Here is a 143001-nt window from a genome sequence, read left to right as displayed (position 1 = left end):
GGTCCCTGTCTTGGACCCTCCCTGATTCTCAGGATTTCTTGGAGAGAGCTCTACCAAAGCTGAGCATGCCTTCCATGCAGTGTGGTGGGCTCCTGTCACCTCTCCATTGCTGCTATGACCTGCTCCCTACTGGGGTTTCTGCGTTGGACTGGGAGATCAAGCCAGTGGGGAATGGCAGGAACACATTATCCCCGGAGGTGCCTGCCTCCAGACCACGGACGTGAGGCTAGCCTGAGCCTTTTCCTTTCTTCTGGGAGGAGGCTCTGGTCTTCCTGCACCTTGTTACCTCTTTCCTTCAGCAGAGTCTGGATTGAGAGGGGCTGAAGGAAGGGGCAGTTTAGAACACAGTGTTCCTGAAACATTCGTGAAACATTGAAGAATGAAAAACGCTAGGGTGGCTTGGTGGCGAGGGACTGCGTTCATGAAAGCAGCCCCAAGTGGTTTTGGGAAAGAGCGAGGTGAATCTGCAACTGGCTAAAGATGTGCTCCTGCCTACTGGACTTCCCGCGTCCACCGGGGCTCTGCATCAAAATAAGGAAGTCTCTGAGCTGCTCTGGGAAGGGCAAGCTGGACCTCTATGGCCTCTGCAAGCACTCCTACCCTAGATACCATCATGAATTTACCTTAGCCCTTGGCCTTTCTTTTCTTTTATATAATGCTTGTTTTTTTCTGATTATAAAAATAATACACATCCATGGTATAGAATTTAGAAAATACAGAAAAGTTTAGAAAAGAACACCCATAATCTTAACCACATACCATCATCTTTTTCTATTTCTGTTTAGTTTGTTTCTTACAAAATTGACCACCTGGCGTACAATTTTGTATTCTACTCTTTTGACTGGATATATGGCCTAACATTTTCCATGTTAGCTGGATTCAAAACCATGATTAGTAATGCTTCAAAATGGTCTTTCATGAAGGCATACTGTAATTTATTTAATCATTCACCTATTTTTAGACATTTTGTTTCCAATTTTCCCCTAAAGAACGCTATGATTGACACATTTGTACATAAATCAACATCTGCTTCCTTGATTTTGTTTTGGAGTGAATTTCTAAAAGTAGAATTCTTGGGGCGCCTCGTTGGTGCAGTCAGTTCAGCGACTGACTCTTGATTTCAGCTCAGGTCATGAACTCAGGGTCATGATATCGAACCCCACAACAAGCCCTATGTCCGTCTCCCCGCTCCGCAAGGAGTCTGCTTCTCTCCCTCTCTCTCTATCCCTTTCCATGCTCATGTGCGCACGCTTTCTCTCTCAAATAAATACATCTTTAAAAAAAATATAGACAGACAGACAGATAGATAAATGTAGAATTCTTGAGTCAAAGGGCTCTTCGTACGTACTGTTCAGTTGCATTCCGGAAGGTATGTACGGATTCACTGTACACATACAGGCACCCATTTCACCTCACTTTTGCCAAACTGAGCATCATGAAAGAAAAAAACTTTTTTACTAATTTTAAAGGTAACAAAATGGTAACTCATTACTTTAAAAATGTATTTGCGGGCGCCTGGGTGGCTCAGTCATTAAGCATCTGCCTTCGGCTCAGGTCATGATCCCAGGGTCCTGGGATCGAGTCCCACATCGGGCTCCCGGCTCAGCAGGAAGCCTGCTTCTCCCTCTCCCACTCCCCCTGCTTGTATTCCTGCTCTCGCTGTCTCTCTCTGTCAAATAAATAAATAAAATCTTTAAAAAAAATGTATTTGCATTTACTTGATTACAAGTGAAGCTAAAATATGCTTTCATGTGTTTATTGATATTTATTGATAATTGTATCGGTTTAAGTTTGTGATCTTGGGTCCTCTTTGAATGTTGCTCCAATTTCAGGGGTGTCATATATCAAGCACCTGCCCAATGGTATTGCCATCAGTACTTAAGCTAAACAGGTAACATTTTCATTATTAATATTTTATTAATATTAATTTTATATATTAATATTAATATAAGCACCTTTACACTTGCCTCTCCCAACGGAGCAGCATTGAGAAACAAACAAAAGGTGTCTAAACAACGGCATGTATATTTAAAAATACAGATTGCAACTGCCCTCCATTATCTTCCATGAGGCTAATTGAGCCTAAAAGGATCCTGATATGAAATATCAGCATTACAGAAAATGAATCCTCATGTTTAGTGGTAAGTGCTCTCTGTAGTAATCAGAATAATTGTATTACACAGTTCTGAAAAGACAAGGAAAGATTCTTTCATTGTGTGTGTGTGGGTGGGGGTGAGATGAGGCTAGGAGGCAAGGGGTATATGCTTGGCCCTGGGCTGGGATCTGGAACGCCTGGATCCTATCCCTAGCTCAAATCTCTGACTCTAGTCTCACTTGTCATGGAACTTGAAATAGGTCTTGGATATTTTGAGGACATCCCCCTCATTTTACAGATGAGGAAACAGAGTTCTGGGGGGCAGAAGTTTTTTAGCCAAGGTTATGGGTTTCTTTTCAATGGAAATGACTGTCTTGAAAAGGGGAGAGAATGGACTATTGGTCTGTATGACCAGTTAGAGCAGATGGTGTACTGAACAGTCGATATAACTATGCATCATTTGCTCATCCATAGAGGGGCCCACCCAGCTAATCCCTCAGGTTTCTTCCTAGCTCTGCCACTCTGTGAGTCATTGATGGGAAGGTTGTCTTTGCATCCTGGACATAGACCGAGTCCTAGTCTGGATAAGATACTTCACAGGCTATAGTCTCTGGAAGAACTAGCCTCTGAATGGCTGGACACAGCTGCTCGCCATTACCAGAAAAACAAGTCAAAGTTTCTACTTGTCTCATGGTGGGCCATCTTCATAGTATATGGTAAGCATTTTTAGTTTGCTCACAAACTGCCCCGCAACTTTAAAATCTGGATCCAAATCAGCAAAGGCAGTCTGTCCAGCAAACCCAGAAAACTATGGGGCCTCTCCGTCCCTGGGCCTCCAGCCTCCGCGGGGCTGCAGCAACATCAGCACCCTCAGGTCACGGGGATGTGCCCCAGGACACACGCGAGGCGGCCGTCTCTGGGCTCATGCTCCCAGCAGGTGTGTAACAGGACAGCTTCATACCAGTGGACGCTGCAGATGCCCAGTCACTCTGAGGTGAACACCCGCAGGTGCGCTCTGTTACAGAAAGGTGTTATCGATAGCTACAAGTCCCCCATGGGGATTTGGAGTTCTTAGGGGGGGGAAAATCAGAAATATGAGGGAAGATGATGGCGGTTTTCAATTCTCTGTAGGCCTATCTGGTACAAGACAGATTAGGCGTATTCTATGGGCCTCACAGTGCAGAGCCATGACCAAGCAGCCTGCAGATGGCTGGGAAGAAGAGCTGGAGGCAACAGAGGAAGATTTCAGGAGTAAAGTCAGACGTCTGTGTTAGGCTAGGGTTCCTCCCCTCCTACACTGGCAAGGGTGGGAATGCCTGACTTTACAACCAACGAGAGCAAAACTAGGCCCTATCAGATGTGGTGCTGGGGGACATGACTCAGTATTATACATAGAGGGGAGCAACTTGATCTGTAGCCAGCTCTAGTCAAACCTGACTCTCCAAAAATCCCTAACTCCTCTATTTCCTTCCCTTACAAGGAAAATTGGTGACATGTGAGGTTCCTTTGGGCCCTACTGTTCTCAGTTTATAATTCTGCATACTTGCATCTACACCATCCAACATCCCCATCTACACACAGACCACTACTTTACTCTCATCCAGCTGCATTTCTGAAACGCTTGAACACCACTACTCTGACAATCTTTGTCCAAAGTATCCAAAGAGTATCTTGCCTCAAAAATGTTTGATGATGAAATAGAGATCATTGTAAGAGGTGGGGAGAGAGGACATAGGACATTCTGTTTTCCTAAAGCCAGATGGAGAACTTTGTTCAATTGTGCACTTCTCTATTAGATTTTGACACCGAATTTTCTTCACAACATAAAAATGTGTTTTAGAAAGGTCAGAAAGTTAACACAGAATTTTCATTAAGGAAAAAAGTTTGCTGATTTGTCATTAAATTACTAAGAAGGCAAAGGTATAAACGTATTTTTTTTAAGATTTTATTTATTTATTTGACAGAGACAGACACAGCGAGAGAGGGAACACAAGCAGGGGGAGTGGGAGAGGGAGAAGCAGGCTTCCCACGGAGCAGAGAGCCTGACACGGGGCCCAATCCCAGGACCCTGGGATCATGACCCGAGCTGAGGCAGACACCCAATGACTGAGCCACCCAGGTGCCCCTATAAACGTATTTTTGACTAGGCTTAGAATTCTTAAATTGCCTTAGCTGTTTTCCAGTCTAACTGCCTACTTTTTCAGATGAAGTCCAAAGAAAAAAAGGTAAGGTAGCAACAGCGCATTGCCTACCCAGTATCCATCCTGCACCTCCTTCTTAGTAACAGAGCCCTAGGCATTATGCCCAACTGAAACTTCACATTTCATAGCCTGCACTTCAGATAAAGATGCCCATTAAGATTTAAGAAGTCATGGGAAGAGATTCCCAGGAAAGCTCTTTAATGAAGTGCCCTGCCCCCCTTTTGCCCTTTCCCATTTCTTCCTTCCAGCTGTCTGGGATGTGAATATGATAGCTGGAGCTGGAGCAGCCATTGGGACCATGAGGTGACCTTGAAGATGGAAACCTATGCTAAAGACTGGGGAACAAAAGGCTAAAAGGAGCCTCTGCTGTACTCTCTAGGGTAGCCACTAAAATAGTAATAAAAGAATGTATAATTAAGAAGTTCAGAGAGGGGAAAAAGGAATAATAAAAAATAGTTGATCAATCCAAAATAAGGTGAGGAAAACTAGGGAAAAGAATAGAAAACAGGTGAGACAAAAGGAAAACAAATAGTAAGATGGTGGCTATAAACTCAAACAAATCACAAGCCTAACTAGCTGCTGGAGCCCCAACTATCATATCCATACACTGGCCAAAGTGGGGACAATCTGAGCCTCAATAAAGATTTAAGAGCACTGGATTAAAACTCACCTAGTATATTTAAATCCATGAATTCCTAATGATATAAAAATCCTATTTGATCATCTTTGGGAAATGTCAGGGAACCAATTCATTATCTTGAAAGCTGGTAGATAAAGGGGAAGAATGGAGTGTTTAACCTGACTTTCCTATATAAACTGTACCCAGCTGTGTGTTGGTGAGTGTTTAACAACTGACTCTCCGGGCGGGTTGGCGGGGGGGAGCCCTGATTTGCATCATTTGCCAACTTCCATGGTGTAAATTCTCCTACCATGGCCAGTTTCAAGCTACTAACGTGACATCAAAGAACACAGGGTTGGGGAGAGATGTGCATGATTGACTCTCAAGAGCTCCGGCACACTGTTGACAACATCTGAGTAAAAATAGTTGATGAAGGGAAACATGTCTTAATTAAAAGTATTCCAGCTCATAAGTAAAAGAGAAATGATAGAACATCACCATTTTGCAACTGCAGTGAATTAATGGATCCTGGCCTTGAGCACCAGAGCTGCCAACATCACACCAGGAGATGTGATCGAACATCATGTGCCTCCTGATGAAGGAATGCCACACCACTTAGGGTCTTGCCAACGGGATCGCACCCCACTCTGTAGAGCCCATGGATCCAGCGGCTGGTTTTGCAGGAAATACAAAGAACAGGGGACTGCGTCAAACTGTGCCATGATTGTGCACCAAGAATCCAGGCTGTGGGAGATTCCACAGGCCAAATGGTCCAGGTTCTTCAACAGATAAATTGTGAGAAAAAGAAAGGAACGGAAGGGAGGCTGGTAGATTAAAAGAGATTTAAGTGACATAATCAACTTTAATGGGCAAGATATTTTATGGGCAGGATTAAAATATAGTGTCTAGGGATGCAGAGTTAGGTGATAGAACTATAAACAAACTCAAGGAAATGATCATTCTAAAGTCAGGAGAGTGATCACTTTTTACTGGAATGGAGTTGAGACTTGCAGCAGGCACCTGGAGGACCCTGGGTTGGCTGCAGGGTTCTATTTCCTGATCTAGGTTATAAGAACTCATTAAACTACATATTTGTAGTTTTCTGTATCTATGTATGAGTTTACTTATATATTTTTTTAAAAGATTTATTTATTTATTTGAGAGGGAGAGCTCACAAGCAAGGGGAGGGGTAGAGGGAGAGGGAGAGAGAGAATCTCAAGCAAACTCTGCGCTGGGTGTGGAGCCAGATGCTGGGCTCCATCTCACGACCCATGAGATCATGACCCGAGCTGAAACCAACAGTCGGATGCTTGACCAACTGAGTCACCCAGGCGCCCCCATGTATGATTTTACAATAAAAGAAGTTAAAACAGAAGTCAGACGAAAATAGTACATACTAATGATTTCATTTGACAAAGTTCAAAACCAGACGAAACTAATCTGTGTGTATTAGAGGTTAAGATAGTAGTTACCCTTGGGTAGGGCTAGGGTCTGGAAGGAAGCACAAGAGGGCGTCTGAGTAATGTTCTGTTCTTATCTGGTTGCTGGTCACATGGGTGGGCTCACTTTGTGAAAATACACGAGAGAAAATTAATCCTTGTTGTGCTAACGCCACTGTTAGTTTAGATTTCCTGTTACTTGCGGCTGACCTTCATCCAAAGTCTCATGATGAGTTAATTGCAGGGTGTCCTCTTTCCATGCTATCACTGTAATGCTGCCTACCCTGTGGGTCCTTTATGACTGAGCACAGCACCAGTTGCTGGGGTTTGGGTCAGTCTCCTCTCAGGAAGAAGAGGGTCCTGAGCACTGAGCCTCCCACCGCCTCTGAGAGTCACTCAGTCATTCCTCCAGACTTACTGAGCCCTGACTTCTAGAGTTACAGAGATGAGTCACATGGTTACCATCGCCATGGAGTCAAGAGTTAGTATAAAGAAATGTGGAATTATTATTTTATTTTATTATTTTTTTTTAAAGATTTTATTTATTTATTTGAGAGAGAGAGAATGAGATACAGAGAGCAGGAGAGGGAGAAGCAGACTCCCCGCCGAGCAGGGAGCCCGATGCGGGACTCGATCCCGGGACTCCAGGATCATGACCTGAGCCGAAGGCAGTCGCTTAACCAACTGAGCCACCCAGGTGCCCTGGAATTATTATTTTAAACTGTGCTGTTCAAAGACCCCAATATGAAGGTGCACATTAGAAATTCCTTACAATTTAGCACTAGGAAAATAATTTATCTCTTTTGACAAACTGACTTGCTTCCTTTTATCACTTAATGAAAGCTATCTAACTCACCACACATTTCTTTTTGTCTGGGCTGCCAAGGAAATCAGAGTTACATTTATTGCTAAATGACAACAAATTTTTCTGGCTGATAGTGACAAATCCCACAGCCTCACAGTCTATCCTGCTGATTTCCAAATCTCTGTTTTCTACTCAATACCCTCTCTTAAATTTCTTCAACTCCTCAGTATGACAGAAGAAACCGTGTGATCTGATGGCAACCAAACCCTCCTGCCTCATCCCTCACCACTCACAGCACCCTCTTTGCTCATCACTTCCCAAATAGACCTCGCACTTGAGGCTCGAAGCACTTTCCTTTAAAAAGGTATTAAAAACAACTTCATTGAGGTATAATTTACATACCCCCAAATTCACCCATTTTAAGTGTATCCTGAGTACATTTAGGAATGCTGTTCTTGACTTCCTTTTCCACTTAGCGATCTCTTCTTTTTTAAGAGCCAGGCGCTGTCGCCTCCTCTGTGAAGTCACACCCAACAAACCCACACCGACTCAATTTTTCCCTCCTGTAGAAGTTTCTATTTGCCTCTGTTATGGCATTTAGCATATTACATTATTCCTTGTTGATTTTTATGTTGTGCCCACTACAATGTGAGCTCCTTGATGACAGGTGTGCATCTAAGATGTTTTCCACCACTATACTGTCCTCCAGAACATTAATCATTGCCCAAAGGAGTCAAGCTGCCTAGGGGAAGCTGTTGATCCCCAGCACTGAATAACCTAAAAGACATCACAATGGTGGGAGCTCTACAAATAACCAAGTAATTCTCTTCTGCTGGAGTTTGTCAAAATGCCTAAACCATGGTGCACCCTGGAACTTTCATTCCAGATACAAGGGTTATACAAGAGTTTTAGATTTCAGGAAAGGATATGGATGAGAGCCTGACATAGAATGGCTTCTGAGGAACATCAACAATGCCAACAATATACCATATTTCATTGGACCTAAGGCACCATCAAGTGTAAGATACATCCCAGTCTCAGACGTAAAAAGAGGAGCTTCTTAGGGGTGTCTGGGTGGCTCAGTCAGTTGAACATCCAGCTCTTGGTTTGGGCTTGGGTTGTGATCTCAGGGTCATGAGATCAAGCCCCGCCACGAGCTCAGCTCAGAGTCTGTTTGGGATTCTCTTCCTCTCCCTCTGCCCCTCCCCCCTGCTCTCACACACTCTCTCTCTCTTTAAAATAAAAGAAATAAATAAAGTCTTTTTTTTTTTTTTTAAGAGGAGCTTCTTAGAGTCTATGAGGTATCGTGAATTACTTACTGCATGCCTTAGGGAAAAGCAAGGAGAAAGGCAGAGCCAGATGGAGAATGTTAATACCCTAACCTTGCAAAGGTTATATAATGCCCATCATGTCCCCATCCCTGCCCTGAGAATTTCAAAATACTTTTTTTTTTTTTTTTTGACAGAGAGAGACACAGCAAGAGAGGGAACACAAGCAGGGGGAGTGGGAAAGGGAGAAGCAGGCTTCCCACCGAGCAGGGAGCCCGATGCGGGGCTTAATCCCAGAACCCTGGGATCATGACCTGAGCCGAAGGCAGACGCTTAATGACTGAGCCACCCAGGCACCCCCTCAAAATACTTTATAAAAGCACTAAGCTATAAACTAAATATAAAAAGGTCTAACAACATTCTGATGTTTCCTATGAGGAATACTTGAATGTTTTTTGGAAAACGTCAAGTATCACATTTTTTCCAAACAAAAATACCATTGGTGGGTGGCCCTGCTTTGCTAGTGTCCTAGACATGCACTTAGTGTGCCTGCTATGGGCCATCTGGCACTGGAGCAAGGGAAGGATGGGAGCTGTGACTCAGCTTTCTCCATGCACAGCAGGTCCACTACTCTCCACAGCCAAGCAGCTGGGTATCAGTGGCCTAGAGCACAGACATCTGCCTCCGTTGCCTCTATCCACTCTGCATGGGCTTCCATGACTTCATTTAGAGAAACACAGAACGACTAGTCCAAAGAGTGTCAAACCTGAGCATGCACCAGAATCACCTGGAGGGATTTTCTGATGCCGTAGGAATTTTGCATTTCTGGCAAGTTCCCACATGATGCTGATGTTGCTGGTTCAGGGACCGCGCATTTAGAACCACTGACCTAGTCTAAACTACTCATTTTACGGAGAAGAAATAGAGCCCTGAGAAGGGAAGGAGCTTGCCAAAGATTACACACTGAGATTATGGTGAAGCTGAACCAGGAGACCTAAGTCGTGTCTCCTCATGATGCTACACCATGTGGCCTCCTCTTGGCTAGCAACAAGAGTTGCCAACCCAGAGAGGAGTGATAAATGGTCCAATGAGCACTTTGTACCTAAAAATTTAAGTTTTATATTTAAATTTTAAGGATAGCGGCTAATGATCAAATGAGACTCCTTGGGTCATTAGGTTTCTTGGTGCCATAGACCCACCCAATCCATATTTCTGTTTGCTTTTTTTTTTTTTTTTTTTTTTTTTTTTTTTTTTTGAAGATTTTATTTATTTATTTGAGAGAGAGAATGAGAGAGAGAGAGCACATGAGAGGGGGGAGGATCAGAGGGAGAAGCAGGCTCCCTGCCGAGCAGGGAGCCCGATGTGGGTCTCGATCCAGGGACTCCAGGATCATGACCTGAGCCGAAGGCAGTCGCTTAACAACTGAGCCACCCAGGCGCCCTCTGTTTGCTTTTTAAACTGGATTTCTCCTTCCTCACCCTTACTTTTTCTCTGTCCTTTTTTCTCTCGGTCTACATTCTTCAGAGCAATCTGCAGTAAGATTTCCCCAAAGACTAATATGTTTACAAGTTCTTTTTTGTCTTGAGTCCAAGTGTCTCTTTCACATTTTCCAGGAAGACTCCATCCTGCCGCTGCCCCAACCATTATCACAGAAGTAGAAGGAAGACAAGTAGGACTGGATGTGTTGGTGCACGGAGCCCTACAACATAAAACACTACCAAAAAGAACTTTCTGTGGAAGCCCATATTCACAGCAATTAGGTGGAAAAAATATATGTAATCAAAGGCCTGTTAGTCTAGAAATTATTTTCTTCATTTAACAAAGATGTTCTTAAGTGTCAACTATGTGCAAAGGAGCACATCTCATTAGTAATTGGGGTCTGCCAGGATCGGGTTTTCTTTTTTGTCTGAGCCTCATCTTGCCATTCTACATCACGGTCCTATTCCTGAACACCTCATACACATCCTCCTCGGTGTGTAGCTGCTCAATAAATGTTAGCTGAACTGAGCTGAACTGAAACCTGGTTGGATCCTGCTGATAACTCTTAGAAGCCTCCCATTCTTCCCATTACCTTACAGCCAGAATAGGCTGTATATTTTCCCAGCCCGAATCTGGCAACTTCACCATAGTGCTTCAGTATATACCCCCCTGTACCCAGCATCCCAAAACCAAAGAGATGAGTAACCCACTTTAGAGGAAGGCAGGATGAAAAAAAATTGAGTTGCTTAAAATGGAAACCCAACAATGACCAGAGAGGAAAGGGGAGGACGCACAGAGGACAGTGATGTGGGAAGATGCCTGAGATATAAAGAGGAAGAAATAAAATTTTGTCAGGAGAGTTGTTATTTCAGAAATTAAAGAAGGTAGAGAAGAAAACAGAAAAACTTAAAAGAGGGGGAGAAAAAAAAAAAAAGCAAAGAGGTCTCTTGGGATTTCACATGGTCCTTGATCCAAGAAAGAGAAAGACCAGGAAAGTTCTATAACTCGGGGAACTGAGGTAAAGGGATTGGTCTGGAATTCAGAGGAACAGGAAGACCTGTTTCAAGCTGGAATTGAAAGAATGAAGAGTGATTCTTTGGGACCATCGGAGCTGACATAAACTACAATGGGCAAATGTCAGAAAAACGGGATTAGCAAAGGTGACCTGGAAGACGGAGGAACTGACAGTTGTTCTAGAAGCCCATTCCATGTGAATCTCTGTTACACTAAGGGGAACAAAGACAAATTTACAGTCACCTCTCTGCATATGATTTTACTCTCAAGATCTGCACTCTCTACAGCAAGGCAATATCTGTACTGAAAACCAGTGCTTCTCAAATTTCAAATACTCTAGGGGCCTTGCAGAAACCCAGCTTTCAGGACCCTGGCCCCCAGAGGTTCTGATTCAGTAGGACCGCAAGGAGGTGTATAATCTGCCTTTTAGCAGGCTCCCAGGTGTTGCTGATGCTGCTGATGGGCAGACCACACTCTGGGTAGCACCGCTCACACAGCCAACCTAGTAAGGGGGAGCACGCTGGGCACGGAGGGGCAAAGCCGTGGACACAAGGAGCTGTCTTCTTTGGAGGAGACCGTCCCCTCCCTCCCCGAGATGGCTGCAGGGTGAAAACCACACCACGCTCCCCACCCTAGTTATCTCCTCTCCAAGGCTTACACCTGCCGTTCCTTCAGCCACTTACGTGTTATATCCACACAGGTCTGTGGCCAGTAGATCCCCTAAAACATTGAAGAGCCAATCAAGGTTCAGGAGAGAGAGGCCTTGGTGAGCCTCATTTGTCCGTGCTGTCTGGGACCAAATGAGGAGCCCTCTTGACCGTGCAGGAGTCTCCCTAGGCTTGCAGCAACAAGCAAGGCGCAGGACTCCCTCAAATGACTTCCCAGCATGGAGCTCTCTGCCTTCATTTCCTCCAGCATACTTCAGCAGAATCAGAGATCTGAATGCAAAATCATAAGTATTGGAGATGGAACCAGCCGAAGATCTCATTTAGGGCCGGTCCCTGAGGGCCAGACTAAGAAAAGCAATTACAGCACAAGAACCCAGTCTTCCCACCCATGGGATTTCGAGATTCCGTACAGCTTCGAAGGGCTTTTCATCTTTCAAACTGCCACCTCCTCCAAATCTGTGCATGTGGCAGTCTTAAGCTCTGGAAGGCAACTAGTAAATTCAGGGGATGAATCCCATGCTCAGACCTGGGGTATGTGGTCAAAACTCCTAACGATGCCTCACTCTAAGAGCATGTGATGGAACTTTCCCTTGATGAAGTGAAGTGTACTATTTCCCTGAAGGGTCTTGGTTTTTTCCCCGACAAGTTACTGGGGCAGTGGGATACATTAAAGAGGTAAAAAAAAAAACCCCATAGGAACAGGAAGCTGAATGAAAGAGGTCATGCGTGAATCATGGGAGAAAGGGTATGTGGACAGAACTGAAGTTAATTCGACGCCACAGACAGTGACTGAGCGACCCTCCGGGCCAGAAACTATGCTGGCGGGGGGGAGGGGCGGGCAGGGAGCACCACAAATAGAAAGGAATGATCCCAGACGACAGTAACGATCCTACACACCATGCTGGTGATGTATGCCAAAAATTCATCTAAAAAACACTTTTATAACCCTTATCTCATTTCCTTCTCATAAGTACCTTACAGGGTGGGTACAGCAGGAATTAATAGCCTCGTTTTATAGACAAACTGAGATTCAGCAGGGAAATTATGTGCCCAAGCCTGGCCCTCACCTTTCATTATTTAGATTTTTATTACTCGTTTTTATTATCAAGTGTGTGATAACTATCAGTTAGAATCAGATCTCATAATGAAACCCCTTGGTTTGAAATCCCTAGGATTTAAGAAGCTCCAAGACATTAAAGATACCTAACATAATGGCACCACTTAGTGCTGTATGTTGGTTATTCTCCATCTGTTCCCCCTTGCCCTCTGCCCTGTATATATTTCTGCCCATGTTCCCCTCTGCTCCGCGTCCTGAAAGGCCCACCCCTGTAACTCGTCACCTTTTCAGTAGAGTTTGGCTGATGAGAGGAACCAGCACCCCAAAGGGCTATGACAGAGAGAGGTAAGGGTATTTCTTTTTTTTAATATTTTATTTATTTATTTGAGAGAGAGAATGAGATAGAGAGAGCATGAGAGGGGGGAGGGTCAGAGGGAGAAGCAGACTCCCTGCTGAGCAGGGAGCCCGATACGGGACTCGATCCCGGGACTCCAGGATCATGACCTGAGCCGAAGGCAGTTGCTTAACCAACTGAGCCACCCAGGCGCCCCGGTAAGGGTATTTCTTTCCTGCTCTCTTGACTGTCCTTTCTAGACCACGGCATCTCCATGACTCCAATTCTCATTGGAAACTGGTAATACCATTTTCTCCCCTTGCCCCTCAGAGGTGCTAAGTTTTTTCCCCTCTTGGTAATGTCTGGCTGCCTCACCTCCCTTGGTTGGTTTCCTTAATCCCACCCACACCCCTGCAAATTAAAAAAATCCCTTAAAATCTCTTGAACCACCTCAGGTAGATTCTATTTCCCTGCTAGGACCCTGAATCATGCACACCTCTCTCCCACATAGCTCTAACCTGTAAAAATAAATCTAATACCCAGAGGAACAAACACAGTGAGCCTAAAACATCCACAGTCACGAACTCACTGATTTTTCCCTTTTAATAATTAATGTATGTTTCTCCAGGGCTTATTTGCCACAATCTTACCTTGGGCCCTCGTTTATCCCTGGCCTGAACTTTTGTGATGGTCTCCTGAGTGGATTCCCATCTCTAATGCCTCCCCCCTCCAATCAATTCTATCAATGGCCTTCTACTGGATTAAATTTCCTGGTGCACAATTTTGATCCTGTCATTCCTGCTATGTCTCCCAAATGGCTACGGCATAAAGCTCATGCTCCTTAGCCAGCACACAGGGCTCTGACCTGCGTGTCCAGCCTTATCTACAACTCCCCTGTGTGCATCCGTGCTCTCTGTTCCCCAACCCCTCACCAAAATATATGATCATAATTTTATTTACACCGTTCCCTTAGCCTAGAAAGGCCTTAACTTTGAAACTGTCCACAGGCTTCCAGGTCCAGTCCAAACGTTGCCTCCTGCCTGAAGATTTTCTGTTTCCTTACAGGGATAAAGAACCACTTTTCCCTAAATTCTCATGGGTCATTTTGCACCTCTTTCTTATGGCACTTAGCAAGTTCAACCTCTCAGCATACTTATCTGTGTCCATCCTATCCCACACCCCATTCTAAGCATCCTTCCCAACAGCAGCAGTTTGGTTCATGGTGGTACCCCAAATGACGAGCACAGGGCATAGCACAGAGTAGGTCTCAGCAAGTATCTTTTGGATGAATGGATTCAATATCCCCTCAGCACCTAACATAGTGTCTACTGCGGTTAGACCTTAAAATCATTTGAATAAGCTGAACAAGCTGGGTAATGTATGCTGAATGTCATATATGATATGCTGCATATAAACATATCTGCATATTTGCCTATTTTGTATGACTGTCTCTTTTTTTTAAGATTTTATTTATTTATTTGACAGAGAGAGACACAGCTAGAGAGGGAACACAAGCAGGGGGAGCGGGAGAGGGAGAAGCAGGCTTCTGGCCGAGCAGGGAGCCCGATGCGGGGCTCGATCCCAGGACTTTGGGATCACGACCTGAGCTGAAGGCAGACGCTTAACGACTGAGCCACCCAGGCGCCCCTGTATGACTGTCTCTTAATATGAATATATACTATTTCATTTTTTAAAAGATCTCTTTAAAAAAATCTCTCTTTGGGGAAAGTGGTACCACATACATAGCATCTTAAAAACAACAACAACAACAACGAAAAACAAACTAGAGATGCCAAAGCTGAACAAGGTCCTAGAAGAGGTTTCTGAAGGGCAATTGGATGAGTGCAGCTTTGAAATATTCTACTTCTGTCTCATTTCCTATCAGTCAGCCCCATCCTTTCCTTGCATCCAATTTTGTTTAATGAGGCTACTGCAATGTATTTATTTTGGGGTGATTGAATTTAGAAAGACATTCATCTAACACACAATTGCTACCACAAGCTGAATGGCTGAATCATAACAGGGATGATGGCATTAATCTGAGGACAGCTGTTTCTTATCATTTCGAACACACAGAAAAAGCTCAGGCCAGGCGAGAGTTTTTGCTTCAGTTGCAAGATGGGACTGATAGGATATGAAGCAGAAATGCTTCTGGGCAGGTGGAAGTAGACAAGGAGAAAGCAGAAATGCCCTGTGAGGGGCTGGACCTTTGATTTTTAGCACTTTGTCAGTCTGATGTGTGAGAGTTGCTTCTAGTCCTTTGGGATACTAAAAAATTCCAGGTATAAGGAGATACTTTGCTAAGGACCCAGAGGCCTCTGTGTGGGTAACTAACATTTTAAGATACTTTGCTAAGGACCCAGAGGCCTCTGTGTGGGTAACTAACATTTTAAGAAGCACTTACAAGTCTGTTGTCAGGAGTTAGAGATATTAAGAGTAACAATACTGGCTCATGTCTGCGTGGTACATTATAGTTTACAACAGGCTTTCACATTCACTCTCTCAGGCAAGGGAAGCTGGAGTATGGTATACACCTGGGTAGCTGCCCAGGTGCCCAGAGCTCAGGGGCACATCAAGTATGGTTCCCAAGGAGCTGGGATGCCCCTTCCCAAAGAAACCTCCGTGGACACTGGTCTGCTGCAGATGCCCAAAATCCACCATAAAGGCATCCCTTCTTTGAGCTCAGGCACTTTTACTGTTAAAGCAAAACTGTCCCTGGAAATAAGCATGTAGCCAATTCTGTAACTCATTTACACCTGAGTCAGAATGCATTCTCAGTACCTTCTCAGCTGAACAGCTGGCCGAGGTATCGAGCAGGTCATGAAAGTATTAAAGGTAACAGCTTAGGGGCCTAACGAATAGACATTGCTGACACTCTGCTTGCTCCAGCTTTTGAGGTAATAGGAGACAGGTGGAGAGGTATGCATTTCAACATAGGATCTTAATAGAGCTAAGAGCTACAGAATTATCTGCCACTCACAACTGCATACATTCCAAAGGTAATAAAATGTTACAAGAATTCAATTTTTTAAAGGCCTAAATTTGAAATCACAGTGCATCCCAATACGAACACTCATATATTCATTCTGCAGCCGGGAAGTTGAACAACCCCACTTATGGGATACAATGAAAACACTATTTTTCATTGCCTACTGCCTTTTAAACTTACCAGGAGTGGAATGGGGAGAGAGATTCCTCTGCCATAGACAGGAACTCCAGCAGGCCCCTGAGCTTGGGCAGTCCCTCCCAAGTAACCAGAAGTCCTTCCTTCACTTGAAGTCACAATTATAAACACAGTTTCAATTCAGTAAATTAAAATAACCACTCCACATAGTAACAGAGAATTCTAATCTCGTTCAAGGGGCTTTAGGCGGGGGGAAACTAGAGTCTGAATCTTCTCTTCCCTTCTTTACACTCCCATCTTGCTAACTGGGGTGTTGATGCCCCTCCTGGAGAAAGAGAGGAGAGGGAAGGTGGCAGAAAGCGCTTGTCTGATTGGGACCCTGGTAACGTGGTGTTACCCTCTCCAGAGCTAGCAGTCGTCTAGAATGGACCTTCTCTTGTAGGATATTACTGGGAGTTCCTCCAAGCCCCGCTTCCCACCCCAGGTGATCTCTCACTTGAGGATTGTTTCATTAAGCAAACACAATCCATTCAGGCAAGAGCTCTTGCCCCAGGCCCTAGAAATCAGGCAGTCCTCTTCTGGCTTCTCAGCTGGGCTTACCTATGGACTTGGTATTAAACAGATCTCAGGTGCTTCACACCCCGGCCCTCCCCTTCAGGGCCCATATCTGCTCCTGGGAGCATTCTTCCATCTAACAAATTCTGGGAGTGTCGGCCAATCAGGAAGCAGCAGCAACCTCCTTCGCTCTGCTGCCAAAGCAATAGCCAGGCCTGTTCTTTTTTTCTGTCCATTTCCAGGGTGGGATTAAGACCCAGTCCCCTGGGCTTCCGACTGCAGGACACAGCTCAAGCTCTGAGTGGTCCCGTGGAGGCCAGGTGACACCAGGTGGGCATCTACATCCCTTACTCCCTGGGACCAGGAGTGGCACTTAGCACACTCACTGCTCCCTCCAAACAAATGCCCCTCAAAAGCCTCAGCAATGGTATCTTTGACCTTGATGTGAGTGAGAGCCCAAGAGGTATGTAACCATTTTTCTGCTAAATCCTTTGTGCAGGTTCTTCTGGGTGGTCTGTCCCACCATTTGGCCACCTGGTAGCTATCGTGTCTTGAGTCTCTGTGGGAACTTGTAGTCTAACCCTCTGGTACCACTGATTCCTGTATTTGGCCAACAGTTATTGAAGGTCTACGTTAGTATAGACTGTTTCTATTACCTACTTCTTTTCTCTTCCTCATTTTTCCTACTCTTTACCTTCCTGCTATCAAATGTTATGATGAAAAACCAACTGTTCTCTCTCTCCACAAATTTCCAGCTATCATTGTAGACACGTGTGGAAAAAAAGTTTTTACTTACTTTTTTAAAAAGATTTTATTTATTTATTTGAGAGAGAGAGAGAGAGCTTGAGTTGGGGGGGAGCAGGCAGAGGGAGAGGCAGACTCCCCACTGAGCAGGGAGCCCAATGCGGGTGGGTCAATCCTGGGAGGATCATGACCCGAGCCGAAGGCAGACACTTAACCGACTGAGCCACCCAGGAGCCCCAGGTTTTCACTTTCTGTACCAAATAGAGAACAAGCAAACTGAGAAAATATAAAATAAAAAGCTACAGTAAATAATGAAAATATTGGATGTCAAATTATCTTACTAGCATAGTAACTTTTTTAACCCAAAGCATAAAATATTGTCTATTTGGCTTTGGGTTCCTCAAAGTTCAAGTCGCAAAGTTCTTGCAAGGCTATTGCAGACACAAGTCTTTAAGACGTTTTAATACAGGGGGTGCTTTAACATGTGTTCCCAGTACACAGGGTCAAGGGTAGTAGGAAACAAGCTGAGGATAAACAGGAGCGAGTAAGGAATTTAATTATTGTTAAAAGAACATACTTCCTATAGCATATAAACACAGGCATATAGACAGGATAAAATAAAAACAGGAGTTGAAAGGAATACCAAGTACTCTAAAAGTGCTCTATCAGACAACTGGAACATCTAACAGGATTTCTGAAATATCATATAACAGCTGTCTACTTCAGTAAGCCCTTGAATCCTTACCCTAAATAGTTTTTTTAAATAATCATCATGATCGATAGCTACCATTTACTTAGGGCTTTTTCTATGCTGGGCGCTGGACTAAGTTATTTATGGCATGTGATATTCCCACAACAGTCCTGTGAAAAAGATGCTATTTATTCCCATTTCATAGATGAGGAAAATGAGCCTCAGTGATTAAGGCACTTATCTTGAGTTGTGCGCCTTAAGTGGTGAAAATGTTAGTTATGCTTGGCTCAGTCATGCCAGAAGCTCTGCTCCTTCCCCTATGCTTGATGCTCTGACCCAGAGGCAGAGAAAAGTGGGTGTTCTACTCCTAATCTTGCATATCTGTGTAGAAGCAAGGGAAAAGGAATTTCATCTTCATCTAGAAGACTTTGATTTTTTTTTTTTAAAGAGCTACCTTAAGTGGCCATTTGATGGGTCTCTGAGCTTGTGAAATCTCCAGCAATCACAATGGCCCTCTGTTAACAGAATAGGGATGGAGTGCCACCGCCAACTGCCTCCTAATTGTCTTCTATTGAGGGAGGTATCAGCACCAGCTCCAGGACGGGGGGTTGGGGGTGAGGGGGGAAGGATCTGGGAATGCAAGGGTTTTTTCTCATTGCTCAGTGTCAGCACCTACGGAAAGTAGCATGTAACAAGTGAGCACCTTCACTGTATCAAGCTAATCTACCAAGACAACATGGCAGGATCCCCACATAGGACTGTACCTCTGGCTTCAGTTCTCTGTAGCCTTCATCCTGTCCCATCTCTACATGAATAAACCTTCCCTTCCCTCCCTTCCACCCTCTTTTTCCTCCCCTGACAAATATTTGTTGAGCACCTACTAAGTGCCAAGCACTGGATTTGATACAAGGCTATAACAAAGATTAAGGTTTGGTGTCTGCCCGCAGGGATCTCATAGTCTAGTAAATAAATCAGACAAATTAGCATACAATTACAGTACTGGGTTGTGAATACCACAGGGGGTTGGGGGCAAGAACAGGAGGGATGGCAGGCCACAGAGGAAGAGAAATCAGGGAAGGTTTACATGAAAAAACAAAACCTTTTCTGGTCTTTCCTGTTTGGATATATTTCATCCCCCGTTCCAACCCGAATTCTGTCCCACCTTAGAGCTCTGTCAGAGAACCCTGTGGCATTTTGGCTCCCAGCAGTCACGTTGGGCTGGGTTTATTTCCTCCATTCCATTCAGTATAATTCACCCCACATGAGTACTGTCCTAGCTACACCGTGGGGGAGGAAAATGACAAAGCCAATCCGAAACCCACTTCCTTGGGGAACACGCAGGAGGAAAACTTTGTGACAGGAGAGAAGGTTAAACCAAGAACAATGTGGGGGTGCCATGGGGATCGATGACATCCCATTAGAGAAGGCCAACATTATGGAATGCTTCAGGAAAGACGTGGCATTGAGGTGAGCTTTGAAAAGTGAGCAAGATCTGTCTAGTCAGAGACGAAAAGGAAGGCACGTTCTGCTTTGGAACAGATTCAGGGCCAGCAGGAAGATGGAGAAAGAATGAAGACAATGTGCTTGAGGGAATTGTAGCAGGCCAGTAAGGCTGTAGGGATCCATGGTGGAGGGAGAACTGCATAAGTAGAGGAAAACCTCAGAAGACTAAATTGGACCAATCTGGGGGGGCTTTAAGTACTGGTGAGGTATTTGCACTTAATGTGTAGGCAGTGGGAAGCCACTCTGAGTGGAGAGTAGGTGACCAAAGTTGTTTTGTAAGATTGTGGTTGAGGAAAGATAAGAGATGGGGGGACCAGTGAGGGGGTGACTGCAATAGTCCAGGTGGGGGGTGGTGGTGGTATAGGTGCTGGTGAGAACTGGCAGTGAAGATGGAGAACTGATACCCTCAAGTCAGGGACCGAGTGTCAGCCATTTGTGTCCCTGTAATGTCCAGGACTCTTCTCTGCCCTAATTAGGTTTTGTAAATATTTCTGAAATTGAACTGCATTAAAGATTCCATTTGGATATATGAATTTATGTCTTGCTGGGGGTTTGTTCTTTTTGTTTTAATCTTGTCACCTAAGTCGCCCAGTTCCAAGTCATAGAAGGCTCCTGCCCAAGGCTCTGCTTATCTGGCATTTTGGGGTACCTCAGAGCAGTGATGCCTGGCTCACGGTCCTTAATTAGCTCATGCACCATTTTAATTGGTCTGCAGTTGTCCGGGTGGACAGACCTGGTTTCTTCTCTGGAGTCAGCTGGGGCTGCCCCACCCTTTCCTGCCAGCTCTGGCATCTGGAACATCACTGGCTAAGAAGACTCAGCAAGCCTGCTGAGCTCCAAAGCATGCAAAGAATGGGTTCTCATGGGGAATGCTAAAGACCAGAGGGCTGCTTGGACCCACACTAGGGTAACTCTCCGGTAAACCCACAGTCACATTAGGCAGGCATTTCTAGGAAAGGGAGGAAAGGGTACAGCAGTGGCAAACTGTAGGGACCACCCATGGTGTGACCCTTGAATTCTAGATGAGGTCTGATATTTACATCAGTAGGGATCTATTACAATGGCTAAGAGGACCCACCTAGAAAGCAACACACCTCAAGAGATGGCTTAGAATTATGGAATTAATGAGACTGCAGGATCTCCCAAATCCAATGAAGGGGTCAGATTGGACTGAGATCAAGACCTCAATTTAATCAAAAGACAATGGCTAATTTTATTGAGCATTTACTATGTGCCAAACGCTTTTCTAAGCACTATTGTTTTAATGCTCACAATGACTCTATAAAGTGAGTACTATTATTATCCTCATTTTACAAGTGAGGAAACAGACACGGAGAGGGTAAGACTTGCCCCAAGTCGCACAGCCGGCAGGTGGTAGAGTCTGAATTTGAACCCAGGCAGTCCGGCTCTAGCACATACTGAATGCAACACTTTCTGCTGTTCTCTTGTCTCTTGTTCTCATTACTCTGACCAGCAGGAATGGAGGACGTAAGAGGCCTGAACTGTGACATCTCCTTCTGAGACATGAGTGTACTGAGGGTCAGCATGACACAATGAGAAAAGCTTGAGTTTTGCATCCAAACAGACCTACCTTAGAATCCCACTTCCATCATGTTAGTGAATGACCCAGGGCAATTTACTTAACCTCTAAGGCTTACAGTTGCTTGGGTGTAGGATAGAGGCAATAGAATCTTCAAGCTTGTTATGAGCAAAATAATGTACCTAGTCTCCAGCCTGGCACAGTGTGGGTGCTCATTAATAGTCATTAGAGAGGTGGGCTCTGTGAAATCCGGGAAAGCAAAGAGTAAGAATGTATCCTTGTGGAAATATGGAAAGAATGTTTTGATTCTAGAAAGGCTGAGAGAGGCCATTTACCCTATCTTCCCTGCAGCTTGGTGGCAATATCCCTCAGGGATACCGGCCCTCTCTTTTCCAGCTCTGGACTCACTGATGGCCATTCCAGTGTGTGATTTGGTCTTTGCTCCTACTACTCCAACCAGCGCTGCCCGCAGGGGTCTATCTAACCCCATTGTTCTACTTCCTTGAGGTAGGGATGGAATTGGGCATGTCTACTGCTAATCAAGTCCTATTCCCTTTTTTTTTTTTAATTTTTAATTTATTTATTTGACAGAGAGAGACACAGCGAGAGAGGGAACACAAGCAGGGGGAGCGGGAGAGGGAGAAGCAGGCTTCCCACGGAGCAAGGAGCCCGATGCGGGGCTCGATCCCAGGACCCTGGGATCATGACCTGAGCCGAAGGCAGACGCTTAACGACTGAGCCACCCAGGTGCCCCTCAAGTCCTATTTCTGATACTAAAATCCTCAATTATGGTTTTCATGCTAAGCCTCAACACCTGACTTCTGTGCCTGACCAAGTGAAAAAAACTAAACAAGAGTGTTATTTGATTGTTCTTTTCAATGTAGCTGGAATTTAAAAAGAAAACTCTCTTCTCTTTCTTGGTGAAGCAGCAGGATATATGCAAAAGTAATCTGGGGTCTGAGTTCTGTCTCTGCCTCTTATTAACTAGGTGACCATGAGCAACTCCAACCCCTGCCCTAGTTACCTCAAGAGTTCTTAGAATGATTGAACAAAATAACAGATGTGAACATGTGTTTTGATTGCAAAGAAACACATGAATGGAATGGCAGGGGCTATTATCACTGAGGTTATATCTAGTTGGTGAAATTCTGACAATGTTAAATAAGATTTTCTAAGCCATCTGGGGCTTGGGGTGCCCTAGAATCTCAACGCTGGCAAGTGTTGTTAGTATTAAGGGCAACCCTGAGTGATCCTGAAAGAATTAGAAATGAGACTGTCCTCTGAGAGTTTAATGAGGACACCAACACATAATTGATTACAGCAGAGATTTGCTAAGTCACCTTAAAGAAACAGAATGGTTCTCAGACCAGGACAATTCAGTCTCTGGCCAACTATCCTGTCTTCAGATAATGCTAGGAACAAATTCACAGACGTTTTTCCTCAGATCCCCCTGTCTTCTAGAAGACAGAAATCAAGGGCTTGCTATGTGCCAAGCTCTGCATTAGCCTCTGGGTACTGAAATATGTCAAAAATGTGTCCTAATACAGCCCCTTACTCACAACTAGCCCAAAGTTATGCATCAGGTTTGATACTATTTGAAATAAGAGCACTGTTAGCTGGAGGCTCAAACATCTTTTCTGTTACACATAGATTTTATCATAGTGGGATTTACTCCAAATCCTCTTAGAACTGATACACTTGAGTCACAAAGAGCCCACTAAAATAAGTGTATATATTTAATTTTGTCAATTTCATTGTATTGCAAACACAGAAGACATTTTCAGTGACTCCTTTCATCAAACAAAGAATCTCTTCCAAATCATTTTATAATTTGAATAAATCCCTTCTTTAAATTGGATTTTCAAGAGTGAGGCTTCTTCCAAGCAGTGATTCTTAAGCTTTGGGGAGATTTTGAATCCTTCAGGAATCTGGTAACAAGCCACATGGGTATCCCCCAGAAAAACACACCGATTCACAGATGAACAAAAGATTTCATAAAATTCAGAGTCTGTAAACTAGAGGTAAAGATCAGAAAAGAAGTTTGCCCCTGATGAGACTTGCAAGGTCTTTGATTTCCACTCTGAGTCAGATGGGAAGCTGCTGGAGGGTTTTGAACTTTCATTTTAACAGGAACTCTCTGGCTGCAGTGAGGAGAATAGATTCGAAGTGGGCAAGGGCAGGAGGTCACTGCAGTCATCCAGGTGCCAGGGGGTGGTAGTTTGAACCCGGGAAGTTGCAGTGGAGGCGTAAAAGTGGCCAGATTCTGATATAGTGTGAAGCTGACCAGATTGGATGTGATGTGTGAGCAGAAGAGGTGAGTCAAAGCTGACTCCAAGGGTTTTGGCCTGTGCAACCTGAAGTTGGGAGTTGCCATTATCTGGAATGAGGAAGACTGAAAGGGTAGGAGGTTGTTGGAAGCAGGGCAATAGAGGTGGAATATTAGGAGCCAAGTTTCAGATATTTTAAACTTGAGATGCCTATTAAACATTCAAAGAGAGATGCTGAGTAGACAGTTGGATATCTGGTCCGGAATTCTGGAGGTTGGGCTGTAAAATATTCACATGTGAAACTGGAATAATACTACAATAATGCCTACATAATGGTACTTACTATAGGGAGGATGAAACAAGACAATGCATGTAAAGTTCTCAATATGTCCTAGATACATTTTAGCCATTCTTTTCATGGAAACTTAAACTCTCTCAGTCAGTATTTCTATCATTACTACAAAGTTATAAGTGTGGTTGTTTTTAAGATTGATCACTGTCCCTGGTATCATTTCTTGGGTCATTTACAGAAGAGTCTTGAGCAATGGCAGTGCCATTGGAATTGGTCTCTAGCTCCCAGAGTTTAACATTTGGAAGGCTTTTGCATGCACTCTACAGTCTTCCTAGTTAGCTTAATGTCACATTCCTTAAAAAAATCCTGTTACTCAATCGACCCAGAATTTATTTCAGGTTTCAGAGAGGGTCTAATGTGGAGAATGAAGCAGTTTATCAGGAGAAATTGAATACCAGCCAGGACCCTGCAGGGAAGACATTCCCAACCCATTCACGTGGCCCCTGTGACACAGGAGGTTTAAGTGGAAGGACACATAAGAACTGACCACCTATCGGGTCTTGACTTCAGCGGCTACAGGTGGAATCATTGGCCACAAGTTCATCTGGCTCCTTTTAAAATTGATTCACAAAGGCCACGACTCATGTCTTCCCGAAATAGCAAGCTTCTTAGAGGAAACTTCCTGGAGAAGCACACCCTTGCTATCTTGTGTTAATTTATTCAGTGATCTTTAGCTGTTTTATGTTGAGAAAGTGGAAACAGAGCTGGTGTGGTTTCATTACACACTTCCAGATCTTTGAAGCAATGAGCTCCTGGCATCAAAACCTAAGCAATGTCTGAGGTTTCTCATTCCTTTTATATCTCTTCAAATTTTAACTATAAAACCCTTGACCCTGTATTTCTCTTCTACACTGATGACAGAGCTAGTGCTCCGTAATTGTCTGTTAATAATCCGCCTAATCTCCATCTGTATCCAAAGGAAAGAGGTGATGAAGCGGTTCAAACAGTCCCCAAATGAGTCTGTAACAAATCGATGACTAAGGTCACGTACAATCACAGATCTTGTTTTATACCACCACAGATGGGCAGAAGCGCTGTTGCAGGGGTGGGGTGGGGGGAAGGACACAAAAGAAAGGCTCTTTCGCTGAGTACTTGCTTTCTTCCATCTGTAAACGAGGCCACATAAACCGAGTTGATTGCTGCTAATGAGCAGGGTAATGCTCAATTAAACTCCATGAAACACCAATTTCATTCCTTCTGATTCTTTTGCAAGTTTTAATATTTGCTACATTCATTGTGACCAGGCTTCAAGTGGATCTCCGGGGGTGGCTCCACGTGAGAAAATAACTCTTCTCTCTCCTTTCCCCAGGAGTCAGGAGAGGACATCTCGGGGACTAATACCTCGGGGCCCCATCGCCCAGCAGGACACGGGCATTCCCTACAGGCACCCAGCCCCAGCCTCTCTCTGGCTGTGTGCCCCAGAACTCTAGGTGCAGGCAAGCTAAAAGACCCAAGAACTGGTGACTCTAACCTGAGCCAGTCAAGTCGATCTGTGGTAAGAACTTAACGAATTTGTACCCTGTGTCTGTTTTTCTATTTTAAAGGAAATATTGTTTGTTTCCTATTAATTTTTTAAATAAATTTGGGTTTTATATTTTTCCAGCCAAGCTGAGGAGGAAAAGGAGAGTTTGGTCCATATTCAGGCATGGTGGTGACAGAGGAAAAAGCTTTCTAGGAAAAGGTGTTTATGACCCAACACCTACTGGGCTTAAAATTCAGAACTCAGCCTCACTAGAACAATACAGGAAAAACAACCTTAGCCCCTATGTCCTTGATCCAGAAAGTTCATCCAGGAGACTGAAAATTATATAACCTGTCTCCTGAATTCAATTCATGGACACTGGGCTGAATATATAAAATCCTACAAAAAGAGACAATAGGATTTAGAATTAATTTTGTCTGGCCCTACAAAACAAGACAGGGATCCGAAGGCAATTTGGGGGTCCTATCAGACAGAGGCAGCCCTTCTCAGTGTCAACGTGGGGCTCCTCCAGAGCACAGAATGTGCACAACCCAACTCTATATCCACAGTGGCCATTGCCCAGCACAGAGGCTTGTGTAGAGCGAGTTCTCAGACATGCTATGGAATGACCCAGCTGCTTCCTCACACCCCTTAGCCCCAGGCTGCTGAGTGCCCATGGTTTTCTTCTCCCTTCCTGTGCAGTAAGGGGGAGTCCTGCCCATAATCCCACAGCAGCTGGCTGGACCAGGCTTCTGCTGCCAGTCCCCAGGTACTGGCTAGCATTCTGCTTTTCTCAGTACTGTGTTGAGCCAAACAGGGCCTCCCCCAGACTCCAGGTGCCAGGTTTGGGCTCAGGCTGACGTTCTTTGGTTCTGTTCAGTTCGGGAACACTCAACAAAGCCCACTACCTTCTCAGCCTCAGGATGGATGCTGGAGACACAGAATGCGAGTCACACACAATGTTGACAGGTTGTATATGCACCAGGACATGAGTGGTTAAAGGCAATGACTGCAGGGAAGCTGTCTGGGTTGTGTTCTGGCTCTATGACTCACCACCTGATTATCCTTGTGTGAATACTTACTCTCCGGACCTGAGGTTTTCATTTAGAGAATGGAAATACAAGCCTGACTCAAAAGGTTGGTGTGAGAATTATGACTACAATTCTGATTATGATCATTATGATTTAGAATCATGCTTGGTACAGAGCAAATACTCAATAAATTTAACTCTTACTATTTGTGACTTTTGGCTCCTCTTCCCTGGGAGCCTAAGGCTTGGCCCATTTCCCATTCATCAAATGGGTTTCCTCATCTCTCAGGAGGGGCTTTTCTTTGCTCCTGGCCCATCCCAATGCTGAGGGCCAAGAATGACACATCTCCACCCTGACCTTTGGCTGGTGCCTTATCCACTAGGATTCAAATCCAAAGCCTTTTTTTTAAATTTTATTTTATTATGTTATGTTAATCACCATACACCATTAGTTTTTGACGTAGTGTTCCATGATTCATTGTTTACATATAACACCCAGTGCTCCATTCAATACGTGCCCTCTGTAATACTCATCACCAGGCTAACCCATCCCCCCACTCCCCTCCCCTCTAGAACTCCGTTTGTTTCTCAGAGTCCATAGTCTCTCATGGTTCGTCTCCCCCTCTGATTTCCCCCCCTTTATTTTCCCCTTCCTACTATCTTCTTTTTTGGTTAAGTGATCATCTACCTTCTCTGAACCCAACCGAATCATTATGTAAGTATTTCTCTAAGAAGGAAAGGAAACTCTTGGTCAACACAGAGGGAGGACCAGATTTGAAAGGAGTCACCCGAGCCAGGAGCCTGAGCATACCTTGGGCCCACGTATTTCCAGTTCTCTCAGAGCCAAAGGCTGGAGTTTCCACATGCCTCTCAGAAATTCGGATACCAGCGAATGGTTAGCAAAAAAGAATCTTCCCAGGAATTTTTCTGAATCATAATGTTATTTTCTTCTCTACTCACCCTAAGTTCTCCACTGAATACTAGATCTTCTTAACTAGTAACAGTTGATTATGATGTATTTGTTCAATTAGGCAAATACATATTATACTTTTCATTGTACTTCCCAAGGAATCTTTAATTATCAAAGCCACTACCATCCATTGAAGACAAATAAACTTCAAAATAAACCGGATTTTATTTTATTTTTTTACTTGGCTAAGGCAATTCTGAATTTCCATGACTTGATCACCTCACACTCCAAATAATTTCAATTCACCCACTTAACAGTTCTACTCGAAAAGACGCATTGCTGTCATGCCTGCCCCAGCCATGTTCCTGGTGGTACTCCTTGCATCACCTCTAACACTTACATTTTAGATATATTTTTTAATGATTTTATTTATTTATTTGATGCAGAGAGAGGGAGAGAGCCCAAGCAGGGGAAGCAGTAGAGGGAGAGGGAGAAGCAGACTCCCTGCTGAACAGGGAGCCCGATGCGGGACTTGATCCCAGGACCCTGGCATCATGACCTGAGCCGAAGGCAGATGCTTAACTGACCACCCAGGCACCCCGACATTTTGGATAATTTCAGCGCAAAGGAAATAATCAAAACTATTGGCCAATAAACATAAAAACTTTCCCCAAATGTGGTCATTTTATTATTAAGCGAAAATCACCACTGCTCCGCCACCCACCTTCACCCACTCTAATCTTTGGAATTGCTTCCTTCTGACAGACTTGAGTTAGATCCTCAAGACACAATGGTGCGCTGTCGTGCCCCAGGGGTCTCTACTTCCAGGATGATTTAGACAAATCTCTGTCCTAGCTTGGTTTCCTTTTGCTGAAGACTGCTGCTGACCTGGAAACAAAGGTTCAGTTGCCCTTAATCTCCTAGTACACACTTACCTGCTTCCTTCCACCCGTGTCCACACCACACACTGATCACAGAATCCCAGAGCACCAGTCCTGGAAGGGACTTTGGAGACCAGTTAATCCAAGCCTTCATTTTACAAACACAGACACTGGAGCCTACAAAGAGGAAGACACTTGGCCAAGGTCACACAGCTCATTAATGAAAGAGCTGGGACTCGAATTGCCAGACTGGAGATTCATCTCCCTGTGGTGTCATTCTTCTTCCAACTGGTTCTTGTGCTCTCTGCCCTAGTTGGCTTTCATGCATTCGCCACACAGTCCGTACCCTCCTGGGATGTGGCAGCAGCCTGGGAGGCTCACCCAGAGTGAACTAACCCAGCTCCGCTGGCCCCGGACTCTTTACCTACAGAGGAATGAATGTTACGTGACTCTCTTGGAAACATCACGCAGTGTGTAGGGACACATGTGATGTTCAGGTGTATCCAGCATGGCATGCCTGCCAAGTTTGTCATGCTGAGAAACAAGCAGAGGCTATGAGTCATTTATAATGTCTGATGCTTTTAAGTCCTTTTTTCTAGGCCTATAATTTCAGATTACCCTACAACAAAAGCTTGGTATTGTCCCTCCCAAAAACAATTTAACAAAAATTTACTCAGGAGGTACTTTGTGAACATTTCCCATTTGCTAGGCATTATGCTATCAGGAATAAACAAACGGAAAGCATGATTCCCATCCGTTTTCAGTGGAGGAGACAGGCACATGGACAGTGGCCAGATATTGTGCTAAGTGCCTTGACTTGAGGGTCGCAGACACTAGTCTTAGAGAAGGCAGAAGCAGCAGTTAAGCAAGCACAGGGGGGTTAGTGGAGACTTTAAAATTTTATTTATTTTTTTAGTGGAGACTTTTTACAATGGCATTTTTATTTTAGAATAGTTTTAAGATGTACAGAAAAGTTGCAAAGATAATACAGAGGGTTCCCATGTATCCTTCGCCCCAGCTTTTCATCATGTAAACATCTTCTGTTACTATGAAACATTTCTTACAACTGAGGAGCCAACATTGTGCATGACTTTTAACTAAACTAGTAGAAACTTTTTTTAAAAAAAAAGATTTTATTTATTTATTTGACAGAGAGAGACACAGTGAGAGAGGGAACAGAAGCAGGGGGAGTGGGAGAGGGAGAAGCAGGCTTCCCGCCGAGCAGGGAGGCCGATGCAGGGCTCGATCCCAGGACCCTGGGATCATGACCTGAGCTGAAGGCAGACGCTTAACAACTGAGCCACCCAGGTGCCCCTAGTAGAGACTTTTTGAAGGAGGTGACATCTAAGGTGATTTCTGAATGACGCTAGTAGTTAGCCAGATGAAGAGGTGGGAAAGATCATTTTCATCAGAAAGAAAAGTATGTGCAAAGACCCAGAAGTAAGAGTTTGGTGAGTTCAGGGAACAGCCAGTTGCAATATGTGGAGGTGGAGGTTGGAAATTGGCGGGGGAAAGAGAAGGCTAGAGGAAGAGTGAAGAAGAGGCACCAGGTATCGGAAGAGGAGTGGAAAGTGTTGAGGTTAGTGAAGAAGATGGGAACAAGATCAATCAAAGGCCTTCTACACAGGGCCAAAGCATTTGTACTTTTTCCTGAGTGCCATGAGGAATAATTAAGGTATTTTATCGAGGAGACTAACAGAATAAACATTATATTTGAAAAGGTTAGTTAGACTGCAGGGCAGAAAACACAGTTGCAGGGAGAAGACAGAAGAAAGGAGACCAGTTGGTCAGTGGCCCGAGCAAAAGGAGTGGTTGGAAGGGATAAAAAGAATATAATGAATTTTAGGGATAATAAGGAGACAGAATTGATAGAACTTGATGGTTAATTAGATATAGAGCCAAGGGGATAAGGAAGACTCAAGACTGACTCCGAGATTTCTGGCTTTGGCAACTGGAGGGACTGAATGGTGGTATCAGTCATTAGGCAACAGAGCACAGGAGTTAAAGTTGATTAGGAGGAGAAGATGACTGGTTGCACTCTCAACAGTGATGTATGAAGTACCCATGGGACATCCAAGGAAATGGTGAAGTCAATAGGTTGGTTGGATATACGGGTCTGTGTTTCTGGAGAGCATTATGAGTTAGAGACATGTGGTGAATCATTAGCTTAAGGATGGCAATTGAAGCCAGACTAGACTGCCCATGAGAATAGATGAGAAGAGGGTCCAGGAAAGAACCTTAAAGAAAGTGGCCGGGGCGCCTGGGTGGCTCAGTCGTTAAGCATCTGCCTTCAGCTCAGGTCATGATCCCAGGGTCCTGGGATCGAGCCTCACGTCATTGGGCTCCCTGCTCAGCAGGAAACCTGCTTCTCCCTCTCCACCCTGCTTGTGCTCTCTCTCACTATCTCTGTTGCTATCTCTGTCTCTCTCAAATAAGTAAATAAAAATCTTTTTAAAAAAAGAAATAAAGAAAGGGGCCGTTTAGGAGTTGACCTTAGGAAGAACTGTGGAAGGAGGATGTGGAACATCTAGAGGAAAACCAGAAGAAGGTGGTATCCGTGAAGCTAGGCGGGGAGAGCTTTCCTGAAAGGGTCATGTGGCCCAATAGTGTCAAATTCTGCAGGCGGGTAGAGGCCCACAAGGGTCCCCTGGATTTGGCAATAAGGACTTCCCTTAAAGGAAGCAGTTTCAGAGAATCAGTGGGGCCAGAAGCCCAATCCATCCTCGGGCTGCAAAACGAGTAGGAGGTAAGGACAAGAGAACTAGGAGTATGGGTCATAATTTTACAAAGATTTACTGTGAATCAGAGACCGGAGAGAACTGAAATGAAGCTGACAAATGATAGTAGGTACTGTGGCAGTAAAAAATTACTTGTCCCATTTAGAGTGCTGCCGAAGCCATAATTTTTGTCTAGAACTTACGATTAGTAGTGGCTACCATTTAAAGAATGCCCACCATGGATGAGGCACTTTAAGGACATTATTTTATTTAGCTTTTTAAAGCAACACTTTGAAGTAGATATTAGATATCTCTGTCACAGATGAAGAAACAAAAGGGCCGAAGGGTTCTGGCACAAAGTCTCAAAACAATTTCATGGAGAAGAGCTGGAAGTTAACCTTTGCTCCAAAGTCCATATTTTTCCTACTGTAACCCCAATACCTCTCCTGAGCACTCTGTACAGCTGGCCTTCATTTTATAATGCAAATGCCAGGAGCTAAAATGGATGGCCCAGGAATTCCATCCACTGCTGTGAGGGCCCTGAGGGAAGAGACAGATGACCCAGACACACACTCCTTGTCCAAGGATAATCTCTGAGTAAGGAATAAAGAGTCTCTGGTTTTGAATCCCGTAAGTCCTTGCCAGGGATTCAATATGTCCCCTTGGTTGGGGAAAGGGGCAGGGAAGCAGTTCGTGGGGAGGGTGTGAGGCCAGATAGCTCAGAGTAAATCAGTCTGTCATGGCTAACTAGAAAAGTTAAGGTTGTCGATAAGGGAAAACTGGAAAATTCTAAGAGAATTCTGCAAAAATTATTTTTAGCCTGGAGAAAACAAGCATGAAGGAAGACCCAGGCTGCCTTGACAGAACCATAAGGAAGAATGATCAGACTTGCTGTGGACACTCTGGAAGACATGACTAAAACCAGGAGGACTATGGTAGAGAGAGGCAGATTTTGGCTCTAAGGAAAAGAGCTGCCTATCCGCAGGTGGATGGAACCACCCAGTAAAGTGTGAGCTCCCTGCCACTGCTGATGCTCAAGTAGAAGCAGGGATGTTGGAGGTAGGGCCACGCATCAGAGAAGGACTTTGAGAGACCCTCTGGAGAAGATGGGTAGGGTAAGTTTTCACATAATAAGGTCTGGCCTTTATTCTCCTAAACTGAAGTCTAAACATTATGTGATGGGAAGATTGGCATGTTCCTTCATTCACAATTTGTACACTGCATAGCAATTCCACTTTAATATGCAAGAACAAAATGTAATCCTACCTTTAGCAAGCTCTGTGCTTCTTTCTAAGATGAGAAAATACACTTGTGGGTATCCACTCATTGGCTTTGATCAGGCAGGTCTGTCATCCAGACAATGTCAGGGACAGGGTGTGGAGAATGGATACTGATAGGCTTACCTTGGTTTCCTGTGGAGGCTGGATACAAAGAGCTCACTTCTTGCTTTCTCAAAGGGCTCCTGACATGGGGTGAGAACTCACCTATCAGTGTAGGACTGGACCTGTAATCATTGAATCAATAAAAAATTATTTCTTTCCCTTTCTTTCACTTTATAAATATTAATAGAGCACCTATTATTAAGAAACAAGCACTTTTTATTGAAAGTCAAGAAACTACCCAGGGGCGCCTGGGTGGCTCAGTCGTTAAGCCTCTGCCTTCGGCTCAGGTCATGGTCCCAGGATCCTGGGATTGAGCCCCGCATCGGGTTCCCTGCTCAGCGGGAAGCCTGCTTCTCCCTCTCCCACTCCCTCCTGCTTGTGTTCCCTCTCTCACTGTCAATCTCTCTGTCAAATAAATAAATAAAATCTTTAAAAAAAAAAAAGAAACTATACCCAGCTGTATGAACACATTTCCATAGCATATATATGTGTTTTGTGTAATAGGGGTGGAAGGGAGTAGTGACAAAATCAGCTCTCTAATCTCCACAGGGAGGTGTCTGGTAATTATTATGTGTTCTAAATAATGTCAATGCAGGGGCGCCTGGGTGGCTCAGTCGTTAAGCGTATGCCTTCAGCTCAGGTCATGATCCTGGGGTCCTGGGATCGAGCCCCGCATCGGGCTCCCTGCTCAGCAGGAAGCCTGCTTCTCCTTCTCCCACTCCCCCCTGCTTGTGTTCCCTCTCTCTCTGTGTCTGTCTCTGTGAAATAAATAAATAAAATCTTAAAAAAAAATTTTTTTTTATGTGTGCACAAAGGTAGTGTTACAATCATATTCCCTCGAATTTATTTATAGAAAAAATAATGAAAGCACATTAAATGCCCAAAGTTAGAAGATTAGTTAAATAAATTTTGGTACATCCATATAGTGGAATACCATACAGCCACCATTAATGATGCTTAGAAGACTATTTAAAGATATAGGAAGATAGTCAATGTAACTTAAATGAAAAATGCAAGTTAAAATAGCATATACTATATGCCCATTTTTGTAAAAAATACATATATACATGGTGTGTAGATATATATATATATATACACACACACACGCCCAAAGAAAGAGAGAGAGAGAGAGCGCTACATGAGTATACTATAGAAGAAGAAGGGTTGATAGAATGATCACCAATATGTCCATAGTGGTTGTGGGATTATGGGGGACTGTTCTTTTCTTCTTTTTCCCTTAGTTATGTATTTTCTAAGGGTGCCTGCGTGGCGCAGTCAGTTGGACGTCTGACTCTTGATTTCAGCTCAGGTCATGATCTCAGGGTCGTGAGATTGAGTCCCACCTTGGGGTCCGCAGTGAGCGGGGAGTCTGCTTGAGATTCTTTCTCCCTCTCCCTCTACCCCTCCCACTTGTGCTCTCTCTCTCAAATAAATAATAAAAATAAATCTTTAAAAAAAGTATTTATTTTCGGGGCACCTAGGTGGCTTAGTTAGTTAAGCGTTTGCCTTCGGCTCAGGTCATGATCCCAGGGTCCTGGGATCAAGCCCCGCATCAGGCTCCCTGCTCAACAGGAAGCCTGCTTCTCCCTCTCCCACTCCCCCTGCTTGTGTTTCCTCTCTCGCTGTCTCTCTCTCTCTGTCAAATAAATAAATGAAATCTTTAAAAAATAAATAAATGATTTATTTTCTAAATTATATACAAATAAACATGTACTTTTGTGACAAAAGTTATTAAAAGTATAATATGGTTATATTATGATATTATAATTTGTATTATGTTATATGTGTGGTTTCATGTAATTATATTGCTATAAATAAAGCAAGTAAATTTTAAAGTTCTTTAATTTTGCCTATGATATGTAAAAATTATTTAACATTTTAAAATCATTATCTAATGATTTTTATTTAGGCAAACAAAGACAAGTTGTACAAAAACAGGGAAAAATAAATCACTACATAAAAATATTATGTAGGATTTGGGGCAAATTTCTTTGGAGGACAATTTCCTTTCATTGTGATATGAAAAGCTACCAATTCTTTAATTCTAAAGGTTAGCAGATATGAAGTTCATCCGTTCATCCACTCAGGGGGTACTTTCTGAGTTTTTACAGTGTATAAATACCTATCCCATTGTTTGGAGGATTAAAGTGTGTGTTTCCTTTTTTTTTTTTTTTTAATGTGGGAAGTGTTGAGGATGACAGTGAGAGAGGGAACACAAGCAGGGGGAGTGGGAGAGGGAGAAGCAGGCTTCCCGTGGAGCAGGGAGCCCGATGCGGGGCTCAATCCCAGGAAAAGTGTGTGTTTCTTGTACTTGAGGTGCTTCCAGTCTACTATGAAAGATCAAACACTCATGAATCATCCAGACAACAAAGCCCTAAAAATTAGAACAGGGAATACGGTATTATAGAAAGCAAATGCCAGTGAAGTGAAGGTTATCAAAATTCTACTCACCTTTTAAAGTCCAAAAGGACTTACTCTTGCTGGGCAGTAATTTCTAGAAGTAAGCTATCCCATCTGCTTGGTGAGGACTCTGGTTAACATCTATCACAGAGCAGTCCTTCCCTTATCCCTAACCTTTGTTTCATTCATGGTGGGTCCTGAAGGGACTTCAAAACGAAGCTGATTTTGGGAACACCAGACCATGTTCATCTCCTGAAGAAATGAGGAAGAAGACACGTGGAGTTGTCTAATAACACCGCCCAGATTAATTACTGCTGATGGGGGTGGAAACATGGAAAGAAGGACTGCCATCAGCCTCTTGATGAGTAGCAGCCACCCTCTATCCTGTCCCTCCCAAGCTGAGGTTAAACAACACCCCATTCTTCCAATCCTACCTCTGAGGGGAGGATCATCAATGAGAATAATCACAAAGTATTGAAATCTGCAAGATCATGGTGGGAAAGTGCTGGACTGGGAGCCCAGAGACCTACCTTAGTCCCAACTAGCTATACCTCTAGATTCCCTCTGTTCTTCATCTGTCAAGTGAAGGGGTTGAACTGTTCAATACCCAAAGCCTAAGCTCCCAATACATTAAAAACCACAAGGTTCCTGTGATTATATGTCAGAATTATTCCCCAATCATGAATCATCTGTCAATCTCTGACCCTGTAAATACAAATTCCTCCTCAATGATGGGATTAAAATACTTAATTCTCTTATGGGTAAATTGTGCTCACTGAACGTTTGTGTGCAATACTGTCCGGGAAATCGAGGCAAAGGAAATAGCTCCTAAATCCCTCCTGGGATCAAAATGGAAAACAAGACAGGCTATGACATCAGCTACCATTTCCTCTATGATCAGACTACAAATATCAATATTAAATTATGTGTGCATACTTTTCATTTTTGTCTTTCATGGCACAACCATAGGGAATCCTTTGCGTTTAGCCTTTTAGCAAAGTGATGAAGGAAGAACAGGAAAGATGAACACATATTTTCAACATTTTTGAGCTGCAAGTCATTTTAAAGATTAGACCCAACCCCTTCATCATTCCAATGAGGAAAAAAATAGAGTCCACGCTGCGGCACAGCTCACACCAGTGCTAATTTCCGGAAGTGTGTGAACTCCCTTTGCCGCGCCTAAACGGAGGGTCACTGGGCAATACCACCACCTACAGGCCATAAAAGGAGGGGCACCCAAAAAGGACAAAGGAGCCTAAGCTCTTTTAATGAGTTTCCTCCATTACAGGTGGAGGAGCCAGGCAAGGGGAGGATAGAGTTGACCAGGATGAACATTTTTGAAACAGAGACAGTTCACCCTCCCAGATTGTATCCAGAACCAGTTCCTCACTACCTTCCTGTCTCTCTACAGGTAGGCTGGCAAGCACTACACCTTTCTAAGATAACTCTTATGAGAATCATGTTGCCCTTTAACAGGTCAGTTATCTGCCACCACATCACCTGTCCAGTCAACAGGTGCTGCTTTATACAGCACTCGATGAATAAAATTCAAATGCTAAAAATTGGATCTTTTTACCAAGATACATGATTTTTTCCCTAATCTCTCCCCTCTTTGGTTCCCTGTGAATCCAGGCAAGTTACTCAAAAGCATCTCAGTAAAGAAAATGTGGTAGTTCTATATGAGAACTGTTTATCTAAACTTAGTCAGCCTCAGGGATCTTAGTTACTGAAATCACATAAGAACTCATTCCTTGCCAGCTCATTTTGCCTCACTATTCAGATGGATGAGATGTGCCTTATTGTTACATTCTTCCTACTGCTGGCTACATACTGTTTGTTTTGATGTCTGACCACATTTGATCATATTTTGACATCCATACACTCCAGACCAGAATGCTCTAGATGACACGATTAGAATTCAAAATGCTTAGACTGTTAGAATTGAACAGGACTCTCAGGAGCATTTAATCATATCTTCTCCCTTTACAACTAAAGAAATGGAGTTGCATGAAACAGAGATGTGTCCCTGGTCACATGGCTCGATGGTGGCAGTGCTAAATCTGGAGGCCATGTCTCCAGGCTTCCCGTCCAGGTTCTTTCCACAGCCCCTGCTGCTTTCCAGCATCAGTGCAAGCTTTCTAAACACTCTCAAAGTGTTGGATGGAGGATGCTCCTTGGGAGCAGCCCCTTTCATTCCAGAGCTGCCTCTACAATTCCACTGCATGAATTGTAGATAGAAGAGGTTACCAAAGCCTGAATACGCAGATGAGTTCTCTTTCTTGCCCCAATGTCCTACATTCTGTCAATCAAGAAGGTGGGCAGCAATGCTTTAGTTATCAGTTATTGCAGTAAATTACTGCTCTAACTTATCCAAAATCCACTGTTGCTAAGCAATGTGCAGTCAAGAAGGCACATTCTGGGTTTTGCTTCATATTTTTTAGAGGGGGGGGTAGAGGAGAAGGGAGAGAGAGAGAATCCCAAACAGGCTCCATGCCCAGCGCGGAGCTCAAGGCGGAGCTCCATCTAACAACCTTGAAATCATGATCTGAGCCAAAATCAACAGTTGGACATTTAACTGACTGAGCCACCCAGACACCCAGGCACATTCTGGTTTTGAATTATGTGAGCAATTCAGTCATCTGGTTTGTGTCTAAAAATTAAATATGGCTAGTTGGCACGCAAAATTTGGGGCTGCACTGTTTTGATGATTTTGTGACAGGAAATCTGGTTGCACTAAACCTCTACCTCCTGCCTCCAGTGATGCCCACCCAGGCAGGCACTAATAGTTAAAGACTAACAGAGGAGTAGTGGGGTGCAGGGAAAAGAGAGTGCAACTTGGCATTATAATCTGCATTAGAACCCTGCCTCTGCCCATCACTAGCAGAATGACTGTAAGCAGTGCACTTGGTTTCTCAGCCCCCCTCCTCACCTGTAAAATGTTGAAAGGAGCTGAACTTGTTTTTATATGCTGTATTACTGGGCCAATCTGTATGGATCAGTTAATGCCAGAAATAAGAATACAGTAATAATATGGGGCGCCTGGGTGGCTCAGTTGGTTGGGCGACTGCCTTCCGCTCAGGTCATGATCCCAGGGTCCTGGGATCAAGTCCCGCATCGGGCTCCCTGCAGAGCAGGGAGCCTGCTTCTCCCTCTCCCACTCCCCCTGCTTGTGTTCCCTCTCTCGCTGTGTCTCTCTCTGTCAAATAAATAAATAAAATCTTAAAAAAAAAAAATACAGTAATAATACGGAGTTAAAAACTTTTGGCTGGGTCCCACAAATCTAAATACAAAACCCTACTGCAGAGGTGCCTGCCTGGCTCAGTACAGCATGTGACTCTTGATCTCAGGGTCCTGAGTTCAAGCCCCAGGTAGGGTATAGAGCTTATTTAAATATGTGTATATAATATACAAATATATTTTATATATAATAAAAATATATTTTTATATATAATAAAAATGATATTTTTTGTATGTATGTATCATGTATATAACATGATATATAATAAAAATATATTTTTATATATAATAAAATATATTTGTATATTTAAAATAAAATGGGGATGACAATAACATTTTAGTAAACTGCATTTACTAGTTGTGTAAACACAAGCAAGTTTCATCATCTTCATCTTTTTGTTTTACCTTATGAAAATATTCAAACACGCTCAAAATAGAAAGACTAGAATAATTAAAATGATATATTAATCACCAGTTTAAGCAATTTTCAACATTTTGCTAATACCGTTTCATCTCCCTTCCTCAACACTTTTTCCCCCTAAGATACTTTAAAGTATATTTGGGCAAGTTGTTTTAAAGCTCTCTGTGCTTCAGTTTTCTCACCTAGGAAATGAAGGTTTTAATATCTAATTCATGGCGTAGAACTGTAGCTGTTGTTATTTATGGTGGTATCTACGTGCATTGTCCCCTCTGAGGCATAAAAGCATTTTGCAGCGCAGCACGCGCGGCTCAAGACAGAGCTTCCTCAACAGCCGGGGGGAACCGGAGTCCTGCGTGGCTGAGACTACGACGCCCTCTTCAGGCAGCCCCCTGCAGAAGCCCTCGGGCCGGATGAAGATTGTCCCTCGCAGCCCCCGTCGCCGCGCGCGAGAACGAGGGGCGGGAACAGGAAATGGGATGGGGCCGAGTTCCGGGCGCCGGGCGGCCTCTGAAGAGAGCAGAGCGTGGCAGCTGGAAGCCGGGGAGGTAAAGCCATGTTCCGGATCGAGGGCCTTGCGCCGAAGCTGGACCCGGAGGAGATGAAACGGAAGATGCGCGAGGATGTGATCTCGTCCATACGGAACTTCCTCATCTACGTGGCCCTGCTGCGAGTCAGTGAGTGTCCTTCCAGGCTGCGGCCATGAGACCCGCGGGGAGCTCGCGGACACCGCCCACCCAACTCTGGTTCTCTGGGGGCCTGCGAGCTGAGCTAGCTGAGTGGTCGCGGGAGGGTGGGACATGTGGGTCGAGATCAGCGGGCGCAGGCGCGGCTTAGGGTCTGCGGGTCGGGGTCAGAAGTACACGCGGTGGCCTGGAGTGCGAGGGTGATCATCCCGCCTCGCCCTGCCTTTAAGAGCGTTTTAATTGAAAGAGCCTCGAGGGTTTATTCCCCCTCCCCTCCGCTCCCCTTCCGAGCAGCTCCCTTGTTTTGCCGACAGAAACTTAGAGAGTAGAAAAATGGCTGGCTCAAGGTCACTCAGCGATTCAGTGCATGATCTTGATCTAGAATCCAGAGCTCTTAATATCAAGTTTCCTTCCTTCGGTGCTGATCTCTAAAATACAAAAAGGTTTGCTGCTTTTGCTTATTTGTAAAGAATTGGTGGGGTTTTTTTTGAAGGAAGGAGAAGAAAAGAGTAAGAGTCTATAGGATTAATAATAACACCTGAAGGTTTATTTGAATTTACGTTTGGCAGAAGCTTATTTGCGTTAGCTGTCTTGACAGTAGCGCTTTGAGGGAGGCCGGGCTTAACATTCTGTATATCCCTTTTGCAAATGAGAACTCACCTTTCAAAGGGGGTCTTAACACAAAATATCAGAGTTAAAGACACACTGAATGTTAGAGATGGGTGCAGCTTTGTAGATCACTTCTCTAGTTTTACTGATGTGAATCTCAGAAGTGATTTGTCCCCACCCTCCAATTCTCAGTTCAGTACTCTTTTCATTGCACCTTGCTGTGTATTGCTGACAGGTCTGGGTGGAGAGGCAGGAATGATTAAAATAAATGAAGGCCAAGGATAACCAAGGTTATCCTGTAGAAGGCTCAGATTGGGCCTAGGCCAGAGCTCACTGAAGCCTGGTACCCCATCGCTGACTATGGTATTACCCTGCTTTCCCAGGAGAGGGAGCCCCACTGAACAGAAACACAAATCCTGCTCCTTCAACAGCTTTTTGCAACTCCCAACTTATTTTATCCTCTTACCTTTTTTGTTGACTTAGCTGCCACTAAAATATTTGCTTCTTTTCAGTGACCTTTGTATCTGATGTGAATTGGTTTCCTTAAAAAAACACAGAATACTTTCCACATTACCACTTTTAAAATGGAGATATAATTCACATAGTATACAGTTCACCCATTTAAAGTATATGGTTCAACCTAAGTGTCTATTGATAAATGGACAAAGAAGATGCGTGTATATACAATGGAATATTACTTAGACGTAAAAATCTTGGCCATTTGCAACAACATGGATGGACCTATAGGCTATTAGGCTAAGTGAAATAAGTCAGAGAGAGATGAATACCATATGATTCCACTTATATGTGGAATCTTTAAAAACAAAACAGAAACGGACTGATAAATACAGACAACAGACTGTTGATTGCCAGTGGGGAGTAGAGTAGGGGTAGATGAAATAGGGGAAGGGGCTTAGGGTGCCTGGGTGGCTCAGTCGGTTAAGCGACTGCCTTCAGCTCAGGTCATGATCCCAGGGTCCTGGGATCGAGCCCCGCATCGGGCTCCCTGCTCGGCGGGAAGCCTGCTTCTCCCTCTCCCACTCCCCCTGCTTGTGTTCTCTCTCTCTCTCTGTCAAATAAATAAATAAAATCTTCAATTAAAAAAAAAAAGAAATAGGGGAAGGGGCTTAAAAGGTACAGACTTCCAGTTACAAAAGAAGTAAGTCATAAGGGTGCAATGTACAGCATAGAGAATATAGACAATACTGTAGTAACTTTATATGGTAGCTAGACTTACTGTGGGGATCATTTTATGATATATAAAAATACTGAATCACTATGACCATACACCTGAAACTAGTGGGATACTGTATGTCAATTATACTTTATTTAAGAAAAACTTGGGGCGCCTGGGTGTCTCAGTCATTAAGCGTCTGTCTTTGGCTCAGGTCATGATCCCAGGGTCCTGGGATCGAGCCCCACATCGGGCTCCCTGCTCAGCGGGAAGCCTGCTTCTCCCTCTCCTACTCCCCCTGCTTGTGTTCCCTCTCTCGCTGTGTCTCTCTCTGTCAAATAAATAAATAAAATCTGTAAAAAATAAAGTTAAAAAAAACTTTAAAAAATGAAGGTTATGTAATTTAGTGGTTCTTAACATAGAGTTATGCATTTTAGAACATTTTCTTTACCTCTAAAGTAGACACCATGCCCATTAGCTGTCATTCCCCATTTTACCCCTTCATGTTCCCTTGGCAACCACTAATCTACTTTTTCTTTATGGATTTGCCTATTCTGGACATTTCATATAAATGGAATTATAGAATATATGACCTTTTGTGTCTAGCTTATTTCACTTTCCATAGTGTTTTCAAGGTTCATATTATAGCATGTGTTAGTATTTCCTTTTTATTTTTTTTTTTAAGATTTTATTTATTTATTTGACAGAGAGAGACAGTGAGAGCAGGAACACAAGCAGGGGGAGTGGGAGAGGGAGAAGCAGGCTTCCCACGGAGCAGGGAGCCCGATATGGGGCTCGATGCCAGGATCCTGGGATCATGACCTGAGCCGAAGGCAGACGCTTAACCGACTGAGCCACCCAGGCGCCCCTTTCCTTCCTTTTTATTGCCAGGTAACATTCCATTGTGTGGATATGCCACATTTTGTTTATCCATTCATTCGATGGATGTTACTTACCTTTTTTAATCTGATAAGAATTAGAAATATCTGGACATACTGCCAACTTCGTCAGCTTTCAACAGATCTCAGTATCTTCAGCTTAATGTTGACAATATGTTCTATTACTTTAGTATGGGTATTGAGAAAGAAGATCCTTCTGGCAGCTTTTTTGCTCACAGCCCCTTTTATTTTCTAATTTTTTAAATTGTGGTAAAATACAACAATTTATCTTAACTATTTTTAAGTGTACAGTTTAGCAGTATTAAATACACTCATAATGTTGTACAACCATCACCACCATCCATCTCCAGAACTCTTTATCTTGTAAAACTGAAACTTTCTCTATGATTTTGACATCTCTTAAGGCTCTCATTTAGGGGCGCCTGGGTGGCTCAGTCGGTTAGGCGTCTGCCTTCGGCTCAGGTCATGATCCCGGGGTCTTGGGATTGAGCCCCGCATCGGGCTCCCTGCTCCGCGGGAAGCCTGCTTCTCCCTCTCCCACTCCCCCTGCTTGTGTTCCCTCTCTCGCTGTGTCTCTCTCTTTCAAATAAATAAATAAAATCTTTAAGAAAAAAAAAAAGGCTCTCATTTAATTGGAACCATACAGTATTTGTCTTTTTGTAACTGGCTTATTTCAGTTTGCATAGGGTCCTAAGGTTCATCCATGTCATAGCATATGTCAGAATCTCCTTCCCTTTTAAGGCCGAATAATATTCCATCGTATACCACATTTTGCTTATCCATTCATCCATCTTTGGATCTGGATTGCTTCTACATTTTAGCTACTGTGAATAATGCTGCTATAACATGGATATGCAGGTATCTCTATTTTGTATATTTTGAGGACCCACCATACTGTGATCCATAGCAGGTGTACCATTTTACATTCCCACCAACAGTACACAAGGGTTCCAATTTTTCCACATCCTTCCCAACAGTTTGATAGTAGCTATCCTAATGAGTGTTAGGTGGTATCTCATTATAGTTTCAATTTGCGTTGTCCTAGTGATTAGTAATGTTAAACGTCTTTTCATGTGCTTATTTTGACCACAGCACTTTTACACAGGACAGTAGTAACACTTCGTTTGATCCCTGTGACAATATTTTTGTTTTCTAGCTATTTCTATTCGTACCCTCCTACCAGGCCCTCATAAGAACTGAAATAGGACTACATTATATGTGATTTGGATTACATAAGTGATATATAGCTAATCAGTGGGAGAACCAAAATCTGCGTCTAGCTCTTCTGCTTCCCCAGTGCAGTGTTGTTTTCTCCCACCCTCTGCCTTTTTTCAAATGTTTTATTTTTTTATTATTTATTTGAGAGACAGTGTGGGAGGTGGGCAGAAGGAGAGGGAGAGAGAGAATCCCAAGCAGACTCTGTGCTGAGCAGGGAGCATGATGCAGGGCTTGATCTTATGACCCTGAGATCATGACCTGAGCTCAAGAGTTGGATGCTCTACCAACTGAGCCACCCAGGTGCCCCTCAAATATGTTTTAAAGGGTGAAAAATGCCAATTTGTTTCTCCTAGCATTTTGTTCCTTTGACAATTAAAACACCCAAGGTAAAAAGATGGTCTTTTGAAGGAGGATTGAATTTACTCTTTTTTTTTTTTTTTGGATTGAATTTACTCTTTATGGTCCTAAGAGAACTACCTGGAGAAAAGATTTTATATGGTATAAGAATGAACCTTAGAATAGTCAGAGCTTCATGACACTGGAAAGACAGTCTCTTTTGCTAGGTTATACAGGCAGGGGCTTGGCCATTATTTGGAGTCATTTAAAAAATGTAGTGAACTAAATCTGTAAGATTTTTTCCCCCAGTCTTATAAATTCCATAATGTAATTTGTGGGCTAATAGATCTGAAATTCTGGGTTTGTTTATTTTTCTTTCAGCACCTTTTATCCTAAAGAAATTGGACAGCATATGAAGATGGGCATCACATGTGAATGCATGATATGAGGAACCCAGTTACAATTTCTACTCCTATCTGCAAATGAACAGGCCCAGAAAGATGTAAGAGACTCTTTGATTGAATGGACATAAAAATTCTACTTGTTAAGAACAAGTTTGGCTCTGGTAACTGACCTTAATAGCTAAAATTTAAAACTACTTGGGAAGTAAAGACATCTTGGGTGATAATACACCCATATGCCTGTGATGTTCAGCCTCTGTGAATGTTGATATAATTGTAAGTAATGTCAAACTCCATTTTCTGGCAGGTATTAATTATAAGGGAATTATGTCTACAATAGCACTGTCTTGTTAGTCATTTCTGTTTACCTTTCACTTCGGTCCGGAGTATATATGTTGAAGAGTTCCTTGTGATTAGTTAGTTTTATAGAAGCCAGCACACAGCCACGACGACACTTAAGCACAGGACATTCAGTCTGTATTTTTAAAGTAGCAACTAAGAAAAAAATCAGGATTTTATTTCTCTTAACCTACTTTTTGCTGCAGACCTCTGTAATATTGTAATTATTACAAACTACATTAAATTGAGTTCCTCTTGTTTTGCACTGAAGGATTTGCTGATGCTGATAAAGTGACAGCATTTTATTAAGTAGTCTTTGTGAAAGGCAACATTACTGTTTGATGCTGGGAATCTATAAATGCTATTTGTTTTCTTTTCCTAGGCTTCGTTTTCTGTAAACTTACCACGAAATCAACTAGACTCTTTGCCATATATCTAAATTGATCACAATGTTCAGTTTCACTAGGCATGCTCTTTCATCTTCCAAATAAGTCTTTCCTGGAGCTTTCGGACCTGTCCCAGTCTGGACTGTGGTCTGCTGTGCCTGATACAGGGCTGTATTCTGGGATCTCCCTTCACTGCAATCCTGGGAATTCCTTTTCCTCTTCTCTCATGTTGGAGATCTTTTTTTTTTCCCCCCTGTATCTTGTTTTCTTTATCTCATGACCAGTATGCATTTGAGTCTCTGTATTGAGTACAGTCCCTCTGCCCATAACTGCCTAGCATCCCACAATCCAGAGAACCCTCTATTTTACCCTTTTTAGAAAATAAACTTATAATTTGGGGAAGGAGCTGGGCAATAGAGGCTGCTTAGCTACGTAGGGTTGCAGAGAGCATTCTGAATACTTAAACCTTCAACCAGTCCTTATTTTAGTGTCTTACCCCTTCACTCCTACTTCCAAAGGTAGAGGAAAGCACCAGCTCCTGAACCTTTTAGGGATTCTCTGATGTAAGTTGGGTTGTTTGTTTTGCTTTTCTACTGCTGACTCAGGATTCAATTTTCTCCGGGGCTACCATGCTATTTACTACTTGTCCATCGGCTTTCCAACTTCTAGCTTTTTGCTGCTATTGTCTCCTCTCTTCCCATTCTTTTAGATTTATGCCTTAAAATGAAAATCTTTGCTGTCGTTCAGTGGAATTTCAGGAGGCAGTGGAAGTAGCTGCATGTGCTCCATGTACCATCTTTACCCAAAGAGCATGTATTTTTACCCTGTGATGCTGTGTTTCATGTTGGTAATGTATATGCATTCCTGACCTACGGAGGTGTGGTATACAGCACCACGGTCACGATTACTGGCTCTGAAGACAAGCAGACTTGATTTTGTGTCCTGATTCCAACACGTAGAAGGTGGATGACTTTTAGCAACTGAACCTCTATATCTCATTTTTTCACCTGTAAAATTAGCGTAGTGGGAGCATCTGTCTGCTTCAAAGTGTGTAAGGATAAAGTAAGAGAATGCAAGTGGAGCCACGAGCACAGTGTCTGACATTTGGTAAATGCTATTTATTGTTAATGGTTGGTGTTTGGTATAAGGTGATTAGAAGTGATTTGTACTAGCAGCCCCTGCATTAGTAGGTTTCATTCTTATTTTCAGATATTGTGAGATAGCATGTTTATATTCTAATTGTATACAAACTTCAACATTAGCAAACATTTAAATTCACTGTCTAATAACTGTTAATTTTACAGATGAGTTTGAGACTCTGGAAGATCCGGTAGCTAATAAATAGTAGCTGTCCAAGGTTTAGGGGCTTTTAACGTTTATTTATTGTATCCTATCCTTAAGTGCTTTCCTTGGGATGTATGGTTGTCACCCTGGATTCCAGCATATGTTCAGGCTAGAATAAGGGAAAATGTGATGGTGCAGTTTTTATTGCTGACTTTTTAAATTTCAGGCCATAAACTCCGGTGGGGGGGGGTGTCTAATGCTTGTAATAAACAGTTTGGACACAGTACATCAGAAAACATTTGGCCACGTGTATATATTTGGTTTGAATGTGTAATGTGAAATAGTAAAGAACCATAGCAGACTTGAGTTTTATAAACTTAAAATGGAGGGGCGCCTGGGTGGCTCAGTCGTTAAGCGTCTGCCTTCGGCTCAGGTCGTGATCCCAGGGTCCTGGGATCGAGCCCCGCATTGGGCTCCCTGCTCAGCAGGAAGCCTGCTTCTCCCTCTCCCTCTCCCACCCCCCCGCTTGTGTTCCCTCTCTGTGTCTCTCTTTGTCAAATAAATAAATAAAATCTTTAAAAAAAAAACTTAAAATGGATCATAGAAAGAAATGTGGATAATTGAGAAAATGTTGATCCACAAACAGGTTTTGTAGAGGGATACGATCTTAGAATTTTGCTCCTCAATTAGGGTAGTGTTCTTCCTGCTACTGCTGAGTTTCGTTTTTAAATTGCTTAATCATTGCTCTTTGAAGTTCTTCTGAGGAGTAAGTTAGCATTTCAGTTACAGTGTGTTCAGTAGTTTACAGGTGGGTAAACTTGGGCCTAGATTTGGAAGGAAAAACGAGTGTAGGAATGTGAACTTTTAGGGACGCTTGGGTGGCTCAGTCAGTTGGGTGTCTGCCTTCAGCTCAGGTCATGATCCCAGGGTCCTGGGATCGAGCCCTGCATCAGGCTCCTTGGTTGGCAGGGAGCCTGCTTCTCCCTCTACCTGCTCTGCCTGCCGCTCCCTCTGCTTGTGCTCTCTCTCCCTGACAAATAAATAAATAAAATCTTAAAAAAAAAAAAAAAAAGGAAAGTGAACTTTCCCCCCCTCCTTTGCTTGACTAAGCATATCTCTTTACCTATAAGATCAGGCATCAGAGAGTGTTGGAGATAAGACAGAAAGGAAATCAGCTAGACCTTTTAACCTTTTGTTAAAGGTCAAATGGTAAATATTTTAGACATTGTGAGCTCTGTGCTCTGTCAGCTCTTCTTGCAGTGTGAAGGCAGCCATAGACAGTATGTAAACCAGTGCAGCTTTGCGCTGTTAGCAGCCAAACTCACAGCTGCTGGGGGAATGAGGACCTTGGTCCTAAAGTTGAGATCTGGGTCGTTCACTGCAACATCCACCATAGTCCTCTTGAATCCTCACCCCTCCCCATTTACCAAGCCATTTGTCTGCCATCTTTCATAGTTAAATGCCTCAATAAAATCGTTTATTTTCATTTCCTTTCTCTGGTGATCTCTTGAACCCACTCCAGTTAGGTTCACATCCCCAGTGATCCTCTGAAACTGCTCTTGTCAAGGTTAACACTGACCTGTCCCACCCCATCTGCAGCACTCAACACACTTTCATTATTGTAACCACCTTGCAGACCTTCCAGAACACTAGTTTCCTAATTTTCCTTCTCTCCACCCTTTCTATTCCACTTATCCTCTCTTCTTGAGATTCTTTTATAGGTCTTCTTTATTTGTAACCTGAAACTTGCAGTCCACTAGACTTCAGTCCTCAGACCTTTTTTTTTTAGTTACTGCATCTCCTGCTTAAAATTCTCCAGTGGCTTCCTGTCTTGCTCAGAGTAAAAGCCACAGTCCTTCTGGTTGCCCACAAGGTTCTATACAGTCTGGTCCTCATTACATCTGATCTCGTCTTTTATGACTCTTCCCTCCTTCACTGCATTCCAGCTACACTGGCCTCCTTGCTTCCTCAAACAAACTAGACATGCTGCCTCAGGGCCTTTGCACTGTCTGTTTCCTCTGGAATGCTCTTCCCTTAGATTTTCAAGTGTCTCACTCCCTCTCCTTCAGGTCTCTGCTTAATGGCAGTTTTTTTTCAGTGAGAACTTTCCCAGCTCCTTTATAAATTATAGGATGTTTCAACTTGTGAAAATCCACCAAGTTGTATACTTAAGATATGTGACTTTTTTCCATAGTTACATTATATTTCAAAAACTTTTTAGGGGTGCCTGGGTGGCTCAGTCGTTAAGCGTCTGCCTTTGGCTCAGGTCATGATCCCAGGGTCCTGGGATCAAGCCCTGCATCAGGCTCCCTGCTCGGCGGGAAGCCTGCTTCTCCCTCTCCCACTCCCCCTGCTTGTGTTCCCTCTTTCGCTGTGTCTCTCTCTGTCAAATAAATAAATAAAATCTTTAAAAAAAAAAAAACTTTTTAAAAATTATAACCTCTCCAGCACTCCATAACCCCCCCTTTTTTTAATGGCACTTAATATATTTTTCCTTTTTTATTTGTTAATTATCCGTCTCCTTTTAGCATATGCTTGGTGGGGATAGGGATTTCATCTATTATGTTCACTGTAGTATCTTAGTACCTAGAAGACTGCCTGGTACCTCATAGGCACTCAGTGTTCATTAAATAATAGAATTAGAGTGGAGAAGTTTTTAACTATTATGGGAAGTGTAATAGCAAGCTAACGAGAAAAAGCTAAGCTTGTCAGATGAGATTAGTACCCCAGTTAAGATATGGGATTATTGGGGCGCCTGGGTGGCTCAGTCAGTTAAGCAGCTGCCTTCGGCTCAGGTCATGATCCCAGGGTCCTGGGATCGAGCCCCACGTTGGGCTCCCTGCTCAGTGGAGAGCCTACTTCTCCCTCTCCGTCTGCCTGCCTCTGCCTACTTGTGCTCTCTTTCTCTGTCAAATAAATAAATAAAATCTTTAAAAAAAGGGGGGGAGATTAGGAATTTGGGCTTTTTCTCTAGCATTGCTCTGTTGTCCAAAGGCAAGCTCAGAGAAGGTGGAGAGGTGGGTTCATCCAGGGCTGGGGCTTGCCACATGGCTGAGGTAAAATGACAGGGTCAGGGAGGGCTTGAAATAATGCATGAGGCATCTAAGCTGGATCAGGAGGAAAAGGCAGGAAAGAGCTGATGGACAGAAGAAAATAGAGGGGTCAGTGCTGCTGAGGTCAACTGCAAGAGTGGGGGCAGCAGAGCAGTAGCCCTGAAGACCTCTGTATGCCCCAAATATTTTGCCTCCACTTCCCATGTAGATAAAGGTCCTGTTCTGCAAAATATAGTCCATTCATTTTGTTTGTTTTCTGAAGAGAAGTTACCACCAATGTGTGGCCTTTCGGGCTGTTAGCACAAGAGATGTTCTATTAGAGTTTGTTGGTTTCACAGCTAAGTATGTATGGCGTGGTCTGACAAGGACCACATCTGACCTACTACCACAACTTACTCTCCTCCAATTTATATGTTCATTTAGGAGGAAAGAAAATCGCTAAGTGCAGATATGTTCATGATACCAGGAGACTGAAGACTAATTTTTGTGGGACATTGCAGAAACATCATGGAGACTACTGCTGCATGTGATACACCAATGGGAGTTTATAAGATGCTTTTCTTCCCAAAATTCAAATTGTATTGCCTCTGATTATTTGAGCTGATGGGAGAGAAGCAATACATAGATAATTTAAAATAATAAAAATGTTGCAAAAAAACAGTTTTAAGAAATGTGGTAGATAAGAATTAGAACAATGAAATGTAGGAAATGATCAAATGAATTGCTCATCTTAATATTAGTAAAATTCAGCTTTAATATAACTTCAGTGTACTTCTGAGTAAAATTTAATAGGCTTACTATTGCATCTTTACATCAACTAAAATTTTATACTCTGTTTTCATAATAACCATTGTTTTCATTGGTCTCAAGCAAATGACAAAGAATCTTTACTGAATGTGAAGGTAAAAGTACAAATAAGATCTTAAGCCTACAAAATCCAAAAAAATTATTAATAAAATATTGCCACTAGCTTAGTGAAACAATGATTGCTATTAAAGTGTTGAGGGGAAAGGCATTGAGTTTAACATCTTATTTTTCCTCTTTAAGCTAACCTTCACTTCTGTTAGCAAGCACTCTACTAAAGTTTGTGCTAGATAACACAGATCAAAATATCATTTATTTCCTTCTTCCTGATTCATGTCTAAAAAGATGGTAAAGCAGCTTTTTTTTTTTAAAGATTGATTTATTTATTTGACAGAGACACAGCGAGAGAGGGAACACAAGCAGGGGGAGCGGGAGAGAGAGAAGCAGGCTTCCTGCAGAGCAGGGAACCTGATGCGGGGCTCAATCCCAGGATGCTGGGATCATGACCTGAGCTGAAGGCAGACGCTTAACGACTGAGCCACCCAGGCGCCCCGATAGCATATTTTTAATACTTGTGTGTTGGGACTCTAAGATAAATGTGTCTTCATGTTTATGAGGAACCGGTGTTCTGTTCACATACAATTTTAAGAGGAAATGGGTGCTGGATATCAGATACCTAGGAATCAAAGAATGCATACTATTAACGTTTGGAAGGATTTTCATACACAGGTACCTCTTGGTGGGGGGCTCCCTGCCACAGGAGAGGTTCAAGTATAATAGGGGAAAGAACACTGGTAATGAGTATGTTCTGTAAGGCAGTGCCAGGCATCATGTACAGAGGTGCTTTCCAAAACAAGCTCCATACCAAATCACATGGGAAGCTTTTAAACAAAAAATCTACTGAATTAGAATTGTTGTGGATGGAGCCCAGGAATCTATTTTTTAAAAGCATTCAGGTGATTTCATTGGTCCAAGATCTGCTTTGGGTAACCAGTAAATGAGTTTACCTTAAGGTCCCTTCCAGTTCTGAAATTCTGTACTGATTTAGGAATAAGAGTCAAAACTGAAAACGAAAGCAATTTTAGGTTGCATTTGTAAAATGACAACTTAAGATCTCCAAATCTGACAGAAACTTCAAGAGTTGCCAACTTGGGGCACCTGGGTGGCTCAGTCATTAAGCGTCTGCCTTCGGCTCAGGTCATGATCCCAGGGTTCTGGGATTGAGCCCCGCATTGGGCTCCCTGCTCTGCGGGAAGCCTCCTTCTCCACCGCCTCCTCCCTCTCCCACTCCCCCTGCTTGTGTTCCCTCTCTCGCTATGTCTCTGTCAAATAAATAAAATCTTAAAAAAAAAAAGAGTTGCCAACTTGCCAGAGTTGAGTTTGGTAGAGTACTGGAAGTGACTGGAAAGCCTGCTACGAGAGAAATGATTGAAAGAATTAGGGGTATTTAGCCTTGAGAAGACTTAATTAACAGTGGGAGTCTGAGCGCTGTTCTTAAAAACTAAAAGTGTATTGTCAAAGAATTGTCCAGGCAGACAGATTAGGATAAAGGTTTGGAAGCTAAGAAAGATTCTCTTGAACTCACTCACAGCTACTGTGACCAAGGTGGGCTGGGTCACAGACTGGACTCTCTATTGGAAACGAATAAGAATCTGAACATGGGTACTCTATAGCAGGAATTGCCACTGTGGGGAAACAAGGTTTCTATCTTCTATCATTGTCTTTTTCTCTCTTCCTGAAAGACTACTTGAATACAAGTGCTATCTCACACTTTTTTCTGTCCCACATAGAATCTTTACAAAGAAGGGGCTGAATAAATGACTGCTGAATTGGAGGTGGAAAAATTCTTGACTTTCTGGACAATACCTGTTGTATAGGCCTCAGAAAAGTAATTCCCATTCTGTTTGGTGGAGGTGTGCACAGTCACAGATATTCAGTGACTACAGAGGAGCAGGCACTGGTAGCTGAGTGATACAGAAGGGAATTCAGGCATGGTACATATCCTTAAGAGGCTTAAAATCTAGCAGGGGAGGCATTGCCTAATTTCATCAATAATTACATATTATATAAACTGCTGTGGGGTTAAGTGCAGGAAGCTGTGAGAACTTGAAATAGGGGAGCCCTGACCTGTTGGGCTGGGGAGGAAGCAGGGAGGGCTCCCTGAGGAAGTGATACATCAAGTAAAATTGGATGAATAGCAATTGGCCAGGTAAAAGAATGGGGAGACTTCAAAAAAGTGTTAAAGCATATCTGTTTAAGGAAGAAAGAAGGCCAGCGTGACCCAAGTGTGTTGCACACAGAAGAGCAAGAGAACCTTCAGTCCTTTTCAGAAACTCCTCTTTATTTTATTCTCACTTTAGTCTTAAGAAAGAGATCACATCCTGACATCTGCTGGCTAATGTATATACTGCAGTTGCAAATTACACAAGAACAACCATCATTAACCTATTGAAGTCTACAGTAAGAAATTAAAATAAAGCACCAGGTCTTTTCCCTGCCCTGCATTATGGACATCACACAGGAGACGGAACAGTTGTGACTTACAGGCTACCTGTGTGAACTCAGTGTTACCGATACACATAGGTGGTGCCACTTGCCTACTTTTGTACAAGTTCACAAACACATAGGAATCATGTATATAAAAGTTGAATAGGGCGCCTGGGTGGCTCAGTTGGTTAAGCAACTGCCTTCGGCTCAGGTCATGATCCTGGAGTCCCGGGATCGAGTCCCGCATCGGGCTCCCTGCTCAGCGAGGAGCCTGCTTCTCCCTCTGACCCTCCCCCCTCTCATGTGCTCTCTCTCATTCTCGCTCTCTCAAATAAATAAATAAATCTTTAAAAAAAAAAAAGTTGAATAGACTTGTTACTGAGATGTAAAACATTACAAAATCACTTTGTCTTTTAAACACAGTATCTGATGAAATGTTTTATGAAACATTCTCAAACTTCACAAATAAAACACAGCTGGCTTTAATGCAGTAAGCATTCTAAGGCTAAAGATGTGCTTTAAGCATGTCTGATAGTTTTCATCTTTTCCTCAGCCACATTAGTAATAGTATCTTCATTTTCCACTTACGTCTATAAAGGACAAAAATGCAAAAAAATAATATTACATAAGCAGCTGTACTGACAATGAGACCAAACTTGCACTGGCAGCTGCCTTGCCATGCAGTCATTTGAAATGTTCATTAATCAGCTGACATTAGAAGGATGAACTTGGTGAACAAAGGGTGATTTAGAGACATCAATATGTAACATAAAAAAATGGGTTGTTGAAGAGTAAAGATTCATGTGTTAGGGAGGAGCAGCAGCATCAGTAGTTAAAAGTCCTAGGTTATAGCTTCAGTTCTGCTCTTAATTATGTGACTATATGAGTCAGATTTTTTTTTACTTGAAACACCCAAATCCAGTTTGGGTAGATTTACAGAGAAAAATAACTCACTGAAAGGATTATAGATCATTTAGTATCCCAGGAGGCCTGGAGAATCAGGCTCAGAGACTAGGCATCTGGAACATCACCCTTTGTTACTTGGTCACTCCATACAACCTGGTGCAGTGAAGATACCATCTCTGCTGAGGATTAGATGCCACCACTTAACAAAGCCACAGGCTCAGAACCCTGCACTCTCAGGACAGCCAGTGTTGCTCTAAGAACTTCATCTTGCTGTGTTTGCCATGGTAACCACAGAGAATTATGCCAGGTCTGCGCTTTGCTATCTCTGGCTCCCAATTCATAGTCCAGAGAATACTTAATTTGTAGTGTCAGGGTCATGTGGAAAAGCAGAGAAAATATCTGGGTCTCAGCTTTTATAGTGAAAGGCATGCTCTGATTCCCACCCAACAAGCTCGAAGATGGGGAATTCCCAAATGTAGGAAGGGAGTTCAGGTAACTGGGCCAAAAACGAGGGCATGTGTATTATGTCAACTCTGGACGAATCACAGCCTTCTCTGTAAAGTAAGGTAAGTAAAGTTCACATGGCTGAGGAGATGGTGTGTTTACTTAATCGTTTTACAATAAATACCAACTATGCCAGGCTGCAAAGGTGAGCAAGTCCTCTCTAGTCTAATGGAGGAGAGAAGTCAGTAGACCAGCAAGTGGTAGGACAGAGGCATACACGAAAGAGGTGCAAGCAGAAAGGAGAGGCCAACTGCAGTTTACAAATGATGTTCTTTTATTTAAGTCAATTTAAGATCACATTTTTCATGGTACAAGTGAGACTTGCGCCATCAATGGGAAAGAGACAGCATGCTCTTGTAGAGAGCTGCTGTTGGACTCTTTTGAAGGACTTAACTGTTCTATAGAAACAAAACAATGTTGGCTGGCACAAATCCAGAAAGTCGGGCTTTTGATTGCTTACTGACATATATCTAGACTGCTGGTTTCATACAATGGGACACTTTTCAAAGGATTAAACATGCCATAGCTTTGCCAGTCATCAGTAAGATAAATCATCCAGCTCATTGTAGTGTGAACCCCCCCTATTCTGATCTGACCTAAGTCAGAGTGGTCTTTCTACTATATCTGGCTACTGTGTGTACAGCTTTGTGTCTTTGCTCAAAAGAAATTGTTGGCTTTAGGCTTAGGGTGTTTTTTTGTTTTGTTTCAATTTATAAAGGAAAGCAGCTGCGTGGTAACTTGGACCTCATCCAGAATCTGTAATACCAAATTCATCATGTAATAACAGATACAATAACAATTACAGAATACGTTCTATAGAACCAAGACAGAGGTCAATGGGACCACAAGAGTCAGCCATTACAGACCTCGATCCAGTGTAAAAATTTTGTTTTCACAGCATTCTCAAGTTAGTGTTCTATAGCTGACATTCTCTTCTAAAATCCAAGGGTCTATGGGGCGCCTGGGTGGCTCAGTCCATTAAGCAGTTGACTCTTGGTATCAGCTCAGGTCTTGATCTCAGGGTCATCAGTTCAAGCCCTGCTTCAAAAATTAATCAATTAAAATCCAACTGCCTTTTTGATCACTTCATTTGGGTGACCCAGGTATCTTAAAATTTAACAAGTCCAAAATTGATGATCTCCCACCTCCAAATATGTTCCCTTTACAATAGTTAACCATTTCAATAAATAGCACCTCCATGGGCTCCATCAGTGAACTAAGCTAGACTAGGAATCCCCCTAATGACTCATATCAAACCAGTTTGCCTCTACCTCAAAAAAAGTATCTCAAATCCAATTCTCTTTGTCTTCACTACCAATACCCCAGTCCAAGTCTTAACCAATCTCCCTGCTTCCACTCTTTTTTTTTTTTTTTTTAAGATTTTATTTATTTGACAGAGGGAGACACAGCAAGAGAGGGAACACAAGGAGGGGGAGTCGGAGAGGGAGAAGCAGGCTTCCCGCTGTGCGGGGAGCCTGATGCGGGGCTCGATCCCAGGACCCTGGGACCGGGACCTGAGCCGAAGGCAGACACTTAAGAACTGAGACACCCAGGCGCCCCCCACTCTTACTTTTTTGTCTATTATCCACACAGTAGCTGGCATAGTTTTTACAAAAGGTATCAAACCACCCTCCACCACTTCAATGACTTCCTTTTACATAAAATTTAAAAATCCTTATCATTGCCTACTAAGTGCTGCATGATCTGGCACCTACCTACCTCTCTAACCTCACTTACACTGTTCTCTCTTAACACAATAAGCTTCAGACAAACTGGACATCTTCAATTTACCCAAAGAGCAATCTTCTCTCCTCTGCCCTGCCTTGCCTCACCCATCCCACCCAAAAGCCTTCACTCAGGCTTTCCCTGCCTCTCTTCTATCTGGCTCACTCCTTACCTTCCTCTGAGAAATCTTTCCTGACCACCCTCACCTTGCCCCATAATTTAAAATCGGGGTTCCTTCCTATGATTTTAAATACATACTTATTTAAATGATATGTGATTAATGACTACTCTACCCACTCAAGAATTAACTTTAGGACAGGAACCACAGAAGTTTTGTTCATTCCTGTGCCTATAACACCGGCAGCAACAGCTAACACCTATGCAACATTTACTGTGTGCCAGGCGTTGTGTTAAACACTATACGTATAATAATTTAATATATACACCCAATATATCGCCTGGCCCATAGCCAGTGGTCAGTTTGCTGAGGGTGTTCCCACCTGCACACCCACAAGTTGGTCACCACCTCCTGGAGCATCCCATTACCCTGACAGATAACTCCGGTGATTGGAAGAATCTTCCTGGTATTGACCCCAGCATACCTCCCTGCAATTTCCGCCCACTGATTCTATTTCTGCCCTTCTGGGGCCACGCACGAGAAGCCGTAATCGTCCTTCCACCGGCTCGACTTGGCAGCATCCGAAGCGTCTCCCTGGCGTCGCCCTCTCGCTCCCCTCCCAGCAGAGACTCCGGGCTCCTTTTCCTCTGCGGTGGTCTGGGAGCGTCACCCCGGCCGCCGGCCCGGCTCCCGGCATCCCCCGCCTCGCGCGTCACGTGACGGCGCCCGCCCGCAGGAGCCCGCAACTGTCCGCCCCCGGGCGGGGCTCGCCGCGCCTCCGCCCGCCCCCTGGCCGCGCTGCAGTCCTCGCGCCTCCGCTCGGCTCGGCTCCGCTCGGCTGCGCCTCGGCTCCGGCTCCCGCGGCCCGCGCTGCTGTGGGCGACGTCCCGGAAAGCCCCCGGAGAGGTAAGAGGCGGCCGGCTCGCGGAGGCTGAGGGCGAAGTTATTCCGCTCGCGTCCCCGGGATGCCCGGGGCCCCGAGGAGGGGGCGGCCCGGGCGCCTGGAGGCTGCCTCTCGGGGACCTGGGGCGCTTCCCGAGGTGACCCGCAGAGCAGGCGCCTCTCGGTCCTGGCGGAGGCTGAGCACCTGGCCCTGGCGGGACCGGGACGGGGTGCCCTCAGGCCGCCCGCGGCCCGGCGCCCCCGCACTCTGCTGGCACCTGGAGGCTCTGCCGCGCGGGAGGAGAGCTGTGCCTCGTTTTCCCAGCCGGTAACACGACCCGGCGGCGAAAGTGGATCTCCGCGGTTGCCTTCAGCCTTGAGGTTTTCCGAGTGTGTAATTGAAGTCGAAGAGGAAGAAGCAGATTCCTGGGGTGAGAAGAGCCCCCACCCAGGGGCGTCAGGGGCTGGGCACCTACTATCAAGTGTCCTCTGTCTTCTGTGCAAAGCGCAAGTCTCTCAGTCCGTTTCTCCCTCTTTAAAGTAAAGGTGGTAACACCTGCCCTGCCTCGCTCTTAGGACTACCGTGGAGAACAGGTGGGAAAGCCATTTGAAGAGCCGGAACTCTGGAGTCAGACCTGGGTTCAAGTCCTAGTTCTGCCACTTACCAGCTGTGTGATCTTGAGCCAGACAAAACCCTCATCAGTTCAAAGAAGATAATAATAGTACTTAGCTCATGAGGTTGCTGTGCGGGCTTACCTGTGCAAAGGGCTTAACACAGTTTCCGGCACCGAAGTGTTCAATTATTAATATAAATACTGTTCAGTTAATTTAGTAAACTAAAGAGTGCTTCACATGAGGGGTGTTTAGAATAATCACACTTCAGTTTGTATATATTTAGTCCTAAAAGAGTACTGTTTTGGTTCCCTAAGAGGCCAAGTGGGATCCTTTCCCCTTTTCTCTTTCTGGGCCCCCTTTGCCTTCTCATTTACAACTGGCATGTGAACCTGTTGTTCCTACCAAATGAGTCAGGCAGGATGGAACATTCATGTACTGGAGCAGATGGGTATCAGATTCCCTTTGAGGGGAAAGAAAAGTGCCAGGCATGTGCTGCCACCAAAAAAAGCACAGTACAGTGATTGACTGTTAGAGTAGGAAGATGCCTGGGAAACTGTCTAATCCAGCTGTCTCCTTTTGCACATGGAGAAACTGGACCCAGAACGAGGACAGGACTTTCATTCTCAGTACCCGACAGAATGTTGGCACTGGGTGGTAGAAAGAACACATACTGTTAACCAGACCCTGTGTTTTCCCTGAGTTTTAAGTTAATTCATTTACTCAACAAGGATTTGTGGAGACCTACTGTGTGCCTGTACACCTACTAGGAGCTAGGGGAGAAATCTATCTCCCTCTGCCGGTTCTCAGTACATTTTATAATGACAATAAGTTCTGTCTCCCAGCAAGCTTTCCTCTTAGCAGCTGGCCCCAAGGGACAGAAGCACACAGGTCTGAATTATTTCATGGTAAGTCACAGTGGTCCCTGAGCCCTCGTTGAAGCCTCTAGAAACTGAAGAAAATGCTGCTTTGTCAGGGCTTTTAGGAAAGGATTTCCTTCTGGTCTGGAGCACTTGGAGTTCTTTGTCTTTCTGGTTTCAGGCTTCTTATTGTTTTTAGATTTCTGAAAAGAGCCACCCTCGCCACAGTGCCTTCATTTTGGTTTCCATGGTTATCAGATGAATTGTTTTTATGATAGCACGAGTAGCTGTTAAGTAATACATGGTCAAGCAGTCCCCAGTTCACTGTGGGTTTCTGTTCCTGGTGGTGGTCCTCTGGTTTTGTTTTTTTTTTTTCAGTGCAGTGCATTCATACTATTCCTTCCTCCCTTTTTCCTCCTTCATTCTTTCCTTTAACAAACATGTATTGGTGCCAGGGCCAAGAGGAGTGGGAATAAGTAGAAACAGAGATAAAAATAAAGATAGACCCTGGTTTGGGGAACTCGGAATCTTTGGGGGGATAGTCTGAGGGTATTACCACATGCAAGGGCAGATCTGGGCCTCTGATAAAGGTGTAGATTAGGAGCCAGGGAGAGCTCTCAGAGGTGGGAGGGAGGGTCCTGGGCAACCAAGAAGACATCACATAGTAGGGGTGCCTGGGTGGCTCAGTCAGTTAATGTCTGATTCTTGATTTCCCCTCAGGTCTTGATCTCACGATCATAAGTTCAAACCCCACATTGGGCTCTGTGCTGGGCATGGAGAATACTTTTAAAAAAGAGAGAGAGAAGATATCACATATTAAGATGCTCTTCAAGGAAGATGTAAAAGAAACAAGTTCCTTTTACATGTCTCAGTCACATAATAGTAATAGATGGTACAAGAAACTTGTTTCAGTTTGCCTTAATGAATGAACCTTCTCTTAAGTCACCTATCATGGGCTTTGTTTGAAATGCCTGCTAATTTCTCTTATTACCCTCATTCTGTTAGTTTAGTGATGTATTACTTTCCTACTCATACATATAGTATTGTGTGTATAAAGGTAGATAATAGAGACATTTGATTAAGATTTTGTCTATTTCAGATATTTAACCTGTGTGTCTCATTTCACCAGTTGGGTTCTAATGCAGTCAAAAATTTCTTTACTTTTCCAAGTAATCTCCCAAGTCCTTTAATGCCCTCATTGGTGAGAATTCTGATGTCTCCCACTTCCAAGCTCCCTGGGGGCTTAAACAATCCAAAGAAGTCAGTCTTATTTCCACTCTCCAGAGGAAAAAGAACTCCAGAGTCTGAGCAGTCCACCCACATTGTTATTTCTGACACAGCTATATGGTATCACTATTGAAGAGCTGTCCTGCATGCTCCAAGGATGTGTGGTCACTGCTGCTCAACGCCCTTATTGGACCAGGTTCCTGCCAGCTTGATCCCATGCTTGGATTCCAAGGTTAGAGCTTTTTTAGTTTGTGCTCACATGCTTTGCCATTTTCCCCTAAAGCATTGCACTCTGGGCAGTGTGTTGAGCGTGTCACCAGGCTGGTTTCCCCCAGTCCTCTAGTGAATTCTCTTTGGGGGTATACAGGGCCCTTTTGTGCTAGCAGCCTTGGTCAGGGTCACCACAGACCACTCAGGAGATTACCCTATTTTCAAATCTTTTGTCAGGGTTTGGAGGCTCAGTGCATTCCTAACCTTAACCGAAGGTATTTTGGCAAATTGGTTCTACTTCCTCTCAAGGATTCTGCCTACCAAGAATTCTCAAATGGCATATAGCTACCCTACGACTTTGGGTGCCTACTCGACTTTTCATGTAGAAGAGGGGTCCTCTGGTCACTCTTGGCAAAGCACATATCTGTTCCCAGGAGACTGTTTCTCCACCTGTAATCCCAAGAAAAGTAGGCATTGTTGCAAATTTAAATGGCGTGTACTCTGTTAAGGATTTAGGGGCAAAGTTTTAATTTAAAAATGCAGTTCCCTCAACTTTTCTAAGAATCAGACAGTAATCGGTATGTTTATTTCGATGTCTTTATTTACTTGACTTTATTAGAGCGTGCAAAAGCTCGAGAACGCGCCCCCTCACAAGTGAGGAGAGGGGCAGAGGGAGAAGTAGACTGAGCAGGGAAGCCCGACACAGGGCTGATCCTAGGACCCCAGAATCATGACCTGAGCTGAAGGCAGACACTAAACCAACTGGGCCACCCAGGCGCCCCTCATTGTCTTTATTTTAAACTTTAAAAATATGAGATAGAAAAATGCATGCAAGGAAACCCCACAAATGTATGCATAGTTTAACAATTTTGAGGGAATTATGGAACCACCACCCATGTCAAGAAGTGGAACATTGCCAATACTCAGTAGCACCCCTTCCAAATCATAACCTCCTTCCCAGAAGCCACTACCTTGACGTATGTGATAATCATTTGTTTCTCTTTGTTTCATCACCTATATTTCCATTCCTAAATAGTATAATTTTACTAGTTTTTTAACTTCATACATAGAATCATACTGTGTGCGTTCTGTTTTGGCTTCTTTTGCTTCGTTTGTGTGCTGCATCCATGAGGTTACCACGCTTATTTTCATTGCTAACAGTGTTTCATGATATATGTCACAATATATTTATTCGTCCTCTAGTTTACGGATACTTGTGTTGCTTATAGCTTCTGACTACCAAGAACAGTGCAGCGGAGAACATCGTTAGACATTTTCTGTTGTGTTTGTGAAGCTTCTGTAGGTAATGTGTCAGAGTGGAATTGCTTTGCTAGATAATGCCAGTTTTGTTTGTTTGTTTTGTTTTTTCCAAAGATTTTATTTATTTATTTATTTTTGACAGAGAGCACAAGTAGGCAGAGTGGCAGGCAGATGGAGAGGGAGAAGCAGGCTCTCCACTGAGCAGGGAGCCGGAAGTGGGTCTCGATCCCAAGACCCCAGGATCATGACCTGAGCCGAAGGCAGCCACTTAACAGACTGAGCCACCCAGGCACCCCAATAATGCCAGTTTTCTAAGTGATTGTACCCATTTACTTTCCTACCAGCAGTATGTCAGAGTTCCAGTTGCTTTACACCCTTGCAAATACTCAGTATTGTCCGTTTAAAATTTTTAAACTCTTCTCATGGGTCTATAATAATTTGTGGTTTTACTTTTCCTTGGTTACTACTAATGTTGAGCACTTTTTAATTAATTAATTGGATAGCCTCTTTCTGAATTGCCTATTCAAGTTTTTTGCTTGTTTTTCAGTTTTTCTTATTGATTTGTTGGAGTTCTTTTTTTTTTTTTTTTTTTAAGATTTTATTTATTTATTTGAGAGAGAGAGAATGAGAGACAGAGAGCACGAGAGGGAGGAGGGTCAGAGGGAGAAGCAGACTCCCCGCCGAGCAGGGAGCCCGATGCGGGACTCGATCCTGGGACTCCAGGATCATGATCTGAGCCGAAGGCAGTCGCTTAACCAACTGAGCCACCCAGGCGCCCTGGAGTTCTTTATATATTTTGGTTAGTAGTCCCTGGTTGGTTATATGTTTTAAGAATATCTTCTCCTACTCTGTGACTCTCTTTTCACCCTCCTAAATAGTGATATCTTAGAACCTATTCTGTAGATGCAGGGCCTGAAGTGGGGATTCTTGTTCAAGTGGTGTATTGGGAAACATGGTCAGGAAAAGGAGAATGAGGGAAGCAGGATGGGGGAGGAGGGGAAGACTGCTATAACCAGGTGAGGTGGCAGTTTTCCAGAGAAGGGACATTTGTGTGTTGTTATCAGCTGACACTCCTATCAGGAGGATGGGTGTACTGGCTAGTAGAGACCCTGGTTAGTTTACTAATAGTATTCTCTACACTCCATTGAGATACATTATTTTCTTTCTTTCTTTCTTTCTTTTTTTTTTTTTAAGATTTTATTTATTTATTTGACAGAGAGAGACACAGCGAGAGAGGGAACACAAGCAGGGGGAGTGGGAGAGGGAGAAGCAGGCTTCCCGCCGAGCAGGGAGTCCGATGCGGGGCTCAATCCCAGGACCCTGGGATCATGACCTGAGCTGAAGGCAGATGCCTAAAGACTGAGCCATCCAGGCGCCCCAAGATACCTTCTTTTCTTTTGTTAAGTTCACTTCACCCAGATACAGCTCCAGGATTCTGGTTGGTTACAATTTCTGGGAACATTTACAAGAGGAAGGTTAGTGGAGCATGCTATAATCCCTGCTTCCACAGTCAGTGCAAAAATATAAGTAATGCCCGTTACCTTCCTCATCTACCATGCATTCTAGTTTCCTCTCCTTTGTCCCTTGAATGCTTGGAGAATTCAGTGACGGAGCCATCTGGTTCTGGAAGTTTGTTGTCTTTTGTTGTGTTATTTTTGACCACAGATTCAGTGTTTTTAATCTAACATAATTTAAAATTTTTCTTCTTAGTTTTATTAAGTGATATTTTTCCAGGAATTGGTCCCCTTAAAGGTTTCAAATTTATTTATATAAAATTGTTTATATTTCCTTGTTATTTTAATGTCTGCAACATCCGTAGAGATGTGCCCCCTTTCGTCCCAGTTTCATTTTTACGTTTTCTCCCCTTTACTCTTCCTTAGCTTCAGTAGAGTTTCCTTTCAAAGAACCAACTTTTGTCTTCATTGATATTCTCCATAGTAAGTTGGTTTGCTGTTTCATTAAGTTCTGCTCTTATTTTTTTCATTCTACTTTCCTTGGAAATATTTTGGGGTGTTTTTTTCCCCAAACTTCTTGAGATTGATGCTTAGTTCATTCATTTGTACCCTTTTTTTTAAGATTTTAATTTATTTACTTGAGAGAGAGTGAGCGAGAGGGAAAGCATGAGCCGGGGGAATGGCAGAGGCAGATGGAGAAGCAGCCCACCCCACCCCCCACTGAGCAGGAAGCCCATTGTGGGGCTCCATCCCAATACCACGGGATCATGACCTGAGCTGAAGGCAGACGCTTAACTTCCTTTTGATTCTTTTCATTTAAGGCCACACATTTTCCTCTAAATATTGCTTAGTAGATACTCACAAGTTTTGATATGTGGTATTTTAGTCATTTACTACTAAATATTTTTTAATTTCCATTGTGATTTCCCCTTTGACTCATAGGTATCTTAGAAGTGTGTTTCTTGGGGCGCCTGGGTGGCTCAGTCGTTAAGCGTCTGCCTTCGGCTCAGGTCATGATCCCAGGGTCCTGGGATCGAGCCCAGCATCAGGCTTCTTGCTCAGCAGAGAGCCTGCTTTTTCCCTCTCCCTCGGCCTGCCTGCCTGCCTGCCGCTCCCCCTGCTTGTGCTCTCTCTCTCTGTGTCAAATAAATAAAATCTTAAAAAAAAAAAAAAGTGTTCTTAATTTTCAAACATATGAGTATTTTCTGGTTATCTTTTATTAATTGATTATGGTCCATGAGCTTGTTCTGTATAATTTTAATCCTTTGAAATTTGTTGAAATTTTTTTTAGAGTTCTGTTTATGGTCTGTTTTTATAAATATTACATGCGTGCTTGAAAGTAATGTGGCTTCTGCAGTTACTGGATTCAGTGTTGTGTATTCCATTAGGTCAGTTTTATTAATTCAAATCTTCTTTATCCCTTCTGGTTTATTTTTACCTATTCTAGCTATTAAAACGAGAAATGTGTTAAAATATCCAACTGTGATTATGAATTTGCTTATTTCACCTTTTAGGTTTTTGCATCTTTGAGCTGTATTATCAAGTGTGTACAAATATAAACTTATTATATCTTCCTGGTGAATTAACCTTTTATCATTATAAGGTTGCCCTTTTTATCTCTAGCTAAAGGAATGGTGGGTTTTTTGGTTGGTTGGTTGGCTTGGGGGTTGGGGGGAGACCTTAAACTCTCTTTTATCTGATACCAGTGTAGCTACACCATCTGTTTTTGGTTAGTCTATGCAAGGTATATCTTCTCCCATCCTTTTAGTTTCATTCTTTCTGTGCTGTGTGTTTTAGATATGTCTTTTATAAGTAGCATGTGGGTTTTGTTTTTTTATCACCTGTTTTTGTCTCTTAATTTGAAAATTTAGTCCATATTTATTTAATATGACCACTGATGTCCTGAGGGTTAAGTCTGTCTTAGTATTTTATGCTTTTAATGTATTTGTCCTGCTAGTACTCCATTTTGTTTGAGCTCTTCCCTCCTTTTGGTATATTTTTAGTCATTTGCTCTTTTTCCTTCTAGTTTGGACATTATACAGTTGCTCTTTTTAATGGTTACCCTTGAAATTTTAATTTAACCAAAGTTGATAAATTTGGGGAGGTGATAAATATCCCTACTCTTCTTTTGGACAGTACAGGGACCTTAGACCACTTGATCTCTTATTTATCCCATCCTGCTTAGTGGTAGACTAGTTGTAACACAGTGTGTCAGCTTTGATTAGAGTCGTTTAAGGACCCACAGACAGAACAAATGTGATGAGGGAGGAAAAAGATGAGAGAGCAAAGAATTTGAGAAGATGATATGATTTTGTCAGGACTCTTGGTTGCAGATGATCAACTTACTAGACTCTCTGAACTTTAAAAAGAAAATCTGTTCACTACTGCATAGCTGGATCCAGGAGTTCAAAAAATCTTTTTAGGACTATCCCCCTCTCCATCTCTCTCAGTCATTCAGCCTTGCGTGTCTTAATTCGGCTTCATTCCTGAAGTGAACTTTTCCAAGTTGTCCCCCTTGCTGGCAGGAGTGATGGGATCTTCTGATTCTACCTTGGGTCAAGTATGAGAGGGTTGAGGCACTATGAATGACAGCCCCACCTCTAAATGGACTAAATGGAGTGGGAGCAGCGTTCCTCTGAGGAACCAGAAGAGGGGAGGTATGCTGGGCAGACAAAAGTTATAGCTACCACAGTCCACCATGCCGAGTAGCGACTTGGAAGAGTAACACACAAAAAGAAGAGGGTGTGATTGGAATTAATTCAGTTAATCTGTACAAGAAAAAGGGAGAAGACATCACCTCTTCATGAGCCCATTGACAGGGAAGGAGGAATCTGGTCAAATGGTTCCTTCACCCACCAACCAATGCCAATGACAGTGTGGGTGGTCCACAGCAGCAGAGATGAGGAAGAGCGAGTGTGGGGCTCTCTAGTATGTGGAGATATATTCAACATGTCATCTGTGGTGCTTGCTATTCCCATGGCCCTTTCTAAGAGAAACTTCTTCATCCACAACTCCTGTTCATGTCAGGAGTTCATGTTCAGAACCATGTTCTCTACCATAAAAACTTGCTCTATTCCTACTCCCTAGTCAGAAATTCCTGGGCCAGAGCTGAATGTCAGACCCAAGAACAGCCAATTCATAGGCTTACCAAGGACCTGTGATATGACCTACTGGGAAAAAGATGTGTGTTCTTAGAAATTTGAACTGGGGATTATGGAAGAGCACTTAACTACAGAAATTGAAGCTAAAATGCCATGTAGAGAGAAGCCATGAGGTAGAGTCAGGCCTTTGAAGAGTCCTGGCTAGCTGGTATTATGGGGAAGCAGAAGCACTGAGATAGAGAAAAGTGTGTATAGACTCCAGGTGAAAGGAGAATGGTATCGACCCATGAGGAATGGCTGAGTCATGTGATGAGCCCCCACAGGCTAGCTGCTGAATTTGTTACTGCCAATGACTGCTCTGAAAAGAAATCTCACTGTCCTTGTCACTGGATGGTCAGCAGCTACAAAACTTGTTGGCTTGGTGACAGTAAAGAATACACCCACTGCTTGGCCCTGGGTCGGTGTCTGCATTGTTGGCCAGGGAGCAGGGCATTGGGTTCGGCAGTGAGCTCCACTCGCTCTATGCTCTCTTTGTTCCCTACCTCACAACAGAAAACCCTCAATTATTGCCTATAATTAATTTTTTTCTAAATATTGGAGGGTTGGTTCAAATGCATTACAATGAAAGAAAGGAATTTAGGGACAGGAAAAGGTCCTAGGAGAGAAGGAATTCATTGCCATTTATCGTGTGTTTACTATGTGTCAGGCACGATGTGAAGTGATTTCCATCCATTCTCTCATTTCAGCGTCACAACAACTCCCTAAGGTATTATTATCCCCACTTTTATAGATAAGCTGAGACACAGGATGATCTGACTCCACTGAATATGTAATTTTGGGTGTAAAGTAACAATCACTTGGTGTGGAATTGCCTCAAGCTGAGAGCGATTAAGGAGAAATGTGGGAGCCATGTGTGGTCGCGTGGGAGGCAGGAGGTAGTGAGAAAGGCTCTGATTAGGTGTTCCCGCCATAGACCATGCCTGGGAGGAGGCCCAGTACTCTCATGCTCTAATGCATAATAATTGCAGGATTAAATTCATCCTTATTTCATGATCTGTGAGTTTCTGTGTCTGTATGGGGAGGTTAGAAGGTCCTCCTCCATCATTTCACAAGTTTAGGAACCCTAGGAGCTCAGGAAGGGAACTAGGAGGCAAGCTGTTGCAGCAGAAAGAGCAGAGGCTCCAGACTCAGTCCAGGTTAGGAACCACAGCTGTCCCACTTACTAACTAAATAAAAAGCAGAGTAACTTTATTCCTGGAATTGGGGATAAGAAGACCACTGCCTCTCAAGTTGTTGTAATTGCTCATTGAGATGACATATAAAAGTCACCTGGCATTTAGTAAGCCCTCAGCTCACCGTTCCTTGCCCCCTCAAGGTCACCCAGTTGATTAGAATCAGGACTAAAACCCAGGTTTTGGGATTCCCAACCCAGTGCACTCTGTAGGTGGGCCACCATGAATGGGCTCGGCACTGAAGGAGGGAGAGAGGGCCCTCACTGCTCCCGACCACACTCTGCCAAACGTGCATCAGAACACAGCCTTCCGGTCTATGCCATCAAATTTCAAAGCTAAAATAAGAAACAGCTGGTTATTTTTCAGGCTGAAGAGAGCTGAGGCTTGAAGAAATGATGAAAAGCCCAGCTGAGATTTTTGTCATCTTCAAAGTTTTAAATTTTGTCTCATTTCCAGTAGTCTGTGTGTAGGTATGTATACAGACTCCCTAGAGCTGCTGCCAGACTGAGCTTCTTACTGTGTCCTCAGCCTGGCTGGAGGTTTCTTACCCTGCAGCTTTGCTGACACTCTTTTCTCTGCCTGCAGTCCCTTTTCTGGATTCTCTGGATCCCCCAGCCCTACCCGTATCTCAGAGTGCGGCTCAGAGGCCAGTTCTTCATGAAGCTTAGCTTAATGGTTAAAAACCTAGTCTTTGGGGTCAGACCTGGTTCACAGGGGGATTCTGCTGCTCGTTGGGGGAAGTCATTTGTCACATTAGTTTCTTCCAGATTTAGTTTCTTCATTTGTAAAATGAAGACTGTGATACTTTAGATCAGTGATCCCTGATCCCTGGTGATCTTGTTAAAATGCCAATTCTGATCCAGTAGGTATGGGGTGGTGCCCAAGAGTTGGCGTTTCTAACCAGCTCCTAGGTCCTAGGAACAGCATTCTGAGTTGCAAAGTTTTGGAGGGATTTTGAGAGAATAGAATGAAGTAATGCATGAAAAGTGCTCAATACGGTGTCTTTCAAATATTCATGCTGGGTAAGTGGTAGCTGTTCTGGTCTTGTTGCCTTTTGTTATTACTGGCTAATTTCCCTACCTTGAGGTCACATTTATATTCTTTAGACAAAGGCTTTCCCTCTTAAGGCACTGAGCGCACTTTTTCACTTATACTGGTTTTGTGGTTTGGGGTGGGTTTGGAGGGTAGAGATATCTTTGTCTCCCAGCAGACTTGAGGATAGGGTCTTTATCTTATTCCTGATTCCCTCACAGTGCTTTACCACACAGTCTCATATGTAGTAAGTGTGGACTACATACTCAGGTTTCATTTACTTCTTGTTTTATTCCACAGGGATCTGTGTCACAGTAGGAATTCAGTGACTAATGGTTTAAATAGTCTCAGCTGTTCTAATATGCCAGATAATGATGGTGGTGATTTTTCATTCATTTGGTAAATGTTTATTGAGCATCTACCATGGACAAGGCAGAGTTCTAGGCATAATACAAAGCAATGATAGGAAGTTTCTGCTTTACAGGACTTGCTCAGGGGAGGTAGACAATAGATAAAGAAAAGCATATTATGTTTAAAAAGATAAGCTCCTTGAGGGCAGAGAATGTGTATAATTCATCACAGTGAATTTCCTCATAGTGGGTGTTCAGACACTCTATCATCTGGTCACTCTACATCTGCATACCCTGTCTCACTTTTCACGTGGGTAGTCCCTCATGTCCCTCCCACCCGCCCCACAAATCCACTCACACAAACCTAAGTGAACTATATAGATGTCACTAGAGGTTTTAGTCCTGACCCCACCTTGCCTGCCCATCATGATGCTCAGCAAACTGGCCAGCAGACCCATTCTCTCAAAAGCAGTGGGAGTCTATTAGCAAAACAAGAGCAAAGCTTCACTTCCAGTGCCTCACATTGACCAGGGTGCTGCACAGTTCTCTAAGGGTATTCACTCCCAATTTCTCCTTTGCAGAGTCCTTTTCCAGTTCATGCCCTTTATTTGTTTATTTATTTATTTTCAGTTCATGCCCTTTAGATGTTAGCCTGGCAAGGACTTGGTCATCAGATTTCTCTCTCTTTCTCTCTAGTGATCTCATCCCATCCCATGACTTCAAATGTCATTCAGGTCTCTGTTCAAATGTCACTTCCTCAGAGGCCTTCCTTGATGACCCTATCTAAAATGGCACACACACATGCATACCCCTTAGCCTGCTTTATTTTCTCCTCGTAGCATTTGTTACTGTTTTTTAAATTTATTGTCTGTCTCTAAAGGTAGGACTTTGTCTTGTTCACTGCTTGTCAGTACTTAGAACAATGCCTAGTGCGATAGTAAGTGATATATGAATCTTTGTTGAATAAATGATTATTTTTCTTTGGAAATTCTCAAAATCCTCAGGAAGTGTATAACAGGACGGCCATCATGAGCCCGTTTATAGATGAGGAAATAGGTTCAGAGAGGTTAAAGGATTTGCTCAAGTCACAAGGCTGGGAAGCAGTAGAGCTTGCTTGTTGAGAGCCAAGTCTTATGGGGTGCGCCTCCCAAGGGGGTGGCCTATGCCCCACCCACTGAGGCTGGGGACACCCAGTGGCCCAGAGGGTTAGGAGAGTGCCACACAGAAGCCCTGAGTTCTCACTCTTGGGAACACACGAAGGGAACAGCTTGAGGCCTACGTCAGGACCTGCTCCCTCCCATCCCAAACAAGTTCCCACTGTTGTTTCTCCAGCTCTTTACAGGCTCACACTCCAGGTGCACAAGCCCTAGGGGACATTCGTTCCTTTTTTTTTTTTTTTTAAGATTTTATTTATTTATTTGACAGAGAGAGACAGCGAGAGAAGGAACACAAGCAGGGGGAGAGGGAGAGGGAGAAGCAGACTCCCCGCCGAGCAGGGAGCCCGATGTGGGGCTCCATCCCAGGACCCTGGGATCATGACCTGAGCCGAAGGCAGACGCTTAATGACTGAGCCACCCAGGCGCCCTGACATTCGTTACTTTTAATTCCATAGCTCAGAGGCCCCATTGGCAAAAAGGAAGGGCAAAACTTGAATACATTTTTTTTTTTTTAGTGTTACCTGGTTATAGAAATCCCTGTTGCTGCATGGATCCCCATGGATTAGTGTAAAGATAATAAAGCCAATGGAACAACAGGGAGTGTGACAGCTGAATAAAAGGAAATCCTCTTTAAGTTCAGAGGGGTCCTGAGGGTAGAATTGTCAGCCTCGTTCTAGATTCAGCCTGTGGGGTGTTGCTAGAGTCAGGGACTTGGCCAAATTTGGAGGAAGGCAAGTGCTTAAGGGTGGAAAATCCTCTGCTAGCATATCTTCCTTCCCTTGACAGGCCTGCCACAAGACCCTTAGCTTTCCACTGTGGGGTGGGCTTCTTGGAATCCTAAGAAAACTGAAGCTCCAGTAGTTTCTCTGCCAGGCACCTTTGCCCCCAAATCCTCTGGAAGCCCTCACATAATCCTGAGGGAAAGAAACTGTCATTTAATATTTGCTAAGTTGTGAGTTTCTGCTCTCACTGTTCTACCCGACCTACCTCTCATGGATGGATCTCCTTGAACTAGAGCTCTGATCAGGCCACTCCCCTCCTGAGGAACAGTAGATGGTAGACAGAGTACAAACTCCCAGGTTTGGCATCCAACATGCAACATGTATAAGAGAGCAGAACTCCAGTGGCTCCAGGGGAACAGAACTGAGATCAACAGAAGAAGTAACTAAGAGCTAGATTTTGGCTCAGTTTTGGGAAGTACACTAAAATTGGCTGCAGACAAACCATGGAATGGGCATCTCAGGGTGTCCGGGAGCTTCCTACTAGTGCCCTTTAGAGTTTCACATGCTCTCTCGGTCAGGAAGGACTGGGTTATACTGTAGTTAACAGTTCCTAAATTCTTAGTGCCTTAACCCAAAACAAAGGATTATGTTTTATGTATGATGTGCATCTGTTTCCGGTTAGCAGGGGCCTCTGCTTGTCCTCCCAGAGTAGCCATGGTCTCATATGTTGCCAGTTGCTATGCCAGAGAAAAACAAGCTCTGGATGATCTTGCATAGGCAGTTAGCTAGTCCAGAAGTAGCATACACCTCTTCTGCTCAGAACTCACTGATTAATACTAACCGTGTGGCCTACCCAACCACTGGAGGGGCCAGTGCAGTCCTATCAAGTACCCAGGAGGGGAACTGGGAATAGTTGGTAAAAAGCACTAATTCCCAACACAGTGTACATTGGATCTTTTCATGGTTGCAGAAATCCCCTGGGGTAGTATCAGGGTCTCCAATTTATATATGAGGAAACCAAAGCCCAGGGCGTTAAGTGACTTGCTCAAGGTCTCCTACAACATGCTCCAGGTCTTCTGACTTTGAGATGATACAGGGAGGGCCATATCACCGAGAGGGTTGAAAGTTAAGGAGATCCTTTTACTGAGGATGCTACATCAAAGTGGGGAATGGGGGCCCTTTTCATGCAGTCACCAGGGAGCTTGTTAAGCATGCAGATAATTGGTTCCACTCCAGAGAAGTGCTCATTCTGGAGCTCTGAAGTGGAGCTAGGAGCAGGCCCTGGGTGATTCTGAGGCAGAGGACCAAGAGCCATTTTTTAAGAACCACTGTTAGGGGAAGTCTCTCTAAGTCTGGTTTAAAAATGTCCTTTCCTCTTGAGGGGCGCCTGGGTGGCTCAGTCGGTTAAGTGGCTGCCCTCGGCTCAGGTCATGATCCCAGGGTCCTGGGATCGAGCCCCGTGTCGGGCTCCCTGCTCAGCAGAGAGCCTGCTTCTCCCACTCCCTCTGACTGCCACTCTGCCTACTTGTGTTCTCTATCTCTCTGTCAAATAAATTTTAAAAATTTAAAAATAAATAAATAAAAATGTTCTTTCCTCTTGAGCTCTGTAAGCTGCAATAGTGCTCAGTACTTTTTATCCCAGGTTGTCCATTTCCTATCAATTTTTTCTCATCCCAGTATCCCCCACGGTCCATAAGGGCTATATTTGCAGAACAAATTAACTGAGGAATAAAAGGGATTTTTATTCTTTAATTTTTTATTCACAGTGGAACTTTAAGAATTTCTACATGGAAATTTCTGTATGGATGCAGGAAACTTGAATGGAGAAGGAAGGTCCTTGAAACTGGGTTTATATAGTAAATTTTTTTTTTAAGATTTTATTTTTATTTGAGAGAGAGAGAACATGCATGTGTGAGAGAGAAAGAGCATGGGGAGGGGCAGAGGGAGAGGGAGAAGCAGACTCACCACTGAGCAGGGAGCCAGATGCAGGGCTCGATCCCAAGACCCTGAGATCATGACCTGAGCCGAAGGCAGACACTTAACCTACTGAACCACCCAGGCACCCTATTATATAGTAAATTTACATAAGTTTGTGAAAATGAATTAACTAAAAATTGGGGTGGTGGCATGATGGAAATTCACCTCTGCCTGTTCATTTACTTAAAAACACTATTATTAAGCATGTACTTTGTGCAGGTATTAAATGGTGTGTCTGGTTCTTGCCATATTCTCTGTAATTCAGTTGTGGTGGCCCAGTGTATTCCTTATTAATGGACTGCTATGGTAACTGGGAAATTCATCTGGGACAGAAATTTGCAGTGCTGGGTGCTGTGGGATGTCACATGGGGCATACAATAGGTTGACTGGGTTGAACACTGTTACATAGTGAACAAGGTTCAAGTCAGCAGTGAGGCAAGATGCAGTTATCAGGGTTGGTAGTTGTAATTTGGGTAGTTGTGATTTGGGTCTCTTATATCCTCTTGAAAATTGGAATAGTGACCATTAGCAATAGGTCCCAAAGAAGGCCCTACCAGGCAGACCTACAAAAGGCCATATGGAAGTCTCTCACCTGGAAGGCTGTACAGGTTAGGTCCCCTTAAGGTTAGCTGATTCACTCTCAAACAGCTTTCAGAGTTGTCCCTTATAGAAAGAAAGAACGTCATAGATGAGGCATGTCAGAAAGTACACAGATATGGGGCTCCCAGGAAGAACAGCATACAGTTATAGTCAGAGAAGCTAATAAATTGGAAAGTGGGAGGTAGAGACAAAGAGAACAAGGAGCCTAAGAAATAAGTCAAAGCTCTTAATAATCAAAAGATACTCCTTCCAGATAAAGCAGTTGGTCCTTCTTAAGAGCTTACCCTTTGGGAAGAAATGCTTTGGTGGTTGATAATTTGTATACTTTCATATAGGAACTTGTTTTGTTTTTGTTTTTCTTTAGCGGGGGGAGGGGCAGAGGGAGAGAATCTTAAGCAGGCTCCACGGCCAGCGAAGAGCCCCACACGGGGCTCGATCTCACAACCCCGAGATCATGACCTGAGCTGAAATCAAGAGTCAGATGCTTAACTGACTGAGCCACCTAGACACCTCTCATATAGGAACGTGTTAAAATGGGGATAATAATGTTCTGGTGGTTTTAAATTGAAGTGCAAAATAATAAGGAAAAAAGAAGTGAAGCAAAGACAGCTAGAAAAGTATTATAAATGAGTTCCTTTAATAGGGAGATGAAAACTTTAGAAAGATACATGTAAACCGAATGGGACACAGGATGATCAGCAGGGGCATCATTATGTGGGAGGAGGAGGCTGTACCTGAGCTAGTTAGAAGAAAGGGACTGTGTGAAGGGTTGCGACTAGCTAGAAGAAATGTGATCTAAAGGGACACCTGGGTGGCTCAGTCAGTTCAGCGTCTGCCTTCGGCTCAGTTCACGATCCCAGGGTCCTGGGATCGAGTCCCGCATGGGGCTCCCTGCTCTGCGGGAAGCCTGCTTCTCCCTCTGCCTCTGCCTCTCTCTCTCTCTGTCTCTCATGAATAAATAAATAAAATCTTAAAAAAAAAATGATCTATGAAGTCACTAAATTCAGAGAACCCTGTACAGGTCACCAAGACCTTATGGAGAAACAGCAAAATAACATTTCTTTTATTATCTTTTAAGTGAGGTGAGCCAAAAAACATAGTTGGAGGAGACTGAACTGCATCTCACCCACTCAGAGTGGCCCCGGCATCAGAGCTCCTTCCTCATGCAAATGACGTCGTAATGAGAAGAGCAACATTCAAACTAGGAAAAGAGTAATTAGAGGCAGAGCCTCAAAAGGTCTGGGAAGAAGTTTGAGAGGAATGTGGAGTACAAGATAGGAAACTGAGAGAGAAAGAAATTATGTGAGAGTTAAATATAGAAGAGTTCACTTAATCTTGCCAGAAGTCCTGCTGACCTGTTTCTTTCCCAATGACTCTGATCAAGTTAGTTGTGGGTAATAATAAATCATGGAGTTATCTCCTCTGGTTTACTTATTGGCATCATTTCCTGCCAAGAACCCAGAGCCTGGGAAAACCAGAGTCCCACTCTCATTGTATCTGGAAAGAGTGGACCTGGTATTAGAGTAACCTAGGTGTCCTCTCGCTTAGAATGATTTTCTTGTCTTTTCTGTTGCTCTGAATAGTTGGGAGTAGAGAAAGGGGGTCAGGACCAGATAATGAACTTTCCCAGATCAAAGTATCCAGTCCCTATCTCCAATAAACCCCACAATCTAATAGAGGACACAGAAATCCACTGAAAAGCCTTAGAAACAATGACCAAAACTAGTAGAAATAAACCTCTCTAATATACTGGTTGTGGTCTTGAAATATTACTTCCGTTAAAAGAAACCAGGACAAAAATAAGTTCAACTGATTTTTGACAAAAGTGCAAAAGCAATTCAATGGAGAAAGGATAGGCTTTTCTACAAATGGTGCTGGGACAACCATAGGCCCCCCCCAAAAATGAACTTCAAACTAAGCCTTACACCTTAATCAAAAATTAACTCAAAATGGGTCACAGACCTTGATGTAAAATGTAAAATTATAAAACTTTAAGAAAAAGCATAGGAGAAAATCTTCAGGATCCAGAGCGAGGTAAAGAGTTCTTAGACTTGACACCAGAAGCACAATTCATAAAAGGAAAAGAAGTGTCAGAAATGTAGTGCTCGTGTGGTGCTAGCATAAAGATTAACAAATAGATCCATGAAACAGAATAAATCACCCAGAAATAGACCCACAGCACTGTTATTTGATTTTTGACAAAGGCACCAAAGCAACCCAACTGGGGAAAGGAGATTCTTTTCAACAAATGGTTCTGGGATAACTGAATACTCACATAAAAAAATTAATTTCGGGGCGCCTGGGTGGCTCAGTCGTTAAGCGTCTGCCTTCAGCTCGGGTCATGATCCCAGGGTCCTGGGATCGAGCCCCACATCAGGCTCCCTACTCTGCAGGAAGCCTACTTCTCACTCTCCCACTCCCCCTGCTTGTGTTCCCTCTCTCGCTGTCTCTCTCTGTCAAATAAAATCTTTAAAAAAAAAAATTAATTTCAACCACTGCTTCTTACCATAACAAAAATTAATTCATGATGGATCATAGATCAAAATATAAAAGTTAAAACCACAAAGCTTTTAGAAGAAAATACAGGAGAATATCTTCACGACATGGGAATTAGCAAAGCCTTCTCAGTTAAAAGGGATCAGGCATTTGAAAAAGGTGAGTTAGACTTCATCAAAATTTAAAAGTTCTCATCAAAAGACACCATCAAGAAAATGAAAAGATAAGCTACAGAGTAGGAGAAAATATTCACAGAACATATATCTGGCAAAGGATATATTTTAAAAGTCCTATAATTGAATAATAAAAAGACAACCCAATAAAAAAAAAAAATAGAAGATGTGAACACACTCCTGAAAGGAGATATATGAATGGCAGTAAGCACGTGAAAAAGTGTTCAACATCATTAGTCATGAGGGAAGTGAAAATTAAAACCCAAGTGAGATGTCATTGCATACCCACCAGAATGACAGAATTAGAAAAACCAACAACAATAAATGGTAGTGAAGTTGTAGAGCAACAGTGTTTCTTAAACATTTTTGGTGAGAGCGTAAGATGGTACAACTTGTTTGGAAAAAAGACCCAGCAATTCCACTTGTACGTATTTACTCAAGATTTGTGTAAGAATTTTTTGTATAAGAATATTCACAGCAGCATTATTCATAATAGCCCCAAATTGGAAACAGTTCAGTCTTTTGTCTATAGGAGAATTGGTTTTTTAAAACTGTGATATATCAGTATATTATACAATGAAATAACTACTCAGCAGGGATGAACTATTGGTACATGCAAGAAAATGGACGAATCTCAAAAATGTTATACTAAGTAAAAGAAGCCTTAACACAAAAGAATACACACTGCATGTTTCCATTTATATGAAATTCTAGAATAGACAAAAGTAATCTATGGTGGAAAAGTCACAACAGTGGTTGCCCCTTGGAATTTGGGTAGGAATTGACAGAAAAGTCATGAGGGAATATTCTATTTTTGATACAGGTTGGAATTACACGTGTGAATGCTTTTGTCAGGATTCTGCAGATGCACACTGCAGCATATCCATACCATGGAATGCTCCTCAGCATTATAAAAGAAAGAATTAGTGATGCACACAACTTGAATGAATCTCCAAGGAATTATGCTGAGTGAAAAAAAAGCCAATCCCAAGAGATTATATACTATATGATTCCATTTATATGACATCTTTGAAGTGACACTGTTTTAGAAATGGAAGACAGATTAATGGTTGTCAGGGATTAAGAACAGGGAAGAAGCATCAGGATGGTAGGTGTGGATATAAAAGAGTAACATGAGGGATCTTGTGCTGTCAGAACTTTTCAGGTTTTTTTTTTTTTTTTTAAGATTTTATTTATTTGACAGAGACACAGCGAGAGAGGGAACACAAGTGGGAGGAGTGGGAGAGGGAGAAGCAGGCTCCCCGCTGAGCAGGGAGCCCAATGGGGGCTTGATCCCAGGACCCTGGGATCATGACCTGAGCTGAAGGCAGATGCTTAACGACTGAACCACCCAGGCGCCCCCTTTTCAATGTCTTGACTGTGGTAGTGGATACCCAAACCTACACAGGTGATAAAATTGTATAGAACGTAATACAGACACAAAAATGAGTCCAAGTAAAACTGGAGAAATTCAAATAGGGTGGTAGATTTTATCAATGTCACTCTGCTGGTTGTGATTATAGTTTTGCAAAATGTTACCACTGGGGGAAACTGACAAAGTATACAAGAGATTTCTCTGTATTATTTCTTATAACTGCATATGAACAATTACCTCAATAAAAATTCAATTAAAAATATTTCTTAGAGGGATGCCTGGGTGGCTCAGTCAGTTAAGCATCTGCCTTTGGCTCAGGTCATGATCCCAGGGTCCCGGGATCGAGTCCCACATTGGGCTCCTTGCTCAGTGGGGAGCCTGCTTTTTCCTCTGCCTGCCACTCTCCCTGCTTGTGTGCGTGCGCAGTTTTTCTCTCTCTCTGAAAAATAAATAAATGAAATCTTTAAAAATTTTTCTTTCTTAGACAAATGTCTAATACCATGTCTGGGCAGGAAATGTAAAAACTGAGCTAGGAACATTTTGACATACCACATGGCAAAGAAGCTATCAAAGATTACTGAGGTTGTGTCAAAATGACCGAGGAACCAAATTGAGGCCAAAGATGTCTCAGTTTGAGCTTCAGTATGAATAGCAGTTTCAAAGACTTGAAACCTGTAAAATAGGTTTAAATCCATGAATTCATCATAATAGTTTAAACACACACAGATTGGTTACCTTCAAAGAATAACAGAACCAATTCATTGTCTTGAAACCTGGGAAATGAAAGAGGCCTTTCCTAAGTGTGCAGTGAAGAGAAGCATCTCCTAATATAATTACTTCAACAAAGAAATCAACCAAATGATATAGTTAGAATTATCACCATTTTGTTACCTCCAGGGAATTAATGGATTTAGGCATTGAGCATTAGTGGAAACTTACAACAAAAAAGAGACAGCCAGACTTGTAGACATTTGCTGATAAAAACATACAATACCACTTGTAGCCTTGCTAAAGGGATTGCACCTGAGTCTGATCAAGCCTCTGGATCCAGCTGCCAATGTGAAGAAAATACAACAGGGCAACAAGTTGAACTCTCCCATGAGAAAGCATGTAGTCAGCAAAAGCCAGACAGAGAAACTGGTCAGATGGTTGAGATTCTTCAACAGGCAACTTGTAAAAAAAGAAAGGGGTGGAAGGGGACCTGTGGGTGGAATGAGAACCAAACACATATCAAGCTAAAAACCTGAGGACAAAAGTAAAACTCTAGAATCTAAGGATGCATACTTAAGTGATAAAACCACAAAGACCTAAAGAAGTGATTACTACAGAATCAGGAATATGTTCACCTTTGTGGGGAGGATTGGAATGGGGCACATGGGGAGGCTTCTAGAGTAGCTGGCAAAATTGTTTTCTGATTTCGGTAGTGGTTAGCAGGATGTTTGCCTTATAAAACAAATCACTACACATTTGCTCTTTAAAAAGGCTGTGATAGAACTATTCTCAGGTAGCTATGAGAGGCCAGAAGAGGCACTTGATGTCTGAGGAGAGGATGAAGAAAGGGCCTCTGAGCAAGGTGCTGTTGGGAGAGTGAGGGTAGTTGGGATGAACATCAGTGATGAAGCTAGAGAAATAGACCAGCTCATGAGCTGTCATCTGTACTAGGTTTTATCCTGGAAGCCATGGGGAGCCATTGAGGAATTCTAAGCTGACAAGTGGCATGCCCACATTTACATTTTAGAAAGCTTCCCTTGATGGCTGTATGTGAAGTGGATTGGATGGAGGAGGCAGGACTGGTTCCAGGGAGACCAGTTGAGAATCTACTGTGGTAATCCAAACTAAAGATGGTGAGGCCAGAAACAGCTCTGTGACAGAGAGAGGAGAGAGGAAAGGACTAATTTGAGAGTGCTTAAGGAGGTGGAAACACACGACTTGAGAAAATATCTGGGAGAGAGCGAGAGAGAAATCAAGGAGGTTTCCCTAGTTACTGACTGGGGTGGCAAGGTGGAAGATGTTGGTGCCATTAACTGGGACATGTAGAGCAGGCCTGGAGAGATGATAATCTATACTATTTTGTAAATTGAGATAAAGTTTACATACAATAAAATGCACAGAACAGAAGCATGCAATTCAGTGATTTTTTTCAGATGTGTGCACGCATGTGACTAACACAGCAGTGAAGATGTAAACGCTTCCTCCACTCCTGAAGTTTCCATGCAACCCCTTCAAGCGCTGTTCTGATTTTTATCACCAGAGATTATTTTGTCTGTTTTTGAACTTCACCTATATGGAATCATACAATATGTGGTCTTTTGTGACTAGTTTCTTTTGCCTAACATATTTCTGTGGCTCACCTGTCTATTGTATATATTAGCAGTTCATCCCCTTTTACTGCTGAACGGTATTGCATTGCATGAATACACAATTTGTTTATCTACTCTTCTGGTGATGGACATTTGGGTTGTTTCCAGTTTTTTGTTTTACTATTAAGAATAAGGCTTCTGTAAACATTCTCATATAAATCTTTGTGTAGATGTACATTTTCATTTATCTTGGGTAAATGTCTAGGAGTGGAATTCCTGGGTCATAGAATAGGTGTGTTTGTTTAATTACAGAAGAAACCACTAGACAGTTTTCTAAGGTGAGTGTAGTATTTTATGCTCCTACCAGCAACGTATGAGAGTTCTGGTAGCTTCACATCTCAATGCTTTGATGCTTTCATTGTTTTTCGTTTCACCATTGTAGTGAGTTTAACACACACACACATCTATCTCATTATGGTTTTAATACAAAACAAGTAATGAATACTAATGATGTGGAACCTCTCTTGAACTTATTGGCTGTTTTTCTTTTGTGAGGTGTCTGTTCAAACCTTTGCCTATTTTTTGTTGGATTTTTAAAATTTTGTTTGGATTTTATTATTTTTATTATGGATTTCTTGATATATTCTGGATATAAGCCCTTTGTCCTGTATGTGCATTGCAAATATTTACTCCCATTCTTTCACTTGTCTTGTAATTTTCTAAATGATGTCTTTTGATGAGCAGAAAATTTTAATTTTGAGAGACCAGTTATTTTCATCTTTTATGATTAGTGCCTTTTGTGTTCTCAGAAATCTTTGCCTATCCTGAGGTTGCATATTTTCTTAGATTTTCTCTTTTTTTTCTTTTTTTATTAAGATTTATTTATTTTAGAGAGAGAGAGCGTGTGTGTGTCTCCCTGGGGAGGGGAAGGGGCAGAGGGAAAGGGAGAATCTCAAGCAGACTCCCTGCTGAGCACAGAGCCCGACGTGGGACTTGATCCCACAACCCCCAGATCATGACCCAAGCCGAAACCAAGAGTTGGACACTTAACCAACTGAGCCACCCAGGCGTCCCTTATGTTTTCTCCTAGAAGCTTTATAGATTTGGTTTTTGTATTGAGGTCTAAAATCAATCTTAAATTTTTGTACATGGTATATGTCGGAAGTTCATTTTTTCATATGAATGCTAAGTTTTTCCAGCACCATTTGGTGAAAAGGTTTTTGTTTATTCATTGAATTGCATTGATATTTTGTCAAATTGGTATGTTTCTAGACTCTATTTTCCTTATACCCATACCACACTGTCTTGTGGCTGGCATATTGAGAGAATCTACATTATGTTGTCTTTTTTTTTTTTTTTTAAGTGATAAATAGTATTCTAACAGACAATTAAGTTACTGGCAGAACCCTTTGATTCTATCAGGCTTGCTTTTATTCTTATAATTTGAATCTGTTCCTGTGGCATATCCTTTCTGAGTCTCAACGTGAACACTTCCTATTCTGGGCTGGACTACCATTATCTCCCAGCTCTGCGTGATCTCTAGTATCACCATTTACCCCATAACAGGCGGTCTCTGCTAAGTCCAATGAAGGCATGCCCTGTGCATGTGCAGTCCAGCTTTGAGCCGAGAAAGTGCCCACCCACCCCACCCTGCCTCACAGATTCCAGCCACTTGAGCATCACAGAACTCAGATCTGCCTGCTCATCGAGACTACCACTCTGCTTGAGTGCCATCTCCCTACCCCACAATGAGAAGGTACCCCCGGATGAAAGCTAGAGCAGTCACATCCTCCCCTGCTATGTTTCCCTTCTCTCAAAGATTACCGTCCTGTGCAGTTCAATTCCTGAAAGCATATTTTCAGTCCACCTTTATAGTTTTCCATGGCAGGAGGGAGATTCTAGTTCCAGTTATTTTGTAATGGCTTGAAGTGCAAGTTGAGGTTCAGTTTTGGATATAATGCTGAGTTTTTAGTATCTGTGGAACATCCCAAGTAGAAATGCTCAACAGGCAATCGGGTATCTGTATGGAAGGCCTGAGAGAGACTATTGGAGATTCAGATTTTTACAGTTGAAGCCAAGGGAATGGATGTGATCACCTAGCTATACTTACCTTCTTAGAATAGAGAAGGAGTAGAAAAACAGTTTTCTCTTAAAAAGCCTGAAAAGGTATGGCTAAAGAAGGAGGTGAAGAACAGGAGACGTGGGTATCATGGAGACCACTGTGAATAAAGCAGTGTTCGTGTGGGGAAGTCACAGCTACCAGGAGCCCAACCTTTGTTCTGTGATGCTTGCCAGTCCAGAACCTAGCTTTTCTTCAGTGCTGTCAAGGACTTAGTAAAGTCTTACTAGGTGATTGTTATAGAAGAACCTATATACCCAGCTCCTAATACTAATCTATAGAGTTAAAGCAAGACCTGTTACGATGAAGCTCAGAATTCTTGTAGTCATAGTCACACATTTGTGCTTCTATAGCCTTCCTGGGCCTGTATAGCTGACAGGTATGATCATCATGCTCATAAAATGGAGAGGAAAACCAAGGCCTTGAAGAGGTTAACAACTTGATTACAGTCTGTTGTGAAGTCTGCCCTATTTCCAATTTTAGTTTCTAGTTGTCCAGAGACTTTACAGGTTTTCAGACTTGGAAGTTGCTCTGGGTCATCTAATGCAGTCCCCTTGTGTTTTAGGTGGGGAAATGGACACTCATAAATGAGAGGACTTTAACTAGGTATAAATAACAGAAATTCAGTGAAGCCAACTTGAGCAAAAAGAATTTATCACAAGAGTACAGAGCTAGCTGATGGAGTTCAAAAGGCAAAGATAAAGCTGAGTTTTGAGCATAGGCTGGAGCCATGACCTGGAGTGCTATAGAGAAACTGGGATGCCCCTGGTTTCTGCCCTTTTCTCTGTTTCTGTCTCCTGATTCATTCTTCTCTCAATGTAGACTAACTTCTTCTGCCCCACCCCACCCCCACCCCCTTGCAGAGAAAATGGTCACTAGCAACTTTTTCTGAGTTTATATCAGGAAAGAAGCCATTCATTCTCTTCCATTCAGGAAAGAATTCAACCAATTCTAGAATTGCAACTCCTATTCCCCTGGAGATCTCAGTGACCCAGTTGGAGCCATCCAGAGTCCAGCTGCCAAGGGTCTGGAGTAGTATCATTCTACAGGCATGGCTACCAGGGAGCCCTGCATCTCTGAGTATGTGGGGTAAATTTTGGCGGGGGGGGGCGGCGCAGAGAGCAAGGGGGCAGATGGCTGGGCAGCCAGTAGGGTAGGTGCTTAGTAGGACAGTAGGGTTGCATCAGTAACCAGTAGCAGAGCCAGGACCAAAACCCACAGCCTCTGATCCAGCATCAGTGTTTCCTGAGGCTGCCTTACATGGGAAAACAGTGGTAATTATTTGGTCTGGTAACAGGAAAGGCAGACAGATGGACACTCATTGCCTCAGTTCTTATTCCTCTTAGTGTGAAGAACTAGAGGTCCCTTCCCTGGGAGTCGAGGGAATCCAGAGCTCTAGGACTGTAACAGCCAAAGGGGGGTTCCATTAGTCCAAAATCTTAGTGACAAGTCATAGAAACCTAAGTCAAACCAGCTTAAGCAAAAAAGGGTATTTATTAGAAGGTCATTAGGTACCTCATGGAACTGAAGAAAGAACCGAAGATTCCAGGGCAGCTTTCAGGAATCTGGAATCAGTACCACCAGGACTCATACACATGTGATCACTTTTTTTCTTTATCTTTTTCACTTTTCATCTTTCATTTCCTCATTTCTGCTTGGCCCTGGTACCACAAGGTTTTCTCCACAAGTGGGGAACATGGCTGACAGCAGTTCGCAGGTCATATCCGCATAGTGTCTGACCAAGAGAAAAGAGTCTTCCCTGCTGACTCCAGGCAGAAAAATCCCAGAGAATTCCAGTTGAGGAGATGGAGTCCTATGATTGGCTGGGCCTTGTTCACTTTCACACCCTTGGGGTCAGGAGAAGGCAGGGAATATTTCAAGAAGGGGGAGCTGTAAGCAGGGTCAGCAAAAACCTCTTTTGTTTTGTGTCTGTCTCCTAGGTGACCATGGAGGCTGGCGGCCTCCCCTTGGAGCTGTGGCGCATGATCTTAGCCTACCTGCACCTGCCCGACCTGGGCCGCTGCAGCCTGGTTTGCAGGGCCTGGTATGAACTGATCCTCAGTCTCGACAGCACTCGCTGGCGACAGCTGTGTCTGGGATGCACCGAATGCCGCCACCCCAACTGGCCCAACCAGCCTGATGTGGAGCCTGAGTCTTGGCGGGAGGCCTTCAAGCAGCATTACCTTGCCTCCAAGACGTGGACCAAGAATGCCCTGGACTTGGAGTCCTCTGTCTGCTTTTCTCTATTTCGCCGGAGGAGGGAACGCCGTACCCTGAGTGTTGGGCCAGGTCATGAGTTTGACAGCCTGGGCAGCGCCTTGGCCATGGCAAGCCTGTATGACCGAATTGTGCTATTTCCAGGTGTGTATGAAGAGCAGGGTGAAATCATCCTGAAGGTGCCCGTGGAGATCGTAGGCCACGGGAAGTTGGGTGAGGTGGCCTTACTCGCCAGCATCGATCAGCACTGCTCCACTACACGCCTGTGCAACCTTGTCTTCATGCCGGCCTGGTTCTCACCCTTCATGTTTAAGGTGGGTGCCCACATCCAGATGGGTGGCCTCTCTGGTCAGACGACTTGGGCCTCTTCTCAGTGGGTTTGCAACCCCTTTTTTGTTGGAATTGAGGGTTTTGTCACTGTTCCTATAACACACTCCTGAGTTCTGCAGCAGATGAGAAATGGGCAAGGGATCAGTAATGATCAACATTCTGCTTTATTCCTGGCAAAACTGTATTAAAAAATAAGCTGGGGACTCAAGACCCAAACTGCTTTGTACTTCTTTCCTTCCACACTGGATGAACTGGCACCACAAGTGGAATAGCTAGGTGGAAAATCCAGGTCCGGGAGTATACCTCACAGTGACAGGAAGCAGAGAACGCTTCATGCCCAGAGACGGCCAAAGTCAGGGGACGCTATGCAGGACCAATGACCTTTAGCATGTTAGCCCCACCCTGTGGAGGAGGGTCAGGGAAGGTCAGGCTTTTACCAAGGGTGACTGGGGAGAGGGCCAGGAAATACCAGCCCAACACTTAACCTTCTAGGAACACAGAGCACAGGCTGTATTCAAAGCAAAGAATGTATTGACATGTTGGTAGCTCCCGGCAGAAGAGTCTATACAGCTTTACATTGCCTAGAAACATTATAATATCTGGATTTCAGACCTAGTCAGTAATAATTATATTGCCACTGTGACTACCAATCACAACACGTTGTCTCTCGGGTTTGTAATGATCATCATACAACCAGTCATTTACAGTACACTTACTATGTGGCTGGTGTATGCTTTCCAGCCATTAGTAAGAGGGGTCGTGCCATCTGGTTTTATAGATGAGCAAACTGAGGCTCAGCAAGATTAAGTGACATACCTAGGTCTCAGACTTAGTAAGGAACAGAGCGAGGATCCAAAGCCTATATTCATAATCTAGGTGACTATCCATCTGTGACTTCATTTGATCCCCACAACAAATAGTTGTGGTAGACAGTAGACATGGTATCCCCATTTTGCCGATCAGGGGCACTAATGCTCAGAGATGCTAAGTAACTTTCTCAGGTGATTATTTAGTGAGGTCAGAACTCAAATTCTAAGTACCTTTGAAATTACATTGTGCTGGATTCCTTGGAAACTTAAAAGCCTGTTTTTTAGGCCTAGAATGTTTCAGGAGGACTGATGTACAACTCCTGTGCTGGTCTGCAGACCCAGAAGAGTTTGATTCAAGACCCTTCACGTTTCATACAACATTTACTCTTAGAGTAATATGTTCATTTCGGCCTCTCCTTCTCCCTTGGAAGTGCAGCCTCAGATGCTCGGGAGTTGGGCCTGGCATATATTAGTGCTCCGTCCATGATCGTCTTTTAAGTGAAAACAGGACAAGGGGCTAGGATGACCTTGCCTTTAAAATGCAAAGACCAGGGTGATTTCACAGCGGTTATGAATTTTATTATACTATGAAGGCTATGGTCTGATTTCACAAAGCCTGTATTATGTTCTCCTGATATTACATGTCCTTGACATTACCTCAAACGCCCCATATTATTATGGGATCATATGAAATTTAAACAAATTCTTATTGGTGAACATTTGTTATTTCCATTTAAAAACTGTGTGACATTAATGATGTGATTTTCATCTTTTCATTGTTTGAATCTCATAATCATGTATTTCTATAGTGTGATTTCCAGATCACAGTTGCATGTTACACATTCCGTTATATAGTGCTTTTCAAAAGATATGTATTGCCACCAAGAAAGAAAAACATGTAACTGTCATTTCTGCATCAGTAATTAACATATCTGATGAAACCACCAAATCCCAAATTTCTCTATTATTTATTTCATGGGGATGAGGGAAGAATATGGGAAGTGACTTCTGAGGAGAACCCCAGCAATGGCTCTGCATCTCCAGATAGCTGGTGTTCATCTACAGAGAGGACCCAGTAAGAGAAAATAGACTTAAATTGCTGCAAGAAAAAATTAAGTTAGCCATAAGGAAGAGCTTATAGGGGTTAAGGCGAGTAAGTTCTGGGCCAGGCTCTCCAGGGTGCTCACTGCTAGAGAATGTAAAAACTGTTCAGGGCTGGATATGTCTGGATTACTCAGTGGGATCATGAAACCCTCCCTCATTTTCTGGTTCAAATCCATCTGATGGAATTTAGCGTGAAATCCAGAAACAGTTCTTTTTCAGGAATATAGAGTAGCTGTGCTTCTCAGCCAGGCCTGGGAGCTAAGGGGCTCAGGTGAGTGGTGCGTGGGATTCAGCACTTCCCCACCCCAGAGGAGTCTCTGCTCTTTGTGTCCCTGGCCCCAGGTAATGGTAGCTAATTTTCAGTGGGTGCCAGCTTTGTACCTGGCTCTCTACCTTGTGCTTTGTTGGCTGGCAAGCCCCCTATTGCATACAAAGCCTCAGAGAGATGAAGTCCTATCCAAAATAACACACTTGAAAGAGGCAGAGCTGGGAGTTATTCCTATGCGGTCAGACTCCAGAGCCCATCTTAACTCCTGCTCAGTACTGCCGGGCCATGACAGCTTACCTTGTCCCCCTCTTTAGGGACACAGCCTGCTGTCCTTTGCTGTGCCCCTCCCCCCCCCCCCACACACATATACCGGTTGCCACACAGGCTGGACTCTTTCCCAGAACTGTGGCTGGGCCTCCGCAACTGCCTGCCCAGCCCAGCCCAGCCCAGGCAGGGTTCAGCTCCTCCTGGTCTGTCTTCTGTCAGCTCTCAGGCTTCTGCCTGGCTCTGTCCTGAGTTCAGATGCCAAGCTGGTGTTCTGTGGAGTGTTGCAGGGCTGAGAGAGGATGGTGAAGGGAGGATGTGCTCAAGGGGTGAGACCTAGTGAGACACCTCATGATCTCACGCTTTCTTCATGTAACCAAGACACCGAGCTGGGACTCCCTTGCCCTTCAGGGGTCACAGTAAAGTTGTGCTCAAATCCCAGCCAATTCTTGGTTTATGAAAGTCCAAAGCTCTCCCGGTCATTCCTGATCATCCCTAGAGTGATGCTCACCCTGCTGGTTCACCTCCTGTGTTACCATGTTGACTCCATCTCACCCAACATCCCTCTGAGCTTCAGCTTCTTCCCTCTTTCCCATCTTCACCCCTCAGAGTTTATATTCTCACTAGACACTAATTGAGTACTGGGAGAATTTACTTGAGATTTGAGGTCTTTAGGAAGGGCCCTGTTGCAGAGTGTGAACTTTTCTGCCTTTATCCATTTCCAGTCCCTTTGGGATTGGAAGGAGGGAAAGGCAGCAACTCCAAATTATCCTTCCTCTGATGCAGAGCAGCTTCCTGTCCCCATCCCCCTGTGTGGGGGCTGACACATGTCCTTAGGAAGGAGGAGAACAGGATCAGCAGGACAAATGGCCTCTCCAGGCTCCACCCTCCTTAAAGAGCAGTTAGAGTACTGACTGGCAAAACAATTCTTATCCCTGTTTTACCATTTTCTCTTTTCTATTCCTCAGACAACATCGGGTCATGTTCAGTTTGACAACTGCAACTTTGAGAATGGGCACATCCAGGTCCATGGCCCAGGCACCTGCCAAGTGAAGTTTTGTACCTTCAAAAACACCCATGTTTTCCTGCACAATGTGCCCTTGTGTGTCCTGGAAAACTGTGAATTTGTGGGCAGTGAAAACAACTCTGTGACTGTTGAGGGCCACCCATCTGCAGACAAGAACTGGGCCTACAAGTATCTACTAGGGCTTATCAAGTCTTCACCCAGCATACTCCCCACAGAGGACTCTGACTCTTTAATGTCCCTAGACCTGGAGAGCAGGGACCAGGCCTGGAGCCCAAGGACCTGTGACATTGTCATCGAGGGCAGCCAAAGCCCTACCAGCCCAGCTTCTACCTCCCCAAAGCCAGGCTCCAAGGCTGGCTCACAGGAGGCAGAGGTGGGCAGTGATGGGGAAAGGGTGGCCCAGACTCCAGACAGCAGCGATGGAGGCCTGAGTCCTAGTGGTGAGGATGAGGATGAGGACCAGCTCACATACAGACTGTCCTACCAAGTGCAGGGCCCACGCCCTGTCCTGGGGGGCTCCTTTCTCGGCCCACCACTTCCAGGAGCATCCATTCAGCTGCCCAGTTGCCTAGTGCTGAACTCACTGCAGCAGGAGCTGCAGAAGGACAAGGAGGCCATGGCACTGGCCAGCTCTGTGCAGGGCTGCCTCATCCGCAAGTGCCTCTTCCGGGACGGGAAGGGAGGTGTCTTTGTTTGCTCCTATGGCCGAGCCAAGATGGAAGGAAACATCTTCCGGAACCTGACTTATGCGGTGCGGTGTATACATAATAGCAAGGTACCATCATAAGGTTTACTCTACAGACCTGTGAGGCCTCACTGGGTCACTAGGAACATGATTTTGATTAACGAGAGAAGGTTCCTGTGGCTATACACAGGAAGGCTTTGGTGAGGCTGTTTTGCATTTTTTTTAAATCATCTTTTTTTCAGCTTATAACACACCCTTGCCTTATGTCCGTCGTCTGATTTGGACAGAGCAGAAACCATTCTTCCCATTTTACAGAAGAGGAAACAGACCCAGAGGGGAAATGTGACTCACTCGGGGTCACACAGCAAGTTAATGGCAGAACTGGGACTAGAACCCAGGTCTTCCAACTCCTTTCACTATGTCATGCTGTTTCTCAAATATGTCCCCAAGTCCTAGTAGAAGGAACAAGGGCTCTTTAGCCTGGATGAGAGGAAATTGAGGGACACATGATCACTGGCTTTGATCCAAACTGGAGAAGACTTCCCAGAAGAGGTGTCTAAGCTGTGTAGGATGAGTAGAGGACAGCCAAGGAAAGTGGTGTGCGTGTGGTTGAAAGGGTGCAGAGTGAGGGCATTCCAGGCAGCCGGAACATTCTATGCTGGGGCCTGGGTGTGAGGCTGATTGTAACAGTGTGCTGAGGATGGAGGAGTGGTTGAAAATGAGGCAGGGGAGGTGAGCAGAAGCCACCTCGCCCCGGGCCTGGAAAGCCCCTTTGAGAGACACTGGGACTTTACGCTAAGAGCAGTGCGTCCTGCCACTGATGCCGTCCTGACCCTGCGGTCTCTTGGGGCGCTGCGGGACAGTCCACAGATCCTCCAAACTGCTGAGCACACGAAAGGCTTCTGAAAGGAAAGGCACAGCCTTTTGGAAGAAAGCATGGCCTAGCTCCTGGGTTTGAGTCTTACCTCTCCACTGACTCACCACGAGCGTTACTGTCCTCTTCTGTAGAATGGAAATAAGCATCCCTGCCTTGCCTCTCTCACTGGGGTTTGTGAGGCTCCAGTGCCGTAAAATTGGCAGAGCACCTAGTAAGCTGCAGGGCATCGTACACGTGTCACGTGTGAGACTCACAGATCTCTGCAGGCTGCTAGAATGGTTAACAGCAATCACATCTGATTGCACTTTGTCCAGCCCACTTCCAAAGAGGATTTTAAAGGGTGGTGGTACCCTGAAAGAACATCAGACTACTATATAGAGAATAAAAGGTGATGGTCAGATCAAAAGGATGGGTGATAGTTGTGCTCTCAGGTACCACGATGAAAGGATCTGGTCTGAGCCCCCAGGAGGGTCTTCCCTCTTGCATAGTTATTACGAGTGTGGCTTCTGAGTCGAATTCTGCCTCTGCCCCCTAATAGCTATTGTCCTTTGGACTAACAATACTGTCTGCCTCCCACGTGTGGTAAAGACTAGCTCAGGTCGTATATATAAAGTTCTTAGCAATATGTCTGGCACAGAGCAAGTGCTCAACAGATTGTTGTTGTTGTTGTTGATTTTTTAGAAGCGCTATTACAGTCCGGCGTGGGAGGTGCCGTGGGTGGCGTAGGCGCCCAGCCTCAGGGAGAGGGTCCCTGGAGGAGCAGTGCCTGGGCTGAGCTGTGTAGGAGCTGGCAATGGGAAGCTGTGAGACACGGAGGTGTGCTTGAAGGCCAGATGTGAGAAAGGACGCCGTACATTTAGGGAGTCACCAATGACTCAAGCAGCCAGAGCATGAGCTGATGGCTGCGACAGGGGACCAGGGAGTCCGCAGGAGTCAGCTAGCTGAGGCACGGAGGGCTTGCCACAGAGATTGGAGTTTGCTGTGAAGGCAAGGGAAACTCACAGACAGATTTTAAGCAGAGGAGAACTGTGGTCAGATCTGTATTTGGAAAGCTTTCTGGGGAATGGAATGGAGGGGAGCAAGGCTGGAGGCAAGACCAGTGAGGGGCAGTGGAAAACTGTGGTCCAGAGATGGAGAGGAGGGGACAGAGCATTCTGGAAAGGTAGAAGGGAGGGCTTTAGGAGGGAGCAGTCAAAGGCATGAGGCTGAGGCTTCTGGCCTGAGCGGCAGAGGCATCAGCAGGAACATGGGAGGTTAGAGTGTGGAGACAGATGCTGAGTTTGGGGCATTTCCAACATCTATCAGAGATGCTGTCTGGTTACCTGGGTCTGGAGCTTTGGGGAGAGATGTGCCCTGCCAGGCAGACTTGGAAGCAGGTGGTAGCTGGGAGTCATCGAAAAGGAAAAGTTATGTGAAAAGTTACACAACCTTACTTGTAGCCCTTTTAAACAATTGCCTCCAGGGGCTTCTGGCAGGAATTGTGCAGCCTATAAATTCCTAGTGAGTCTCTAGCAAGGAACCTAAGAAACTGATATTCAGGATTTTTGACTTAAAAAAAAAATCCATGAATCTCCTGAGTATCCAGCATCAGGTACTATGTGCTGAGTGGCATTCATACAAGCAGGGAGCTGTGGGCGGGGGTGCCAGGACTGCTGAGCTGGTCCCATGCCCACGAGCAAAGCCTTGATCCGGTGGCCGGAGGGCAGCCACCCCTCCCTGCCCTCTAGAACATCCCCAGGGGAGTAAGGCTGACAGAAGGAGCCCAGTTGCTTCGGGCTCCACAAAGAAGACTGGTGTTTATCTTGCTGTTTTGTGTACCTTGTATAGAGACTGAGGTCAATTGCATTTATGTGTGGAGATGGGCATACCTCTTCTTTTGCCAGACCTTTAGAGGACCAGGTTTTGGGTCAGTCTAGTGAGGATTGAGCTGGTTTGGGTTTTGTTATTATCCTCCGCCTACCATAGGCTTCATGTTCTTTACCTTCTGCTGGTTTGCCAGTAGGCTTTGCTCTGCTCCCTGTCCTCCCAGCAGTAGACTGCTTTCACTTGTGGCTCTGGCTGGTGGTAGGGTTTCTCGTGTACGTTTGTCCTTAGTCTTAGGTAGGTGCTGTGTCTGTGGGCTTGGAAGTAGGTCCTGCCTCACCCCCAGCATGAGGGGGACTCTAATGATCGGAGCCCGAGGTGGGGTTTTTTCTTTCACTTCCTTGAGAGTGACAGGGCTTGCTGCCCTTCTCCCAGCTGCTTCAGGCTTGTTCAGCAGGAACGCTGGGGAGAAAACTCCGAGAGGGGCTCAGTGCTTTTCCCACAGTGGCTGCACTGCCTTTCCCCCATGCCTGTGCCATGAGGGAGGCTGTCCCCAGTCTCTTGTCCGGTCCCCAGTCTTTCCCCAGGAGCACCTAGCGAGGCGTGTGGAAAAGGGAACAGAAACACCTACTCCCAGAGTTTCCGCACCCTCAACGCTAGTTCACACTTGGCCTTTAACAGTTCGCTAAAACTTGTAGCTGGGTTCTTACCAGTTCATGGGGCACCTGCATCTGCACAGGCAGGCACGGGCTCACATCTCATCTCCTGGGAGGTGCCTGTTGTCCTTGGATTTCAGGCTCCTTGCTTGTCCTGCCACCTCAGCTCTCTGATGCATTCAAGAAAGTGTGTGTTGTTGCATATTATCTGATTCTGTTCTTGTAGGTGTGGGAGCAATGAATGCTCTTATCAACTTTCTCTATCCTAAACGGAAGACTTCTCCTTGAAGCTGTACTTCTGTTCTACTTTACCACTCCCAGGCTTTTATTTTAGTGTAATATATCGTTTATCCTAATGTAATATATTTTACTATTAATACAAAGTTGCTTAAAATAATACAAATATATTCTGAATTTTTAATATGCTTATTAAATAGGGGGAAAAATGTGAGTGGCAATACATCCCCTTAAATAAGCTGTGTGCTGGGTTGTGGTACCTTGTTTAAAGGAGGCTTCCTTGTACCAATACTTCTAATTGTCCCGTAGTTTGGAGTACCAGGGGTTTTTCCACCCCTGGACCATACACCCAAGAAAGATTCAGAATGGACAAGAATAGGACTTTGTCTTACAATGTAAAAGAGAAGGTAGGAGGTTATTCTCAGGTGCTTTCTCAGGCAGGTGAATTTTAGCAAAGGCACATGTGGGAATTTGATTCCATTCATTGTAGCTTGGAACCTGGGGAGATCTTCATGTGACCCCAGTCCACATAGAGTTTGAAGACCACCAAATCCCATCTTCTCTGAGGGTCCCTTCCATCCCATCATCCAGTTATTCTGCTCGCAATTTGTGACTACGGGGCACGGGGCCAAGCTTCAGTCCGGGTTTTATTAAAAAAAAAAAAAAAAAAACCACTGCGGTTGGTAAGGAGCCTGCGGGGCAAAGCCAAGCAGGGCTCAGAGCTTGCTCCGCTCCTGGGAGTACACAAGGTGGGAAGAGGCGGCCCTTGCCTGTGGGCGGAATAGCATGGAGGGAGCAGATGGTAAGAAAAGGACTCAAGTGTTCCCCAAGTGGTTTTATAAAAAACCCGTGACAAGAAAACAAATGGCTTTCTCTTTTCTGCCTAGATTGTCATGCTCAGGAATGACATTCACCGTTGCAGAGCGTCAGGCATCTTTCTTCGCTTGGAGGGCGGAGGCTTGATCGCTGGCAACAACATTTACCACAATGCGGAGGCCGGCGTAGACATCCGGAAAAAGTCCAACCCACTCATTCTGGTACTTCTGTCTTCATGCTCTTTTAGGTGGCTCTTGGTTCTCAAGCCTTTTCTGAGATTATTTAAGTAAATGTTGCCATCTTGAGTTTGTTTATTTTTAAAGACTTTGAGAGCAAGCACAAGAAGGGGGAGGGTCAGAGGGAGAAGAAGACTCCCCACTGAGCAGGGAGCTGGATGCGGGGCTCGAGATGCCGGGACTCTGGCAGGGATCATGACCTGAGCCAAAGGCAGACACTTAACTGACTGAGCCACCCAGACGCCCCATTACCTTGAATTTGTATTGCTTCCTGCTTGCAAGTGGTTCCTTCCCTTTTCTCTGTGTGTCCTTATGACTCTGTGCCTCCCTCTTTCTTCATGTATTGGGAGTGGCTTTGAATAGATCACCTCCCTCCAGTCTCCTTGTCAGTAAGAAATAGGACTGGATAGACAGGGAAATTTCACAGAGCACTTCCTCAGCCCTGATAGGCTCTGGTTGGTTTTGAGTTTGATAAAAATAAAGCTATATCTGCCCTACAAGACACCTGGATCAAAAATAAAGCACCAAGTTAGATCATTCTTCACAATAAAAAGGACATTTAGGATATTGAGTTCTGAAGATTGTTTCATGGATATTGTGAAGTCATGTGAGTTTGATTTTACACCAATGAGAAAGCCACTTGAGATGGTAGAATATGGGACCAGTGATATGAGAGAACAGCCCCTTTTCCTACTCTGGGCTTCCCTGAGAGACACATTTCCTAGGAAGTAGGAGATGTGTCAGACTTCTTATGGACTTGAAAAAGTAATATCCACCCTTATACATAGTGCTTATTGTATGCCACATACTGTTCTGAGCACTTTGTATATATTTACTTATTTATGGTTTAATCTTTTCACAGCCCTGTGTGGTAGAATTATTGTTTATCCCCATTTTACAGATGAGGATACTGAGGCACAAAGAGACTAAGGATGTTGCCCCAAATCATACAACTCATGACAGAGCTGACAGGCAGTCTGACTCAGGGTTGATGTTCTTGACCCATTATATTAGACTGCCCTCGCAAAATGCAGATGGAGGGCAGTCCCTAACTCTGTTTAAAAAGACATGCCTGACCAGTGTCCTCTTTCAACCCCTCCCCTCACTGTGTCTCTGCCAGGCAGCTGGCATCTGACGCACAGCCTCGGCTGAGGAAGTTATCGCCACTGTTGCCAGAGAGATGAGAGGAGTTTGCCTTCCCAGGGCAGAGGGGACAGGCCAGTTTGGCAGGGGGAGGAGGAGGGGGCGTCATGTTTCTGCCCTGGCTTCCCGAAAGGGTGTGGGGGATGGAAATGCCACTGCTTACGCTTCTCTCGCCGAGCTTTTTAACCTGTGAGCGATTTCTGTTAGGCAGTGGTTGCCCGGTTGAGTCTGCCAAATCCTTCAGGAGAAAATCTGGAAAGTGAGTAAGAATAGGAAAGCTTACAGTGTGGCACATTTTCAAGCAAGCTAGAACTTTGTTTTTGTTAAATCGTTTTGAAAGAGAAACCGCTAACTTCCTGGCTTAAGTACAGGAATGTATTTAGGCTGTAAATTAACAGAGTGAAAGAATTTTATTATCATTTATTATGATCTAAAAATGTTGTCACTGTGCAAAAGCAGGTAACCAGGAAACTAAGCTTCAGATCTGGCTCTGCCCCACACTGTGTGACCCTGGGCCTGCTTCCCCATTCATACAAAGAGATACTCGAAATAAATCTAAGGGTCTTTGTAGCGTGCACACCCTCTGTGCTCTCGTGCCCCATGGAACCACCAGGCTCCCCAGAGCCACACCTTTCCACAGGCCCTCCCTGAATGGGAAGTGAGGAATAGGAGCCAGATGGCTCTCCCCCTTCCTTGAAGGTGCCCGCTTGGGACTGCACGTGGCCAACATTGTCATATAGTGGGGGCTGCCCTTCCCGGAGAGGTGGGCTCCCTGGCTCCAGGGTGGTGTGGCCTGGCCAGATGAATGGGGGGTGGGGGGAGCTCTGGAGGCTCAGCAGTTTTCAGTGGCGTACTTTGCAGGTGGAGGCAAGAGGCTGGGTGGCGAAGGCTCCTCTCTCTGGATTCTCCCTTACAGCTCTGCATGTGTGTGGCGGGGCAGCAGCGTGGTCCATTCATTTTGTCTTATGCTAGCTAAGGGTCTTCAGTGGCGTTGTTTTCTCCACTGTGTTCACCCTGGCCCTGCTGTGGGACGGCAGTTGAGCACTCTGCTTCTTGCTGGCTGGTCTGATCTGTCTTCTGTGCTGTCTCATGTTCCCTTGCAGTGTAACCAGATCCACCATGGCCTTCGTTCTGGCATTGTCGTCCTTGGCAATGGGAAAGGCATCATCCGGAACAATCAAATCTTTTCAAATAAGGAGGCTGGCATTTATATCCTGTACCATGGAAATCCAGTCGTGAGGTATGTATGCTGTACTCAGACCATCCTCACCCGTGGTCCCTTCGAACCTCTGTGATCTCTCTCTTTCCTACTTCCTGGCTTTCCTCCATTTGAAAACATTTTTGTTTACTAACACAGCTGTATAGCAAAACAAGCAAAGACCAGACTCCACCCTGATCCCACCGTAGTAACACAAGCACTTTTGTTTGCATTCCCTTCCAGTTCACGGTGTAGCCATTCTTCTCAGCAGCCATTAGTGAGCGCCTCTGATAAGGGTGGTAAAGAGGGGCACCCCCCCCGCCGGAGCTTACTCTAGCATGGAGGACATGTGTGACCAGAAATAACTCTAAGATAGAGATGGCATAAAGGTTTCAACTCACCCGACAGGTCTGTTCGGTTGAAAGTGGCTACCTAGGATGCTCTGTTAAGATCTGGCCTCAGCACAAAAGCATGCCGTGACCGATCAGCGGAGCGAACTGTAGATGCGAGGAGCAGGGGCACTGCGGGCACTGGGAGCTGCCATCCCAGCTCTCATACACAGCAGACTGACAGACGCCATCAAGGGAATCATTTATTAAGGGGATGTGCGAAGACCTAATTTTCAAGGGGGCGTGAGAGTTGGACTCTGAAATATGGGTAGGAAGTGGGCTGTCACGGAGATGGGGAGTGGACATTCCTACTAAAGGAAACCACATGAGCACAGGCAGCAGAGCACCTGATTCAGGGCTTAGCTAACAGTCCACTGTGGCTTGAGAACACATCTGACATGAGTTGTTAGGTCTTGCTTCAGGAAAATAACTGGCAGAGATGTGCAGCAAATATATTCTGAAGTGTTTTTTCCCCTTGATTATTCCATATGCACTCTTCCGTGTTGTTTCATGGCTTTTGTCAGTTTTGGAAAGTTTCAGAACATTCTGTTGTTTTGATATTCCATTATTTTTTGAACCAGTCCTATTACTGTTAGGCATCTATTTTTCACTGTTACAGGCAGCTTACTGAAAACAGTTTGTGGTCCCAGAGCTCTTTTTCCATCTTTTGCATTATTGAAGAGTATGTGTTTGTATGTGTGTTTTTCCTTTAACACACATTTGAGTGTTTACTCTCTATGTAAGGGGTCAGTGATATAAAAAGTGTGTAAGAACAGTCTCTGCTCCATAGAATTTACAGTCTCATGCTGGAGACAGACACACAAATAACCCTGAGTGAAGACTCACCAAAACGAGTGCTTCTCAGGCGCCTGGGTGGCTCAGTTGGTTAAGCGACTGCCTTCGGCTCAGGTCATGATCCTGGAGTCCCTGGATCGAGTCCCGCATCGGGCTCCCTGCTCGGCGAGGAGCCTACTTCTCCCTCTAGCCCCACCCCCTCTCATGTACTCTCTCTCTCATTCTCGCTCTCTAAAATAAATAAATAAATCTTAAAAAACAAAACAAAACAAAAAACGAGTGCTTCTCAATAGGCCTTCGTGTAAGTGCCAAAGGAGCCAGCCACGATTCCAGCTGAGCGAGTCAGGGAAGGGCATGGGGGGAGCTGACATGGAGTTGTGCCTAAAGGGTAAGTAGGATTTTGTGGCCGGGGAGATGGTATTCTGGGCCCAGCGGCAGTGAAATTCAGGGTGTGTCCTGGAAAGATGGTAACAAATGTGTCTGTCACGAGATGCCCAGGGGGTTGAGTAAATCAGCCTACAAAGCAGGTTGCGGCTGGAACACAGAACCTCAGGTATCGAGTGGGATATGTAGAATAATGATTCTCCAAATACATCCATTTCCTAATCCTTGGAGCCTGTGAACATGTGCTCTTACGTGGTAAAAGAGACATTGCAGATGTGTTCGTCAAGAATCTTGAAATGGGGAGATTATCATGGATTATCCAGGTGGGCCCAGTGTAATCCTAAGGATCCTTAGAGGGAAGCAGGAGAATGAGTTGAGAGGAGGAAATGTGACACCAGAAGCAGAGATCAGAGTGATGAGGCCAGAGGCCAAGAAATCTGGGGGGCCTCAAGAAGCTGGAAAAGACAAGAAATGGATTCCCCCAGACCTTCCAGGAGGAACACACGTCTGCTGACACCTTGATTTAGCCCTGTAGGACCCATTTTGGATTTCTGACCTCCTAAACAAGAAGGTCAGAAATCTGTGTTGCTTGAAGGCAGTGTGTTTTTGGTGATTTGTTACAGCAGCCATTCATCAATCTGGGAAGTTGGACTTGACCTTGTGGGTGCGGGTAACAGTTGAGTTTTGAGCAAGGACTGTTACAGTCAGATTGGTGTCTTGGTTTTTAAAACAGAACCCTCTTTGAGGGGCGCCTGGCTGGCTCAGTTGGTGGAGTGTGTGACTCTTGATCTCGGGGCTGTGAGTTCCAGACCCACACTGGGTGTAGAGATTACTTAAAAGCTTTTTAAAAAAACAACAACAGAATCTCTTTGAGAGGATACATTGTGCTTTTTTCCTTTATGTTTCCTTGTGATGGAAGGTAGGGATCTGGGGGAAGGTACAGCATCAATTTTGAGGTCCCTGAAGTGGCTAGATGAGGCAAACCACCGCAGTTTTCTTTGCCAGGGAGAGTTTTATAACCTTTTGTGTTTCCCTTTTTGCTTTGGCTGTAAGGAAGCACAGGGCTCAGAAGGGCTCATCCGAAGTAAACATCCCACCCTTGGTTTTTGGAACAATCATCTGTCCCCTTTTCCTAAATGTTTTCTGATACCTCTTTTATCTTTGATTTGCCCTCCCTGTGTACAAACACATACATGTTTCTCCAAGTGGCCACGGGTTCTTCCTGGAGGTAAGTAGATTCATATTGAAAACACGCCAGCTGTACATTTGCTGCTCTGGCAAAGCCCACAGATCCACGGACGAGGCGTGCCCTAGCCCAGGGACTGTCTCTGACCATGAATTCTAAAAACCCACAGGAACCATCTGCTGATAGAATTGTAACCAGATCAAAGCACACTCGTCAAATCTAAGGGCAGAGATAGGGATGTTTTTAACAAAGGATTTCACTTGTTCAACCCAAATCCATGGTGTAGGTGCAGTTGACATTTCGCTTCCCCAGCATCAACATAATTTGCTGGGTTTTTTCCTCCAAGGACATAAACCATTTGGAACCTACCCTAAGAAATGGAAAATTTAGCCAAATCCTATTCAGTGAAGTTCTGTGGGGTGCCAGGCCCTGTGTTAGGCTCTGAAGAGCCAGATGAATATTTGGACCTAAATCCCTCAGCCACATGATGGGAATTAGGAGGGTTGCCTCCTAACACAGGAGGCAGGTGCCCTTCCAGGAAGAAAGGAGGTCACAGCATTCCTGTTAGTAAAAATAACAAACAGCACATGTGTCCTCCAGGGATAACCCAGTTGTGCTAACATCCAGGTGTGACTGGCCTTGTTTTAACAGGCAGGAAACCAAGTTGCAGAGACTGGAAAGCAATGCATGTCTTTCAGCATGCTCAGGTTTTTCATTCGCAAGGCCTTTCCATGGCAGTGACAGCTGTTGCGGAGGAGTGGGTTTTCCTGTATCTTCCTTATGTGGCTAACCCAGCCCATGAGGTTTCATGTTGGTTACACATTGATATTCTTTTTTTTCCCCCCACATTGTCCAGTATTCTTAAAACCCCCTTTTTAAAAATCTGCTTTTCTTCTTTTAAGGCATACCATTATTTTATGTTGTCATTCAGTGGGTAGGTGATCACGTTAACAGAAAACAGAAGATAGCAGGCTCTTTATAGGCAGAGAATCTGATTCAGGCTTTGGACACAAATCATGCCCAAATAAGTTTAACACAGTCCTAGGAATTCTTGACACTGCCAAGACTTGTCATCTGTGCACCACGATGACCTGCGTTTCAAACGGTGTTTGTATGTGAGCGATAGTTAAGAGAGGCCACGGAAACATGAATATCATCGTGCTCGTGTGGCATAGTTGTAGGTTTAGTTCTGGATCAAGTTGTCTCTGGGATAACTGACAATTTTTAAATGCCTGGCTTCTAGGACTTCAGAAAATGCTTTATGCCTCTGTGGACTTGAGTCATCTGGGGAAGGTTACAAAAGAAAAGAGTCACCTTGCGCAGGCATTGGATTTGACACATCGGTCTGGTCTCACTCTCTTCTTCTCCTTCCATTTTAGTGGGAACCACATTTTCAAGGGTCGTGCAGCCGGCATAGCAGTGAATGAGAACGGCAAAGGCCTCATCACAGGTAGGAGTGGGAACTGCCTAGGGCCATGGCCAACTGAGCAACCAGCAGCCAAGCCAACGTCCCTGGCCTTGCCCCCTGCCAGTCCTTCACCTTGACAGACTGGCCTCCTCCTCTGAATAGTAGGCCAGCACTCTGGGACTCCGGCCCCATGCACTGGCCCTGCTTGTCACAAGGAGGGCCTGAGAAGGAGGGAGTGTCTGTCTGCTCTTTGTCAGACTTGCTGCTTACAGGAGCTCCCTGGATGGCTCACATAACACTGTCAGAAACATTTATGGCACACAGACCGAATCCCTCCTCTTGTCTTTTGTATGGGCTTGTGCCCGCTCTGGAAATGTATCCCCATTTCCCCCCTGCCTGGCCAGCTCCTGCCCATCCTTCAGGTCTCAGCCTAAATGTCCCTTCCTCAGGGAAGCCTGCCCTGACCTCCCACTGTGCACTCAGACACTCACAGTACCCAGCGGGCACGCTCTAGGACATCTTGTTTTCTTAGTGATCTGTGTAAGGGCAGTCTCCTCTACTGTAAGGCAGCAAGTTCTCTAAGGCCAGAACCAAGTCTACGTGCTACCTGAGTGTGGCCTCAGCACAGAGCACAGCCATACCTGGGACATAAGAGATTGGCCCAGTGAGTCCCTGTGACTGAACCAGCTCTCCTTCATTCATCAGACATTTATTGAGCACACACTGTATGCAGGAGCTGGGGATACGGCATGCAAAACAGATGTGTGAAACAGCTGCCCTTGGGTTCCTGCTGTCGGGAACTGACATTTTAGGAGGGGAAAACAAGCAAAAGCACACACACACGCACATACACATGAAAGAAATGTATCTGGGTGATACGTGCTCTAGAGATTAAATAATTATATATTAACTTTACTTACATAAATATATATGTACTTGATATATATAAATATAAAATATGTAAACTGTACATAATATAATTTATTATATTAAAATAAGGTTATAGAGGGACTGTGTGGGTATTTAAGATTGTGTGGTCAGGGCAGGCCTTTCTGAGAAGGTGACATGTAAGCCAGACCTGAGTGACAGGACAAAGCCTCGGAAGAGAACCAGAATTCCCTGCAGGGCTGCATGTGGAACACCATCGGCATGCCTGGGGAGCAGGGAGATCGCTCACGTGACTGGGTATGGTGAAGGGGGGCAAGGGGTGGGATGTGGTCACAGGGGCAGGAAGGGACCAGTCACACAGGGTCCCCTGGGCCACTGCACTCCAGTCCCAAGAGCCTGAGAGTCTGCCTGGCCATGGTGCCGGGGGCATCAAGGTCCCAGCACAAACCCCCCTTAGGACTCTTCGTTCCATTCCCAGAGAGGGATGGATGGGGAGAGGAAGGCTGTGGTCAGTCCAGAGCTGAGGCTGACAGGGACCAGCTTGTGCCTCCCCAGGCGGGTGGGGGAAATGGCTGGATTCTGCCTCAGCCCTCCCAGAAACAGCCCCCAGGACAGGCAACCCTACCTGGCCTTGGTCCAGGGACTCTAAAGCAGTTCATTCTTAGTCATTGGTCCTGAAGGCCACTGGATACAATGGATCCTAGAGATATGAGAGAGCACAAGATAGATACAAACCTTGCCCTTGAGGAAAGCCAACAGCACTCAGGTCCCTGAAAAGTCAAACACCAGGCAAGATTTGGGATGCTGACTGCTGACAGGGTGTAGCCTGGGTGTCCTGGTCCAGAGGGTCCTTTCTCTCAGGTGTCCCAGTCCTCATGGCCAGTGTGGGTGGCCCTTGGGTCTTGACCCTCTCTTCTGCCTCTCCATAGAAAACGTCATCCGTGAAAATCAGTGGGGAGGTGTAGACATCCGCCGTGGAGGCGTCCCGGTCCTCAGGAGCAACCTTATCTGCTTTGGCTACTCAGACGGTGTGGTCGTGGGGGATGAAGGCAAAGGACTGATAGAAGGAAACACCATCTATGGTGAGGCGCATGTTCCTGGGGGAAGGGGTCTGGGATCTAGCCCCACCAGGGAGGCAGGAAGCCCAGGTTCCATCTCTAGCTGGTGGGTCCTGAGAAAGTCACTGCCTGTCCCTGGGCCTCAAAGGCGCCCTGAAGAACAGCATCAGTCTCAGGCCACAGACACACGGCCCCTCTCTGAATACAGAAGCGTTTCCTAAGTCCCCTTGTAACCCACAGGGTCAGCAAAGCAGAGAGCTTCATCCCCATTTAAAATAGCAGAAGGCGGGAGTTGTGTAAGGACAGGGCCATTCAGGCTCTGACACGTGGGTATCTAACTCTTACCCTTTCTTCTGATCCAAAGAACTAGAAATCTAATGGGAGAACTAGGGTAGCCCTAGAAAGGAAACTGTTCTCACTCCTGCTGTGACTTTGAGCAAAGCCTTACTCTCTGGACTGCATCTCTAATAATAATAATAATAATAGCAGCTAACGTGTTCTTTGTAGGTGCTTTATATGCTTTATCCCATCTTCATGACTGCCTTCTGAGGTAGATATGGTTATTGACCCCATTTTAAAGATGAGAAAACTGAGACACAGAGAAGTTCAGTAACCCGCTCAAGGTCACATAGCTAGGAAGTAGTAGGGCTGGGACTCAGACGGAGGCCACTTCCATCTCTCTGCAGGACGGGGTTGGGCTGGATGAACTCTGAGGACCCCTTAGTGCTGTCCCTCTGGGCTTGTGTGCTTCCGACCTGGAAGTGTGACCTTCACAGTTCTCAGAGCACTTTTACACCCTATGGAATGATCCTGGTTGTGAGACTGACCTGACTGGTATCCCTCTTGTACGGAGGAGAAGCCTCCAGCCATAAAGGACTTGTCCGAGGCCGTTAGCACACCAGGGCCTCTGTCTCCCAGGCCAGTTCCATCTTTGCTTCCCCTCCTGGGGAGACACTGGGTGCTGCCTCACCCACTGCTCAGTGTCCATGACAGCTCCTTTCCCTGTCCCAGCTAATAAGGGCTGTGGTGTGTGGATGATGTCGTCCAGCCTGCCTCACGTCACCAGCAACCATGTCAGCTACAATGGCCTGTACGGAGTGGCAGTGTTTAGCCAGAAGGACGGTTCTGGGGAGTTCCCTGGAGGTCATGGGGCCCAGGAGAACTTCAGCGAGGACGGAGATGCCATCCTTTGGGAGACCGAACTGGAAAAGGACGACGACCCATTGCGTCGGCCCGTCACCATAGCTCTTGTTGAGTCTAACAGTATTAATCACAATGGAGGTGAGTGTCTCCCTGCTCCAGAGCCTTCCGTGCTCACACTGCCTGCCTTGGGAGGCACCCTTCTCACTTTGTTGGCCACTTCTTTTGGCCACACACCCGATACCCCAGACCTCTGGACATCATCTTCCCTGAACTTAAATCCGTTCTGTCCTGCCCCTCAGCCCCGCCTAGCTCATGCTGTTTCTCTTGCCTGAAATTCCCTTTCCCCATCCACACATCCCAAACAACTTGAAGTTCAGAGCCCACTGTGACTGTGCCCTCCGTCCTTACCTTCTCACCCCACTGGCACTTACAGGGCCTGGGACGGGATCTGTTTCTCTGGCTGTTTCATCAACTCTGATAGGCTATGAACGTGAGGCAAGGAGCCGAACCCCACTCCTGTCGGCACCCCTGCCCCACCAAATCCCACACCTGTCATACACATTTTTTTTTTATTATTATTATTCATTTGATAGAGCATGAGCAGGGGGAGGTGCAGAGCGAGAAGCAAGCTCTCTGCTGAGCAGGGAGCCGGATGTGGGACTCGATCCCAGGACCCTGGGATCACAACCTGAGCCGAAGGCAGGGGCCTAACCATCTGAGCCGCCCAGGCACCCCCGGCATACACATTCCTAATCCATTCTGAGACACATTGTCCACATTTTAACATCTAAGGACACGCATTTGCAGTTGATGGCATGTCATGGTTTAATTGGCAATTTTTCTTTCTTATACAAAGAATAAGTGTGTTTTAAATCCACAAGTTATCTTAAACTGGATAAAAACTGATAGACATTCCAGTGTTTATTGAATTGAGGGAAAAAAAGAAACGTACAGAGTTGATCTAACTGCAGGGCTCCCAAACCTGGCTGATCATCAGGACCACTGTGGCGGGCTGATGGAGGCAGTCTTGTTAAAAGGAGGCTTCTGGGCACTGGCGAGCTCTTGCCCTGGGAATAGCAGAGGGCAGGGAGAGTGGGAGCTGACAGAAAATGAGTTCTGTCCCCTCCCAGTTCAGGGCTTTCTCCGTGTGGCCCTGCTGTCTGGAGGACAGGCAAAGCCCCATAAATTCACAGAGGCCAGGAGAAGCAGCAGGTAGGTGGCACCAAGAGGTTGGAACTTGCAGGCTCATGGCTCCCATGTGACCCCATGTTGTCCTCCACACCGCCTCCTCCCAGCGCTGCCGAGGTCTCTTGCTCTTGGGGTGGGTGGAGGACACCACTGGGGAGTCCTCTCCTCTTCATCCCCAGGCCCCCCTGCCCCCCCTGCCCCCGTCTCTTCCTGGCCAAGTCATGGGGCTCTAAGCCTGCTAAGTTTTACGCTTTTTTTCTAAAAGCATATAGTGTCTCTAAGCAGATACAACCCCAAACACCATTCTCTTTCCAAAATTTCTAACACATTTTAGATCTTTAGCTTATAAATTTTTCTATTCAAAAATTACAGAATTTCCCTTGTGAAGAAAATATCCCAAAACAATAGAGAGGTAGATTCCAGCTCGGTACGGGAAGATAACTGGAGCAGCCGTCCAGCTGGTAGCTCTGTGTGGAGGTGGAATGGCAGCCGTGACAGGTGGTGAGCGCCCCGTCACAGGAGGCGCACACAGCAGTGGGCTGGCAACACGGGAGGAGAGCCTGGGTCTCAGGAGCCACTGAGCCCGAGGAGTCTCGCATCACCTTTCCCTGTTTACCGAGCACTTAAGTTCAGAAGGAACAGAGTTTCCTTGATATTCCTGGTTTGTCATCCATCTTGAAAGATGTAACTCCCAGGGGCCGGTTCTGAGTGCGGCTGCCTCTTCCCCACCTCTCTGCCGGGTGCACAATTCCATGGAGGTTTTTTCCTGACTGTGTTGTCAGGGCTGACCCTGCTCCCCAACCTCTCCACCCCTAGCCTCAGGCCTCTACGTCCAGAGCAGTGAGGCGCTGCACGTCCTCACCAATGTGATCCACGCTAATGGGGACAGAGGGATCACCGTGGCCCAGAGCAGCCAGCTCACCCGCGTGGTCAACAACAGTATCTCCTGCAACCGCCAGAGTGGGGTCAAGGTCGAGGCCCAGTGCAAGGTGGAGCTCCGGGGCAATGGTATCTATGACAACAGAGGCCATGGCATCATCACCAAGGGCGACAGCACCGTCGTCATCGAAAATGACATCATTGGCAACCGGGGCAGCGGGCTGCAGCTCTTGCCCAGGTCCGACACGAAGGTATGTACGTGTGTGTGACGCGTGGTGCCAGCACCGGGCTCAGCCCTGGGACAGCCCTCGTACTCTCACCACTGAGAAGCCCGAAGCACTCAGCACCACAAGGGACAGCATTCCTCCTGCCCAAACCGAGCCGGGGAGACGCAGGTGGGGCTTCCCATGGGAGGGGCAATGAACTGAGCCCTGAAGGAGGGGCAGGAGTTACCAGCAGAGAGCCAGGGTGGGGGTGGCTCTGGGGGTAGCTTTCTGGTCTCCAGGTCAAGCTCAGGGCTCTTTCAGCCCTCCCGCTAACAGAACAGTCTCCCACAGGACCTAGTATGCAGTAGGTGCTTAATGAGGAGGGCCTGTGTGCACACTATTCCCTGTATATCCAGCATACCCTTCTCCCCTTTCTGTGCCTCTTCAGGAAGCCTCCCCCGGCCCCCCAGGCTGTCTGAGATACCCTTTTCTGGACATCGGGGTGCTTATGCCCATCCCTACCTCACAGAGCACTTCCCACAGTGCTTTGCATCTGCTCCTCTGCCTCTCTGTCTCCCCCAGAAGTGAGCTCTCCGCTCCCTTTTGCTGCAAAGCACTGCGCTTGGGTGCTAGGGTTTCAGCGTCGGACCCAGTCCCTGCACTTGTGAAATTACCATCCCAAAGCCTTTCTCTGGTTCTCCAGCTTCATGAGTAGTGTAACTTAGGCAAGCAGTAAAGAATTCTTTAGCTCTACATCTGAATACTGTGGAAGCAGAGGAAGGGGGGCGGGGGGGACACGCTGTTGCCTCAGTCAAGCTGCCAATGGTCCTTGCTTCTGGTGCAACCTCCTCTCGTGTCAGGCCTTTGCATGTTGTTCCTTCTTCCTGGAACAGCCGTCCCCTGCTCTGCATCTGGTAAGCTCCTACAGCTTACCCATCATCCCCTTTGGGAAGCCTTCCCTGGTTCTCCCCACCTGATCTCGAACACCCTTCCCTGAGCTCCCAGGGTGCAATGCTGCCCTACTGAGCACGCTCTTACCCCTCCATTTTATAACAGCTATGTCCCTTACCTGCCCCCCCCCACCAGTCTGGGAGTCCCCGAGGTACGACAAGCTCTGACGGTCTCTCCCAGGTAATAAAGAACCGGATCCATTCATTCCGGGCCTACGGCATTGCAGTGCGGGGCCGCGCCAAGGCCCTGGTGCAGGAGAACATCATCTTCCAGGGCAAGACCAGCAAGACCATTTTTCAGCAGATCTCCAACAACCGAGAATGTGTCCTGCAAAACAATAAGTTCCTGGTGTTCAAGAAAAAGTAAGTGTCTGCAGTCTGCCTACACCAATCTCCCAGAACCACAGTGAGGTCACCGGAGAAGCCAGGCCCAGTGACCGTGGCTGCCCTTGTTCCCCCCGGTGCCGCCAGCTCTCGGCCCTGGTCAGGTCATTCAGGCCAGTGCTGAGGCCCTGCGCCCGCCCCCCTGGGAGGGAACAGGCTTTAAGAGTCCAGGGTGTGTGACTGCAGATCTCAGCTCTGCCAGTCACTGGCTGTGGAACCTCGGGCAGGTTACTCACCACCTGGAGCCTTAATAAAACCCAGTTACCGAGGTCTGCATTGTAGCACCAATTTGGGATAAAACCAGGTCACGTGACCTAGCAGACTGGTATTCCCAAAGTGTTAACTGCTGGTGCTGCGGCTGTCACTTGCTCTTAATGCCTCTGCCTACCACAGTGGCTTCACACACTTCTGCCCCAAACCTTCCTGTCCTTCCCTGTCCCCCATTTCGGTGACCTCACCATCCCTCCACTCTGTTGTGGCAGCAAAACCTCTGCGACCAACTTCCCCCGAACATCACAGTTCAGTCAGTTACTAGGCCTTCTCGATTCTGACCCCTTCTCTTCCCAGCCGCCATCACCCCTGTTCACGTCTCAGCACCCCTCACCCCGACCTGTGGCCCCACTGCCAGGATGCTGGTGCACTGGTCTGTGGATGGACTCCGTTCTGCTTGCTTGGTGCTCTGCTCACTGGTTAGGAAGGTGATGATCATACTGTCATTGCTGTTGGCATTACTCACTCCTGCACCGCAAACAGCTCTGTCCTATGGCGGCAGCCTCCTACCTTGTGTCCCTGCCCCACCCCTGCAGGCTGTCCTAATGCATCCTGCCAGATTAATCTGAATCAGCTCTGGTCCTTCACGTCCATGGTCAGAAACCTCTGATGGAGCCCCTGTTTCTCTTTTCCCTTTTTAATTGAGAAAACCTCATATATGCATGTTTTGTATATTCATAACTTACAAAGCTTAAAAAAATAGAAATTACAATCTTTCCTACCTACATCTTGGCAATCATGTTGTGGACTCCCTGGGGTCTGCTTCCTCCTGCCCCCCTGGAGACCTCAGAATACAGGAATCGCAGACCCATCAGCCTGGCATTATCCACCGTGCACTGCTGGGTCCTAATTTTCCTTTCCAGGCTCACTCTCTGCTGCCAAATTCAAATGCTGGCAATTCTTTGAACATACCTCCAGGCTTCTCACTCACCTTACAGTAGCCAGCTTCTAACTATCCACACCTTTACAGTCCTACTCATTGTAACATAATCATCCTAAAAAGACACAGAAGACATTGTCACTGGCTTAAGCAATTTAGGATTTGGTGTTAAGAGGTGGTTCCTTGTAACTCAAATGACAGAAAACGCTGAACGAACCTTTCCCTGACCCTTCATAGTCTCCATAAGAACTCGAGGGACTGGAAACTCACCAGCTTCTGTCCCCTACAGATTTGCAGTTTCCAGAATGTCATATAAAAAAAGAAATTGTACAGTATGTAGTCTTCCCAGTCTGGCTTCTCTCACTTAGCCTAGTATACCTGAGATTTGCCCATGGTGTCACATGCCATTCATTCTTTTTGTTGCGGAGTAGTGTTCCCTTATATGGATGTACCACACTGTTTATCCGTTCATCAGCTGAAGGGGTAAGTAGTTTCTAGTTTGGGGTGGTTATGAATAAAGCTTCTATACACATGGATGTCATACACCTGGGAGGGGAGGGGATGAAAGAGAAGAAAAAGTCACTGATGTTCTCCAGATCCTTATAGAGATGGGGAAGTTGAGGCTTCTAGAGGGAACTGGTCCAAGGTTACATGCAGAATTGCAAGTGTAGCTGAACTAGAATACAGGACTTTTGTCCCTTATGTGTCCCACCTCCTTGAGCTTTCATGGACTTGGGAGGCAAAAACCTACACCTGGATCCAGTGATCCTGAACCAAAGGAAATTGTGCGGGGCATTCAGCAAAAGCTCCAGACTCTCAGTTCATGGACCGTCATTTTGCACCCCCAGATCTGATACGTGGCGCCTGGTGAACCCACCGGCACGGCCTCACCTTGAAAGCTGTCTCCGAGGCCCCTCTGCAGCCCACAGTGGGCAGAAGGTGACAGCCATGGCAACGAGGATCACAGCCCGCGTGGAGGGTGGTTACCACAGCAACCGCAGCGTCTTCTGCACCATTCTGTAAGGATGGGAGCCGCGGGGTGGGGTGGCTGGAGGGCTGTCCAGACTCCGGGAGCAGCAACCCCATACCCTGCACTCAGGCTCGTGGGTGTTCAGGTGAGCCAGGAGGTAAAGGCAATGTCAGGATGGAAGAAGCGGCATCTGAGGGGCTCTAGGCCCCTCTCGGTCCTCCTACTCACCGTACCCCAGAGAAAACAGGCTTCCACGCTTCCTGGGAACTGAGAAAAAAAAAAAAGATTGGTGGGCTTCCTGTCACTCAAGCTCTTATAGAGGTTATGGAGTTGGGGAAAATTGATACTAAAACTTCAGTCAGGTCTTTCTGTGTGAATGACAGGGAAGTGGTGTTTTACACACACCAAACCCGGACTCTAGTCAGAGAAGAGCAGACTGACTCCTGAGGGAGGAGGTGATTCTAGTGAGGTAGAAAGAGCCCCAGAATTTTCCCCTTTCTTGGGCCTCTCTCGATCCCTGCAGGGATGCGGCCACACCCTCCCGGCTGTCTACAGAGGCTGGAGGAGTTGAGTTTGGTTCCCTTCAACTTGAACGTGGACTGTGAGGGGAACAGAGAGCCTCTCTGGACAGGCTGCCTCAGGGATGACAAGGGACATGCTGAAAACACAGGCCTCCTTTGAGCAGCCTGGTGCCAGGTTGGGCAAGGCAAGGATGCACGAGACTCCACTCCGCCCTCAGGGAGTTCCCAAACTCAGGAGGATGCAGGCTCGGGGCCTGCCGCGCAAGGGTTCGGGTCCTGCGCACACCCCCACCAGCTGCCCCTCCTGGGCACCAGACTGGTGGAGATGGAGGTGCCCAGGTCCCCTTGTCTGTATCCGTGTTCTCTCATGGATAACTGCCTGCCTTTACTGACCCGACCACGGTTCCCCACTCTGTGCCTTGGCCCACGCTCTGACCTCCTCCTGGCATGCCCTTCTCGCCATCTGCACATGTCACGTCCCACCTAGTCTTTGAGGTTTAGCTGAGACACTGCCTTCTCCACAGAGCTCCCGTCCCTGCAGTGACCATGCTCTTCCCCCTCTGAGGCTCTGCTGCCCTTTCTCTGCCCCCTCTCAGGTACTGAGCACTTTCTGCCTTGCTTTGGAGTTTTCTAGGTCCATTCCTGTCCCACTCACCTGCCTGTGAGCTCCCGGACGGTAGGACCAGCTCTCCCAGTCTGTCCCCAGTTCCTAGTCCAGGGTTGGGATAGGGTCAGTAGCCTGAGTGAGGGGAGGAAGGCCTCCCAAAGGGCTTTACTGTACCGTACTGTGAATGTGTCAAGGTTCCAGAGCCAGGTGGGCACAGATCCCACCTGCTTGAGGACGGGGCTGAATGCAGGACTGGCTCAGCCGGAACACTCCCCCTCCCACTCGGCTTTTCATGCGGGGCCTTCACCAGCCTGTTGGGGGCGCTGTTGTGCACCTTACCAGTGGCTTCCCAGGCTGGTTCTGCCAGGCCCTAGGTGCTGCTCTCCTGGGCTGGGTGGAGGGGGTGGCTGGAGGGAGCCAGGAGCACTGGCTTCTCCCCAGGACTGTGGGCACATGAGCACTGGCCCCTCCCGTCCCCAGCACTGTCTTTTGCACTTCTCTGGTGGCCCCAGTGGGCGTCGCTGTACAAAATGCTGCCTTTGTTATTTTGTAGTGACTCTTCTGTGAACCAAATGCTCATGAAAATCTCTGCAACCAAAATAAAGTTCTATCTTTTAAAAGAAGCCCTCTTGGAGGACTTTCTTGGCCTGGGTACATGCTAGAGCTCCCGGGCGGCCGGGTGCAGGCGCCTGCTCGGCCTTCCCGAGGCTGAAGGAGACAGAGGCCCAGACTGGCGTGTCCATTCAGCTCGTTCCCATGCTTCTGGGTCCCAGGGTCTGGATGGCTGCGTGCAGCCGCCCCACCGCGGTGGGCTGTGTGGGGATGAGCAGTAACAGTACCTGGAGGAGAGGACTTCACAGTGTGCAGAACGTTCTGAGATCATGAACTCGTTTTTCCTGTATCTGCATGCCACCTGAGGAGAAAGGTAGTACTTAGTACTTTTCTTCAAATCCTCTTTTTAAATTAATTATTTTTAGAAGAGTTTTAGATTTACAGAACAAGTGAGCAGAGTCCCTGTGCTTCCCGGCTATACCAGTCTGCGTGTGGTGCATCTGTCAGAATCAACCGATATGAACTCATTATTACCTGAAGTTAAAGAACTGTTCCCCAATGTCCTTTTCCCTTCCAGAATCGTAGCCGAGACATTTAATTTTGCAGAACTAAAAAATGTTTACGTCACTATTAAATACAAAGTTAGTGTTTTCTAATACACATCTAAAACTATTAAAATGAAAATATAATACCACAAGCAAATAAACCTTTGTGGAAAGCAGACATTTGGGGAAAATATGTTACTGCAGTTTATCCTAACCAGCAAAACCTTGTGTATTTTGATACACTGACATGGTCTTATGTTCCGTCAGCAGTATGCCAAATACTGACTTGGTGGGGTCACTGCCCTGTTTTTTTACAGAAGGAATTGAGGCTCTGAATAGTGATGCTTGTTAAGGCCCAGCAGATGAAAGTTCACTGTTCAGAGCCTGTAGGCAGGAGAGGGGTGGATAAGGCTGTTAGCTAAAGCTTTGGCAGCAAAAAAAGGAACAGCAGAGACACACACGGTGCCCGTCTCCTGCCAAGTCACTTGGCGGTGGGACACCCATCCTTGCTCTTGGGGGGGGGGGGGGGGCGGAGCCTGCCCTGCAGCAGCCTGCATGAGTGGGCAGGGCTAGCCGTCCCACACAGCAGGCCAGACCTGCCCGCCTGCCTGAGAGAACCTGTTCTGATTTTTGTTTTTCCCCTCAAGGGAGCCAAAATCTATCTCTCTGGCTAAATCCTACCCATACTTCAGGATCTTCATTATCACTTCATAGAACATCTTTCCTGATTCCCTCAAATCTCAGTAGTCCCCTCCGTGTTACCCCATGATGGCACTGAACCCTTCATATTGCAAAAATCTGTTGATTTGTCTGATCCTCTACCCCATGCCCTGTGAAATCCGGCCCTATTGATCCTCTATGCCCAACCAGACCAAGATCACTAAGTGTTGGATGCATGGGTAGATGGATGAAGAAACAAACCCACCCCCACTCCTAGCATCCCTGCCTTCTGGAGCCCCTGAAGGACACATCTTTCCTGTGACAACCCTCCAGAGATTTGCAGACAGCAGCCGTTTGCCTGTGGGGGCCGTCCTGCTCCTGGCCTCCTCTCGTACGTTCCACTTTGCAGACCATCTCACCCCCCTGGTCATTGCTCGGGACCCACTCCAGTGGTTTGTGTCAGGGGGAGCCCAAAGGCACAGTGGAGGGGTCCTGTCCCGTATCTTAGGAAGGATCTCCCAGCTCTCTGGGTAGCAATTATACATCTTGGGTCCCTTGCTTTTCAAACTGCGGTAGCTAAGGGTTCCCCTCTACTGGGTTGTCACAAGGCGAAGGCTTAACCCTGGTACAGCGTGCAACAGGTCTCAGCGGCCCCCCCACCCAAACAGCTTAAACTGTGGCCTCCCTGGCCTTTCCTGCTGGCCAGTCAGGCCCCAAACATTGATGCCTACTGATGCAAGTGTACAAGCACAACAAAGACCAACACAGCTTCATCCGGGTCTCCAAATTCTGTTGAGGCCACTGCCCGGGTATCCTGAGGAGGTCCTGAGTACAGGGAATGGTGGATATGGATGGTGTGGCCAGACCAGACACAAGCCAGCATTGTGTCTTAGAACAGCATATGATCCTACCTGGTCCTCAGCAGCCTGGGGCCCATTCCTTCCAACAACACAAAGAAAGCCTCCTCTCTAAATGGCTCATGGTAGGCTCCCATGGGACCTGATGGGCTTGTTCCAGCCCTAAGCAGTTTCTCCCAACTTGAACATGCTCATTCCATTAGCTCTTTCTCCCTTGTCCAGAATTTTGCATGGTGCAGTTATGGCCATGGGGCTCCAGAACCAATCTACCATGATTAGCATCCTTTTTAAGTGAAGTCGACCCTAGCATGGCCCTCCTGGTGCAGTCTGAGCAACTCACAACACAGCTGTCAACATCTGCTTGGAACATAGTTCTTGCCTGAGCACAGCTAAAGATCCTGTCTAATTGTCAGGATGGTGTTTCACTCCTGGTTTTGGCCCATCGTTTATGTCATCTATTTGGGCTCCTTGGATAAAAGGCTGATTCTAGGGCTACAGCAGGGAAAGTACAAGATGGCTGGAACATCTTGGGACAGAAAGGAAGCACCCTTAAAATGACGGGGATACAGGAGCTAGTGAAGGAACTAAGATTGGCCAAATGTGGTACAATCTGAACATCAAAATAAATAATAGTACCAATGTTCATAGAATAAAATGAGAATCTGCAAGTCTATCCTATCACTAAATGAATGAAAACTATATTAACAGGAGAGAAAAGAGGGCTTCCTCTGCATAAGAAATGATAGGGTTAGAAAATCATTTTGCAGCCATCTTGGTAATTGATTCACCAAGAATCCTCAATGAGGCTAAAACTCAGGTGACTTCATGAGGGAGCGAACACAACCTAACCAAGTAGTAAAAGTTAACATCACAAGTATAGGACAAACATCACATGCCTCCACCGTGATGCTCTTGGAACACAGCATCATGTCTGATTTTCCTGAATCTAAACACAAGGAAACCCCAGACAAACCCAACTTGAGGGACACCCCACACGGTAACTGACCTTACTCTTCAAAACAACAAGGTCAAGAAAGCAAAGGCCAAGGAACTGTTTCGAGAGGTTAAACAAGAGAAGTGTGATGGGCAAGATCTGAAGACGAGCTGCGGGTTAGGCGCTTCTATGGTATCATTGTTCTGTTTCCTGCTATTGATGAAGGTGCCATGGTCATGGAAGAGAAAGTCCTTGTTCTTAAGACACACACACTGCAGTTCTGACAGGGAAAAGGGTAGGATGCTACTCTCAAATTTTCTCAAATGGCTCAAAAATAAATACATAAATGTATAAAGCAAATAATAAATGGGACAACATATCAATAGTGGGAAAATCTGGGTAAAAGATATACAGGTTTTTGTACCATTCTTGCAACTGTTTTCTAATTAGGACATTATGTAAAAATAAAAGTTTTTAAAAGGGGACACTTTGAAGAATTTTATCTAATTAGCTTTTTCCAGGTCGGGGTCCCCTGTAAGCGTATTAAATATAATTTCTCTGACCTCATCACTGCTAACAGCGTCCAGTGGGTCCGGGCCACAGGCGGAGACTTCCCTCCAGGGAACAGACTCATTCTGCTAATCAACACCCAGAAGTTGAGATGATCCCACAAACTCAAAATCTTACTAAAGGTACAAGCATGTAGCCCACAGTCTCCCTTTCTTCAAAAAGGACATCAGGAGACATTACAGCAAAAAATGTTGTGGGATCAAGGTATCTTCTGTGAATGTATTAGTAAATAAGTGGTTTTTTTAGAGCTCGGAAAAAAAGCTAGTACGATTCCATTGTTCCACAAGTGTTGACTGCCTGACATCCCGGCTGTGGAAAGAAGGTGCAGTTCACGGACTAGGACTCATTCAACAGACACCAACTGCTTATATGGAAAGCACGGGGCTAGGTTCCCTCTTGTAAGACTTATTCAAGTGGATCCACAAACCTCTTGATGTACAGAAACGTGCTTTTCAGTCGTCCCCTGAGAACGCACCCCCTGCATTTGGCAAGGTACACCTGTGGTCGGCCCACACTAGGATTTATTTGCTGTCCTGGACGTTTGCCCGTCAGTCCCGCACCTCCGTGTGAGGGTCTGAAGACAGGCCGCCTCCCCACCAGCACAGAGGGGGTTCAGAGTCCTGCGCACATGCTGTGATGCGAACATCCCTGGAACTGAAGTCTCACAGTGTCACACCCATCAGAATCTAAAAGTGTTCGTGGAAACACATTCTACCCTATGAGCCCACCAGGAGCTCTCTTCCCAGAGGCAGATCAGGATACTCTCTTTTCAGATGCAGACTCACATACTGGATTTTCACAGCAGCTTAAAGGAAAACGAGGTATTTCGAGGTCCTGCTCACACCTCTGCTGGAGGCGGACAAAGGAGGTATTGATGCCACTACCCAGGATCGGACACAAACGGGACACACCAGAGCACAGCCCGAAAACACGCGCGGCAGGCAGGCCCACGGCCCAGAGCACGAAGACATACGAGGACGACCTGTCCCAAATGAGTCCTCCCAAGCCTCATTTCCACCATGTCTTCCTTTACGGTGGGCCCAGCTGCTGAGTGGACTTCCCCCCGTCGCATTTTCAGAGAGAACTGAATTTTACCTTCCCTCCTGCCCTGGTCCCGCCTCCCCAGTGCTGAGGACCACAGACCTCAGCCACTCCCACTGCCTCAAAAGCACCCTGAGATCTAACTCTGAGCGCTGGCCCCACACCTGTCTCTCCAGGTCTTGTTCCTGCTCCACACAGCGCCCCTCCAGACACTGACTTCCCTGTCGCCCCGTGGCAGGTAAGGTTGGGTGACGGTCAGCATCCACTCCCATCTCCTAGGGGGGCCTTCCTGCAACTAGAGGCTGGAGAACTGATACTGATTTCCAGCCTCCCTTGCTGCTAGGGTTCTAGGTGCAAATCAGGTTCCTACATGTGTACAGTTGAGCCTCGAACAACCTGAGTTTGAGCTGCACGGGTCCACTCATACATGGTTTTTTCAATAAATATAGTGCAGTATTGTACTTTAATATGATTTTCTTTTTTTTTTTTTTTTAAGATTTTATTTATTTGACAGAGAGAGACACAGCGAGAGAGGGAACACAAGCAGGGGGAGTGGGAGAGGGAGAAGCAGGCTTCCCGCTGAGCAGGGAGCCCGATGCAGGGCTCGATCCCAGGACCCTGGGGTCATGACCTGAGCCGAAGGCAGATGCTTAATGACTGAGCCACCCAGGCGCCCAATATGATTTTCTTGATAACATTTTTTCTCTAGCTTTATTTTAAGAATACACTATATAATACATAGAACATACAAGATATGTGTTCATCAGCTGTTTGGGCTTCGAGTCAACAGTAGGCTATGAGAAGTTTGGGAGGTGTCGGATTCTTGACTACACGGGGGGTGGGCACCCCTAACTCCCTCGTTGTTCAAGGGTCAGGTGTACGGTCACGTGCAAAGATGAGCCTCAAACACTTATGCTAAGTGGAAGAAGCCCCACACAGAGGGCAACATGATGTGTGATTCCATTTACATGAAATATCCAGGTAAGTCCACAGAGACAGAACACAGATGACTGGCTGCCAGGGACTCAGGGGAGGACTGAACAGGGTGTTTCTGTTTAATGGGTACATGGTTTCCTTTTGGGGAGCTGAAAAAGTTCAGGAACTAGATTGTGGTGATGGTGGCACAACATTGTGGACGTACTTCATGCCACTGAATGGTGCATTTTTAATGGTTTTTTGAAGGTAAAGTTTGTGTGTATATATTTTACCAAAAGAATATGTGAGCAACCCATGCCAAACACAGCCAAGACAGCCAAAAGATCCACCCTGAGAGGGGCCATGGACTTGACCACTGGGACTCTGGTGATAACAAGTCCCCTGCTGTCCCCTGCTGCCCACAGCCACAGAGGATTCAGGGTGGCCTTGAAGCAGGGAGGGCCTTTCCAGCTTGGACACCACCAGATCCCACGGTCCTTAGCGTGCCCTTGACATTCAGTATGAAGTTCCTTCTCTCCCTATAGACTTGGTTTTTGCAAATGCCCTCCTCTGGTTAAGAAAAATTCTCTTGACAACCACCTGGACGTAACTCACAAAAAGGTGGAACCTAAACTCAAAGCCCAGACTTGTCTTTTACTATCCACTTAGTCATCAAGTGTGAGGACACGCCAACTAACTTTCAGGGGTTTCTGGGCATATTTGCTAGCACAGGCCCCCAAGACGAAACCCACAGCAAGTGCCGTGCCTGGGAAATGCAGACCGAGGGCTCCTGCAGCTGCCCCAAGGAAGGCGGGATCCCAAATCCATCAGCCGACACACAGTAACCACAGTGCAGCCCAGAAACACAATGGCTTCCGGAGCTGGGCCCCACCTGCTCCACAGAGCTCCAGCCTCTGTGACCTGGGACATGAGGCTCTGTCCTGGCCAGACAGGTCTCAAGTCCTCTCTGAAAGTCCTCATCCTCCCATAGAGCTGGCACTGGCGGTGGACTGGGGGCCCCAGTCTCTGCAGGGTTCAAGTCTAGTCCCTGGGTCTTCAGACTCCAGTCTGAAGGGTCTTCACCATCTCCAGTCAAGGGATGGGGTCCCAAATCAATGCCTTTCCTTCGACTCATCCAGCACCTCTTGCGGCTGAGCCTCGTGCTGGCCGTGGTCAAGGAGACAGGTTCATCAGACAGTCCCCAGGGTGACAGAGCCCAGGGGACCCCTAGATAAATAACTCCTGGCCAGGACAAGGCAGGGTGTGGAGCCCATGAGACAGGGACATCTAAAATGCTCTGGGGCGCCCACGAGCTGGCTCCTGCCAGCCAGCGGGACGGCGTGTGTCCTGCACGTCACCACCTGGGGCTTGGGAATGGCTGACGGCTGTCAAACATCCAAGAGCGTCAGGTGCCACCTGCCAATCGGGACCCCGTGTGAGGGTTCAAACCAACAGGCCACTCTGGCTGGCGTCATTAAGCCCTGATTAAGCATTCTGCCCAGAATCCTCTTCTCCCTCCTGTACAATTACCCACTTTCGAGCAAACCACGCAGGGAGTCGCATCAGCTGCTGGGGGAGGGCAGCTGTTGGCAGCGGGGCTGATGACGGTCAGTGAATGCCACCTGGGCTCAGAGGTAGGTCACTGCAACCACGGGGCCCAAAGCCAGAGATGCAGCCCTAAGGAAGCCTTCTGCCTTCGGTCCCTGACCTCACAGGGAAGTGCCCGGTTGGGGAAACCCCTCTCAAAGGACAAAAACTGCCCTGGCTGGAATTCTACCTAAGAAAGGAGGAAAAGTCTCGGCCACAGGCACTCGGTGAGGCACCATCTCGAAGGACGAGAAACTAGACAACTGACTACAGAGAATGGGCGAGTTACATCTCATCCTCTGAGGTGAATCCTCAAAAAAAGCCAAGAAACTGTAGAACATTCCAGGAACGGCAGTTGATTTAATGTAAGGTGTAAACCATAGGCGATAAAGCCGTATCTAGACTCTGGGCACAAGACTAAAGTGACGCTGGGCAGAGACAGGCAGGAGACGCAAAACAACTTTGATCTGCTGGATGCTGGGTATGGGCAGTAAACCGGACTCGTCTTCTAAAAAGATCCGATTACTGTTACTGCACAATGACAACCGTCTTAGGATCAGAGCGATTGTCGCTGAGAATCAAAGCCCCGAGGACTGAACACAGGCCCCCAGGGGAAGGGCCCCGGGGGAGCCCGCGCCCACCAGCAGCCCTGCCCCTTCCCCCTCCACTCCCGCCTGCAGACCTGGAAGGGGTGGAAGGTCTGCACCGGACTCCACGCTCCGTCTGGCAGAGCGCTCAGGGGTCTGGCCGGTTCTCCTGGGACAGCCACGAACCAGCCCACCTCGGGGCGCACCTGCCACACCGACATCAGGAGCACCATGAACACCCCACTCCCCGCGCCCGGAACTGGGGCGTTGTTGGTCTGAGAGCCTGTGTACCCGCCTCGGAACCCAACCACTCTCCAGCCCCTGCTGCTGGGACCCCCACACATCTCCCGCGTTTCCACCTCTTCCGCCTCCGCTGCCATCACACACGTCCAGGCTCTTACGTGGGTCACGCAGCACCCGCCCTCCCTGCTTCAGTCTTTGTCTCCTGCCAAGCCATCTCCACACCACAATCTCTTTTTCTTTTTTGTAAGATTTTCTTCTTTATTTGAGAGAGAGCGAGCACACGAACGGGGGGAGTGGCGGTGGGGGGGGGGAGAGAGAGAGAGAGAGAGAATCCTCAGGCAGACTCCTCACTGAGCGGGGAGCCAGATATGGGGCTCGATCCCAGGACCCTCAGCTCCCGACCTGAGCCGAAACCAAGAGCCGGCTGCTTAACCAACTGAGCCACCCAGGTGCCCCACAGCAGTTTTTCTAGGCTGCAAATCTGACCCTGCATCAAACCCTATGATGTCACCCCATAACTTTTAGGAGAATTGATTAGGGTCCGCAGTGCAAACTCTGGAGCCAGTCCTCCTGGGTTCATATCACCACTCTGTCACTTACTAGATCTAGGACTATCAGGTTCCTTAACCCCTTGCTGCCTCAGTTTCCCCAGTGGAAAAATGTGGACAACAACAGTACCTGCCTCACAAGCTTGTTGTGAGGACTGCGTTAACGCATGGAAACTACTTAGAACAGTGCTTGTTGAGAAGGATTCTGTAAATGGTAACTATTATTTTCTTTTTTCTTTTAATGATTTTTTTTTTTAAGATTTGACTTATTTATTTGACAGAGAGACACAGCGAGAGAGGGAACACAAGCCGGGAGAGTGGGAGAGGAAGAGGCAGGCTTCCCGCTGAGCAGGGAGCCCGATGCAGGGCTCGATCCCAGGACCCTGGGATCATGACCTGAGCCGAAGGCAGACGCCTAACAACTGAGACACCCAGGCGTCCAGGTAGCTATTTTCACAGATGTGTGCTTCTTATTGACCTTCAAGGCCCTCCCCCCCACCCACCCCCGTTCAGGCCCCACTCAGCTCTCCAGCCTCTTTGCTGTCCTCCATCCACCTGCGCTCCACCTCCCAGGGAGTTCCAGCCCCACGGACCTTCTTCCCTTTTGCTCATGCCAGTCATTGCCAGTACGCTCTTCCCTCTGTGGCTTGTCCACTTGTCCATAGTTTCCCTCTCTCAAAACTATATTCGACTATTTGTGTATATCCCCTGCTGGAGCAGAAGATTCTTGCGAGCAGGGCCTGGGGGGTCTGAGCCACCATGATTCTTCAGTATTTAATAAATACTGGAGGGATGACTGAAACGAACGGTGCTAGCCAGCCAAAGCCCAGGCCCCAGAAATACAGCCCTTCTGAAAATAATCAACAGCAACAGAGTCTTCTCTATATGACAAATACTAGAAGTCCTGGCACATCTGTAACTTCAGGACATCCCAGTTTGCTACAACTGTTCCCAGGGGAGCCACCACTGCAAGAAGGCAGATCCTTGTGAAATGAGCGAGGTTCAGGTGCCTTAACAAAGTCAGTCCAGTGAGAGGGAGAATGGCTTTGGAGGCAGAGGAGGAAGAAGCAAGAAGGAGCTACATTTCAGGTGCTTGCTGTTCAGATTTTATGTGAGCTGACATTACCAGGTCATTACTGGGTAAAATGAATACACATTCCTTTTGTTTAAAAGAAAATGTTAGAAAAGAAAAGGAAGGCAGAAGTTCTGGAAGTTTCCTATGAAGCCCTTCTGTTAAGCAATTTCTATTTTCTTGCAGTTTCCTCATTACAAAATTAGAACTGTGTTTCCCTGGAAAAGCTTATTTCAAAATCCAATGACCACCGTAAGAAAAGCAATTACCTCCTAATTAAACATTAAGATGATGGTTCAATGTATCAACATACTGCTGCAAAACAGTTACAAAATAAAAACAGATCCTCCCCATTTCCCCTTGGCCCACTTCAGCCTACCTCATACTCTGATGGCAGATTAGTTTTACTAAAAGCACAGCTCTGCTCATGCCTTGCCCTCATTCAAAACCCTTCAATGGCTCCCCATTGCCTTTCAGGATAAAGAACAAACTCCTAAGTGGGTGTTTGAAGATCCTTCTCCTTTTGGCACTGACCTACTTGAATAGCCTCATTTCCTTCTAATCACCTTCAAATAACCCCTGGTCCCAACAAAATGCACTGAGAGCCACTGCCATGCCTTTATCTTCTTCCCACCTCTGCCCAGAGTGTTCTTTACCCACCCCCAAACTCCTCATGTCAAACCTCTGCCTCCTTGTGAGACTCACTCCAACGCTACCTCCTCCACGAAGTCTTCCATGATGTCCTCTTCCACAACACCTGCCCACCATCTCCAGGCTTCCACAACCTTTTACTAGAGATGATTCTCATTATTTATCCCCAGCTGGCTTGCCTTACAGTTATTTTTTTTTTAAGATTTTATTTATTTATTTGACAGAGAAACTGAGAGAGAGAGCACAAGCCGGGGAGTGGGAGAGGGAGAAGCAGGCTTCCTGCTGAGCAGGGAGCCCGATGTGGGGCTCGATCCCGGGACCCTGAAATCATGACCTGAGCTGAAGGCAGACGCTTAACAACTAAGCCACCCAGGCGCCCCAAAGTTATTTCTGAACATATTCTCTACCTCCTAATAAACTATAAACCCAAATACATTTTCCCCTCACACTGAACATATGTCATGCAAACACAAGGTACTAAAAATTCTGAATGACTAAAGCAACAAATGGCAGAAACAGCACAATATGGTCAGCAGCAGCCGAATTTATCACGGCGCTTAGAGAGGGAGCAAGTCTGGAAACGTACGAACTCTAGCCAGAGGCTGGGACATTTGGTCTACAAACCCGTTTCTCCTGAAATCCCCTATTTGCTATCATTATCTACCCATATCTTCCACTCCTGCGGGATGTGTGTGTGTGTGTGCACATGGGTTGTGCAGAAGGAAGGAAGCAGAGTGAAGGAGGGGGATGATCACCAAAAACTGGCGTCGGCGGCAACAGGGAAGCTCCTTCAGTGAAGACAGCTCAAAATCCACAAGAGCCAAGCAGGTCACTGCACTAACATCAAACACAGGGAGGGTGTGATTGAAGTCCTGCCAGGCGGTGGTTCTGACTTTACCGAGGAGCTGCGGAGCTTGGTACAACACAGGGGGGGCCTGTGCCCAGAGTTCATGTGTCTGTAGGTTGGGGTGGGGCTCAGATTTTGCATTTCTAACAAGCTCCAGGTAACGCTGATAGGGACCACACTTTAAGGATCCTCCTTGTAGACGGGCAATGAATCAAGGGGTTCAAGGTAGGAGGATCAGCTGTGGTCTACAACGCAGGCATTCCTTTTTCTTTTTTTTTTAAGATTTTATTTATTTGAGAGAGACCGCATGACCGGGGGCGGGGCTGGATCCCAGGACCCTGAGATCATGACCTGAACCAAAGGCAGATGCTTAACCAACTGAGCCACCCAGGTGCCCCTCGACACAGGCATTTCTAAAGCTAGAAAATTCATTCTTAATCAGATTAAAGCACATGGAAAAACAAAATCATACCGCGACTTTTCCTTCTCCCTTGTAATTCAGACACTAAATCCTATAGGGTAGACTGGAGAGTTACTGACACAGGAGTCAGGAGACCTGGGTTTGAGTCCTGATTCTGTCACTGGTTCGCTGGGTAACCAAAGAGCCCTCGCTGCCCTCTAAGGACATCACTGCCCCATCAGAGCCACAGAGATGCTCAGCCTGAACAATCTCCAGGGTCGGGTTTTACATCCTATGATCTCACAAATTTGAAAGCCTGTTGGCAATTTAGTTCCAAAACTAAATATTATCCCACCTCTGTAGAAAATGCTTGAAGATACTGCAGTTGGGAAACTGAAAACATGAGAAAAAATTAAGTTAAATTGGGGAAGAACCCATAATAAATAATTGCAATTATGAAGACTGAAAGAGCCTTCACTTAAAGAGGTTTCACAAGAATAAGTGCTCGAGAATATTCCATGGAAATAGATTTTTAAATATACAGGAAAAGACAATTAGGAATATTACTTGGCCAGAAAAAAAGAAATCTTGTCACTTGCAATGATGTGGATGGAGCTACAGAGTATAATGCTAAGTGAAATAAATCAGTCAGAGAAAGACAAATACCATATAATTCTACTCACATTTAAGAATTTAAGAAATTAAATAAACAAATGAGCAAAGGAAAAAAGAAACCAAGAAACAGACTCTTAATTAGACAACAAAACGATGGTTACCAGAGGGTGGGGGGATGGGGGAACAGGTGACGGGGATTAAGGAGAGCACTTCTCGTGATGAGCACAGGGCGCTGCAGAGAAGTGCTGAATCACTATATTGTACACCTGAAACTAATACAACACTGTACGCTAACTAACTGGAATCGCAAACTTCATTTAAAAAATGCTGCAATTTTAAAAACCCAGCTCCCTTTCTGCGAACCATCTAGAGAAAGCAGGACATGTTCCAGAATGAGAACACAACTCACCAGTGGCGCCGAGCTGAGGGGAGTCGTCCAAGGAGAGCAATCGGCCCCTCTTCCCCACACGGGCACCTCCCCTCCTCCCCACAGTGCTCCTGGGCCCCCCAGCTCCCAGCTCTTTTTAAAGGGAAAAGGCCACCTTCCCAAGACGGTGGCCACAAGAAGGGGAGTATCAAATGACCTTCCCATAGCTCGTCCACGAGCCCAAGTAAAGCGCATCGTGGGACCATGAGGGCCAAGCGGGACGGTCCCCCAGGGGCCCGGCGCCCGCTCTCGGGCGGATCCTGGGCAGCCTCAGCCATGCCCCCGACCCAGGGGTCCGGCCTCTCCCCCTTCGGCAGCACAGGCCCAGAAGCCCTCCAGATGCCACTGTCCTCGCCCCACCTCAGCCCCCGGAACCAGCCCAGGGAGGAGACCCTGACTGCAGCCCGGCTACTGCCGGGCCGCGGGCAACAGAGAACGTGCCGGCTGGCCTGCTGGGGGTGCCCAGCTGCCTCGGGTTAAAGCGAGCGGCTCGGCATTAAGTGGATAAGCCTCCCGGCCTCCTGGGGAGGTAGGTCACCCTCAAACACATTATCCCCCCTCAACAGATGGGGGGACGATGCCACAGGAAGATTAAATGACCTGCCTGGCCTCACACAACCTGCCGGAGGATGGGGGACGGGATGGAACAGGGTGTGGGTGCTGAGACGACAGGACAGGCATGTAGGCAGCCAGGGGGCAGGCCCAGCGGGGTTCTATCGGTGCCCCCGGTCCTCTGCACCCCGCCCCCCCAGGGCTCTGCACAAACTGGTGAACGCTGGCCTGGAATGATGCTAGTTTCACTCCTTTATCCGATGAATACTTGCATATCTAACGGGGGCAAGTCACTGAGAGACACACATAGATGAACCGGACCATCCCTGCGGTCACGAAATGTCAGTGAGCAGTGCACATAAATCACTAAAACACCAAGTAGTGGGGCACCTGGGTGGCTCAGTCATTAAGCGTCTGCCTTCAGCTCAGGTCATGATTTCAGGGTCCTGGGATCGAGCCTATCAGGTTACCTGCTCAGCGGGGAGTCTGCTTTTCCCTCTCCAACTCCCCCTGCTTGTGTTCCCTCTCTCACAGTCTCTGATATTAATTAATAATAAATAACCAAATAAGGGCCCCAGCATAGGGGCTGGGAATGTTTGGTGATGGGAGCTCACGTCCAGCTGTGGCTACAGTAGGGGGTTATCAGGGCAGGCTTTGTGGGGCAGTGGACCAGGCCAGGAAGGAGAGCGACACTTGCAGGGCTGGGGGGGGGGGGGGGGGAGGACACAGAAAGTGCACAGAAGGGGAGATGGCAGGAGGCTAACTTAAAGACCCGGAAGAAGCACACAGGGACCAAGGCTATGTGAAATAGGTTTGAGGGACTTAGGGTAGGACGGGCAGGTAGAAGCCCCATCACCAAAGGCCTAAAGCATAGGACTAAGGAGATAAACTTCGCCTCTAGACACAGTGCTCAGCACGGCACCTTGCTCACAGAGACCCTCATTAATGCCGTGGAGCAAAATGCAGGAAGGCAAGTTCATGTGTGTGAAATGTACGACAATCGTAGAAGAATATGCCACAAAAAAGGCCTCGACTTTTTATCAGTTGGTATCTGGTCAGAACCACTCCTGAGTTTAGCTCCACTATCGGAAGCATTTGCTACCTTCTGCCCCAAGTGGAGACCATAATACTTGCCATCGCTTCTCACCCAAGAACACCGTGAAAATTAGTGATGAGGTAATGTCTGAAATGCTCCGAGCTCTTTGGAGATGTGTGGCAAAAGGCATCACTATTATTAATATTTAAAGAGATTCTACCCAGCTCTGATCTCTTTTTCTGCAGACTAATGTTACGTCCACAGGATAAGGTGATGCCAGATCGGCCTCTACATAAACCTCTCCGACAGACAGCGCCCAGCGCCGGGGCCTCACCCTGAGCCCCTTACCTGGGGCTGATGGAGCCTCAATCCCAACGATGCCGGGCTGGTTTCTGACTGGTTCTCCGGGGTTGTCAGAGCACGGGGGTGAAGTGAACCAGGCAGAAGAGCAAGATAGATTTCAGAAGGTGGTCTTCCTTGGGACCCCATTTTTTAAGCACTCGAGAGAGTCCAGTGGAGACTTCAAGGGGAGTCATTTTAGCAAAACCCACATCGTATGCCAGTTAACAGTTCTAGGTCTAATGCAGTGCCCCAGAAAGGAAGAAATAAGAATACCTCCATGGGCTCAATTACAAATGGAGTAGAAAGAATAATTTCAAAAGTTCAAGGGGAAAAAAAATCAATTTCCTTCCCCCAAAGCTTTCACATCTATAAATACACTCATGCAAATGGACCCAAGACCACTATTCCTTATGAAAACACTACCTGTCTGGCATTTGCAAGATAAACCATAGTCGAGTCACCATCTTGCTTTCAACCTCTGAAGCTCAAACAGTGCTCTCCAGTAGCTTCTCTCTTCTTAAATAATACCCATTTACCCCTGCGGATTATAGAAGTAATACATGTGCCTGGCAGAAAATTATGAAATTACAGTTGACTCTTGAACAACATGGGTTTGAACTGTGTGGGCCCACTGAACATGTGAATTTTTTTTTCAATAAATAAAGTACTAGATTTTCCTAACATCTTTTTTTTTCTATCTTACTCTATTGTAAGAACATAGAATATAATCTGTGTAACATACAAAGTATGTGTTAACTGACTGTTCACCAGTGAGGCTTACAAGGGAGCAGGCTATCAGTAAAGTTTGGTGGGGGGGTGGGAGTCAAAATGCAATATGGATTTTTGACTGTGTGAGGGCTTGGCGCCCCTCACCCTGGGTTGTTCAAGGGTCAAATGGTCACAGAAGCAAGATGGAGGCCAGCATCTTGAACTTTTGGCTGTTTGTGCTGATCAGCAAAGGAGTGGAACTGCGGGCACTGCAAGCAGGGCTGGCCGCCCTCACCGGCTGCAGGGACCCAAGCAGCAGGGTCGGGCACGAGGGGCGTCTCCATGCCTGGCCTGAGGAGCAGCCTCCGCTGTGTGCTCTTGAACCTAGCAGTTCCAGGGCCCGCCTCCTGATTCCCACACGCGCAGCCCTTTCACAGTTCTACAGCTTTCTGTCCATGCATGAAATCCCCTTCTAAAGAGATCTAGAACAGTGTGTTTTCCGTCCCTCACTCTGACTGCTTCCTCTCTCCCAAGAATGAGCTATCGGAGCTGCTCCCTGCCCTGTGTGTGGCCCGAGCCAGGCAGGGCGACTGGGGGGCTAAGCACTTCCTTGGATTTGGCTCCCCGGTCACGGCAGCCTCAGATTCACAGGCCTCCTCCGGCAGCCCAAGGGCACAGGTGACCCACAGCTAGCTACTGATCAAGCCCGAGGCGTCCTCTTCCAGCCCAGCCGGGCTGTGTCCTCCTCACCACGGACTCCGATGGCTCTTCCAGGCTAAGCATGGCACTTCATGTTTCTCTTTATTAACAATTATCCATTGGATCTGCCATGGGGTGCAGCCTGTAAGATCTGTAGACTCTGACTTCCCCAGGCCCCACCCTCCCACAGCAACCAGCTGCCACTCATAATCACAGCAACACCAAAGAGGAGAGCTCAAGTCCAACATGGCCATCACTTTATGTTTCCACTGAAGACCAGCACAACTTGAGATGCTGCCTTCTGGCTTCATACCCATGCCAGAGCAAGGCTTCTTTTTCCTTATTGTAAAAATAAAAATGGAAATGAACAGAAGCAGTGGCTCGGTGTGGCCAAAATGCTCTACGTGGAAAGCACGCTTCTAGGTGATTCTCCTCCGCTTCGACTGGTGTCCCAAGGTCTGGACTGGAGGCAGCGGGATGGACAGAGTGCCCAGTTTGTGACCCTCCTCCCCGCCAGCTGCTAGAGACACCCTTCTTTTAGAGATCTGCAGCCGCAGGGCTTTCGCCATCTCAATCATCCTAAGGAACAAACACAGAACAAGTGGGGGAGAGTGTCCTCAGTAGGCCTGACATGAGGGAGCAGCACATTCATGCTCCTGGCCACGAAGACAGAAGCCCCAACGTGGCCACCAGGAGCAAAGCAGAGAAGGAAACAAGACCCAGAGCCATCAAAGGCAATTTCATTTTAATGTCTTGCCATGAGAAAATATCCATATAAGTAATGGAAAACCAGGCTATCTCGACACTATTAATAACTTTGTTTACTTCTGATAACCAGGACTGGGCACTTGCTAGCATCTTGGTAGAATCTGTACAGGCTCCAAGTATCTTATTGCTCTTTTATTTTCAAACTCACTGCCTGTGAGAATACCTTCTGTGGACAGCTCTCAGGATAGCCCCTCCAGGGACTGCTAGAAGAATCCAGACAAGAGTATTCTCACAGGCTCTCTTGGACCACCACCAGCAGCCTTGGATACCAGATGCCCCAAATCACCAACAAAGGCCAACATATCCCACCGTTCACGATCCTGGAAGTTCTGCTCCCTACTTAGTCTGAATCTCTCCTAGCAATCCTGGAAAGGGCCCAAAAGGCCACAACTCTGCCATCTCTCCCAGGACCCTCCAAGTCTGTCCCTGCTACTCAGCAGGGCTGCTGGGTCACAGAAGTCCCCATGTGATATCCCTGACAAATGGCAGCCCCACCTTGCTTCCAACACCTCACCTGGCAACCCCTTCCATCTGACTCAGAGAAAGTTCTTTTTGTTAAGCTGAGACTGGGGTCTCTTACAACTTCCAGCCCTGGGCTCCACCCCTCACGACCATACAGACCCCCTCTCCCCAGTGACAGCAATTGCAAGATTGCTTGGTTACAAAGGGACCGAATGCTATGGGAAGGCTCAGGCTTGAAGCCCAACTATTTCCCATCTTGGTTGTGTGAGCCTGGGAAAGTCAATGACTTCTCTGAACTGAGGGTTCTCCTGTTGTTTTGTAGGGAAATCACTGAGGTCATCACAGACTTAAAACTGTGCCTCGCACAGACAAGGCACTCCATGTCTGGTTGCTCATCCGTTCACTCACTCGTGCACTGCCAACTGTCCCCCGGTCCCAAGTCTCATCCATACTACATGTCCCCAGTTGCCCCTTGATGGTGCGTCCTGCTTTCCAGCAGTACTAGAAAAACATCAAGCACCCTGCAGGGAGCTTGTTATTCTGCGGTGCTCACCTTCTCTCACTGAGCTTCAAGTCTCTCTGTAACACGGTCAGGTCAATCTGGAAGTCGCTTATGTGCAACGCAAGTATGATGACATATGCAGTGATCTTCGCCTTCATAGAATCCGAAATTAAGTTCCGGAGGCTACGAAAGCAATGGCAGTGAAGGAGAGACAGCATTAAACTAAGATGATTATTCCGAACGCAAAATAAAAACATCCAGGCCTGTTCTCATGCACACTCAATGTCTTCCCATCTTGGGGAGAAGAAAAGAAAGATGAGCACCATTCCTGGTCCTGTCAAGGTGCCCGCACCTTCACACACAGTGGAGCAGTGAGCCAACCTCAGTGTTCCCTCCAAGTGGGTCAGAGAAACCCACACGTATACTTTCCCCAGGCACAGTTTGAGCCTCGCAAACACAAGGACCCTCCGGGCCTGTCCGGGCTGCTGGGAGGCCAGTCATCCCAAACCCAGTTGCTGAGGAGGTTTCCAAGCACACTCAGAGCAGGAAACACAGTCCAAGCAAAGGGCAAGAAAGAAGGCCAGATGTGCCGCTGGGGGTCCTCCCCCCAAGCCCCTACACTGGCCTGCCCTTTCCTGCTACACTGCCTTCCCTCGGCACACTGGCTCGGTGGGCTATGAGGAAGGGTTCCTGGAAAGAAGTCTCCATGGCAGGACTTCCCAGAGCCTCTAATGGGAGCTTCTCCAAGGGGGACAGAGCATGTAATATATAGGGTTTTCTCAACTGACTTGACCCCAGGCCCCTGCAAAGGGCCGTGAGTGCTCTCCTCAGCGGTGTCTGCGGACACGGAAGCCAATCCACGCTCTAGTCCCGCCCTCCCTGCCCGCTTTCTCCTTTACAGGCAGAAGCCCCGAAGTCAGTCCCCGACCTGCCGTTGTTGTAGGTCAAGCAGGTGAAATGCTTCAGCAGTTTGGTGTTGATGATGTGGGGGACTCCAGGCCCCAGGGCACCTGCAACACAAAGGTGAGTTTGCTCACTTTGTTTCCAAACCCTTGGACCACACCTCCTCCGTGAGCTGGGACAAGAGGCCAACAGCTGTGCCACAAGAACAGAACCATGTGGTAAGAGAAGCAGGGGCCCGTGAAACAGGAGAGCCACTTCCCGATGCAAGCACGCTCGGGGGTGCTTCAGCCTGCAGGCCGCACGCCCCCGAGAGACGTCTGTGATGGGGCAGCGGTGAGAAGGAGAAACAGACTCCAATGAGGCCTAAAGCAGCAGAATTTGTAAGATGCAACACAGATTGTGGCGAAAGCCCAGGGAGAGGGAAAGGAGGGGAGCCTGGAACGTGAAAATGAGCAGCAAGCAAGTAATGACAACATACAGACTCTCGGGAGCTCAAGCACCGTAACAAGACGGCACCACCTTGTGCCTAAAACCACAGGTGCGTTTCCAACTGCAGGGAGACAGGAGCGCGAGGCAACCCCCTCCCCCGACCCGTGGCCCTCGCTGTAGGTGACACGGGTTACCAGGCGAAATGGACTCTCTTCTTTCTCAGTGGGAGATAAGCTGACACAACATAGCCCTGCCACCAGCTTCACGTGAGTGAGGCCGATTTTTCTCCACACAGGACCGATGTTTGTCCGACCGTCCCTTAAAATTTGCCTTTGATTTGACTGGATACTACACTTTGCCCAATGCAGAAGAGAAGCAGTGAATGTTAGCTCTGTTAGTTTCAGATGGGGAAAGGGCTGGGCCGATCCCTTCGGCATGTTGGCGGTGTCTACAGGAACCCCACTGTTAGACAGAAATAAAGATCTAGACAAGTACATGCATTTTCTTCTCTCCTTAGAGCTGGCCTAAGAGACAAGTAACAGGCTGGAAATAACTAGAATAAAATGTCTATCATGGACTTACTTTTCCGCTTAATCACTTTCTGTGCTCGAAATTTGATGAGTGTGTCCATAAACCATATGCATCGGGCCTGGCGGTCTCGGCTCTCCTCATCTGATGGCAAAGACTTCAACGCTTCGATGACAAAGGAGCAGTGGCTAAAACGGGGGGGGGCGGGGGGCAAGGGAGGAATGTGTAAGACCAACTCTGTCAGGGGCACTTCCCACTCTCACAACGAAAACAGTGGGCATCCCCCACAGCTGATACACACTAGCGGTCGAGGAAGGGCCATCCTACTAATGCTCCTCATAACACAGCGAGCACGCTTCAGAGCTAAGGCGCTAAAGGGCTAGTCAGTAAATATTTCGGGCTTTGTGGCCCATATGGTCCCTGCTGCAGGTACCCAAAGCCGCCAAAGTACTGCGAGGGCATCATTATAATACACAAACGACCGGCCACGGCTGTGTTCACAGCTTCATTCACAGGCCACAGGCTGCCCCATCCTGACGCAGTGGTCTGGGGCACAGGCTTGTGGGTCAGACTGCCTGGGTCTGAACCCCCTCTCTGCCATTCAGTGGCCTGGGCAAGTTTCTATCTTCTATACATCTCTGTACATCATCTTCACATCATCTTCACCTAAAAATTTAGGACAAAAATATAGCCTCCCCCTAGAGGTTTTCTCTGCATTAAATGAGCCAATGCAAGGAAAGTGTGTAGAAACACGCACATGTAAGAGCTCCATCAGTGTTAGCTATTATCTTTATGTACTGGTCCACCACCAGGAGGATCCCGGACTCACAGAGATAAGAAGGCTCTTCAAGACCATCTTATACAGCAGCCTCATTTTACAGATAAGAAAACTGAGGCTCAGAGAGGGGAAGATCACACAGTACCTCAGGCAGAGCTCAGGGACTCAGGCCTCCAGACTCTCAGCCCAGAGCCCATTCCTGCACCTGCTGCAGAGCCACAATACATGAAGACAACCCAGAACCAAGAATAAGCTTTTCTGGAAACGTATCTTTGGAACAACAACAAAAAAAGCACTTTCAAAAATCAGGGAACCAACCTAGGGTTGGCAATTTTTTAGTTTCTCAAGATGAAATTATTAAAAGAAAAAACTCAAAAGAAAATTCCACTATCATCATAAAAGAAAAGCTGATTTAAGGGCCAAAGGAGACAGGGGAGATAATCTGAGTTCTTTAAAATATACAGTACTTAGGGCACCTGGGTGGCTCAGTTGGTTAAGCAACTGCCTTCGGCTCAGGTCATGATCCTGGAGTCCCGGGATCGAGTCCCGCATCGGGCTCCCTGCTCGGCAGGGAGTCTGCTTCGTCCTCTGACCCTATCCCCTCTCATGTGTTCTCTCTCTCTCATTCTCTCTCTCTCAAATAAATAAATAAAATCTTTAAAAAAATAAAATAAAATAAAATATACAGTAAACACATAAATTTAACTTTTTTAAAAGATTTATTATTTTTTATTTATTTTTATTTATTTTTAAAGATTTTATTTATTTATTTGACAGAGAGAGACACAGCGAGAGAGGGAACACAAGCAGGGGGAGTGGGAGAGGGAGAAGCAGGCTTCCCGCCGAGCAGGAAGCCCAATGCGGGGCTCGATCCCAGGACCCCGGGATCATGACCCGAGCTGAAGGCAGACGCCCAATGACTGAGCCACCCAGGTGCCCCAGATTTATTTATTTTAGAGAGAAAGCATGCGCATGAGCAGAGGGAGGGGCAGAGGGAGAGAGAGAGGGAGAGAAGCAGACTCCCTGAGTGTAGAGCCCGAAGTGGGGCTCAACCTCGGGACCCTGAGATCATAACCTGAGCGGAAATCAAGAGTCAGACCCTTAACCGACTGAGCTCCCCAGGTGCCCCATAAATTTAACTTTGTGTATAAAAGCTCACTCAGCACACCATCACCCCCACTGGCACCTACTCGCAGGCTAGCACCTGGGCCCCACCAGGGACAATCACTATCAGCATAACACTGGGGACACGGGCCAGCCCCGGTTCCAAGCCCCCAACCACAAGGCCTCACCACCCTCTGCTCAGTCACAGGCTCCATGCAGAGGCCACCTCTCTCTCCCTTGACTGCCACCCACAGCCTTGGGACAAGAGGCCTGAAAGCCCAAACATTTTCTTTTTCTTTTTCTTTTTTTTTAAATTTATTTGAGACAGAGAGAATGAGAGACAGAGAGCATGAGAGGGAGGAGGGTCAGAGGGAGAAGCAGACTCCCTGCCGAGCAGGGAGCCTGATGCGGGACTCGATCCCGGGACTCCAGGACCATGACCTGAGCCAAAGGCAGTCGCTTAACCAACTGAGCCACCCAGGCGCCCCTCTTTTTCTTTTTTTTTTTAAGATTTTATTTATTTGACAGAGAGAGACAAAGTGAGAGAGGGAACATAAGCAGGGGGAGTGGGAGAGGGAGAAGCAGGCTTCCCCCCGAGCAGGGAGCCCAATGTGGGACTCGATCCCAGGACCCTGGGATCATGACCTGAGCCGAAAGCAGATGCTTAACAACTGAGCCACCCAGGCGCCCCAAGCCCAAACATTTTCAAGAAAACACTGGCTTGTTAATGTTCAAATGTTGAAAAGACATGCCCTCACCGACGGACACCCCTAAAGGTCCACTTCGTGTCTGACTACTGTCGTGTTCTGACATCACTGCCCCAGACACTCCATCTACCCAAGGGGTGGGGGGGTGGGGGGGGTACCTGTTCTCCTCAATCATCTTCAGTATTTCCTCTGATGAGACATTCCTGAAAGCTTCGGATGGGCTCTGAAGAGCTTCATACTCCGCAGTGGAGAGAACTAGTGACAGGTCAAGAACATAATCTGGCCAAAATGGAAACATCCAACTAGCTCGCTCATCTCAGAGTAGCCCCATGTTAGAGATGGGAAAACTGAGGCCCAGATGGGGGAAGATCACACAGAATGTATACACTGGGGCTGAGTGCAGGGACTCGGTTCTCCAGACTCCCAGCCCAGAGCCCATTCCCTGCCAAGGCTTTTCTGCCTCCTCAGCTTATCACAAAGCTACTACGGGCATTTTCCCTCTGACTAGACCCGCAAGTAGGGAAATTCCATGCTCTACTTATTACAAATCAGTCTGCCCTAGACTTAGGGCTGACTTAAAAGTCTTATTTACTACTCATAGTGACCCCCCACAGGGCTGCACTTGAGGGCATGTGGCACTTGGCTGAAGAATGGGCTTGTGGCTCAGGGGCTGAGGGCCGCTCCCTCAGCCAGTGAGGAAGCCTAGCTGACCTCCCAGCAACAGCGCCGGGGCAAGTGAGAGGTCCTGCTGTAGCTTCTGTGAGCATCCTGGGACCAGCAACATCCTCAGAGAGCCTGTCTGCCCACTCATGCATGCATCTCCCAACTTGTGAAATAAAGCAGTATTTCTACTGCAACAAGGATACGGTCTTCAAATTTATACACGTCTTCAGGCTTGGCTGCATCAGCGTGGCAGGGAGGAAGGTAGAGGGAGTCATCTTGCAGGTCATCATGGATGGCGTCATTGACCAGAGCTTTTCAATAAAGGAAGAGACGGTGTCGGTATCATCCTGTTTGGGTTCAGGTTCCCCAATACTCTGCAACTTATGCACTCAAGATTAATTGGTCCCAAAACTCCTAATCTGAATGCTTCAGCCAATGCAGCCGGACCAGGCTGATGGGTCCAGGCTGATGTCCACTCACGACACAAACCTAACCAGGCACTGGAGAAGGTGCACGCAGCGTGGTCCCCTCAAGTAACCCAACAGTAGTTGGGTGGGACAGGTGTGCTAATAAATATTTACCATACAAGAGAAGCTAAAAGTGAGGAAGAGAGCCTTTCATAGCTTAACTTCCAGAAAACTTCTCCACAAACTGTGAGTAAAAACGAAAAACTTAGGGCGCCTGGGTGGCTCAGTTGTTAAATGTCTGCCGGCTCAGGTCATGATCCCAGAGTCCTGGGATCAAGTCCCGCGTCGGGCTCCCTGCTCAGCATGAAGCCTGCTTCTCCCTCTCCCATTCTCCCTGCGTGTGTTCCCTCTCTAGCTGTCTCTGTCAAATAAATAAATAAAACCTTAAAAAAAAAAAAAATCAGAATATAAAACTGTGAACAACCCAACAAGAAAAACAACATAAGAATTAAGAAAGCAGGGCGCCTGGGTGGCTCAGTTGGTTAAGCGACTGCCTTCGGCTCAGGTCATGATCCTGGAGTCCCAGGATCGAGTCCCACATCAGGCTCCCTGCTCAGCAGGGAGTCTGCTTCTCCCTCTGACCCTCCCTCTCCCCTGCTCTCTGTCTCTCATTCTCTCTCAAATAAATAAATAAAATCTTAAAAAAAAAAAAAAAGAATTAAGAAAGCATATAGATGTGGACAGAGAGGAACATTCTAATAGTTCATCTGGTAAAATGATAGGAAATGAATGAATTCTTTTTCTTTTAAGGTTTTTTTTTTTTTTAAGTTTTATTTTATTTATTTGAGAGAGAGAGAGAGAGCAAGCATGGGTGGGGGGAAGGGCAGAGGGCAGAGGGAGAAGCAGACTTCCCGCTGAGCAGGGAGCCCAATGTGGGGCTCGATCCCAGGACCCTGAGATCATAATCTGAGCCTAAATCATGAGTCCGACACTTGACCAACTGAGCCACGCAGGCGCCCCTTTTTCTTTTCTTTTTAAATGTCCTTTGACAGCTGAGAGTAAACTGAACAAAAAAATTCAAAAATTTACTTATGCTTTCAAATAAATGGAGACACATATTTCTCTGTTCCTGGATAAGAAAACAATATTGTAAAGAAGATGTTGATTCTCTCCATTTTATTCTCAGTGGGATTTTGAGGGAATTTCACAAAACAATTCTTAGGATCACCTGGGAAAAAAAGGCATGCTACTCTAACCAATGTTTGTGAAAAATAAGGAGAGGAGGAGGAATTTGCCCCATCAGAAAATAAGCTGGATGATGAGGCTACTGAAATCCAAAGAGCCTGGTGCTGCCACAGGAACAGAATGGACAATTGAACAGAAGACAGAGGAGAGAGAAGGAGGACTTTTTCAATCATCTTCTACAAAAAAAAGGATGGAGCTGGGGACAGCTGGCTAATCCTTTGGAAAATATAAAATTAGTCTGTACCATATGCCAAAAAAAAAAAATCTTCATTAAGATTTAAATATAAAAAGTAAAATTGTGAAAATACTGAAAGAAAGCACAGGAAAATATTTATATAATCATAGGGTTTGAAAAGATTTTCTAAAAATTACTAAAATCCCATTTTATTTTTTTAATTTACTTACTTATTTTTAGGTAGGCTCCACCCCCAGCATGGAGCCTAATGGGCGGCTTGAACTCAGGACCCTGAGATCAAGACCTGAGCTGAGATCAGGAGTCGGACACTTAACCAACTGAGCCACCCAGGCGTCCCTAAAAATCCCATTTTAATAGAAAAACTGCTCTTATGTAAACTTTCTCTTATGTTCTTATAATGCATTTTAGCAATAAACACGTTTTTAAATAATACAATTAAATGCTCAAGGTGCTGCTGAGTTTAAGAGAAAAAGGTCTGCTGATCCCAAAGTGAAGCACTGTCCCCAGAGGTTCAGTTCATCATCATCACAGCAGGTTTCTTGCCCCAAACCTCCCTGTGACCCCCAGAGGCCGAGGGTCTCTCCCTCTGCGCCCTGCCAGCTGGAACCCTGGCGGCCAGGACACGGCACACACACACCCGTCCGCACGCCGGTCTCCTCTACTTGACTGGGAGCTCCCTGAGGGCAGACGTGCCTTACTATTTCCAGACTCTGTTCCCCAAGGAGGCACTCTGTGAGAGTCAGGAAGGAATCCAGCCCTGATGCCCTTTACTTCCATCTGGGGGGCAGGTAAAAGATCTCAAGAGAAGAGGAAGCCGTGTCTATGAGCAGACTCTTACCCAAGTCCCAGCTGCTTACCAGTCACACCCTTTGCATCAATAATATTCTCTGCAGCTTTAGCTACTGCACAATTCAGAGATTCACTGCCAACTCTGTTCATTCTTCTGGAGTTCAAAGCCCGCTTCTGTTTGGTGGTTCCAAAGGCATCGATGCAAGAATCCATCTGTGCGTAGACAAATCTGGTTTGTCTAGGGATAGGCTGGGCACTACTACTCCTAGCTGTGGGACTTGGGGAAACTCGCAGCCTTTCTGAGCCAGGATTACCTCACCTGTAAACTGGGCTGAATCATACTTGTTGTAGTAATGGATCTGAAGGACTCGCTTTGTAAACTGCATGGGCTGTTTACAAATCAGTGGTGTCCCCGTTTGCACAGTGAAAAGCCTGAACTAGAAAGAGGATTGGTAAATCCGGCACACAGCCTACCATTTTCCAGCCCTACATCTGCAGCAGACCTCGCTAATCCCTCACGCTCTCCCACTGAGCCTGAAGACGGCCTCATGCCGTTCTCAATACAGTGCCCAGCCAGTGCTGAAGACTCAATCGATTTGCCATCTGGGGTGAGATGAGCTTTGTAGGAACCGCCTACACTGAAAATCCTGAAGTTTACTTTGTTTTAATGTGAGAGCTTCCAGGCTACAACCAGTATTTTCTGAAACTTGCATTAAATCCAAAACCACCTGTTACGCTACACCTATGTCAGCCCAGAGAACCAGCTCCAAACACCGGCACGGAGCTGTGTCTAGCTGCCCCGGACGGGAGGACGGCACCGTGTGAGGCCGAGAAGCCTCTCGCAGGTAGACTGTCTGGGGAACCACAGACTGAATGAGCTGGGAGCAGCCCTGTGTTCAGTCAGCTCATTTTAGTGATGGAGAAATGCAAAGGCTAGAAGAAACCTGCTTCAGGTCCGATGTCTCAGTTTGGTCACACTTACCTTTTCTCTAAAAGTTTTGGTCTCACTCTCCTGTATCCATTCACTCTCAACTGATTCATCTATCAAAACACAAAACAAGCAAAAACAGAGAAGGGGGGAAAAAAGCAAGCTGTGAGGCCCACAGGTTTTAAGAGTGATTAATATTTATTTCAGGGTTAATCTAAGAAAAACAGATTTCTTTACTACAGGACTTCCCAGAGTTTAACATCATGGATCCTGTGAACATTTAGTCTGTGGCTTTAGTATACAGTTAGAGGATACGGAGAATAAATAAGGAGTCAAACGAAGGGGTCATCGGGTCCAACCTCTTCATTTTACAAATAAGGAAAAAGCCTCCCAAAGAAATGATGTGCCCCAGGTCAGTTCACCAGGCAGTGGCCGAGATGTGACTAGAAGCCAAGACCTCAGCTCTTTCCAGTAAATAGTTTTGCCCTCCTTATAAATGACCTAAAGGCAGGCATAAATGTGAGGTATGTGTTACTTACATGAAGCTCTCTAATCTCCCATAAAGTATTCATATAGGGGCAGTACAATCTAGTGGACAGGAACATAAGCTCTAGAGTGACCTTGTCTGAGTTTCACTCCCAGCTCCTATACGTATATATGAGATGAGATATATATAACATAATAACTCAACATAACTAATTTAATATAAGTTATGTTAACATTACTTATATAATTATAAGTGATAATATAATTATATATTAATATAATTATAATTTATAATTATATATTAGTATAACTGTATAACTTACATCGTATCATATTATAATATACATGTATATCAGCAGTATGTCCCTGTCAAAGTCTGTGCCAGTTTTGTCACTGATAAAACCACCAGAGGGTTGTTACATGAAGTAAATGATGTTGTGCGTTAAAAGAGCTTAGAACGGTGCCTAGCACATAGTAAGGAATCAATAAATGTTGCATGTGCGTGCATGTATAAATACATATATGCTGGCTAGAATAAACCATTACTTACAAATTTTTTACATGTAAAAACAAAAATTTGTTTAATCAACAGATTAATGAGCAATTTCCTTTGCCTCCTTAGAAGTCAGAAAAGCATTTGGAGGATAATTTTTTTTTTTTTAAAGATTTTATTATTTATTTGAGAGAGAAAGCATGAGTAGGGGGAGGGGCAGGGGGAGAAGCAGGCTCCCCGCTGAGCAGGGAGCCCCAAGTGGGACTTGATCCCAGGACCCTGGGATCATGACCTGAGCTGAAGGCAAACGCTTAACTGACTGAACCACCCAGGCACCCCCAAATACAACTACATTTAAATTATCCTCCCAATGCTGGGCGCCTGGGTGGCTCAGTCAGTTAAGCGTCTGCCTTCAGCTCAGGTCATGATCCCAGGGTCCTGGGATCGAGCCCCAAATGGGCTCTCTGCTAGGCGGGAAGCCTGCTTCTCCCTCTCTAACTCCCCCTGCTTGTGTTCCCTCTCTCGCTGTCTCTCTCTCTGTCAAATAAGTAAATAAAATCTTTAAACATAGTTGTATTTGTTCGCAAAGCAAGGAATTCTTAACCTATAGACTCTGTACCCCTAGGAAAGTCACAGATAGGTTTCAGGACTCAAGAGCCCTTTACAATCATATGCAAAATCTCATATATATTCTTGTATATTACGTACGTTTCTGGGAAGTAGGTCCAGGTCCTCCAGATTCTTAAAAGGACTGGCACCACTGCACTGAGGGAATCAAGCTGCACTACTGTGTCGGAAGGTATGAGGCAGATCCACCAAGATCCTAACAATCCTTCCTCATCTATACCCTCCCCCACTGTGGTTCTCCGTATTTAAGATTTAGGGAACAGGAGCCCCTTGAGTCTGACCCTCTCACCTATCACTCTGGAAGATCCCACTCTAGCCCTGAGCATTCTAAGATGCCAACACAGAGAAGCAGTACAAGCTCTCCCACTGGATTAGGGAAAAAATGGATCCCCTCCTAAATTAGAAAAGTGTAGAGACTTCTCTTCAACATGAAAATTACTGTCCAACCCATCAGTAACTCCCATCACCTGCTAGAGACCCTAAAACCTTTACTCCAACTAGAACAACGAAGTTAAGAAAGACCTCTGAATGAAAAAAATATCAGACGTGCCCTCCAATATTCTGCTCTGATCACTGCTCAAGTGGCTTTAACTAAGACTATTTTCTTTTTTTTTTTTTATTCATTAAAATATTTATTGAGCAGCTAGGGAGATACAAAAGTGATTAAAACATCATCAAAGAGGTGAGGCAAATGCACACATCATAGAAAGCCAAGTGTAAGGGGTCACTGAATCACAGCAGTCAAAAGAAAAGTGCTTTAGGAGATCAAGAATGAGAATGCTTCCAGAAGACTATTTTCTGATCTCAAATCTGTAAACACTGTAGGGACAGGACCTATGTCTGGTTTGCTGGTTGCTGTATCTCTAACCCCTAATTTGTGCCTGGAGCATATTCCTGCATATAAATATTTGCAGGAAGACACCCTTTTAAAAATAACTACAAAATGTGTTTTACAAATCAAAAACCAACTCATCCAACAAGCCTAAAACATGCAGTGTTTTTGTGAGCCTTCATACCAGGGCCCTACCTGAAAACAGGGGCTGCATGTTGAACAACTCAGCATCATACACCTCCATCTGGCCAGAGGTCTTGTTCAGAATTCCCACAAAATGCCTGAACAAAGGAGGAATAACACCAATGACAATAGATTATTCAAAACGTATTGCTTATACAACTTCCTTTTTCCTGCTTAAAAGTTCTCACTGGCCCTTCTGCCCCAATACGCTCGAGGAACACAACATTGGCTGCTGAGTAACAGTAATCCCCTACAGCAGCCATTCTTAGCATAAGAGGGAAAGGAAGGAAGGAGGGAGGGAGTTCATGAGATACTACCCACAACAAAGGTAGTTCTGGAAGGAAAAAAAAAAAAAAGCTACCAGGTGATTCTGGTAGCCAATTACATTTGTGCTCACTGGCCTAGTAGTGGGAAACCCTTTGGGGATAGAAGAGTCTAGAATTACACTAGCATTTATTGCACACATGAATTTTATGGAGGCAAAGACAAGTAAAACTGTGGGGATTATGGGGAGAAGACCAGTCTGAACTAGAGAACTTCGTAAAGGCATGCCGCGGTGTTAACAGTTTTAAGCATATAAAATTAATCTGACGTCTATCAGGGTGGTGCCATGGGGGCTTTGAAAGGGCCTTTTTTGGGGCGCCTGGGTGGCTCAGTTGGTTGGGTGACTGCCTTCGGCTCAGGTCATGATCCTGGAGTCCCGGGATCGAGTCCCGCATCGGGCTCCCTGCTCGGCAGGGAGTCTGCTTCTCCCTCTGACCCTCCCCCCTCTCATGCTCTCTCTATCTCATTCTCTCTCTCAAATAAATAAATAAAATAAAAAAAAGAAAGGGCCTTTTTTGTGGTTCACTGTTGGATACTATCAGAGAACACTGTCCGCCTTCTGCCAGCGCCCGACAGTTACTCAGGCTGTTCCCGTGGACAGTCTTCATCGCCCCGAGGGGGAGCCTGGGGGTTAGTGAAGGGCAGAGTTGCCAAAGCCAGCTGATCAATGGTAGAGCTGCATGGAGACCCTGGAGCTTTTGACACTACCAAACCCTTTCCTTGTTCCAGCAGAAACTTCTGGCAAGCTTTGGCCTATTGATCACACACTCCAAGTAAGTGGAGAAGGCCACCTTTTGGGAACAAGACAGTTATAAAGAATATTGCAAAGTAATGAAGGAGATCAAAAGGAACTTTCAGTTACAAAATAAGTAAGCCCTGGGGATGTAATGTGCAGCATGGTGACTGTAGTTAACAATACTGTGTATCTGAAAGTTGCTAAGAGAGTAAATCTTAAAAGTTCTCACCACAAGAAAAAAATTGTAACTCTGTGTGGTAATGGATGACTGCTTATTGTGGTGACCGTTTGCAACATATACAAATATCTAATGGTTATGCTGTACACCTGAAACTAATGTCATGCCATATCATATCTCAACTAAAAATTGTATTATTTAAGTAATCTCTACTCCCAATGTGGGGCTCAAACTCACAGCTCCAAGATCAAGAGTTGCATGCCTCACTGAATGAGCCAGCCAGGCGCCCCTAAAAAATTATCTTAAAGAAAATTACAAATAAATGAGGTTTTAGGAAATCCAACAAATGTAACTCATTTTTTTCTTTTCCGGCATGTCTGCATGCTGGTGTGAAGGTCCCTGGATCTGGGAACACAGGGTCATGGTAAACCTCTCCAGATTTCCCCTACTGCCCCTAAAATAAAGACCAAAAACAGCAGTGCCAGGCTCACCATCACTATCCTCCCCTTCTCGCATCCCTTCCCCTACCCCTACCTGCACAGAGTGTTGCATTTGAGAGCTCCGGTCCCAAAATTGTTTCCCACATAGGAAAGTCTGTCTGTTTCAGCTGCCTAAAATGTAAAGGGAAAAGCACCACTACAACCAATGTTGAAACGTATTAAGCATCTTGACCCCCTTTCCCACATTTGCAAAAGCTTTAGAATCCAAACCGCAGTGGATTAGAACTAGAGAGCCTCTGGAAGATGATCCAGCCCCACTATCCAAGTGAATCCACGGTGTCCCTGGGAGAAAGGCAAGAGGACTTTTAAAAGGGAAGCCCCAGATAGTGCCAGCTTCTAGCTGGTCTGAAAAGTTCTTGGGGGAGCTGCACCACAGGCCTTGGGAGACAGGTCCTGGGCTCCCAGCACTTAGAGGCATGCAATAAAATGGTTCTGCCAGCAACCTTCAGGAAGGGCCCAAAGTCCAAGCCCTTCCTGAACTTCTTCGCTCACCTCTCCCATGACTATTCCTTATATGCTGGCAGGACTATGGAAAGGGCTTATTCACTCCTCAATCACAGCCAAGCTTTTCCTGCTTCCCTATGTTTGTCCCTGCTATCCTCTTCACTTGGAATAGGAAACCTCAGCTGTCAAACCGTCCTCCACCCTTCAGAGCTCAACTTGGCCAGCCGCACCCTCCCCCAGGAAGGCCTTCTGGCAAGAAGAGACTTCTCTGACTGAGCTCGCTCTCCCTCCCTCAGGCTCTGAGCTTGTCCGCTTGTATGAGTTACTGAACTCAAAAAACCAGTTCTCACCTCTCTCAAGCAGTGGTTCTCAACCTGGCAAATCCCCTCGGGGGACATGTGGGAATGTCTGACATTCTGGGTGTCACAAAGAGGAGGTGCTACTGATATCTAGTGATTAGGGGCCAGGGAAGCTGCTGAACATCCTGCTATGCACCGGTCTGGCCCACAACAAAGAATTATCTGGGTCAGAATGTCAATAGTGCCGAGGCTGAGAAACCCTGCTCTAGAGTAGGAGCTCCCTTAGCGTGGGGCCAGGTCCGATTTAGCTGTTTCCCTTGCAGCTTACAACACCAGGCCACAGTGGGTGCTCAATAAACACTTGCTGAATGAACAAATCAAGGAAAGGCCATCACGTCACCAAAAGTACATAACTGAATGGAGCCTGTCCCCATACCCCAACCTGCTGGGACTCACAGGAGTTCTTCAAAGGCTCATTTGCTATCTCCCTTTTCTCCTCTCCCTCCCGCATCCACCCACACCCAAGGGCCTCTAAGGCCTCCAGAGACCTGCAAAGTGGAGGCAACTGGCTACCGCGGCACTTACTAGGATCCGCTGACTCTTCTTCCTGGGGTTTGTGGAGTCATTGCTCTTGTACAAAGTAAAACGCATGTTGCCTGGATTCTGCAGCTTCCCATTGGAGAACTGGACTGTAAGATTGCAGCCCAAGAATGAGATGAGAGTAGAAGGACCCACAGTGTATGGTAGGGAAGAACTGGACTGTTCGTTGGGAGGGAGTGATTAAAGGAATGGGAATGGTAAGGAAGGCCAGGTCCTGACCTAAAGGGGGACTTAAGGAGGTCCTGGTCCAGTTGGGAAGAGGAGATGGGGAAGTGAGGGCAGTGCTGGGGAGGGCTGCAACAGAAGGAAATAACTAGGGGAATAGAGCTGAGGCCTAGCCCAGACCTAGAGAGACAGGGGAATCTCTACCCGGTGGAGAGAAGCGAGGCAGGTGTGAGTGGATGAGGCCATGGATGACCGGTACAGCCCTGGGGGGAAGGGTGCCTGGGACGTCCTCATCCAGCTGGGAAGTGGTGACAGCAAGATGGTGGGATGATGACAAAGGCACCCTGGTCAAGCCCCAAGGAGTGGAGGAGACTGGAGGGGGTCTTGGCCCAGCTGGGAAAGGGGCCCGACAGGGGCAGGAAGATTGCAGAGGCATACAAACGGAATGAAGGGGAGGGAGCTATGGGGAACTCTGCTCCGGTTCCGCAGTCTTTACCCAGTACTGCTCTCTGGCTCTCGTCGGGCTCCCCACAGTACAGCCACCTCGCACTCGGCAACACCTCCGCCGCCATCTCGCCAGTCCGGACACCAAGGTTGAGTTCAGAGAAACCCGGCCCCGGCAGCGTGAGCAGTCCACACGCGGTGTCGGAGCTGCGGGGCGGAAGAGGCGTGGCCTCACCGGCAACGCCTCGCGCGTGCGGAGACGGCGTGGCTCCGCCCCACCCGACACCGCCCCCTATTCGCTCTTCCCCTGAGGGCGGAGGCGTGCCATCCCCGCCCACTCTTCGCCCCGCCCCTCCGCATGGAGAGGCGGGGCTTCCGCCTACTCGGGACCACAGTCCTCTCCTCCGAGGCGCGGGACTCCGCCTGCACCTAAAGGGTTGTGTGGGACCAGGGCAGTTACCACAGCAGAAGGGCCAAAGCAGGACCCTTGAACGTGGACTCAAAGGAGGGTATTTTTGAAGGACAAGAACTCAAGTCGTCTCATCTCTGTTATCCACATTGCCTTCTTTCAAGACTCAACAAATGACGTCACCAATTGTCCCAATAAAGTTTTTATAGCAGAAAGAACCTGTTCCAAAACACAGGTTGCGTTTAGTTTTCACCGCTCTTCGGTTTCCTTTAACCCAGAACAGTTCCTCACTCTATTAGTTTAAAATTTTAAAGATTATAGGCCAGTTGTTTTGTAGAATGTCCCTCAGTCTGGATTTGTCTAACGTTTCCAAGTGATTAGTTTCAGGTTATGGGTCTTTGGCAGGAATATCACAGATATGATGCTCATTGTATCCTAGTAGGTGTACTGGTTATAGTAACTTTGACCACTTACACGCCTTACAGTTTTCTCAGCTGTAAAGTTACTCTTTTCCCTTTGTACCTTCCCCTTATTTTGTGGGCAGGTACTTAGAAACTAAACATTCTGTTCATCACACTAACAATTTATTCATTTATTTATATCACTCTAGGCTTGTAGATTCCTATTTTATTCAATAGATTAGAATCTGCTACTATCACTTATTTTCAAGTTTTATCAGATTGAGCCAGTGGGAACCCCATTAAGCTGGTTTCTGGGTTCTTTTAACATGTCCACATCATTTTTTTGAACATGTCCTTACTTTCGGGCACAAGATATTTCAGCTCGACTTGGAGTTTCCCTCCCCCAACCCTCGAATCACCCATTTCTCCAAGAAGTTCTGGTTTCTCTTGGTAGAGGATGGTATTAAAAACAAGATCTGTGTAGTAGGTAGGGACTGCTTTGAGGATGCCATGGCTCCCAGGCCTGAATGAACTGAGTTAGGGAATACATGTAAGTAAACACACTTTTACAACTAACAGTGATTTATTTCTAAATCTAGGATTTCTAAATCCATTTATTTCTAAAATTTAGTATTTCTAAATCCACATTGAAATCCATGAGATCATACTGACCTCTAATTCCAATTGAGCACCACAGGGTTTATTCTGATGTTCTTTCCTCCCATATTTGTAACTTCCTTTGCTGACAGTGAGAAACCTGGCTTCCATTAGCCTTAATATACCTATTTGATCAGTCCTCCTGTAAGTAACACATCTCCCATCACTACCACCACCACCAGCACCTGACATGGAGGCCTATTAGCCCATTCAGGCTCTAACACCTTAAACCAAGCCCTGGCCTTTACGTGGCCACTGTATTAGTTTAGAGTTCTCCAGAGAAGCAGAACCAGTAGGAGATCTATATCTATTTATATATTTAGAGAGAGAGAGATTTGTTATTATGAGTAATTGGCTCACACAATTATGAAGGCTGAGAAGTTCCATAAT

The 143001-nt window shown here is 45.9% G+C and overlaps 3 protein-coding genes and 2 long non-coding RNA genes across 10 annotated transcripts; 3 read left to right on the top strand and 2 right to left on the bottom strand.

Moving 5' to 3' along the window:
- Window positions 1-38734: 38734 nt before the first annotated feature.
- On the top strand, window positions 38735-82331 carry TOMM5 (translocase of outer mitochondrial membrane 5). Of its 3 annotated transcripts, none has more exons than XR_010407620.1 (3): window positions 38735-38869; window positions 43496-43616; window positions 82201-82331. XR_010407620.1 is itself a non-coding variant. In XM_045882709.3 (2 exons), the coding sequence occupies exons 1-2, from the start codon at window positions 38749-38751 to the stop codon at window positions 43528-43530; spliced, it is 156 nt and encodes a 51-aa protein (XP_045738665.1). In that variant the 5' UTR covers window positions 38735-38748; the 3' UTR covers window positions 43531-44117. The 3 variants fall into 3 exon arrangements, 1 of the variants encoding a protein (XP_045738665.1); XR_010407619.1 differs by lacking the exon at window positions 82201-82331 and adding an exon at window positions 49001-49738; XM_045882709.3 differs by lacking the exon at window positions 82201-82331 and having other exon boundaries at window positions 43496-44117.
- LOC135362674 (uncharacterized) lies at window positions 38864-55937 on the bottom strand. The gene is made up of 3 exons (XR_010407623.1): window positions 55606-55937; window positions 39954-40029; window positions 38864-39306 (listed from the first exon to the last, which is right to left on the bottom strand). It is a non-coding gene; the product is annotated as an uncharacterized LOC135362674 (long non-coding RNA).
- Window positions 56066-108659, top strand: FBXO10 (F-box protein 10). Its single transcript, XM_064579184.1, has 12 exons — window positions 56066-56434; window positions 58816-58934; window positions 82201-82791; window positions 86221-87054; window positions 91425-91574; window positions 93836-93972; window positions 98064-98134; window positions 99910-100062; window positions 101050-101319; window positions 103186-103499; window positions 104586-104767; window positions 106787-108659. The coding sequence occupies exons 2-12, from the start codon at window positions 58860-58862 to the stop codon at window positions 106959-106961; spliced, it is 2952 nt and encodes a 983-aa protein (XP_064435254.1). The 5' UTR covers window positions 56066-56434; window positions 58816-58859; the 3' UTR covers window positions 106962-108659.
- POLR1E (RNA polymerase I subunit E) lies at window positions 102090-141392 on the bottom strand. Of its 4 annotated transcripts, XR_010407617.1 has the most exons (17): window positions 141197-141392; window positions 140521-140624; window positions 139227-139303; window positions 137467-137552; window positions 134888-134946; window positions 133974-134118; window positions 131472-131579; window positions 130764-130860; window positions 128071-128204; window positions 127085-127166; window positions 126208-126339; window positions 108876-108949; window positions 108085-108624; window positions 106830-107175; window positions 106317-106484; window positions 104524-104732; window positions 102090-103381 (listed from the first exon to the last, which is right to left on the bottom strand). XR_010407617.1 is itself a non-coding variant. In XM_045882704.3 (12 exons), the coding sequence occupies exons 1-12, from the start codon at window positions 141270-141272 to the stop codon at window positions 124844-124846; spliced, it is 1260 nt and encodes a 419-aa protein (XP_045738660.1). In that variant the 5' UTR covers window positions 141273-141389; the 3' UTR covers window positions 124667-124843. The 4 variants fall into 4 exon arrangements, 1 of the variants encoding a protein (XP_045738660.1); XR_010407615.1 differs by having other exon boundaries at window positions 106830-108624; XR_010407616.1 differs by lacking the exon at window positions 108085-108624.
- Window positions 112733-123051, top strand: LOC135362673 (uncharacterized). Its single transcript, XR_010407622.1, has 3 exons — window positions 112733-113433; window positions 117357-117518; window positions 122921-123051. It is a non-coding gene; the product is annotated as an uncharacterized LOC135362673 (long non-coding RNA).
- Window positions 141393-143001: the final 1609 nt, after the last annotated feature.

The sequence above is a fragment of the Mirounga angustirostris genome, unplaced genomic scaffold, assembly GCF_029215605.1.
Source record: "Mirounga angustirostris isolate CCGP_5_RB_7025 unplaced genomic scaffold, mMirAng1.0.hap1 SCAF_15, whole genome shotgun sequence".
Lineage (NCBI taxonomy): Eukaryota > Metazoa > Chordata > Mammalia > Carnivora > Phocidae > Mirounga > Mirounga angustirostris.
Note: the sequence above shows the minus strand (reverse complement) of the source record. Positions and strands in the feature narration are given on the sequence as shown.

Excerpts from the sequence above, each read along its gene's own strand:
- TOMM5 (XM_045882709.3), top strand. The coding sequence starts at position 38,749 with ATGTTCCGGATCGAGGGCCTTGCGCCGAAGCTGGACCCGGAGGAGATG. Across the intron at positions 38,870-43,495 it reads CGTGGCCCTGCTGCGAGTCA|CACCTTTTATCCTAAAGAAA; the intron begins GTGAGTGTCCTT and ends TTTTTCTTTCAG.
- FBXO10 (XM_064579184.1), top strand. The coding sequence starts at position 58,860 with ATGTGTGGTCACTGCTGCTCAACGCCCTTATTGGACCAGGTTCCTGCC. Across the intron at positions 93,973-98,063 it reads CATGGAAATCCAGTCGTGAG|TGGGAACCACATTTTCAAGG; the intron begins GTATGTATGCTG and ends CTTCCATTTTAG. Across the intron at positions 104,768-106,786 it reads TTCCTGGTGTTCAAGAAAAA|ATCTGATACGTGGCGCCTGG; the intron begins GTAAGTGTCTGC and ends TTGCACCCCCAG.
- POLR1E (XM_045882704.3), bottom strand. The coding sequence starts at position 141,272 with ATGGCGGCGGAGGTGTTGCCGAGTGCGAGGTGGCTGTACTGTGGGGAG. Across the intron at positions 134,947-137,466 it reads CATGCAGCCCCTGTTTTCAG|ATGAATCAGTTGAGAGTGAA; the intron begins GTAGGGCCCTGG and ends GTGTTTTGATAG. Across the intron at positions 130,861-131,471 it reads CGTGTATAAATTTGAAGACC|TTCTCTCCACTGCGGAGTAT; the intron begins GTATCCTTGTTG and ends ACCTGTCACTAG.